This window comes from Capra hircus, chromosome 10 (genome assembly GCF_001704415.2).
Source record: "Capra hircus breed San Clemente chromosome 10, ASM170441v1, whole genome shotgun sequence".
Lineage (NCBI taxonomy): Eukaryota > Metazoa > Chordata > Mammalia > Artiodactyla > Bovidae > Capra > Capra hircus.
The window spans coordinates 82071245-82205207 of record NC_030817.1 but is presented as its reverse complement, the minus strand read 5'-3'; the positions used below and the strand labels follow the sequence as shown (position 1 = coordinate 82205207).

Below are 133963 nucleotides of genomic sequence, written 5' to 3'. Positions count from 1 at the left end.
CACTTATGGAAGAAAGAGAAGAAGAACTAAAGAGCCTCTTGATGAAAGTGAAAGAGGAGAGTGGAAAAGTTAGCTTAAAATTCAACATTCAGAAAACTGAGATCATGGCATCTGGTCCCATCACTTCATAGCAAATAGATGGGGAAATAGTGACAGACTTTATTTTCTTGGGCTCCAGAATCACTGCGGATGGTGGTTGCAGCCATGAAATTAAAAGACACTTGCTCCTTGGAAGAAAAGTTATGACCAATCTTGACAGCATATTAAAAAGCAGAGACATTACTTTGCCAACAAAGGTCCATATAGTCAAAGCTGTGGTTTTTCCAGTAGTCACGTATGGATGTGAGAGTTGGACTATAAAGAAAGCTGAGTACAGAAGAATTGATGCTTTTTTACATTTACGTCTCCTTGAACAGCAAGGAGATCCAACCAGTCCATTCTAAAGGAAATTAGTCCTGAATATTCATTGGATGGACTGATGCTGCAGCTGAAGCTCCAATATTTTGGTCACCTGATGTGAAGAACTGACTCACTAGAAAAAATCCTGATGCTGGAAAAGATTGAAGGCAGGAAGAGAGGGGCATGACAGAGGATGAGGTGTTTGGATGGCATCACCGACTCAATGGACATGAATTTGAATAAACTCTGGGAGTTGGTGATGGACAGGGAGGCCTGGCATGCTGCAGTCCATGGGTTTGCAGAGAGTCGACATGACTGAGCAACTGAACTGAACATATATAGATTAACCAGCAGAATACCTGTAACTAGGATGTACTTCATAAATGGAAGCTGTTAGTTGTGGTTATTATGATTGTTGACCTCAGACATGGCCAGACCTCCCTTCATCTTTAATCAGAATTGGGTGTCTTGGGGCTCCCTACATGCCCCTCTTTTCCGTCAGCACTAATAGGGAAAGGTTTATCTTTTATCTACTTACCTTCCTCATTCCCTTTTTTAGCAGCCATGAAATTAAGACATTTTGGTCCTTGACAAAACTATGACAAAGTGTGACAAACCTTGACAAAGCTACGACAAACCCAGACAGCGTATTAAAAAGCAGAGACATCACTTTGCCAACAAAGGTCTGTATAGTCAAAGCTATGGTTCTTCCTGTAGTCATGGACAGATGTGAGAGTTGGACCATAAAGAGGGCTGAGTACCGAAGAACTGATGCTTTCAAACTGGTGCTGGAGACAGCTCTTGAGAGTCCCTTGGATTGCAAGGAGATCAAATCAGTCAATCCTAAAGGAAATCAACCCTGAGTACTCATTGGAAGGACTGATGCTGAAGCTGAAACTCCAATACTTTGGCCACCTGACGTGAAGAGCCAACTCATTGGAAAAGACCCTGATGCTGGGAAAGATTGAAGGCAAAAGGAGAAGGGGGCGACAGAGAATGAGAGGGTTAGATAACATCATGAATCAATGGACATAAGTTTGAGCAAACTCCAGGAGACAGTGGAGGACAGAAGAGCCTGGTGTGCTGCAGTCCATGGGGTCGCAGAGAGTTGGACAGGACTTATCGATTGAACAACAGCAAGCACACACAAGGAAGGCATTGGCCCTGAGTGATGTGGACACATGACATATCTACCCCCCGCCCCTGAGCTGACTTCAGTCATAATGTTCCCAGTGACTTTTTTATATTTGAATATCCCTGGCATCTCCCTTCTCATTCCCTCTCCCTTTTGATGCCCCTCCTCTTCTCACCTGGCCTCTCAGCTTGTGCTCCAACACTGTCTTCATATTAGTTAGTTACACCTATTGTGTATAATAACTGAAAAAACTGAAGGATGTAAAATAACAGGACTTGGAGCCTTAGTCACAGAATGTAGAAGTTCAGAGTTGCTGGGGAAGGAGTTGTTTCTGCTCCTTCAAACAACTCACCAGCAAAGGCCTTGCAACAGCTTTGGAGAGCCGCGTATTCGTGGGAGTGTTTGAATAGAAGCATTTTGGGTAAGCATGGGAGGTCTGTCCCCATGAGTGAGATGTCAAAATCTAGTATTCCATAACCTTCCAGGATTTCCCCTCTTTAGTTCCTCCCATCTCACACCTCTAGATCTTCTACTCATTGTGAATCACGTGAATCTCAGCTGGCTCATACTTGATTAGTCTTTTTCTGTCTTCACTTCTTTTCCCAACCAGTCTAGATCCTGTGGTCAGTTACTTTCACCACATTTTTGCTAATATGCTTGCCCTTTAAAATCACAAGCAGCCATCTGCCTTCTCTATTCTCCTGTCATGAAACTGGATAAAGGAAATCACCCAGTCCTCCAGCACTGAGCTTGTGAGTGGACATTGTTTTGTGTTAATCCAGCTCATGAGCCCTGTTCTTTGGGAATTAAAATTTCCATACTGACTCTTCAGATCTGCAGTCCCTAGGACCAGACTTGTCTTCTGTGACCTCTGGCATCCCAGCTGCAGTTTATCAAACTGTGAGTGGATTCCTAATCCAAACTGAGCTAAGCCAATGTTCTCTCCTAGGAAATTTGGATTAAGGCTGAGAGACTATGATTCCAACTGAACTGGTTTCTTGAGCAGAAGAGATATGAACTCATGAGTCATCCACCATCTTAACTATTGGGTTGGCCAAAATGTTCGTGTGGGTTTTTCCATATCATCTTACAGAAAAACCTGAAGAAATTTTTTTGCCAATCCAATGTTATGAGGAATGGAGAAAGGCTATCTCAGAGAGATAATGAAGACTGGAGAGGCAGAGACCAGAAATCATGAGACAGCTCTTTGGCTCCTGAAAATGTCCCAAGCCCCTTTTCTTCCTTCCTTCCTTCCTATCTTTTTGGCTGTGCTGGGTCTTTGTTCTGCTCATTGGCTTTCTCTAGTCGTGGTGTGCCAGCTTCTCATTGTGGTAGCTTCTCTCGTTGCAGAGCACAAGCTCAGTAGTTATGGTGTGCGGGCTTAGTTGCCCCGCGGCATGTGGAATCTTCCCAGACCAGGGATTGTCCCCATGTCTCCTGCATTGGCAGGCAGATTCATAATCACTGGACCACCAGGGAAGTCCTCCCAGGCCCTTTCTAAGGCCCTCTGACGTTGGAATCTATGAGTCACCTTTATCTAGAATAAATCATGTAAGGAAACTTATCCTGGACATGATACAGAGCTACAACAAATTCCCTGTCTCCTCAGCTATGCCCTGAGTGTACAGTCCTTCTACACATTAGCTTGTTCCACCACCCCCCATTCTGCTTCACAGAGAAAATAAAGTCAACGTGGAGGAATCTGGCTTAATGTTCAGCCCCCTCCAAACATTTGAATCTCCCCTACTCTTTCTCAGAAGTAATGAAGTCTCTCTTCAAATCCAAGCTAATCCTTTCTCTTAAAAATCCTTATCATTTGTTTTTCACTTCCTTTTGTCTCTTTGGGAACTTTGCTCCTTTATTTATATTCCTCTTTCATGGATAGTCAGCTTTGCCTCTCTCCTACTCTCTGATCTCAGCATAGAAACTTGATCACATAGCCCAACCTAAAAAAAATTCCCATTTCAATTCCACACACTACTGATCATTACACCACTCTTTTTCTTGTCTTCAAGCAAACCTCTAAGTAGTTTACACTCTCCATCTAGTGTCATCTTCCTCTCCCCCAAACTTCTACTGAAAACATTCACCAAAGTTACAGATGACTTCTGAGCTTTGAAACCCATTGGAAAATTTCAGGCTCAACAATAATTTGACCACTGATGTCAGTTGACATCCATGATTAGCAGTCCCTGCATCCTTTCCCTCTATTGGCTCCTATGGGCTGTGTTCTTCCAGTTTCTTCCCACATTTCACGTGGCTCCTTCATGACTGCCTTAATAGATTCCTTTTCTGTCATTTACCACTTCTTGTTCAGTCTCTACGTCATGTCTGACTCTTTGCGACTCCATGGGCTGCTGCATGCCAGGCTTCCCTGTCTTTCACTATCTCCCAGAGTTTGCTCAAACTCATGTCCATTGAGTCAGTGAGGCTATCTAACCATCTCATCCTCATTCACCATTTAAATAATAATATAAAAAATACAGTTCAGTCAACACCCACTTCTCATTTCATCACTCTTTCCAGTGACCTCAATAGCATCCACCTGAAGCAGGCCCTGATCATCCGGGGCTTTGCAGAATCTCATTACCCTTCGTGTGTTACAAGTCTTGGAGGTAAGTAGAGCCCACCTTCTATGACAGACACTGAAAAGATTGGGTCTTTGCTTTCCCAGATCTTTGGCAACTAAGACAGAGGCGTGTGACCTAAACTTGGCCAAATAGGTCCCAGGAAAATAGCTTCTGGAATATAAGATTCCGAGAAATAGAACCATGGAGAATGCATCCTGGTGGCAGTGGCCACCATTCTCTGTCCTGTGCTTGGGGGTTGTAGCGGTGTGGGTTTGGGTAGTGATGACATCCAGTGCCCAGTGGTGATGAAGTGGCAATATGCTCACTGGGTTGGTCTGGAATCTATTTTGGCTTTTGCTCTGGTGGACTGGCCTCCAATTGCTCTCAGTTATTTTTCAAACTTGCATGTCCTGCTTGGCAATCCCATGACCCACCCAGTGCCCTTTCAAGAAGCGGCTTCTCTTTAAATTGTCCTGTGTGACACACTGACTGCAGGTGACTTGGACTCCCAAATATTTATCTCCATTCTTTGCTGCTTGCGTTTCAAGTTGCCTTTTAGACAACTCCACTTGTATGTCTCACAGGCAAACTCATCTTTTCCCTCTCAAGTTGCCTTTCTTTCATATTCTTAGCTTAGTAAATAGCACCTGTGACTTGTTCAGCTGGAACCCAGAGAGGAAAACATCTTAGATTTCTCCCACCTTCCTGTAAACAGAACCGATTTTACCTCTTAATACATCTTAAATCAATCGCTCCTTTAAAAAAATTATTTATTTACTTGGCTGTGCTGGGTCTTAGTTGTAGAATGCAGGATGATCTTCAATCTAAGGGAGTCTTTCTGAAACCCAAATCTGATCATGTCATTCCTCTGTTAAAATTCTTCAATGGCTCTTTATGGCCTCTGAATAAAATCGGTACCGTTTCCATGACTCTGGCTCCTATTTGACCCTCAGCACTCCCTCACCTGGGTCTTATGCTCCAGCTAGGTCAACTGACATGTTTTTGCAGACCATGCAGGATGTGTTTTTACACCCTATGACTCCTTAGTGGGACTGACAGTCACAGGGCCACCTCTGCTCCCTCCCCGCTTCTATCCCACAGAGATGATACATGACCCAACAGGCCATGTGGAGGAATCCATCCCCCAGACCAAAATGATTAGTTCAGGTGAGGCTTTGTGACCTAAGGAGAGCCAATCATAACCTTCCCCTTACACTTTCTTGGTTTTGAAGCCATGGTGCCAGGAGCACATGGGACTGAAGCTGCTGGCACCCAGCTCTCTATCACATGGAGAAAGTGTGTTTATGGCAGGTAAGAGGATGGGACAAAGAATGAAGAGAAGCAGGGCCTTGAGAGATGATGGAATGAAAGAGGACTGATGACATTTGTTTGAGCCCTTGAATTCAGTCCTGCCTGAAGTTATCAATGGCACTACACTTCTCAGCTCCCTTCTTGCTTACGCTGGTTTGTATGGGTGCCTATTGCTTACAATTCAGCCAGTCCTAATATACAAATGGAATGGTGTGTGCAATCAACAGACTCCAGAATGTGGAGCTGGTGGAACTGAAGTGGAGACAGTGTGGGTCTCTGACAATCGTTGAATGGGAGGTTAGAAATCCCTGTTACGTGGTATCAAGTCAGCTGGCTAAATGATCTTCTATTTTATCTGGAGCTCTGGGTCATGTATTCATCCTAGATGGAGATTTCAGGGACACCATGGACAAATATCTGGATGTCGCAGTATACTCGCCTCTCACAAGACTTCTGGTAAGGTCCCGAAATTTATCTGCTTCCCTGCTAGTAGAACCAAAGCATAGGCAGCTTTGTCTAGAGTTCCTTTCTTGCCTGTGACTGGCTAGCTAGACAGCCAAGGATTAGATGATCACGTGTGTGATAGATCATAAAAGCCAGATCCTCTGCCCCAAACTAAAACACATGAGAACAAGGGTGGAGAGGTGGGATGTCCTGCAGGAGATACTGCAGCTTAGGGTCTGGGAAGTTCTAGAGAAAAGGCCCTATCCTCCAAGCCACACCTGAATGTGTCTTTTTTTCCCTCCCAAATTAAATGATGTGTATTTTGCTTAAAATTTAGACAGTCCTGGGGGATCTGGTGTCTGGGAACCTTGACTGTAAAAATCCTGTGGGAGAGAGTGAAATGCATTGGTCACAAACCTGCTGTGCCTTTCCAGACTCCCTCAGCCACCTCCTTCTCTCTCTCTTGTAGCCCACCACCCCACTTCCACATTTGTGGTAGAAATGCCTCGTGGCCGGCAAGGGATCTGACTTCCCAAGCAGCCACCCAGGGGGCAAATGATGCAACTCAAAAATGCAGGGGTGTCAGGCCTTTGCAGGGTGCACCTTGGCCAGTAGAAATCAAGTGGTGAGGGGGAACAGCTGGGAAAATCCCCTCTCAAATCTCCTCTTGGTAAACCCATCCAAGGTGCACTTTCTTCTTGCAAACACTCTGTGCTTCAGCACAGTCTTGTCAAGTCACTGGCTGTCTCCCCAGGGCTCATGTGACACAGCAGGCACCACTGGGATACATTGTCTTGCATTGCTTCACATCTTTCCTCACCGCATCTCCTCCCTTCTCACCATTCTTGGTTTCCATCTCTCCAAAATGTGAGCCTCAGACTCTGCTTTCTAGAACACTTGGGTTAAGATATGGAGCCACAATCAAAGCCCCTATCCCAACACTGTTTGGGGTAGCAAGAATGTCCTGCGGGCACAACTGATTTTTCCAGCTCAGTTCAGTCAGTTCAGTAGCTCAGTCATGTCCAACTCTTTGTGACCCCATGGACTGCAGCACACCAGGCCTCCCTGTCCATCATCGGCTCCTGGAGTTTACTCAAACACATGCCCGTTGAGTTGGTGATGCCATCCAACCATCTCATCCTCTGTCATCCCCTTCTCTTGCCTTCAATCGTTCCCACATCAGGGTCTTTTCAAATGGGTCAGCTCTTCGCATCAGGTGGCCAAAGTATTGGAGTTCCAGCTCACTTGCAGGAAATCCACCCCAGATCTCTGGATTCCCGTCAGGGTCCCAGAGCCAAGAGAGCTGGGTCAGGCCATTTCTGGCCTACTCCCTAGGAGAAGCTGAGGCTAATTTCTCAGGCTCCTTTTGTGGTTCCATACATAGTCTTCCGGGCACCTAAGACCTTGGGAAGAATCAAACCTAGGCTTGCAGTTTGCTGTGCCTTCTGGGTCTCTGTGCTCTTAGGCCTCTAGGGGGCGGGAGGCTAGAGCCTGGAAGTTAAAAGTTCGCAGTGTTCTTGCCTGGAGAATCCCAGGGACGGGGGAGCCTGGTGGGCTGCCATCTGTCGGGTCGCACAGGGTCGGACATGACTGAAGTGACTTAGCAGCAGCAGCAGCAGCTATAGGTGGGCAATCAAAGGCCCATTAGCCCAGGCTGCACTACTGTGAGGGCAGTTCCTGAGGGCAGGGCTGGGGAGAAAAAGAGCTGGAGTCTCTGCCTTTTCTGAGTTTGCACTTGGCACAGACTTGGTCAGCTCTTTGTGGACCCCACATGACTCAAGCTCCAAGGGTGGTTGTAGAGTGTGCATTGGCTTTGAGCTTCCTGAGCCCATGAGGTGTCTTCCTTCGTGGGTTCTCCCAAAGAACACAGGGCTGTGTAACATGCTTGTGCAAATACATTGGCTGAGGGAGGCCCAGCATGGATGCATGTGCGCTTAGTCATGTCCGACTAAGTCTTTAGTCTTTGTGACCCTATGGGCTGTAGCCCACCAGGATCCTCTGTCCTTGGGACTTTCCAGGTGAGAATACCGGAGTGGATTGCCATTTCCCTCTTCAGGGGATCTTCCCGACCCAGGGATCGAACCCACATCTCCTGAGTCTCCTGCATTGTGGGCAGATTATTTACCGCTGAGCCACCAGGAAGCAAGGGAGGCCCCAAACAGCCTCTGAATCCCTGCTGCATTTGGCTGTGTCACAGTACAGGCAGGTATAGTCAGGACAGTGACTGCCCGAAGGCAGAACCCAAGCTAGAAAAGATAAAGAGATTCTGAGATCTCCCTGACCTTTGTACCCTCTTTTGGAGGGTATCACATGCATGTTCTGCTCCACTGAGGCAGAGGTGAGACCCCAGGTCAGAGCACACAGCAAATCCAGAGCTGCTTCTGAGGTCACAGGTTGTCAGTCCTATCTTAGACCAAAGGTTTTTTCTCTATATGTCTATATCCAGACACCCAGATTGCATCCAGAAAGAGAGAGAAATTCCAGGAGCCCTTTTGAAGGGTGAAGACTCTGCCCACAGTGCCCAAGTTATGCAGGTTCTCAGAGGGTCCCCCCAATTCAATGTCCACTGTCAGACTCCCCTCAGGAAGGTTTTGGTGATGTGCCCTTAGTGTAATATGAACCGTGGCCAGAGGGAAAGGAGCTAAGCAAGCTGATGATTGGCCAGAACCAGTGCTTCTGTGGTTACTGTCCTGAACAGTGCCTTGGCAGCACCTGAACAGCAGTACGAGCCAGTACTGCTTAGGGATTTTTGACTATAAAGCTCAACATTCAGAAAACTAAGATCATGACATCCAGTCCCATCACTTCATGGCAAATAGATGGGGAAACAGTGGAAACAGTGGCTGACTTAATTTTGGGGGCTCCAAAATCACTGCAGATGGTGATTGCGGCCATGAAATTAAAAGACGCTTACTCCTTGGAAGGAAAGTTATGACCAACCTAGACAGCATATTAAAAAGCAGAGACATTACTTTGTCAACAAAGGCCTGTCTAGTCAAGGCTATGGTTTTTCCAGTAGTCATGTATGGATGTGAGAGTTGGACTATAAAGAAAGCTGAGCGCCAAAGAATTGATACTTTTGAACTGTGGTGTTGGAGAAGACTCTTGAGAGTCCCTTAGACTGCAAGGAGATCCAACCAGTCCATCCTAAAGGAGATCAGTCCTGGATGTTCATTGGAAGGACTGATATTGAAGCTGAAACTCCAATACTTTGGCCACCTGATGTGACAAGCTGATTCATTTGAAAAGACCCTGATGCTGGGAAAGATTGAGGGCAGGAGGAGAAGGGGGCGACAGAGGGTGAGATGGTTGGATGGCATCACCAACTCAACGGACAGGAGTTTGGGTAAACTCCAGGAGTTGGTGATGGACAGAGAGGCCTGGTGTGCTGTGGTTCATGGGGTCACAAAGAATCGGACACGACTGAGCAACTGAACTGAACTGAGTCAGGGTTACTGGAGCATGAGCCAGCCAAGTGTTATATAGGTAATATATTTAATATTAATATATTATATATATTTATATTTATATATATATATATATATATATATATATATATAATGTTTCTGGAGGCACTGAGGTTAAGATTGACATTATCACAGACCGTCCATTGTGGAAGCCATGAAGCTGAGCGGGAGGGGAATGGGCCAAATGTGACCTGTTGCTAAGAGAAACCACAAGGGTCAGATCCAGACTCAAGGACAAGGACTCGCCAAGATTCTTGATGAAGGTTACTAGCTCACAGAGAGCAACCAGGAATCAAATCAAATCAGTTTGAAAGGATTTGTGCAGAGACTTCTCACTTGAAGGTCAGGGATCTGGGAAGACATAATGTCTAAGACAATGTTTAGACCCAAACCCATGTCCAAAGGGGGCTTTCCTGATGGCTCAAGCAGTAAAAAAAAAAAAAAAAATCTGCCTGCAGTGAAGGAGACACAGGTTTAATCCTGGGACCAAGAAGATTCCCTGGAGGAGGAAATGACAACCCACTCCAGTGTTCTTGCCTGGGAAATCCCATGGACAGAGGAGCCTGGCGGGCTACAGTCCATGGGTCACAAAAGCATAGGACATGACTGAGCAGCGGAACATGCACACACAACGCACCATGTCCAAAAGGAGGAAGGAAGCTTCAGTTCCAGAAGGGGCATCTTCCTGAGGCTGTCTGTAAAGGACAATGGATAAAGAAGATACTTTCCAGTAAGAAAGGACCTAGAGTAATTAGTTTCATCGACCAAGAAACTCACTCCACTGTCCAGAAGGATGGATCTGCTATATGCTATGGATTAGTGACCATTGTTTTCTCTTCTATTCCAAACTGAATTGTTTTTTGTTTTTTAATGGTTATCCTATTTCCCTCTACTATTTCATATTGGTTATGCCAAGGTAGCTACATTTATCTTTAAGCCATAGATTGCAAAATCACAAGGCGTTATATCCAGACCCAATCAATACCTGCACATCACAAAGGGACCCTGCACTGAGGGCTCAATAAAGCAACTGGGCATGATTTGGTTTTGCCTCCCATTGAGAAGTGGGTGAGTAGTTTTTTGTTAGGACTAAGAATGTTATATCGTTAGGCAGGCATATTTTTGACATTGTATGTTTGTCAAGAAGAGTATATAGGTGGATTTTGGAATATTGTGGATGCACCTTGCTAATCTGCCCATCTTCTCTTCTTCTGAAGAGCCTTTTACCCTTCCACACAGTCCTGGTGAAGTCAATTATGGTGGCTTACTCTCCCACCCTAGATGTGGGCACATGTCCATTCTGGCCAAAGTTCTCCCAAGGTCTTTAGAGCTAGAACTGGTGAGGCCACCAAATAGAAGGAAGCAGAGTCAAGAGATGGAGACATCATCGTTTGAACCCCTAAATCCAGATCCAGCCTAGACCCAGCCATACCTAAAGGCAGGTACATCCTTTGATTTATCAATTTTGTAAGCCAACTAGTTTCCTGTTGGCTTGTTTGAGTTGGGTTTCTGACACTTGCAACTGAAAATATTTGGACTTACACATGCACACACAACAGAGAAACAAACACCAGCGTTGTTTAAACTCATTAGACATTATATAAGTCTTCCATGAGCTTAGAGGGATCAGCAAGTTTTTTAACTAAAGCAGAGTTCTCCAGCCTCTGGGATCTAATGCCTGATGATCTGAGGAGAAGTTGACGTAATAACAGAAATAAAGTGCACAATAAATGTAATGCTGGATCATCCCCAAACCATCCCTCCTCCATCCGTGGGAAAATTATCTTCCGTGAAACCAGTCCCTGGTGCCAGAACAGGTTGGGGAGCACTGGCTTAGACGTTACCTGTGCTCCGGCTCCTAGCACCGTGCTTAGCACCTAGCAGTGAGGGGCCTCTATGCCTCCACGTGAATAGCTGTTTGTTTGTGCAGAGGCCACATATTCTCATCTGTGTCCAGGGTGCTTAGCCTGTGTGTTAGCATTGTGCTGGTGTACAGATGCCCCTGACACTAGCTCCTCTCTCAGCTGGAAATTATTTGTTGGTATATATGGCATCTTACCTGGTAACGTTAATTTTCATCCCATTCCCTCCAAAAATGAGTCAAAGACAAAGGAACAGGTGGGAACAAGTTTTCTTAGAAACTCTTATGGAGGAGGAACTCTCCTCCCGCCATGTCCTTCATTGTCTGGTGTGACACCAGATTAGAGGCCTCCAGCCTCAGTAACAGCTGGGGACCAGAGTGCCCACCACACAGCTGGGGCCCCAGACTAGTCTGATCCAGGTGTGTGGGGTGGAGCAAAGATTAGCCTCCTAGGAACAGTATGTGCAAGGCCCTGTGGGCCCAGGAAAGGCTGACCAAGGCAAGGTGAGTCATGGTGTTCTAAGCCGAAACTTTTGCCCATCTCACAGAAGCAGGCAGGAAGCACCACCATTGACCAGCTTTATATGGCACCCACTGGATACACAGACAGACAAAGACAGACAGACAGAGCACACACCACTTCTAAGCTGAACACTGCTCACCATCTAGAAGCACCTCGGATAAGCACATGTGAGACACTCTTGCATAGGAAAGATGTAGTTTTTAAAGGAATGAAGAAGTATTTTGGCAAAACATCTACTTCCCTCCCAGGTCCTGGGTAAAGAGGGACCTCTAAATTCTGAAGCTTCTACAATATTGAAAATTATCCCCTTCTCTCAATGGCAGTATATACAGTAGTGAATCTTCCAAGTCTGTGGTCACAGCCCTCTATATATATCCTGAATCTACTTTACAGGTGGGTAGACTTAGACTTAGAGACAGAAGGTGGTCTGGAGCAAGGGGACACTGGGGCTGACTCAAGGTGAGGGGAAACAGGAGGTGTCTCAGCTCAGCCAAAGGCAGGGCCTCTGTCTGTCTGGACAGGGAAGGGAAAGACTGGGGTGGTCCAAACTCCCTTTCATCCTAACTGGGGAAGCAGAGGTTCCACGGGAAAGGCTGTCAAGAAGGAAAGGCAGGTTCCCACTCCTGCTGCCTTAAGAGGCCTTTCAGGGTGGCAAGGACCAGGGCAGGCCAGAGCTCCTCATCAAGGCTTGTTCAGGGATGCTCTCTTGGGCTCACTGTCTTCCATAACTCTCTTGTTACCTGCTTAGGAACACAGACCTCAAGTCCTTAATTATTTTAAAAGGTGTTGGGGTGGGGTTGGGAGGTTAAGAGGGAATGAGACACAGAATAATCTTTCCACAGCCTTCCTCTGCCTAGGCTGGGGCCTTCAAGGGTCTTCTTCACCCTGTCTCCTAGGGATATTTAAAGGCAGCTTTTATTAGACTCTATACTGTTTCTTTTGTTTCCCTTGTGATTTTTTTTTGTTTTTTTTTTTCTTGTTTAATATATATATATATATATATTCTTAAAAAAGCAATAGTCCTTTGGTCCCTAAACTCTAAGGAATGATATGATTTTGAAAGAAGTAGATCTGGGCTTTCCTTTGGAGAAGCCCTTGGCACCCCCTAGGCCATCTGCTGGTTCCCCTCCCTAGACAGTCACTCCTCAGCCAGCCCCAGCTGTCTTGCCAGCCTGAGCTCTGCATCCCAGGCACAGAACAACCCACTTGGTGAAAACAATCCTTAAAACGGCCTGAACCCAGGCGTTGGCCTAGGGTCCACCTCCATCTGTGGCTGCTCCTTCAGGAAGGGCTGCTCAAGCATTTCTGTGCTTCTCTTTTCCTTTCTTCTTACTCTTCAGTTTCCAGTATTGGGTATTAATTGATAAGGAGAGAGAAAGGAGAAAAAGAACAATGTCACTCTGGAGAGCAAGACAGAGCAACTTGCCCCATCCGTGACATCTCAGGTGAGTGGCTGGACCTCAGGCTTCCCCCTAGAGCCAGACTCTGGGTTCCGGGTAGATCACCGTGGGCCAGCATCCCCTCCCGAGGGCTCCCTGGAGGACAGTTCAATAGAAGGAGGGTCTTGTGAACCTTCTAAGACAGCAAATCTCTAAAAGTCACAGGCAGCTGGCCTTGCCAGAAATCTAAGAGAGCTTGTCATCTTCCCCCCATCACCACCAGGCCCCGTAAATCCATCAGGGTATTTGCTTCTCTCCTCATCTCCATGCTGACTGCCGTCATCCCAGCCCTGACAGCCTGTCCTTTCTTTGCTTAAACACTTCAGTGATTCTCTACCATCTTCAGGATAAATTCCAAACTCATGGCCTTTGAGACCCTTCACAAGCTGACACAAATCTATTTCCTAGTCTCATTCTCCACCCCCTGCCCTCCGTACACAGGTCCCCATGTCATCCCTGGCATGGAACAAGCTGGCTGGATCTCACTGTAATCATCTCTCCCAGGCTGTGGGGACAGGAATGATGTCAAATTTATCTCAGTTCATAGATGGAAGGAAAAAAACAGCCCCAAACTGAGGATTCCTCCTAACTCCTGGCTCTTCTCACCCAGATTTTTTCAGAGGTGGGTGCCCTCAACATCCCAAAAAGGAATAGCAAAGCTGAGAGTGCCTCTATCACTCAGGACGCATCTGCCTGGGGTCCACGACGGACTCACCTTTCGTGGTTGGTCAGTAAGAGCAGATCAGTAAGGCCGGTTAGCATCCTTGGGCCTCTTCAGCTGAACCTTGAGCCTCTTCATGCCAATCTGAAAGCCATTCATGGCCTGAATAGCTGTCTGGGCACTGGTTGGATTGTCAAAGCTAACAAACCCTGGAGGGTATGTGCAGAGAGGTTAGCTGGGAACTCTGCCCAGCCTCTTCTCACCCCCTCAGGCCAATTCCATCAATCATATACCCCTCCACCCTTCAGTGTCTGCATGTGTGCACACACACACGCGGACACAGTCTCATACAGACATGGACAAGTGGCCTGAGTTTCCTGTGATTCTTGGAAGGACAGGAGGTAATTCCGAGCGCGTGTGTTGGGTGGCGGGTGTTTCTCTGTTTTTTTCCTGGCATGGCTCCCTCCACAGCTCCCATTCTGATCCTCTGAATTGCAGTTGCAGTTGGAGGGGCTCTCTGACTCCAGACCCCCCCATCCACTTGCCCTGGCCAGATTCTGAAGCCTAACCTGGTTGAAGATCTACCAGACACCTGACTGTCCCAGGTGAAGCTGATATAGACTTGTTCCTGGTCTGGGATCCTGCTGAGTGCTATACACTCAGTTTCTAGGAATCATTGACTTCTGAAGGCGCAAACTTAGGGTTTGTAGGGAGCCTGGTAATTAGGAGAGGGAGAAGTCCATGGATGGGCCTCAACTCACCAAAACACTTGCTCTGGTTTGTGGCACGATCCACAAAGACTTTGGCAGAGACCACAGCTCCAAAGGGCAGGAATGTCTGGATGAGTTCTGCATCACCAAACTCCTGAGGCAGGTGATAGATGAAGAGGTTACAGCCTTCGGGGCCTGGAGGAACAGCGGCAGGCTGGTTCAGGGGGGGAGTCCTAAGTCCAGCCCCACCAGGCTTTGATCTCCAGACCGCTGTCCCTCACCTTCTCTTTGCTGCTGGGGCAAGGCTGAAGGCTGCTGGGGAAAAGTTGTGCTCACTGGGGCATAGGCCGACGGATAGGCTGCTGGAGACAGAGGTGGGAGCGGGCAGTGACCCCCCCAGGAGCCATCCCTCAAGCAGGACCCCACCTGCCTGGCCACTTTTGACCAATTCAGCCAGTCCACCCCTAGAAAAGTCGTTCTGGGTCCAAGGGTGAGGGAATGGAGGGTCGACTCCTCAGAACAGAGCCTAACCTCCCCTCCCCCCGCCCCCCACAAATCTCCCTGTTACTTTCTGGGGCCCTTCAAACCTCCCAGGCCGCGTAGCGCCAAGTGAAACCTGCGTAGTGGTGCATCCCAGCGTAGGCCTGCTGCAGGGGGTCAGCCACGCCGGGACTCTGGGCTGGGGAGAGAGGGGCGCAAGACCCTAAATGAAGGTGGGCTGACGGGCAGGGCTAGGTGAGAATTCAGGGATTGTGGAGGGAGGCGATGAGAGGCAGCAGGGAAGGAGGAGTTTCTTCTTAGGGAAGCCAGGCCTTGCCATCACCATCCCCCAACCCCCACTCCCCATTCCGTTTGGGAGGAGGAGATTTGGGCGGAGTAGGGGGCCCACCTGGGTAAGGAGAGAGCCCGTTATTGTAGAGACTGTCTGAGCCTGGTTGCCCGTTGGTCTGGGGAGTCAGGGGACCGAATCCATTGACGCCGATGGGCGCCGGGAGACCCGGAAGCGTGCCCGGGCCACCGCCGGGCGGGGAGTTGGCTGCAGGTGGCGGAGAGGTGCGAAAGTCAGCTCACCGCCCCACGCTCGCTCCGCCATGGCCCCAGCCCCGCCCTGGCCCCGCCCGGCCCCGCCCCCTGCGCGCAGTACCTGCCGCGGGCAAGAGCGGCGCTGCCACCAGGCTGAAGGCCGCCACGTGCTGCATCTGTGCAGCCACTGCCGCCACTGGGCCGAGGCCCGGGCCCTGCGCCGCCGCCAGCAGGGCCGCCTGGTGCTGCAGGATCTTTGGGAGGGAAGAAGGGCAAGTGTAGAGGACCAGTGGCGGGCAGCTGCTCGGGCTCCCTAGCCCGCGCCTGGCTCCCTCGCTGCGCCACGTGTACTCCAGGACCAGGCACCTACCGCGGTGGTATAGGCTCCGCAGGCCCCGAGCGGCAGCGGCGCCGGGTGGAAGGCGCCCAGCTGGCCTGCCATTTGCTGCATCCGCCGCAGTGCGCGCTCGCGGTCCGTGTCTGCCAGCTTGACCACGAGGCTGGACGAGGCGCCCTGGGTAAGACAGAGGAGGCTGCAAGGACCGGTCTAACCCCCAGCTCCAGCTCTGGGCCCAGTGCCTTGCTCATCATCAGGCCCTTTCCCCGGGTTTGTGGGGAGAAGTAGCCAGCCCCCACCCCGCTGGCCTCGCCCTGGCCCCGGCGCCCGCCCTCACCGCCATTGTCCGGCTGCCGTGCAGACTCTGGATGGCTGCCTGAGCTTCCCCTTGACTCCCGAACTTCACAAAGGCACAGCCTGGGGCAGGATAGAGGTGGCTCAGGTCACAGAGGCCAAAGGGTCCTGTGGTCCAGAGTGAGGCAGGGGTCACCAGGAAGTCCCGGGGTCAGCTCAAGTCACCTTTGCTAGTGCCGTCAGGGCTCCGCAAGACGGTGCACTCCTCGATGTGGCCGAAGGGCTGGAATAGGCGTCTGACGTCCTCCTCGCCCTGCTGCTTGCCCAGCATGCCCACAAACAGCTTTCGGTCCTCTGGGGACAAATCCAGGAGTCACCTGGGAACCCTAAGTCCTCTTGGACTCTGCAGAGGAACAGAGGAGCCTAGGAAGGGAGCTAACCACGGTCTAGCTCTGGGAAGAAGAGGAGGAAATGAGAAGGCCTTACTCATTGGGCCCACAAGGTTGGGTGTTTTTTGAGGGGCAGGATGACCTTCACATGGATCTGGAGGAAAGGAACTCGGGATTTCCATCAGGAAAACCCGAGTCCTGGAAAAACTCCGACTCATGGCTGCTCTTGTGGGAAGTGAGTCAGTCCATAGTTTTTGGCTGGATAAAGCCCTACATGCACCATTTTATGCTTGCCCTTTATGTTCTTAGAGTTTGGGAAATGCTGTTTGGGACCATTTCAGCCCTATTAAGGGAGGGAGTCCTAGAGGAGTCCTAGTATTCATACTGGGTCTGGAGGAGATAAATACACCCTAAGGAGAAGCCTGCTGGCAATGACTGGAATCAAGGAAAATTCTGGATCAAAAAACAAAACAAAACAAAAAAACAGCACAGAAACAGTTGTCTCATTGTACTGCTGCCTCCCCAGACTCTTGAGCACTGGAATGATGAATCCCACTGCCAGCTCCAAACTCAGCCTGGGTGCCCTTCCCGTTCCTAATCCTCCAGCATTGGCATTTTCCCGGCTACACTTCCTGACCCCGTGACCCCTTTCCTTACCTCCCTTACTTCTCACCGAGCCCCCAAGGCCCTCCCTGAGCCCTGCTGCCTCCTCCCTGACTTCCCCTGTTTTCCTGCCTTGATCTCTCCCCAGGTGTTCTCCCCAGGCAGAACAGTTTCTGCCTGCAGATCCAGTAGCCACCTGAGAATCCTCCTCTGTGTCCCCGCTTCCTATGGGAGTGGGAGATGCCAGGAAAGGGGCTGCGGGCTGGGTCTGTGCCCTTGAAGAAAGCTGCAGAACTGGAGCTGGCAGGACTTAGATGCACATCCAGCAAGAGCACTATCCAGGAGTCCAGCTCAAAGCCCCTCTCATTTCTGCACCAGGGTAAGTCTAAATTTGAGAGGGGGCTTCATCAGGGTGAGACAAGTTGGAAGAGAAGGACTGGGTGGGAATATGGCTTCAGGCTCCACCTTTGAGATCCTGGAGCCCAAGAAAATCCATCCCAAACTCCTTTTCTCTTTGGCCAGCTTGGCTAGGCTGTTGGAAATAAGGCTGATGAAGGTTGTAGGCTGAAGCATGGGTAACAGTGAAAAGGAAGAACAGATTGCTCAAAATTAGCAGTGGAGGGAATCTCCGACAAGGAGATTACATGTGTGTCCATATTCACCTGGGATGGTGTGGGGTTCAGCCTAGGCGGCCCTGAATACCATGGTATCTGTCATCTGCTTGTCAATGCTGTGTCTGTATGAAAGGCAAGGGCTGCGGTTTATATGGGACAGAAGAATTATATGTGGTTTATATGTTTCAGCAGAACACTTCCCTCTGTCCAGAGGGTAACTGCCCAGAAATCCTGATGGGGAAGGGATAAATAATGTACTTGTGGCCAGAATTCGAGTGGAGGTACCAACCTTCTGTGGTAAGAACACAAATCAGTGGGTGTACTTCACTCCTGGGTGTGTTAGCCACAGAAGGGTGCCCTTGGAATGGATCACCGGCTTCCTCACCTTTTTAAAAAGCTGTGAAATCCATCATTCTAACAAAAAGATCAGGATGAAGCTCAACATATAAGAGAAAAGTAGAACTGTTTGGAGTAAAGCCAGAAAAGAGGGAGGAGGGCTGGAGTTTCTCTGGCTTCATCTTCCCTTGGTTCTCCCTAGAAAGGGCTCCAAGGAAAGTCCTTTGTAAACCGCTGACCTAAAAGACAGAACATACAATTCCACATCGTATATGAAGAGGGATCTGGGATCATTCTGTTCAGGAACCTGAGAAGACAGGAATGGTCTTTCACGATTCTGTTGACTAATCTGATGGTGGTTTTGCCTTGACATTGGAAGACAGGCCCTATTTGGTCAAGGAATTAGCAGGCCCTATTTGGTCACCCTCTGAGATTGTTATTGTTCTGAACTATGAAACTAAAGTATGCCCATGCATCTACAAGAGGCCCAGGAGGGGCTGGAGAAGATCCTGGGGTCTTCAGAGTCCCAGCGCTTCATAATGTCCTAACTTGCAGTGCAGTTGTGACATTGGGTAGCATCTGCAAGATGATGTTAGCACCCAGGTAAGCTGTCATGCCACATGAAACAGCATCCAGGTAGCCCTAGGTAGGAAGAAAGATGTCATGGCTGAGAAGGCGCCCCCAGGGCAGAAAAGAGGTTTGTGTGGACAGTGGTCCAATCCTTCATCTGCTGTTCCCCCTGTTGCTCTTTTCTGATGATGGTGGTCAGTTACAGCTCCTGCCAAAGACCATGAAATTCTCTGATCCTTCTTTTCCAATGAGAGTCTCCCAAATTAAAAAAATTTCCATTTCCATGACAGGGCACTGACCCTATGGTTCTGAGCTACTGGGTTGTACAGAACTTGAAACTGAAATGAGTTTGGGCCATGGGCTGGTCTCTATGCTGCACGCTGCACAGGTATCACCCTAAATTCTAGTGTTCTCTTTGCCCCTGTATAGGAACCTTGATGGTGTTGACAGGAGGATGATCTGGTCACAGTGTGTGTTAGCATCAGCTGATCTCCAGAAATGGTGGGATAAGTTTCTTAAGAGATCTGGTCAAAGAGAATTACAGGCTGGCCCCCTGAGAGTAGCCCCCAAATGCACATCCCTGAAGATTTTGAGGGCTGAGGCATGCTCCCGGAGAGTCGGTGATGACAGGACTTAGCCCAGAATATTCAGTACCCTCTAGGTCGAACTATACCAGTTTGGTAAAAAAGAGGATTCTGTAAGAGGTAGGTCAGAAATGTCTGAGTAAAAGCACTCCGTGAGTAGTAGACAGGTCTGTAGAAAGATGGAAATATTGGACAGGGAGGCCTAACTTTCCTAGAGTGGATGGAACTAGAAGATAGCATCAGTGTGGAGTTGAGACATAGTTGGAAAGAGACACAGTTGAACAGTATAACTGCCTTTTCATGATGCAACCAATGTGTGCTCCTTGCTTTTCTATCAATGCTTTTTTGAACCAAACCAAGTTGTTTGGACCCTAGAGGTTCATCTTCATAAAGCTACCTTGTGCAGCTGGTCATACAGGGATTCTAATGTAGCAGATGATGGGGTTGAAAGCCCAGAGTTCGAGTCAGTCCCTCTGTCTTCTTCAGGAAGGGTCTCAAGACACTGCTCTAGAAAAAAGGCTCTGCCTCAAGTTGGCCCAAAGGAATTCTTGAGGTGCACAACTTTCTGGCTTCTAGGCCCCTCACAGCCAGCCACTCACTTCCGTGTTGGAGAGATATCATGATTGTAGAAACAGTGCAGGGATGAAGTTTCAACATTAGGATACCAACCACCAAATGCACCCTAAAATTACCAGTCCAACTTTCCATCCAACTACCAACTCAGGAAATCCCGCTGACAGCAGCCTTTGATGCCCTGATGTTCTTAGTAATGACTGCAGCATAATGACCTAGCCAAGGCAGACTAGGAAATGAGTGAAGGAAATATCCAGGGGAAACAAAGTCTTCTGATCAGATCTAATGAGTATCAGGGAGGACGTTAATTCCAAACGAAAACTATGAGAACTAAGAAACAAATTCGGCAAAGTTCCACTATAAAGAAAATCAACAAAATAATCAAGGCTTCCCTGGTGGCTCAGCAGTGAAGAATACGCCTGCCAGTGCAGGAAGCACAAGTTCAATCCCTGGTCCGGGAAGATCCCACATGCCACAGAGCAACTAAGCCCATGCGCCCCAACTGCTCCACAACTGCTGAGCCTGTCCCGTAGAGCCCAGGAGCCCCAGCTACCAAGCCCACATGCCGAAACTACTGAAGCCCGAACACCCTAGAGCCTGCGCTCTGCAACAAGCAAAGCCACTGCAACGAGAAGACCACACACCACGACTAGAGAGTAGCCCCCGTTCACTGCAACTAGAGAACAGCCTGTGCAGCAACGAAGACAGCCAAAAATAAATAAAATTTAAAAAAAATCAGTTGTGCTTCTATACACTAGCAGTGAACAAGCTGAAAACAAAATTAAGGAAACGATTCCACTTAGCATCAAAACAAATAAAATACTTAGGAATAAATTTAAACAAAGATGCCAAAGAACTTGTACCCTGAAAACTATAAAACACTGCTGAATGAAATTGGGAAGGCACAAACTGAAGGAAATTGGAGGACATCTTTTGTTCGAGAATTGAAAGACTTAATATTGTTAGATGTAAGTATTACCCAAAGCAATCTGAAGATTTAATGCAGTCCCTATCAAAATTCCTATGGCATTTTTTTAAGAAATAGAAACATCAATCCTAAAATTTATATGGAATCTCAAAATACCATGAATAGCCAAATAATCTTGGGGGGGAAAAAGAATGTTGGAGGTCTCAGAATACCTGATTTCAAAACTCATTACAAAACTACAGTAATCAAAGTATGGTACTGGCATAAAGAGAGACATTTAGACCAATGGAGAGGAACAGAGAGGCTGGAAATAAGCCCTAACATACATGGTCAAATGATTTTTGACTAGAGTTCCAGTCTTTTCAACAAATGGTGCGGAGAAAACTGGGCATCTACATATAAAGGAATGAAGTTGGACCCTTATCTTGCACTGTATACAACAATTAAATGAAAATGAATCAAAGACATAAACACAAAGGCCAAAATGATAAAGCTCCTGGAAGAAACAGTGGGAAACCTTCATGACCTTGCATTTGGCATTGATTTCTTGAATATGACATCAAAAGCACAGGCAACAAAAGCAAGCATAGAAATTTTGGACTATGTCAAATTTTAAAACTACTCTGCATCAAAAGACACAGAGTGAAGAGGCAACCTACAGAATGGGAGAAAATATTTGCAACCCATATATCTGATAAAAGTTTAAGATCCAGAATATACAAAGAGTTCCTATGATTCAATGATAACAAAACAATTCAGTTTTAAAAAATGAACAAAGGATCTGAATAGACATTTCTTCAAAGAAGATATATAATGGCTAGCAAGTATATGAAAAGATGCCCAACACCACTAATAGTTAATAAAGTGCAAATCAAAATCACAATGAGATAGCAACTCATACCCATTAGGATAACTGTTATTTAAAAAAAGAAAAAAAAAAAAGGAAGAAGATACATGTTGGCAAGGATGTGGAGAAATTGGGACCCTTGTGGACTATTGTTTACGAATGTGCACTAATGTAAAATGGTACAGCCATAATGGAAAACAATGCAGCACTTCCTCAAAAAATTAAAAACAGAATTACCATACTACCTAGCAATACCAGTTCTGGGTATACATCCAAAAAATTGAAAGCAGAGTCTCAAAGAGGTATTTTATACACTCACGTCCACTGTAGCATTATCCGCAATGGTCAAAAAGGAGAAGCAACCCAAATGTCTATCAACCAGTGAATGGATGAGCAAAATGCGGTGTATACACACAATGGAATATTATTCAGTTTTTTAAAGGAAAGAGATTCTGATACAGTCTGCAACATGGATGAGAACTGAAGACTCTAGCTGACATAAGCCAGTCACAGAAAGACATATACTGTATGATTTCACTTATGTGAGGTATCTAGATTAGTAAAACTCATAGAAACAGAAAGTAGAATGGTGGTTTAGAGGGAGGGAGAGAGGGAGGGAGGGAGGGAGGGAGAAGTGGAACTTGATGTTTAATGGGAACAGAGTCTGAGTTTTATATGATGAAAAAGTTCTGGACCTTGCACAGCAATGTGAATGTTGCTAACAGTACTGAATTATATTCTTAACAGTGGTAAAAAGAATAAAGATTATCTTATGTCTGTTTTGAAAGTGAAAGTGAAGTTGCTCAGTCGTGTCCGACTCTTTGTGACCCCATGGACTGTAGCCTACCAGGCTCCTCAGTCCACGGAATTTTCCAGGCAAGAGTACTGGAGTGGGGTGCCATTTCCTTCTCCAGGGGATCTCCCCAACCCAGGGCCCCACTTAAAAAACAATGCAGTGCAGGAGGAGGCCTGAAAAATAGGGACTTAGACCAAGAAAGAACGGAGACTCCACTTTTTCTTCATCCCGATTCAAGAGAGCCAGGAGGCAAGTAAGAAAGCCTGGGCCTTCAGGTTCCCTTAAGAGAGAAGATCTCAGCCTCTGGAGATGCATTTTTCTCTTCCGGAGTAAATGGATAGTGCAGAACTTGGCCGCAGAATTTATGGGCACTGGCGTACATTAAACTATGTCTATTCGTGTAAACATATGCGTGGGGCTGGCATACGTTTAAAGGCTACTGGGGGACGTCCCTGGCGGCTCAGTGGTAAAGAATCCGCCTGCCAGTGCAAGAGACACAGGCTTCATCCCTGGTCGGGGAAGATTGCCACATGCTGCAGAGCAACTAAGCTCTCAGCTACTGAGCCTGTGCCCTCTAGAGCCCGTGCTCCACAGCAAGAGAAGCTGCCAAAATGAGCACCCTCTGCACTAGAGAGTGGCCCTCACTTGCTGCAACTACAGAAAAGCAATGAAGACGCAACACAACCAAAAATAAATAAGTAAATACTTTTTTAAAAAAAGACTGTGCCTTCCAATGAAGGCAGATGTGGGTTCAATCCCTGGTCAGGGAAGTAAGGTCCCACGTACTGTGGGGTGTAGCCAAAAAAGTTTTTTAAAATGCTGCTGTAATGCAGTCCGTGAAGACTTGGATGCACCCCAAGTGTCACCAATGCTACCAGAGATGGTCATGGAAGAAGAAGACCCCAGAATTAAGTTCATGAGACGGGTCTGTGACCTGTAGAGCATGGTTATACAGAGAGTCTTATGATCATTCAGATTCATAAGGAGCTGTTTAGTCTCAGAACAAATGGGTAGTTCCAAGAACAATGATGTTGTAGGTAATGTTATAGTGGAAAGAAGACAGAACATCTCTGCATCTTTCCAAGCTATTATGAAAAATGTTTTTATAAATTTGCTTTAAACATTTTTTTCAATGAAAACAATTCTACTTCTATTCAGGCTTTCCCCTGCTGTGCTAACAATCTGATTTCTACAACATTGGCTGGAAGTGAAAATAAAACAGACCTTTCAATAGAAGTTATAAAAAAATAAAGTAAAATATAGGTTATTTCAACCACAATCCTCATGTCTATTGATTAAAAATAACAGTAATACTACTCTGTTGCATTGGCATCAAAATTCAAGAGACAGAATGTGTGTGAAGTGACTATTTTTGTCAAAAAGTGCATGCATGTGTATATGGTAGAATACTCCTGTATGGCAGAGGGAAAATGGAAGTCTTTGGGCCAAAGAAGCAAGCTTGATAGGTTAGGGTTAGGCTGTCACAGTGCTGGTGCACTTTTAAAACTGGAATTAGCTGCCAACATTTAATATATTAAAGGGAAATTTTAAAATTAAATCATGACAGTCTCAACCATTTAGGGTTACTTACCTGGCTCCTGTAGCATTTGAGTTAGTGATCCCTGTTTTATGGGGAAAAAAAAGCTAATAATCTCTTCCAGAAAAAAAATGACAAAGTTTTGGAAGATTATATTTGCCTTGATACCCCTCAGATTATGTCTGCATTGATACCAGTATTTTTGTCAGGTATAAAAGTCATTAATCATCTGTATACAAAGGATTTAATTTCAGGAATAATTTAAAAATATGCAAGGTCACAGGCTTACCTATATCAGGGCAGGTATGATCATTGACTCTGAAGGTTTATAGAATTGGGATCACAGAGATAAGATTTAAATGGGACAAGCTGTCCTACATTGGTGTCAAATGTTACGTTTCAAAATTCAAATTCAATACCATTTTAAAAATTGCATTTCTAAAGCATTAATTTGTGTTAAAATTCAGCAGAGAGCTTCTGAAGAGATACACAATAGCATTGAAGAGAAGGAGCACATTTTGATTAGTATCTAACAGATCAGTTAGTAGTAAAATACTTCAGTTTCAGTTCAGTCGCTTAATCGTGTCCCACTCTTTGCAACCCCATGGACTGCTGCACGCCAGGCTTCCTTGTCCATCACTAGCTCCCGAAGCTTGCTCAAACTCATATCCATCCAACCATCTCATCCTCTGTCATCCCCTTCTCCTCCTGCCTTCAATCTTTCCCAGCATCAGGGTCTTTTCCAATGAGTCAGGGTCTTTTCCAGTGTTACTGGAAAAGTAAAATATTTATAAAGACCCAACTGTTGCAAGACTTAGTACATATGCCTCCTCTCTCCCAAATGTGTATCAGGGAACATTTGGTGACTTTGAGTGGGAGCAGGAAGGAATTGAGAGATCTGGTCATCCAAAACTATAAGAAGGATTATCCATAGATGCCTTTGGAATATATGCTCCTTAAAAACCATCACTTGTCAAGAAATATCTATGTTATACAAGACTACTAAAGGGCTTCCCCGGTGGCTCAGATGGTAAAGAATCCTTCTGCAATGCAGGAGACCTGAGTTTGACCCCGGGTGGGGATGACCCCCCAGAGAAGGGAATGAATACCCATGCCAGTATTCTTGCCTGGAGAATCCCCATGGACAGAGGAGCCTGAAGGGCTACAGTCCATGGGGTCACAAAGAGTTGGACATGATTGAGTCGCTAAAACTTTCACTATTTTTCTTTTTAAAATTATGAATCCTACTGCCAGGCAGACCTCTTTTCAGATAGATTTGCTTTTCTTGCTCTCTTGAGCTGCACAGAATCTGAACAGGTGTAGAGGTGAAATGCCATATATACAGAATTTGTCAGTGATATTACACCGGAAACATTTGTACAAAAAGGAGGAGGAAAGTTATAAAACTCACACTAATGCCACTGCTAGGGGCCCAGATGACCAAGACATCTGGACCAGGCTAAGCAGAAGCATTATTGGTGTGGAGGTCTCCTTTGGGCAGTGGCCCTCATCCTGGTAAGATGTGTTAGACTCCAGGCAACAAATGTGTCCCCAGTGTCCTGGATTCAGTTCCTGAACCAGACTCCAAGTTGCATCGTCTTCTTCTGAGCCCTGTACATGTGCTTCCCTCTCCCTGACGTACTTGCTCCCTTGCTCCTCCCTTTTCTTTTTGGCTACTTCTTGTTCATCCTGGAGGTCTCAGCTTAAATAGTGTTACCTCTGGGAGCCCACCTCGACCTCCTAGGCTAAGTTAGGTGCCCCATGTTTGTTTCCCCACAACCCCCAGGACTTGAAAAGCTCTGATCACACTGAATAATAGCTTCCTTTACTGTTTATATCCCCTTATAGCTCCAGAGCTTCATGAGGCCAGGAGGCAGGTTTGCCTTGCATTCCTAATGTGAAGTAAGTTACGCAAAAGATATTGGTTGGATGGTTGAACAAACTACAGTCCAACCTGTCTGCTTCTTAGCTTACTCAAATACTCTCAGGTGGCCTCTCAGCTGTGGGACTGTCTAGTGTTTGTGAGCAGGGCTGAGAAGATGGCCAACACTGGCCGTGATGCCTACAGTTTCCCAAGAAGCAGAAATTCTTGGGACAAGTGAACCAGAGGTTTGGTGTGCAGCCTGGAACTTCTCAAAAACCAGTCTGGAAAGAATGAGATAGAAAAGGAGGATGTGTGTATGAAGGGGGAGGAAGGAAGCTTGGAAATAGCTTCTCAAGACAAAGTGGGATGGTGGTATCTTGACCAGAAGCAGAGAATCAGAGATCAAGAAATCAGAGACCAGAATCAGAGATCAGAGAGAGTCAGCAGATGTCAGGGAGGGCTACAGGCAGATATTTTGGAATGATTTAACACCCAAGGGCAAGAAAGACACCAAGAACTGACACCAGAAGCTAGTTTTGCTTTTCTAGCTTAGAAGCTGGCCATAACATGGCTGGTTGTCAAAAAGCACAGGCTCTCAAATCCTCTGTTCTTAAGGAGCTTTAGTTTTTTTCTGCACTATGAAACAGTGCAGCTAAAAAAAAAAAATCACTTTTGAAGACTTTCCATGGTCCTCAACATAGAGTCAAATTTCTTAATATGGCCTGCAAAATCTGTCTGACCAGCCTCATCTTTTTCCAAAGGCAATGAAGGAATATGAGTGGCTCCAGCCCAGAATGGACTGGATTTTCTGTAATCAGAAGAACCTGGAAAAGGAGAATAACTCTAGCCTGGTTCTTCAAACAAATCTGGAAGTTCCACCTGTTAAAACAGGAATGAACTTTCTCCAGGGGCAAGGTGGCAAGAACTCCCTTCCTCTACGTGCAGCCTCTATCTCCTCCCTCTTCTGGGTCTGGGGATGCTGGGACCCCATCCCTCCTCAGTCTGACCTGGGATAGCTGAGTTGTTTCTGGGGCTGAGCAATCTGGTCCCTCCCTACTTGTTCCCCTTATCCAAGGTAGGCGGAGGGGGACTCTGGCAATAAAACATGGGTAAACCTGACTTCAGGAGTGGGCCCACCATCCCCGACATGGATGATACCCTGAGATTTGTCAGGCAGGCAAGTTACCTCCTCGGCCCTCACTGGCAGCCGGCTTCACTTGGATAGGACGATTCATCTGAAAGACATCGGACCAACACACCCCATCAGCACGACCGCCTAGTCCTGGGGCCCCGGCTTCTCCACCCCTGGACTTCTCAGGATCTAAGCCCTCACCCCACCACTCTCTACCCCACCACTCTCACACAGGAATTATAGATTTTCTCCAAGATTCCTCCCTTAAATGCAGGACTTTAGAAAGTGCTAAAGCCTGAGGATTAGGCCATAGGAAGCTCAGGGCAAGTAGAGGAGGGAATGTGGAGGCTAAAGAGATTCTCCTGCCTTGGGCTCTGTGCACAGACCAGGTGAGGCCTGTCCCTCTGGCTCCTGGACTTCCTCTGGGTGAGAGGAATTGGGTAGCAGGGTAGAAGTGATACTGCAGATTTGTGTTTTGTGTCTAAGACTGAGAATATACGTTCTATGTGTCATTTAAACAATCCGGGAATCAAGATTTAGTGTTGTCTACCCCCAACTCTGCCGTTTAGTGGTTGTATGACTTAGAGTAAGCCATCCTCACTTGGATTCAACTTGTCAAATGAGAAAAACCTCCCCCAAGCTTCTATGTCACTATGGTCTACACTCACCCTCCCAGTCCTCTCCCTGGGCACCCTCTACCCCTGAGGATGCTGGATTTCTCCAGGGTACCATCCTCAGCCCCACTCACCCCACTCTTCCCTTTCATCCTGAAGAGTCTCATCCACACCCACAGCCTCTGCTCCTGTCTCCACAGGGATGACTCAGAGCTCTGCGTCTCCAGCTTGGACCTCCCGCCTGAGCTTGAGCCCCTTCTGGCCAGCTGCTTGCTGGACACCCCGACTAGAAAGTTCACTGGTACTTTCCACTGAACACACCCAAACCAGAGCTCATCTTTTTGCCCAGACCTGATCCTTCCAGTCATCCAAGCTGTAAACCTGGAAAGCAGCTTCCTTGCTTCCTCCCTCCCTTCCCCCACCAACCGATTTCACCTTCTAATTCAGGGGTTCCCTGATCAGGGGTAGATATGAATCACCCGGGAACCATATCAGACTCTCAAGTTGGGGGAATTGTATCATTCATTGGTAAACGCTCCCAGGTGATTTCGATATACACCCCACCCACTCCCATCCCCCAACCACCCTGAGAGAATTCATGATTGAATCCCCATCTCACCTTCCTCTCATGGGTGTTGTGGGGATCACATGAGATAATGGGGACGCAAAAGGTCTTTGTAAACTGCCAGGAGCTGGGTGCGTAGGACGTGAGGAATTATTGTTGGGGGGCAGACAGCTGAGTGCTGAGAGGAATGAACCGCAGCCTTCCTGTTCGTGGAGGAAGGGGTACTGATGCCCATCTGGCCTGAGAAGGTGATGATCTGACCCCCTCCCCTCAGGAAATGCAATGCTTCTGCACCAATCAGGGGCCACTCCATCCTCTACCAGTGTGCTTGTTGCTGAGACAACGGGCAGCTTCCTGTTACCATAGCCACAAGTGCTACCCAGTAACCATGGTAACGCCCTGGCAGTCACAGTTGAGCAATTTCCTTTGGATCAAATTTGGAGGAGGGGGGAGTGGGGAGGGCTTTAAAAAAAAAAAAAAGGAAACAGGCCGAGCCTGAACCAGCACAATCCCCCTCCCGCCCAGGACTCAGGTTCTTATGCACTCTGACACACCCGCCCACTGGTGGTGGAGCACGTGCAGTGGCCCAGGTTGTGGGTGGGGGCCGAGACGCCGACAGGACTCAGGCTGCAGTCTAGAGGGGATGACAGATCAATCCAAGCAGATCAGGGCGAGCTGGACAGGTCTGGACTGGCCTGGACCAGGGACCGGGGGGACAGGACCCCTCCCTGGACATGGCCACCTGTGACTGTGGAGGAGAGACCAAGAGACAGAGCCATGGAGAGCAGGGACACAGGGAGAGATGACGAGACACAGGAAGGCAGAAACGCTTAGAGAGTAAGACGGACCCGCAAGGGGCAAGGAGAGAAATACTGGTGGAGATGAGAGGGAACTGAGAGGATAGGCGTCAGGAAGGGAGCATAGGAAAGGGAGGGTGGAGTGTGGCAGAAGGGGAGAAGCCTGGGGCGGGGGGCAGTGAGGGTGAGCAAGCCCATCATTATTTTATTAGTTCTTAAATAGATGCTAAGAATTTCTCTCTGGAGCCTAGAGTGATGAGCACATGTGACAGCAGTTTCCATGGCAGCTGCCTCCCCCGGCTGGGTTTCTGGGGAGATGGAGCTCACTGGGGCTCTGGAGGATGTCCCTTCCCCCCTCCCCCACTGCACCACTCTTTGATGGAGAGTGGGCATTGGGTGCTACATAAACATTCCACGTGGACCTGGCAGAGTGCAGGTCTCAGAGTTGGAGCACCTAGACTTTCCACCACTCAGCCATGTTGTCAGTATTCTCAGAACTCTGAAGAGCTCTGAGCTGGGCCCTTCAGGGGAGATAGCAATGACCCTGGGACCCTGTCCTTAAAGGGTAAAATAATGCCACCATTTCCCAAGAGCCCACTATGTGCCAGGCCCTTCCTGGGGCACTGTATATACACTGTCTCTAAATTCCTTCCAAACACTCTACAAGAGAATGTCATTGTTCCCATAGTACAGATGAGAAAGTTGAGGCTGGGGGAGGCTAAATCACTTGTCTGAGATCACATGGTGATTGAGCTGGGATTTGCCCCCAGGTCTGTCTGACATTGAAGTCCATGATTTTCCCTTGAGTTGCTCAACTCTGTTCTGAAGATATGAACACAAATGAGGCACAGAGGGGCCAGGACCAGGGGAGGGGTGCAAGGTGAAGTGCTGACTCCAACTGGAGAGGCTGGCTCAGGGACAGCTTTGGGGAGCAGGCAGGGTTTGAGCTGGGTCTTGCAGCACTGGGGTCACTGGGCCATCATGGGAGGGGCAGGGCTGGAGACTGAACATTCCAGATGGCTGGGGTATGGAGAGGGAGAAGCAAGTCTGAAGGAGTAAGGGTTTCCAGGTGGGCACCTGACATTGAGGGGGCTAGTGAGTGAAAGTCGCTCAGTCGTGTCCAACTCTTTGTGACCCCATGGACTGTATAGCCTCCCCCAGCCTCAACTTTCTCATCTGGACTGAATTCTCCAGGCCAGAATACTGGAGTGGGTAGCCTTTCCCTTCTTCAGGGGATCTTCCCAACCCAGGGATTGAACCCAGGTCTCCTGCATTGCAGGCGGATTCTTTACTAGCTGAGCCACTAGGGGGCTAAGGTAGTACAAATTTCTCCCAGTCAGATAGATGTGGATTTAGATCCTGGCTTCATCAGTACAATTTACTTAAAGGTCTCTCAGCCTCAGTAGCCACATTAGTAAAAGGGGATTCATGATCCTACTTTGAAGGGGTGTGGTGTAAGTGACAAAAGCTAGATCTTCGTAGATGCACCAGATGTAATACGTTTTTTGTTTGTTTTGTGTGTGTGTTTTAAATGGAAGGATATGAAATTGAAAAGTCAGAAGAAGCCAGATTGGGGCAGGCTGTAAAAACTAAGATGAGGAAGTTTGTTGTATTTCAAAGGCAGCAGAGATCCAGGGAAGCAGGGGAAGAATCTGTCTTATGAAGGATCTCATGAACTGTCATTATGCAGAGAAAGGATTGAAAAGGGAAAATTTAGAGGCAGGAGGATCAGTGATACAGGTAAGGGTTGAGGGTGACCTGGATCAGGGCAGAAGGGAGATGTTGAGGAAGAATGAACTGAACTAAAGTATTGGATATGGGGAATGAGGGAGAGGAGGAAATTCTGACCTACGGGTTTCTGGCTTAGGTGTTGGGGAAGTTGGTAGTTTGGCAGGTAGGAGGTGCAGGGCAGGAGCCCAAGATGGTGATGACTGAGTTGGGAAAAGGAATGCTCCCCTAGGCTCTGACCTTCAGTCTCCACTGGGAAGTGGTTGGGGAGGGCATCCGGGATTTGGGTATGTTGTCTGTGACTGAAGGAGAAAGAGAGTTGCCCACATGAGTTACCTGGGCAACCCTGCCCTGCTTCATTCCTTCCACAGCCAGGGGAGGGATGTGGGAATGCGGTGAAGTGCCCACGATTCCCCTTTGAAGAAAAGAAGGCATTGCCTCCTTGGTCAAGCACTTGTCATGGGACCTCAGGGGTGCTCTTGCCCTTGGCTGAACACTTGTTCCCCTGAGTTTCCCAAGTCCAGGCCTATGTCTGCTTCAGGACCTAGCCCTGGAAGGGAAGTCAAGGGAGAGTATGTCAGAAAAAGGAGAGAACAACCCACTCCAGGTCATGGAATGGAGAAGGTCAGCAGCAGCACAGACACACACTGGGTCCTGATCCTTCTGCCCCTGTGAGCAGCAAGGAAGGCTGTACCTTACTCCTCCCTGCTTGACTCGCCTACAGTTCCTGCGTTTGGACTCCACATCGCCTTCCTCAGACTGTTCTGTCCTGATACCAACTATTCCCTCCACTTGGCACTCATGATACCATCAGCCCCTTCCCCTCACTGTGGGAAGACTGTTTATTGGAACCTCCCCAGAGAAGGGGCTCCTGGTGGGTCTAAGAGAGGTGTCATGGTTGCAAGAGAGAGCTGAGCAGATAAAAAGGAAACCACCACTGTCAGCACTTTGTTCCGCCTCACCCCCTTCCTCTAATTCAGTCCACTCCCGAGTCCCATTCGTTCTAGGGTCTGTATGGTTTTTCTGAACAGGTCACAAGTCCATCCTCTCCTCATCCCTGCCTCAACCCCAGCTCCAGGCCAGTGTCATATTCACCTGCACTCAAGCAACGGTGTCCAGAGGGTCACCTGCCTCCAGCAGTGCTTCCTCTCCACACCAGCCTCACACCATATCCAGAGTGATCTTTTAATACCAGTCCCTCACTCTTCCCTGTACCAAATGTACTCACAGCTCCCCATTGTAAGCCTCCAATAAAGCCCGAGATCCTAAGACTGGGAGCCCGAACCTGTTGGTCTTGCCTCCCCTGTTGTCCTGTGCATGTGACCCTCTCCATTCAGTTGGAGCCTTCGCCATCTCCACTGGACACCTTCCCTTCCAATTCTCACACTGTCCCCAGGATTCCAGAAGTAGCCTTTGTCTTTTAGGTTTCTAGGCCCTCAAACGTGATGATCATGATTCAGCTCAGATAGGAGCTCCGCCCTCTCCATTCCTGATGCCTCTTTTATGTGCCCAGAGGTAAACCCCACTGAGGTGCAGTGGGTTATTTCTGGGCTGGAAGCTCCTTGAAGGCAAAGGCACCAGCTCACGCAATGAGCAGGCGCTAGCACATACAGTGCATCTGTGTGAGATACAGACAGGCAAATTAGATACTGTGGACAAATTAGGAAGAATGTGCCCCTTCGGGGCTGACACAGTCCTATGATCATGAGCATGGCTGGGTCAACAGAGCATGGCTAGACTGCAGCCCCCGTTTGCCTTTTTCACTCAAGCTCCTTCATGCAGGACAAAACCTGCAAAAGCAAGTGTACTCAGTGTTTGAAGGGATGGATACCTAGGGAAAAGATCATGAGCATGAAGAGAGACAAGTGAGGGAGGGGGCACCTTCTGAAACTTGGAAGGCAGGCCCAAGGTCGGGCCTCACTTTCTCCAGGTGGATTCCAGAGCCTGAAGTGAGGCTGAAAGAAGCCGCTCCAGCTTCCTGGGGAAGAGGCTGCAGAAGCTGGGACAACCACTGAGGTCTGAAGGGAGTCCTGATTTGGGAGCCAAGCTTTAATAGGTGGTAGAGGGGGGCTGGGGGAGGTACCAGTTGGGCAGACACCATGAAATTTCTCCTAGGGGTTCAGGCTTTCTCTTTGAATTTGACCCAGCTTTTCCTAACCCCACAGTGACAGTGTGACTGTCTCCTGCAGGAGCCCAGATTCAAGTCTTATCTCTGCTTCTCCAGCAGGTGGCAGGTGTGCCCAGGACCCTGAGCCTATAGGAAGCTGGGCACCTTCCCCCTCCATGCTGGTGGGCCCCAAGGCCAGGTGACTAAAGCCGCTGCTGCCCCTGGCAGGCCCAGAGGAAAGATGGATGGCTCGGCCAATGCTGGGGCTAGCCAACAAGGCCATCGATTTTCATTTAGGAGAATAATTAAATATTAATTTTCACTTTGTTAAGCTGAGGAGGGTGAATCAAGCCAATCCTGGCAGTATCAGAGGAAGTCAGGCCATGTTGGAAGCCTGAGGATGACAGGGTCAGAGGGGCCAGGTGTAGCCCGTCATCATCTGCTCTAGAACCTTTGACCCCTGTCTGCCACCAGCCTGGCTCAGGTAACAGTGCAGTGGCTAAGTGAATGAGTTCTGGAGCCTGACTACCTAGGCTCAAAGCCCTGATCTTCCCATCAGTAACTACCCGACCTTGGGCAGTCACTTGTTCTCCATGACTCAATTTCCTCATCTATAAAATGTGAATGCCATACCTTCTTCATAGAGGATTAAATGACTTTGAACGTGTCAAGTGCTAGGAACACTGTCGCTATCAATACGTGTTAGTTATTATTTCTCTTTTCCTTCCCAGAAATCACCCTAGTAGCATAGTGCCTCACTGTCCTGATCTCAGGTGTCCTCAGCTCAATAGAGTCCACCAGGTACCCCTTCAATTGTGGAGCCCTGTGGCTGGTTGAGGAGGGGATTTTTTTCTTTATTATCTTTTTATTTGGCTACCCCAGGTTTTAGCTGCAGCATGTGGGATCTTTAGTTGCAGCCTACGGATTCTTAGTTGTATTCAGAATCTAGTTCCCTGCATGCGTGTGCATGCTAAGTTGCGTCAGTTGTGTCCGACTCTTTGTGATCCTTTGGACCGCAGCCCACCAGACTCCTCTGTCCATTCGATTCTCCAGGCGAGAATATTGGAGTGGGTTGCCAGGCCTTCCTCCAGGGGATCTTCCCAACCCAGGGATGGAACCAGAGTGTCCGACAGCTTCTGCACTGGCAGGTGGGTTCTTGACCACTAGTGCCACCTGGGAAGCCCTGTAGTTCCCTGACCAGGGATCAAACCCAGATACCCTGCAGTTTTTTTTGTTTGTTTGTTTGTTTTGCTATACAATAGGTCCTTGTTGATTATCCATTTTGAATATAGTAGTGTGTCCCAGCTATCCCTTTCCCCAGGCAACCGTAAGTTCACTTTCTAAATTTGTTCACTTTCTAAATTTTTCAGTCTCTATTTTGTAGGTTCATTTATATCATTTCTTGTTAGATTCCACGTATAAGGGATGTCATATGATATTTCTCTTTCTCTGTCTGACTTCCTTCACTCAGTGTGACACTCTCTAGGTCCATCCATGTCGCTGCAAACAGCATTATTTCATTCTTTTTAATGGCTGAGTGATATTCCATCGTATATATGTGCCGTGTCTTTCTTATATGCTCCTCTGCTGGATCCCCCGCATTGGGAGCACAGAGTCGTAGCCACTGGGCCACCAGGGAAGTCCCTGGGGGGGATTTGTTCTCCCAGATTTCATCTTAGTTTTTTCAGTGTCTTCTGTTAGCTTTCAGGATAAAGTCCAAACCCTTCACCCTGGGATTCAAAGTTTCCCCTTCCACCATTGCCCTCTGTGGATCTTCTCTCCGGTCTGGCCCGTGCTTATGTGGGGACCCTCCTCTACACTCCCAGCCCCATTTCACACCCATCTGTTCCTCTTGTCTCTGCACCTTTCCCATGATGTTCCCCATATATGGAGTCTTATCACTTGTCTCCCTGACTCTTAATTCTAGCGACAGAAGTCATTTACTCCCAAGGGTGGAGCCATAATGACTTCTACTATCACTCCTAGTAATGCTGCTGTTACTACTACTACCATCAGCTGACCTGTACTGAATACTTACAAGGTTTGCACTTTATATGACTTGGTTTATTTAATTATTATAACAGCCCTACAAGCTCAATTTCACAGAGGAGGGAAGGCTAGCCTTAGAGCGGTAAAGACTTGCCCAAGGTCATAGAGTTAGTGAGTGGTAGGTCCTGGATTGACACCCAGGTCTGTCTAGCTCCAGAGCCTGCCTACAGAGGATTGGTGAGGGTGATAAGTTGGTGTTGTGGTGGTGGTGGTGGACTTTAGTTGCTAAGTGTTGTCTGACTCTTTGCGACCCCATGGACTGTACCCCTCCAGGCTCCTCTGTCCATGGGATTCTCAAGGCAAGAATACTGGAGTGGGTTGCCATTTCCTTCTCCAGGGGATATTCTCTACCCAGGGACTCAACCCGGGTCTCCTGCATTGCAGTCTGGTTCTTTACCACTGAGTCATCCAGGAGGCCCACATTGGTGTTACTTGACACTGAGCCTTCAAGAGCCAGGCTCAAGTTCCTTCAATTACAAGGATTGGTTCTAGGACCTGACACCCCATTAACAGCTTGATCAGCTCTAAGTAAAGCTTGTCTTTTTAAAATAATGTAATTTAATTTTCATATTTTGATTGCACTAGGCGGCTTGGAGGATTTTAGTTCCTCAACTAGGGCTTGAACCAGGGACCTCCAGCAGTGAGTGTGGAGTCCTAACCATTAGATCACCAGAGAATTCTCTAAAGTTTGTTTTGTTGCTGGAGGGCTCTGATGATGAGAAATGAATTCTTTACACTGAGCTGAAATTAATGTGGCTGGTTTTTATACCCCACTGATCCTGGTCCTGCCCTATGGGGACACCCATAGAAAACCAAATCCTTCTTCAGGATCTGAAGGCGGGTACCCACCCCACCAGTAATATGTATTGAGATCTTACTCTGTGCCAGGTACTTGCTAAGCCTCAGTTAATCCCCCCAATAGTCCAGTGAGCTAAGCGTTAGTATTACTCACTCCCTATAGGTGAGGAATTGAAGCTCGAATGTCTAAGTAATGTATCTGAAGACACAGAAATGCTAAATGGCAGAGCTGGGATTCAACTCCAGTCTGTGAGACTCAAAAACTAGTATTTGTAATTATTATGTTATGATGTCTCCCTATTGTAGCCCCCACTAAACCCTGTCCAGCTAAATATCCCTGATTCTTCAAATTATCATTCCATAATATATTTTATGTCCCTATACCATCAAGTCTCTTTCTGGTCGGCTCATGACCCTCTTAATCCTGAGGCCTGGAATTGGATATATTCCCAGGTTTGGCCTGCCCAGGACAATTGCATTCTTGCTCTAGACATGTCACTCCTTGGACAAGAGAAACTGTGTAGTATGACTTGCTCTTGGTGAACCCTAGTTCACCCTTGCTCTTGGTGAACCCTAGTTCACCAAGTGTTAGGAACACTAGTTCCTAACAATCACCACTTTCTTCCTTCAGCAGGAGGTCCTGCTTTGTCTTCTGCCCAGTGATTAGCCATTAGCCAAGGCCTTATCAAGTGCCACTGATGTACAGTGGCCTAGCTCCCTGTAGAATGAGGTCTCCCTTAACCTTGAGCTAAGTGTTTGGGGGTGTGGAAGGAAAGCAATCTTGGTGAGTCAAGACACCCAAAATAGCATTACAGGAAGAGGATCATCAAGGACCCCAGAACTCGAAGAAATGGGGTACCAGCCCAGCAGAGCCTCTCCCCTGTGGATCTTCAAATATGCTCACACCGGTGACAAACGACACCTAACGCCATGATTTTAGCCAACATGGACAGATTCTAGCATAGCTCACAAGAGTAATGCCTTTCCTAAAAGATGGGAATGGTACACTTGGCCCAAGAGTCTCAAGCCCATTTCTTTGGACCAGAAGACTGAATATAACATATAACGTGTAGCTGTTAAGGGTACAGGTAAGTCCTCTGCCAGAAGATGACTCTTCTAGTTCCTGATCCCAGCCCAGCCACCACATGCTGCTTTGGCAAGCACGTAGGGCATGTTCCCAGCCGGAGGTGGTTCCCACCCCCCCAGCCCTGGTGGACTTACCCCTGGCAGGGTCTTCTGCTCGTGCAGTGCACTCTGAGCCTTGAGAGCAGAGTCCCGGGCGCAGTAGGTGAGGAAGGCACAGCCTGGGGAGGAAGAGGCTGGCTCAGGGGGCTTCCTGAAACCCCCAGATACTCTTCCTGGAAAGACCCTATTACACTGACAAACTCAAGGCCATTCTCCTTTCAACAAGGGTACTGCTTCTGAGAAGCTTCTCTGCCTCCCACCTTCTCTGAACGGAGGATCTTCATGCGCCCATGTCACAGACTCTGGCTCCCTCACTCGCTCCTGGCCTTTTGCCTAGGGAACATGTGCACCCACACCCAATCACATATTCATGCAATCCCACATCTCCCCTCCCCACGCCAACCATAAATCCTGTTGGGGTTAAAACTCCCTAAGCGGCTTTGCCTTCAGCTTTAACCCCAACCTCCCCCTTCCTTTTTGGATTCATACTCCTAAAGTCTCTAAGAATCAGCCTCAACTCCTTCCCAATTCAGTTTCAGATGGGAGGAGACAGAAGAGGAGGAAGAAGGTTGGGAACCAAGCCCAGGACCCCACAACTCCTTCCTGATACCTCCTCCTAGTTTGAGTCTAAGGAATGGATTGATTTGAGGCTTGGGAGATGGAACTGGCTTAAGGACATCCTATAGAGAGGAGCTTCTAGGGACTTCCAGTCCTATCCAAAGTACTTGATCTATCAACCCTCCCAGGACTGCAGGATAGGGCCTCTTAAAGTGTTTTTATGCCCCAAATCTGATGGGGCATAAAATCTGACTTCTCTAAAAGAATGAGTAGTTAAAGGGGGAGAGAAGGAGTCTAAGTTGAACCAAAGGTTCAGTCCTACCCACTCTTTGTCCAGCCTCAGAACCTGTAGCCTGCTAGGAAGCATAGGGCCAAGACTTCTTCCGTTCCAAAAGTCATTGAACACTCACTTGCTCAGAAAAGATTTATTGAATACTTACTTCTTCTTGTATATTATGATGGCTTGAAGGTAAAGTGGTAACAAGACAGACACATTTCCTGCCCTCATGGGAATCGTGTCAAGGATCATGAGGGAGACGTATCTAAGTCCACACAATTGAGGAATGAATGTCTCAGAGAACACACTGAGCTCTCAATAACAAAGGGGGGTTAACAAGGTGATGGAAAGGGTAGTGATTATTTCAAGCAGAGAGAACAGTACATATGAGGACTGAGTGAAGAATTCAGTGTGTTGGGGAAACAGATGGAAGGCCAGTATGGTTGAAGGTTGGTAACTGGGGGCAGATTGGCCAGAGAGGCATGCAGGGATCAGCTCATCTTTAACTTCAGGTTGGATTTTGAATTTTGTCCTAAGAACAGTAGAGAGCCACTAAAGGGTTTTAAGCAGGGTTGTGACATTAGGTCTGTGTTTTCAAGAAGAGCCTTCTGAGTAAAGGAAGGAGAAAGACTAAAGGAAGAGAAAGTGGATGTGGGAAACCATTAGGAGCTTGGTGCAGTTTGCCACTTAGACCTCAGCAGACTGCAAAGGCAAATGGGAACATTTTATCCATTGTCTTCTATGTGGCTGTCCTCTTAAGGTGGGCAGATACCTGCCATTCACTGGGTTAAAGAGACCTTAGAGAACTCCTGGAACAACCACTTATCATATCAATAGGAAAATTGATGCCCAGAAAGTATGCCAGTGGTAGCACAGGGTTTGGAATCTCCAATTTCTAGGCTGAGCTTGTTTTCAAAGCACTGTGGCTGCCCCCTTCAGTATTCAGCCATCTAAAAGAAAATGAGTCACTCTGGCTTTTGGACGTCACTGTTGCTGGGGAGAAGGTGGAGAATATGTTGATTGGGAGACCCTCCCCATTGACCTTGCAAAGTAACCTTGCCTTCAAGAGTTGTGGCTTGATTTGGGGAAAAAAATCACCAAAACCTGATTCCGCTTACATCCCTGCTCCATCTTCCACCACCAAACCATATTAGCTGACGTCAGAACTGAGCAGGGCTGGGGCCCTGTCTGAAAGGCTCAAGGGCCTAGTTGCTGCCAAAAGGAGCCCTGTGTGGACAGGGAGTGGAAGAATGGAAGGATAAAAAGATAGAGACGCATGGCTTGAGGGACAGATGAATGGAAAAAAAAAAAACCAGGAAGAATTAGAACTAAGTGGAGAGAGAGAAAGGATTAGGGAACAGTTCAGAGACTCTGATGGTGTTTGAGTGAGAAGAGTGAGAATTAAAGATAATCTATACACTTCCTTTACTACACAGATTGCTCAGCAAGACCAGCTTGTACTTACATACTGAAATAAATGTCTAAAAAATAAGACCATAAGTTGCTATGGATGGACTGGCAGTTGGGCAACTGGACTGCATTAGAAGGGATCTGGGTGGTATGGTCTTGTGGTTTCATGCCTCTTTAAAAATGACCCCACTCCAAAGGGTTTAAGATGCACTGCTACATAGCTGGTCCCGGATCCTCTATGGGCATATACCTGAAACTCCTACATTAGTGTGCCTAGGAACTCCCCAAAGCCTCTGAGTTGAAAAGGTGGCAGCCTGATTCCAGCTCTCAGCCCTTAGGAAAATACATGTAGCTGTTACCCAGGGCCCACCACTTCTCTCCTGGAAAGATCATGGAGGATAGTTGGAGACCCTCCCCTACTCCACAAATCCTGAAACTACAGCATGGTGAAGGTGGGGAGATAAAAAGGTGATTCTTCTCAAATAATTTCCTTCCCGTGCCCATGTATAACATGTGACTCTGGCCATCTTACTCCAGCCCAGCCTGGACAGACTTTTCTGCATGTAAACAAGCCTCCTCCCTCTCCCTACAGGAAGAAAGATGTGTGGCAGGACAGGACCATGGTGCCTGTCTTTTGAACAGGGCCTGGGAGAAGACCACTTTCTGCCTCTTCAACTTGACCCACCCTGAAGCTCTGGTCCACAGGTTCTGGTCTAGGACCAGCTTGTGAGGAAGGGAAAGCCATAAAGAGGATTGGGAGGCCATAAAGAGGATTGGGAAGGGACAAATATGTGGCACGGGAGTGAGGAGATTAGAGGGTAAAAGAAGTGTGGGTTCAGCTGAGAGGACACCTGAGATGTGGGGGATGAGGGAGCACAGATGGCTGGAGTTCCTGCTGAGGTCAGAGTCCTGGACTCAGATCAGAAGAAGATAGTGTTGGGGTTCTGGATGGGAATGGAGAGACTGGGGCTATTCCTAAGCAAGAAGGTGGAATTTGGTGCTAAGAGCCTCCTGGGAAGGGAATTGGATTTTGTGATTTAGATGGGCCTGAATTCTGAAGAAGGTGACAGTTTGGGTCTGTGGGATTTTAGGTTGGCAATCTGAATCAAAAAAAGGCTCCAGATGTTGCCAGGTCTTGGAGGCAAGAATGAAGGGTGCAAGTCCAAAATGTGTGTAAATATGGTTATCCCTGAATGGGCTGGCACCAGGTTGGGGGTGGTGGGTGGTGATTCAGGAATGATTGGGTCCAGGGTTTGGGAGACTGAGGGTGTCAGAGACTTAGAAGGTGGAATAAGTTCCCAAATTCCTAGATTTGGGCTGTCTGATGGGAAAGATGGAGGGAAGTCCAGCTGAAAGGCGGAGACTGTTAGGGTGTGAGAGCCGAGGGGTAGGGAGTTTGAGGTTAGAATAGAGAACACGTCAGGGGGCCGGAGTGATGATCAGAAAGAAGGAGGGTGTCAGAAAATTCTGCGTTGAGGGTTCTGTGATCCGGGAGAAAGATTGGGCTGAAGTGGGCTGGTACTGGACTGGTGTTGGACAGGCTCTAGGTAGGGCTTGGGTTGGGGCTGCAGTTGAGGCTGGGATTTGGGCTGGGCCTCACTCTGATCGGATTGGGGCTGGGCTGGGCAGGGCTGGGCAGGGCTGGGCTGGGCTGACCCCGCGCACCTTTGTGGAGGCCGGTGAGCCGGTCCTTCAGCACCGTCAGCTCGTAGATGCGGCCGAACTCCTCGAACAGCGGCTTGAGGTCCTGCTCGTCCAAGCCCCGCGGGATCTGCCCCACGAAAAGCTTGATGGCGTCGTGGTCCTTCATGGGCACGGCAGGACCCGGGTTTAGCCCGCTCATGCCGATGCCGCTGTCCGCGGTGCTGAAACCCAGGCGCGGGCCGGGGCCGGCGGGCGGCGCAGACCCTCCGGGCGCCGCGGCCATATCCCCGCCCGGTCCGCCCTCCCGCCGGTCCCCGCCTGTCCCGCCGTCCCCTCCCTGGACCGGTGGAGGGGGCCGGGGGGGAGGGGGCGGGACCCAGGCGGAGAGGGCAGGGGGGGAGGCTGCACAGGGGGCGGGGTCCGGGTGGAGGGGCGTAGAAAGGGTGGGGCAGGCTGGAAGGGGGCGGGGCAGGGGGCGGGGCAGGCCCGGCCGAAGCGGCGGGACGCTGGGGTCTGGCTTGAGGTCCCCGCGCGGCGCTCTCTGGGCTCCCGCCCGAGCTCTCCCGGAGCTGAGCCCCGAGCCCCAGCCCCTGTGTTTGATGACGTAAGGGCAGCTGGCCGCCTGGTCTACGCAAATGATTTGCATAATGAGGAAGCAACGGCCAATCAGAGATGGAGTTGACCGGGTTCGGCCGGGGGCGGGAGGGGCGGCTGGGCTCTAGCGCTCCTTCCTTCTCGCCATGGCAACCGGACCCTAGGATGCCCTGTGTCTGTAGAGTATGTGCGGGCGTGGCCGTGGATCGTGCGTGTGCGCCTTGGGCTGCGTGAGGGGAAGTAGCTTTGTCATGCGTGGTAATGTCTGAGGGAGTCAGAGCTAACCCCTCTCCTCACACACCAGCACACACAGGCACACACCTCCAATCACTGGAGCGTTTCCTGCGGGGGTGGATGGGGATTCCTCTTCTCCATTCCCACTACCGAAGCCAGTCCTCGGAGCAGATCCCACCCCGCCTATCACACAGCTCTCTCCTCAACAACTGCCTTACGCACGAGACTCAAAAACATTCGTCTCCCACGGATCCCACAAAAACTAAAAATAAAATTTTAAAGAAAGACAAAACAAAAACTCCAAAACACTCCTGGAACATGAATTCCTCCTCAGGAGAGTGAGGGAACTTATATAGCCATATTTGCTCACGCACCTAGTTCATCCTGATACTGTGAGCTCACGAGTGTTATCCTTTTTTTCCAGAAAAGGAAGCTGAGGGTCTGAGGGTCAAGGAGGTTAGGACCAAGCCGATCCCTAACATCTGCTGGGGCCAGGGCAAAAGAAGAAATGAAAATACACATACTGTGTGTCTAAATATTTAAAAGATATAAATCAAGTTACAAGTTGTTAAATAAAATATGTTTATTTCTTATTTCTGCAAATACTCCATAATAAAAATAAAAAATATGTGTAAAATTGCTTTTATATGATGGAAAGTTGGCAATATCAAAGCTGATGGAATTTTTATTGCGCTTGCTTATGTCTGAGTATTCTCTTGACGGGTCAGTGATATTTGGACACAAGTAGTACAATAAAGATAAATAATTCATAAGATATGTTTATTTCATAATTTTTTCTTGCCTTCTTTCATTAACATTGCTAATCTGTCTTCATTGATGACTGTTCAAGAGCAGAAGTAGCAACTGGAATCAACAAAAATGTTACAATATTAAAATTCAGAAATAAAAATTAAAAAAAATTTTTTTTTACTTTTAGCAAGATATTCCTTGTAATTACCTGATTATTGAATGGTTACCAGAATATTTGTTTCACTGAGCTTGATGTATTTTTGCAAATTTCTTTGAAACTTTCTCTATAAGTCTATTTTTTCAGTTTTCAACTGTTTGGAGAATTTTCCTGTTGTCTCTCTTTTATGGACTTCTAGTTTGAGAACATACTCTGTACAATTTCAGTTATTTTACATTTGTTAAGGTTTTGTGATCCTCAGAATATGATCTATCTTGGTAAATGCTTCGTTGGTGACTGAAAAGAATATTTTCAACAGTATATTCTGCTGTAACTGGATGGAGTGTTCTGTAAATGCTGATTAGATCCTGTTGGTTGATGGTGGTGTTGAGTTCTCTATCTCTGCTGACTTTATGTCTACTTGTTTTCTCAACTGTTGAGAGAGGGGTAAGTCTCTCTCAAAAGTTTAAGTCTACAACTCTAACTGTGAATTTATTTCTCCTTCCAGTTCTATTAGTTTTTGCTTCACATATGTTGCAGTTCTCTTGGTTGGTACATACACATTTAGGATTGCTATGCCTTTCTGGTGGAGTGACTCTTTTATCATTATGTAATGTCAATGATTATATTCTTTGCAGCCAAAGATGGAGAAGCACTATACAGTCAGGAAAAACAAGACTAGGAGCTGACTGTGGCTCAGACCATGAACTCCTTATTGCCAAATTCAGACTTAAATTGAAGAACGTAGGGAAAACTACTAGACCATTCAGGTATGACCTAAATCAAATCCCTTTATGATTATACAGTGGAAGTGACAAATAGATTCAAGGGATTAGATCTGAGAGACAGAGAGTTCATGAGTGCCTATGTCTCTCAGAACTATGGATGGAAGTTCATGACATTGCACAGAAGGCAGTGATCAAGACCATCCCCAAGAAAAAGAAATGCAAAAAGGCAACATGGTTGTCTGAGGAGGCCTTACAAATAGCTGAGAAAAGAAGAGAAGCTAAAGGCAAAGGAGAAAAGGAAAGATATACCCATTTGAATGCAGAGTTCCAAAGAATAGCCAGGAGAGATAAGAAAGTGTTCCTCAGTGATCAATGCAAAGAAATAGAGAAAAACAACAGAGTGGGGAAAACTAGAGATCTCTTCCAGAAAATAAGAGATTCCAAGGGACCATTTCATGCATAATAAAGGACAGAAATGGTATGGACCTAACAGAAGCAGAAGATACTAAGAGGAGGTGGCAACAATACACAGAAGAACTATACAAAAAAGATCTTCATGATCCAGATAACCACAATGATGTGATCACTCACCCAGAGCCAGACATCCTGGAATGCAAAGTCAAGTGGGCCTTAGGAAGCATCACTACAAACAAAGCTAGTGGAAATGATGGAATTCCAGTTGAGCTATTTCAAATCCTAAAAGATAATGCTGTGAAAGTGCTGCGCTCAATATACCAGCAAATTTGGAAAACTCAGCAGTAGCCACAGGACTGGAAAAGGTCAATTTTCATTCCAATCCCAAAGAAAGGCAGTGCCAAAGAATGTTCAAACTATTGTACAATTGCACTCATCTCATACGCTAGCAAAGTAATGCTCAAAATTCTCCAAGCCAGGCTTCAACAGTATGCAAACTGAGAACTTCCAGATGTTCAAGCTGGATTTAGAAAAGGCAGAGGAACCAGAGATCAAATTGCCAACATCCACTGGATCATCGAAAAAGCAAGAGAGTTCCAGAAAAACATCTACTTCTGTTTTATTGACTATGCCAAAGCCTTTGACTATGTGGATCACTATAAACTGTGGAAAATTCTGAAAGAGATGGGAATACTAGACACCTTACCTACCTCCTGAGAAATCTGTATGCAGGTCAATAAACAATAGTTAGAACTGGACATGGAACAACAGACTAATTCCAAATTGGGAAAGCAGTATGTCAAGGCTGTATATTGTCACCTTGCTTGTTTAACTTGTATGCAGAGTACATCATGTGAAATGCCAGGCTGGATGAAGCACAAGCTGGAATCAAGATTTCCAGGAGACATATCAATAACCTCAGATATGCAGATGACACCACCCTTATGTCAGAAAATGAAGAACTAAAGAGCCTCTTGATGGAAGTGAAAGAGGAGAGTGAAGAAATTGGCTTAAAACCCAACATTCAGAAAACTAGGATCATGGCATCCGGTCCCATCACTTCACGGCAAATAGATGGGGACACAATGGAAACAGTGTCAGACTTTATTTTGGGGGGCTCCAAAATCACTGCAGATGGTGACTGCAGGCATGAAATTAAAAGATGCTTGCTCCTTGGAAGAAAAGCTATGACATATTAAAAAGCAGAGACATTACTTTGCCAACAAAGGTCTGTCTCATCAAAGCTATGGTTTTTCCAGTAGTCATGTATGGATGTGAGAGTTGGACTGTAAAGAAAGCTGAGTGCAGAAGAATAAATGCTTTTTACCTGTGGTGTTGGAGAAGACTTGAGAGTCCCTTGGACTGCAAGGAGATCAAAGCAGTCAATTCTAAGGGAAATCAGTCCTGAATATTCACTGGAAGGACTGATGTTGAAGCTGAAACTCCAATACTTTGGCCACCTGATGTGAAGAACTGACTCATTGGAAAAGACCCTGATTCTGGGAAAGATTGAAGGCAAGAGGAGAGGGAGATGACAGAGGATGAGATGGTTGGATGGCATCACTGACTCAATGGACATGAGTTTGAGCAAGCTCCAAGAGTTGATGAGGGACAGGGAATCCTGGCCTCTTGGAATCCATGGGGTTGCAAAAAGCTGGACGCAACTGAACAACTGAGCTGAACTAAATGTCATTCTCTGTTCTTGACAAGTTTCTTACTTTGAGATCTGCTTTATCTGACACTAATATAGCCATGCTTGATTTATTGTTGGTTAATGTTTACATAGTATATCATTCTCTATCCTTTTTTTTCAACCTACTTATCCTGTTATATCTGACGTGACAGGATATGGTTGGGTGTCACGGTCTTTGTAGACTGGGACCTAGGGACTGAAGTTGACGAGAAGGATGCAGGCGACCCAAGTCTCAAGTGAAACAAGGGTGCTTTATTTGCAGAAAAACATGTTTATATATCTTCATACAAGGCAGCTTTAGGCAGTAAAAAAAAATTGAGCAAAAACAAAGCCAAGCAAATAACAATCTTCAAAGGGCCAGAAAGCATTCATACCCTGAGTAAGAGGGGCATAACTGAATAAATTTCACTGGAGTAAGGTCACTGAAGGGAGTCACTGAAGCGAGTTACTGAAAGGAATCCAAGCAGGTGCCCCTTCTCATGATCTCAGTCCTGAGAACTGCGTGCAGCTCATGCTCACTCCTGTTTTCCAGGAACTGATAAGGAATAGTGAGTCCTTGAGAAACAGCACACAAAAGAAGAACATATTGGATCCCTTAAAGTTTAATGTCCCCTGACAGTTGGGTTATTTTTAAAATTTCAGTTCAGTTCAGTCACTCAGTCGTGTCCAACTCTTTGCAACCCCATGAATCGCAGCACGCCAGGCCTCGCTGTCCATCACCAACTCCAGGAGTTCACTCAGACTCACGTCCATCAAGTTAGTGATGCCATCCAGCCATCTCATCCTCTGTCGTCCCCTTCTCCTCCTGCCCCCAATCCCTCCCAGCATCAGAGTCTTTTCCAGTGAGTCAACTCTTCACATGAGGTGGCCAAAGTACTGGAGTTTCAGCTTTAGCTTCATTCCTTCCAAAGAAATCCCAGGGCTGATCTCCTTCAGAATGGACTGGTTGGATCTCCTTGCAGTCCAAGGGACTCTCAAGAGTCTTCTCCAACACCACAGTTCAAAAGCATCAATTCTTCAGCACTCAGCCTTCTTCACAGTTCAACTCTCGCATCTATACTTGACCACTGGAAAAACCATAGCCTTGACTAGACGGACCTTTGTTGGCAAAGTAATGTCTCTGCTTTTAAAATTTACGTAATCAATTTTTGTCTTTTAATTGTTGTATTTAGACCATTTACATTTAATATAGCTATCGATATACTAGGGTTTTAAATCTGCCACTTAATTTTCTGTCTTCTTTTTGTTCCCTCTGTTCTTCATTTCTCTATTTTCTTTTTTCAGTCTTCCTTAGGATTAATTGTTCCTTGTTTAGGTACACTGTAAATACACATCAAAGTTTACTTGTATTGACATTTTACCAGTTCAAGTGAAGTATAGAAAATCTACCTACCTTTAAGTCCCTTTGTGTGTGTTAGTCACTCAGTTGTGTCCAACTCTTTGTGATTCCATGGACTGTAGCCCACCAGGCTCCTCTGTGCATGGGGTTTTCCAGGCAAGAATACTGGAGTGGGCAGCCATTCCCTTCTCCAGGGGATCTTCCCAACCCAGGGATCAAACCTGGGTCTCCCACATTGCAGGCATTTTCTTTATACTATCTGAGCCACCAGGGAAGCCATAATTCCTTTTATCTTCCCTCATGTATAATTGTCATAACTATGTCTTCCATACACTTTGGAAACCACATCAATATTATTCAAAAACAATTTCCTCTTGGAAAACCCAGAGGAACAGTAAAACCTACCATATTTACCTATATTTTCATCGTTTCAAGTTTTTAGTTTATTTTTTACTTATTCCTCTTTTGACCATACCATGCAGCATGTGGGGTCTTAGTTCCCACACCAGGGATTAAACCCATCCCTCCTGCCTTTATTTTTTAATGTCCATGAGAATCAATAGTGATGACCCCTCTTTCATTTCTGATACAAGTAATTGCTATCTCCTTTTTCATTGGTTAGCTTGGCTAGAGGTTTATTGATTTCATTGATCTTTTGAAAAAAGCTTTTGCTGATTTTCTCTATTTCCATTTTTCAATTTTATTGGTTCCTGCTCTAATTTTTATTATTTCCTTTTTCTGCTTATATAGGATTTTATTTGTTTCTAGTTTCTTAAGGAAAACTTAGATTATTGATTTTAGATATTTCTTTTTAAATATACACACTTAATGCCATACATTTCTACAGTGTTTTTACTGCATCTCACAAATTATAATTGGGTTTTCATATTCATTTCATTTAAAAAATTTTTTAATTTTTTCTTGAGATTTTTTTAAGCCAGGTGTTATTCAGAAGTATGTTATTTAATTTTCAAATATTTGGGGACTTTCTGGCTATTTTTCTGTTATTCTAGCTTAATTCCATTGTGGTCTCAGAGCATATATCTTATGACTTCAGTCTTTTAATATCTATTAAGGTGTGTTTCATGTCCCAAAATGTGGTGTATCTTGGTGAAAGTTCCACGTGAACTCGAGAGGAATGTATAGATTCAGCTCACTCATGGTGCTGCTCAGTTCAGTTATGTCAGTATTAATTTTCACCTGCTGAGTAGTGGATTTGTCTCTTTCTCCTTGTAGTTTTATGAGTTTTCCCCTCATATATGTTTCTCTCATGTATACTCTGTCGTTAGGGCATACACTTTAAAGATTCTGTCTTCTTGGAGAATTAGCTTCTTTATCATTATGTAATGGTCCCCTTCTTTCTCATTTTTTATTGAAGTATAGTTGATTTACAATGTTGTGTTATATACGACATATATATATATTTACAATGTTGTGTTGTTTTTGGTATAAGGAAAAGTGATTCAGTTATTCATTTATATATGTATATTCTTTTCATATTTTTCCATTATGGCTTATTACAGTATATTTAATATAGTTCCCTGTGCTATAAAGAAGGGCCTTACCATTTCTCTATTTCACATATAGTAGTTTGTATCTGCTAATCCCAAACTCCTAGTTTATCCTCCCCATCCCCTTTCCTTTTGGTAACCATAAGTTTGTTTTCTATGTCTGTGAATCTGTTTCTATTTGGAAAATAAATTCATTTGTATCATATTTTAGATTCTACATTTAAGTGATATCATATGGTATTTGTCTTTCTCTTTTTGACTTACATCACTTAGAATAATAATCTCTAGGTCCATCCATATTGCTGCAAATGGTGTTATTTCCTTCTTTCTTATGGATGAGTAGTATTCCATTGTATATACATTAACATATCCCACATCTTCTTTATCCATTCATCTGTTGATAGGCATTTAGTTTACTTCCATGTCTTGGCTATTTTAAATAGTGCTGTTATGAACACTGGGCTCCATGTATCTCTTCAAATTAGAGTTTTCTCTGGATATATGCTCAGGAGTAGAATTGCTAGATCATAAGGCAACTCTAGGAGAAGGCAATGGCACCCCACTCCAGTACTCTTGCCTGGAAAATCCCATGGACAGAGGAGCCTGGTAGGCTACAATTCGAGGGCTTGCAAAGAGTCGGACGTGACTGAGCAACTTCACTTTCACTTTTCACTTTCCTGCATTGGAGAAGGAAATGGCAACCCACTCCAGTGTTCTTGCTTGGAGAATCCCAGAGATGGCAGAGCCTAGTTGGCTGCTGTCTATGGGATCACACAAAGTCGGACACGACTGAAGCGACTTAGCAGCAGTAGCAGCAGGGCAACTCTATTTTTAGTTTTTTAACTGAGGAGCCACCCTGAGCCCGAGGCCAGGGGCGGCAGCTGGGAGGAGCTACACACGCCCGAGGCCAGGGCCAGTGGCCGGGAATAGCATCCTGAGGAGTAGTGGCTGCGCAGGTGCAGGAGGGCCTAGAGGAGCTATCCCACATTGAAGGTCAGGAACGGGGGCGGTAAGGAGATACCCCTCGTCCAAGGTAAGGCGCAGCGGCTGTGCTTTGCTGGAGCAGCCGTGAAGAGATACCCCATGCCTAAGGTAAGAGAAACCCAAGTAAGATGATAGGTGTTGCAAGAGGGCATCAGAGGGCAGACACACTGAAACCATACTCAGAAAACTAGTCAATCTAATCACACTAGAACCACAGCCTTGTCTAACTCGATGAAACCAAGCCACGCCCATGGGGCAACCCAAGACGGGCGGGTCATGGTGGAGAGGTCTGACAGAGTGTGGTCCACTGGAGAAGGGAATGGCAAGCCACTTCAGTATTCTTGCCTTGAGAATACCATGAACAGTATGAAAAGGCAAAATGATAGGATACCAAAAGAGGAACTCCCCAAGTCATTAGGTGCCCAATATGCTACTGGAGATCAGTGGAGAAATAACTCCAGAAAGAATGAAGGGATGGAGCCAAAGCAAAAACAATACCCAGTTGTGGATGTGACTGGTGATAGAAGCAAGATCCAATGCTGTAAAGAGCAATATTGCATAGGAACCTGGAATGTCAGGTCCATGAATCAAGGCAAATTGGAAGTGGTCAAACAAGAGATGGCAAGGGTGAACATCGACATTCTAGGAATCAGCGAACTAAAATGGACTGGAATGGGTGAATGTAACTCAGATGACCGTTATATCTACTACTGCGGGCAGGAATCCCTCAGAAGAAATGGAGTAGCCATCATGGTCAACAAAAGAGTCTGAAATGCAATACTTGGATGCAATCTCAAAAATGACAGAATGATCTCTGTTCATCTCCAAGGCAAACCATTCAATATCACAGTAATCCAAGTCTATGCCCCAACCAGTAACGCTGAAGAAGCTGAAGCTGAACGGTTTTATGAAGACCTACAAGACCTTTTAGAACTAACACCCAAAAAAGATGTCCTTTTCATTATAGGGGACTGGAATGCAAAAGTAGGAAGTTAAGAAACACCTGGAGTAACAGGCAAATTTAGCCTTGGAATGTGGAATGAAGCAGGGCAAAGACTAATAGAGTTTTGCCAAGAAAATGCACTGGTCATAGCAAACCCCCTCTTCCAACAACACAAGAGAAGACTCTACACATGGACATTACCAGATGGTCAACACCGAAATCAGATTGATTATATTCTATGCAGCCAAAGATGGAGAAGCTCTATACAGTCAACAAAAACAAGACCAGGAGCTGACTGTGGCTCAGATCATGAACTCCTTATTACCAAATTCATACTTAAATTGAAGAAAGTAGGGAAAACCGCTAGACCATTCAGTTATGACCTAAATCAAATCCCTTATGATTATACAGTGGAAGTGAGAAATAGATTTAAGGGACTAGATCTGATAGATAGAGTGCCTGATGAACTATGGAATGAGGTTCATGACATTGTACAGGAGACAGGGATCAAGACCATCCCCATGGAAAAGAAATGCAAAAAAGCAAAATGGCTGTCTGAGGAGGCCTTACAAATAGCTGTGAAAAGAAGAGAGGTGAAAAGCAGAGGAGAAAAGGAAAGATATAAGTATCTGAATGCAGAGTTCCAAAGAATAGCAAGAAGAGATAAGAAAGCCTTCTTCAGCGATCAATGCAAAGAAATAGAGGAAAACAACAGAATGGGAAAGACTAGAATCTCTTCAAGAAAATTAGAGATACCAAGGAAACATTTCATGCAAAGATGGGCTCAATAAAGGACAGAAATGGTATGGACCTAATAGAAGCAGAAGATATTAAGAAGAGGTGGCAAGAATACACAGAACTGTACAAAAAAGATCTTCATGACCCATATAATCATGATGATGTGATCACTAATCTAGAGCCAGACATCTTGCAAAGTGAAGTCAAGTGGGCCTTAAAAAGCATCACTATGAACAAAGCTAGTGGAGGTGATGGAATTCCAGTTGAGCTGTTTCAAACCCTGAAAGATAATGCTGTGGAAGTGCTGCACTCAATATGCCAACAAATTTGGAAAACTCAGCAGTGGCCACAGGACTGGAAAAGGTCAGTTTTCATTCCAATTCCAAAGAAAGGCAATGCAAAAGAATGCTCAAACTACCGCACAGTTGCACTCATCTCACATGCTAGTAAAGTAATGCTCAAAATTCTCCAAGCCAGACTTCAGCAATACATGAACTGTGAACTCCCTGATGTTCAAGCTAGTTTTAGAAAAGGCAGAGGAACCAGAGATCAAATTGCCAACATCCACTGGATCATGGAAAAAGCAAGAGAGTTCCAGAAAAACATCTATTTCTGCTTTATTGACTATGCCTAAGCCTTTGACTGTGTGGATCACAATAAACTGTGGAAAATTCTGAAAGAGATGGGAATACCAGACCACCTAACCTGCCTCTTGAGAAATCTGTATGCAGGTCAGGAAGCAACAGTTAGAACTGGACATGGAACAACAGAATGGTTCCAAATAGGAAAAGGAGTATGTCAAGGCTGTATATTGTCACTTTGCTTATTTAACTTCTATGCAGAGTACATCATGAGAAACGCTGGGCTGGAAGAAACACAAGCTGGAATCAAGATTGCTGGGAGAAATATCAATAACGTCAGATATGCAGATGACACCACCCTTATGGCAGAAAGTGAAGAGGAGCTAAAAAGCCTCTTGATGAAAGTGAAAGAGGAGAGCGAAAAAGTTGTCTTAAAGCTCAACATTCAGAAAATGAAGATCATGGCATCCAGTTCCATCACTTCATGGGAAATAGATGGGGAAACAGTGGAAACAATGTCAGACTTTATTTTTTTGGGCTCCAAAATCACTGCAGATGGTGATTGCAGCCATGAAATTAAAAGACGCTTACTCCTTGGAAGAAAAGTTATGACCAACCTAGATAGTATATTCAAAACAGAGACATTACTTTGCCGACTAAGGTCCGTCTAGTCAAGGCTATGGTTTTTCCTGTGGTCATGTATGGATGTGAGAGTTGGACTGTGAAGAAGGCTGAGCGCCGAAGAATTGATGCGCTTTTGAACTGTGGTGTTGGAGAAGACTCTTGAGAGTCCCTTGGACTGCAAGGAGATCCAATCAGTCCATTCTGAAGGAGATCAACCCTGGGATTTCTTTAGAAGGAATGATGCTAAAGCTGAAACTCCAGGACTTTGGCCACCTCATGCGAAGAGTTGACTCATTGGAAAAGACTCTGATGCTGGGAGGGATTGGGGGCAGGAGGAGAAGGGGATGACAGAGGATGAGATGGCTGGATGGCATCACTGACTCGATGGACGTGAGTCTGAGTGAACTCCGGGAGATGGTGATGGACAGGGAGGCCTGGCGTACTGCGATTCATGGGGTTGCAAAGAGTCGGACACGAATGAGCGACTGAACTGAACTGAACTGAAGGGACTTTCCTACTGTTCTCTGTAGTGACTATATACCAGTTTACACTCCCACCAGGAGTGTAGGAGGGTTTCCTTTTCTCCACACCCTCTCCAGGATTTGTTATTTGTAGACATTTTAATGATAGTCATTCTGACCGGTGTGAGGTTTTACCTTAGTTTTGATTGGCATCTCTCTAATAATTACTGACATTGAGCATCTTTTCACATGCCTATTGGCCATCTGTATGCCTTCCTTGGAGAAATGTTGATTTAGGCCTTTTGCCCATTTTTTGATTGGCTTGTTTCATTATTGAGTTGTATGAGCTGTTTGTATATTTTGGAAATAAGCCTTTGGTTGTATCAGTTGCAAATGTTTTATTCAGTTTTGTATGTTGTCTTTTGTTTTGTTTCTGGTTTCCTTTGCTGTAAAAAAGCTTGCAAGTTTAACTATGTCCAATTTGTTTAGTTTTGCTTTTATTTCTGTTGCTTTAGGAGACTAACCTAAGGAAATGTTGCTACTGTTTATGTCAGAGAATCTTTTGCCTGTTTTCCCTTCTAGGAGTTTAATGATGTCATGTCTTTTATTTATGTTTTTAATCCATCTTGAGCTTATTTTTTGTATGGTGTGAGAGAGTATTCTAACTTCATTGATTTACATGTGACTGTGAGGCTTTGCCAACATGACTTGTTGAAGAAACTTTTTTCTATTGTATATCCTTGTCTACTTTGTCAAAGATTAATTGACTGTAGGTGTGTGGGTTTATTTCTGGGCTCTTTATTCTGTTCCACTGATCCATGTGTCTGTTTTTGTGCCAATGCCACGCTGTTTTGATTAGGATTATCTTTGTAGTATTGTCTGAAGTCTGGGAGGGTTATGCCTCCAGTTTTGTCCTTCTCTTTAGGATTGCTTTGGTAATTCTGGATCTTTTATGGCCCACATAAATTTTAAGATTATTTGTTCTAGTCATGGATAGTTTAGATCTACATTAACTCTGTAGATTGCTTTGGGTAGTATGTATTCAGTTCAGTTCAGTTCAGTCTCTCAGTCATGTCTGACTCTTTGCGACCCTGTGGACTGCAGTGCGTCAGGCCTCCCTGTCCATCACCAACTCCCGGAGCTTGCTCAAACTCATGTCCATTGAGTCAGTGATGCCATCCAACCATCTCATCCTCTGTTATCCCCTTCTCCTCCTGCCCTCTGTCTTTCCCAGCATCAGGATCTTTTCCAATGAGTCAGTTCCTCACATCAGTGACCAAAGTATTGGATCTTCAGCTTCAGCATCAGTCCTTCCAATGAATATTCAGGACTGATTTTCTTTAGGACTGACTGCTTTGATCTCTTTGCGGTCCAATGGACTCTCAAGAGTCTTTTCCAACACCACAGTTCAAAAGCATCAATTCTTCGGCTCACAGCTTTCTTCCTAGTCCAACTCTCACATCCATACATGACTACATGACACAGTCAAAGGCTTTGGTATAGTCAAGAAAGCAGAAGTAGATGTTTTTCTGGAACTCTCTTGCTTTTTCTATGATCCAACGGATGCTGGCAATTTTATCTCTGGTTCCTTAGCCTCTTCTAAATCCAGCTTGAACATCTGGAAGTTCACGGTTCAGGTACTGTTGAAGGCTGGCCCCATTTTTCTCCTCTGACAATTTTTTTTGCTTTGAAGTTGGCTTTGTTTGAAATACAGTTACTCCAGCTTTCTTTTGATTACTGTAACATGAAATGTCTTTCTCCATCTCTTTACTTGTAATCCATCTGTGTCTTTATATGTAAGGTGGGCTTCTTGTAGATATGTAATTGGGTTTTGCTTTTTATTTATTTTGTTTATTTGGCTGCCCCAGTAGTTGCAGCTTGTGGGATCTAGTTCCCTGATCAGGGATTGAACCCAGGCCCCCTGTTTGGGAGCACAGAGTCTTAGCCACTGGACCTCTAGGGAAGTCCCGGGCCTTGTTTTTTAATCCATTCTGACAATCTGTCTTTCAATTTTTTTTCCTTTTTTTTGGAAAACATTTAAGTATATTTAAACAGTTACTCAGATAATAAGTGCATAGAACTATAACAAGAAAATCATATCTTTAAAGAAACAATTTATGAAGTGAACTGGCACAGTGAACCAGTACATATAAAGTCCTCTGTTATACAGATTTCCTTTGGTGGAACTTTATAAGAACAAAGAGGATGGGATGGGCTTTTTACTTGGGGCCGGGGGGCGGGGGAGGTGGGGTTGGGGGGGTGGGGGATGGGCTTTTAAAGCACACAGATTTTTATCAAGCCAGGCATTGTAACAGAATTCACTGAGATGAGCTAATAGGCACATGCTCCCTTCAGGAAAGGAGTTCAAGACAGAACTACCCTGATTCTGCTGCTGCTGCTAAGTCGCTTCAGTTGTGTCTGACTCTGTGTGACCCCATAGATGGCAGCCCACCAGGCTCCGCTGTCCCTGGGATTCTCCAGGCAAGAACACTGGAGTGGGTTGCCATTCAATTTTGTTTTATTTAGGTCATTCACGTTTAAAGTGATTATTGATAAAATTGGATGATTATCTAACATATTTGTTACCCTTTTCCATTTTGTTGCCCTTGTTCATTGTTTCCATTTTTGTCTTCTACTCTTTTTCTGCCTCTTACGGTTTTAACTGAACATTTTGAATGCTTTGCTTTCTTACCATATCAGTTATACTTCTTTTTTCACTTTAGTAGTTATCCTAAGATTTATAAAATACATTTACAATTTATCCAAGTCTATTGTCAAACACTGTACTGCTTCATGAGTAGTACAAGAGCCTTATAATAGAGTGTTCCCAATCTCCGCCTCCCATCCTTCACAACATTGCTTTCATTTGTTTCACTTATTCATCAGGTATCATAATCATTAACAGTGCGGTTATTATTTTGGACAAACTGTTATTCATTAAAGAATAAAATTTGTATTTTGATTGGAATCACACTGAATCTGCAGATCATTTAAAAATCCTTACAATATTGGGTCTTCTCATTTATGAACATTACATATTTATATCTGGGTGTTCTTTCAAAAGATATCTGAATGTCTTTGAAAATTTTTTTCAAACTTTATAAAGTTCCTATATGTCTTTCATTAAATTTATTCCAGGGATTATATAATTGTTGACTCTTGTTACGTGAGGCATGCAGTTACATGAAGCAGCGTCATTTTTTATTTGTTCATTTATTTCTCCTTAAGCCAGTTTGAGCTATTTCCCTGCAACTAAAGGAGTCTTAACTAATACAGGTAGAATGTCAGGACTTGATGATGGAGCACTCAAGACACATCATCTTGAAGTGGGAGACTTATATACCCTGCTAAGTGAATTGGACAAGGGGGCAGTTTTGAAAAATTAAAAGCATGAAACTGAGGGACTCCCCTGGTTGTCCAGTGGTTAGGACTCCACTCTCCCCATGCAGGAGGCCCGGGTTTGATCCCTGGTTGGGGAACTAGATCCCATGCGCGATAGCTAAGAGTTGCCGTGCCACAGCTAGGAGCGCACACGTGCTGCAATGAAGGCTGAAGGTCCTGCGTGCTGCAACCAAGACCCAGTGCAGCCGAACAGTAACTAAATAGCTTTAAAAGCCAGAAGCAGGAAATCTGATTTGCAGCTTAAAAAGATGACTTGAGGCAAGTATGATGTTGTTGTTCAGTCGCTAAGTCATGTCTGGTTCTTTGCAACCCCATGGACTGCAGCACACCAGGCTTCCTTGTCCTTCACTGTCTCCTAGAGTTTGCTCAGATTTGTCCTTTGAGTTGATGATGCTATCTAACCATCTCATCCTCTGCTGCCCCCCTTCTCCTTTTGCCTTCTATCTTTCCCAGCATCAGGGTCTTTTCCAATGAATTGGCTCTTTGCATCAGGTGGCCAAAGTATTGGAGCTTCACTTGAGGCCGGTGTTATCAGGATCCTATTCTAAGTTCAGGGAACATGTGATGGGCTTATTAAAGATAGTGGCAAGTGCAGATGGAGAGGAGTTAGTGGCTCTAAGAGTTATTGGTACAGAATGGGCGTGACTTAGTGACAGATTAGAAGTCTATTATGATAGATGTGGGTAGTTAAAGATGATTTCCAGATTTTGGCTGAAATGAGTAGCAGATAGTGGTATAGTAGAGCAGGGAGCTATGAAGAAGGATGATGAGTTCTGTTTGGCATGTGAGCTTCAGACGATATGAAGTGGATGAGTTTGGAGCTTTGTACATATAGATATATATATAGCTAAAGATCTGTTTGAGTGTAAATGAAATCACTGAGAAGAAGGTATAGAAGAGGAAAACCTTAAAAATAATTGGCTGTGGAATCAGATTTTGCTGGAATCATCAGTGATGCAGGCTAAGAAACAATCATGGAAGACGTAGGAGAAAACTCAGGGAAGAATGGTGTCACAGAAGTCAGGGAAGAAAGAATTTCAAAGGAGTGATCAAAATCTCAAAATACAAGGAAAGGGCAAGTGATATTTTAATTACTGAGATATGTTGACTTTGCAACTTATAGGTTATTGTTCACCTCAGTGAGAGCAGCCTTCATGAGGGCTGAATGAGAAGTGGAGAAATGGAGATAAATTCTTGTAGTTGTTGCATGCAACTTGACTGAGAAAAAGCAGGATGGAGAGTTTTTAATTTGTTTAAAAATAAGGGAGATTGTACATGTGTGTGTGCTGAAAGAATGGAACCATCTGTAAGGAAGAGTTTGAAAAGTGGGAGGACATGGATTCGAGCCCAGACATAATTGAGTACCCAGCTTTCGGTGTGTGTCTGAGTGTGGAGTTCAAGAGCAGGAAGATGTCTGATGCAGTGTGAGGCTGCGACTGGTGGTCTGACACAGGATAGGCTAGGATGAACTAGGTGAGCCTGGATCCATAGGCCCTGTGCACAGAGCCTGACTCAGCGTTGCTAGGTAACCATGAACGAATGACTTAACCTGTCTATGTCCGTTTCCTTATCTGTCAGGTGAGGATATTGATCTCCCTCACTGGTTGGGATGAGGATTAACATCTGAACAAGTGCTTATACCAGCCCCTGACACAGCAAGCACATAAAAATGACAGAAGCACTTTTGCTCCCCTGGATGGATTTCCACAAATGTTTTCACTCAGATTTCTAACTTATGTTCAGTTCAGTTCAGTCACTCAGTCAAGTCTGACTCTTTGCGACCCCATGAATCGCAGCACGCCAGGCCTCCCTGTCCATCACCAACTCCAGTTCACTCAGACTCACGTCCATCGAGTCAGTGATGCCATCCAGCCATCTCATCCTCGGTCGTCCCCTTCTCCTCCTGCCCCCAATCCCTCCCAGCATCAGAGTCTTTTCCAATGAGTCAACTCTTCGCATGAGGTGGCCAAAGTCCTGGAGTTTCAGCTTTAGCATCAGTCCTTCCAGAGAAATCCCAGGACTGATCTCCTTTAAGTCCAGGTAAACATCTGCATAGTTTTCTCTGAATATTTTCTTCTTAAATAAGTATCTTCTCGTTTATAATAAATAATTATCTGTATTTCCCTAACACGTTCTCTTAAACCCAGCAGCACATCAGCACAGCACAGATGCCCGTTTCCATGTCTGCTTGCCAGCTGGTCTGTCCACACACACATATACACACCCCTTTTCTGCGTGGACACACACACAAACCCCTTTCCTGAGTGGGTTCCAAAACGTCCCTTCCTAATTTGCTATGAAGTGAGCCATAAAGAATTTATTAACAATGAAGAAAAATCATAGCTAAGCATCAGATTTCCAGAGGAAATAAGATTTAAAATAAAATCTAGAAAGTGGTTATTTTGGGAAGCAGGAGAGTGGAACTGGGAAGTGGGGGACATATATAATGTTTCATCTCTTAAAAAGAACATAAATTTAAAGCAGATGCAACTATGGAGATGTGATAAACCTGAGTGGTATGGTTATACTGTGTTTATTATGTTATTCCCTACAACTTTCTGTTTGACACATTTGAAATAACTAAATAAAAGTTCTTACTGTGGTAGGGAAGACCCAACATGGATGTGGTTAGAATACAGTAATTACTGTGAAAATAATCAAGGTTCATAGACGTTTTCAAAAATCTTACTGAAAAACGCATGAAACACACACACGTACACACACAGGGCTGCTTCAGAAAGGATTTTAAAATTGTGAAGATTTATATATAGTTAAGTGTGAACAGTGTTGAAAAAAATCAATACGTAAATGTTTCACTGAAGTTAATATGTATTTATATTCTATATTTATTAATGATACAAAGGACACAGATTTTCAAACTTTCAAAGTTTATTTATAAAGGAAAAACAGAATGATCTTAAGACAAAGACAATTCCTCCTTCTTTTCTTAGTAGGAGAAAAAGTACATGAAATACAATTTTCACAGCCTGTACTGATTGATCTTATGTGATATTGACATAAACTATAAAAATCTAAACTTTAGAGCGCTAGCAATGTTGCCACTCGGTATGTTCATCTACAGTGATATAAATTCAATTCAATCTACATCATATAATCCTTTTTTCACCTTTCCCCAGTATCTCTCAGCTTTCCTCACCCCTTGCTGTGTCCCTCCTCACTAGTGCTATGGAGCAACCAGGCTCCCAAGTCCTCTACTATCCTATCCCTACACTAATCCACTGAAAGTGAAAGTGAAGTTGCTCAGTCATGTCCGACTCGTTGCGACCCCATGGACTGTAACTTATCAGGCTCTTCTGTCCATGGGATTTTCCAGGCAATAGCACTGGAGTGGATTGCCATTTCCTTCTCCAGCAGATCTTCCAGACCCAGGGATCGAACCCAGGTCTACCCGCATTGTAGACAGACGCTTTACCGTCTGAGCCACCAGGGAAGTCCACTGAGGTATACCTCAAAACACCAGCTTTCTAAGAAGGGACACCTGGCACACTGCCTCAACTCCTGCCCAAGAGAGGCCGAGCTGAATGTCCTCTCAGCCTCCATTCACTCCTTCACTTACATTCCTACTGGGGAGGCTTTGCATCCTTAGGAGACTCAGAGGAGAGCACGGGCGACTCTTTGTACCCAAAGATAACTAGAGCCGGGAAATCAGTCCAGGCATTTCCCCGCCCCCTGGTGGTGTAGAGAGAACACAAGCAGGCCAGAGGAGCCTGGCCCTGAGCAGGGTGGGACAGGTAAAGGGCGATGAGGAGCAGCAGCAGTGACTCTGGGCACTGGAACTGAGTGGGCAGTTCCACAGGTACTCCCTCTATCCTATCAGCAGTTCAGGGTCTGATGATGACCTTCAGGTAAATGCTCTCATGATCAGGAGGCCCAGAGATGCACTGGGGGAGGGTGGGGACGATGACCTTCCCGTAGCTCTCATGATCGGGGAGACCAGGGATGCACTGGTGGAGGCTGGGGATGATGACCTTCAGGTAAATGCTCTCATGATCGGTGGCAGTGGCGGGAGGGGGGCAGAGATACATTGGTGGAGGGTGGGGATCAGCACAACACTGATTTTTTTTTTTAATTTGAAAAAAAAAATGACAACATTAAAGAAAATGTTTACAACAGGAATAAGAAATCATAGAATCTTACTGCTTTAGTACAGCTATTTTCATGGCCTCTTCCTTCATTGACTTGAGACCTAAAATTTAGTGTCTGATCTTTTTATTAAATATTATACCAAATAATAGCAATATTCCAATTATGATCAAGAAGGGGCACTTGAAGTATAGCAGCATTTCTACAGGGTCCTTGCCTGGGAACTCCCCAAATGTTTCTCCGGGTAAGAGAGAGTAAGGGCGCTCCTTTTAGTAGGCACAGATAATGGAGCCTTAACTTGTTTCTCTCCAGGCCAGAGCCCTGAGCTCAGCTTCCCCTAGAGGATTCTTCAGGTAGAAGGTGCGCAACCTGTCCCTATAGTAATAGTCCAAGAAGGCCTGATTGGTGCACATTCAGTCAGGTCCCCAAAGGCACATGATCGAGGGAGTGCAGGATGCTATTTAAGGACCAAATTTTACTAAGATGCCTTTTCAGCCCTGCCTTCCCCAACTTTCTGTATCCACTAGATTGGAAACTTTCTGAAAGAAATGTCTGTGCCTCTCCATTGTCCTTCCAGCCCAGGACCAGGTGAAATAACTTAAAAACGGTCATAGAAATCCACACCTGAAAGAGCTGCTGTGCACTGCGGGCCCGGACTCTGGGCTGCACTGTCACTTCTGAACATGACACCATTAGGGGGCAGGCTGGGTCCATGATGAGCCATTTCTTCCTATGGCAGCCTGGTCACCGGTGCAGACTCTTCCAGAGCCACATACCCACCTCTTGGTCCTCCAGGGGCTTTCCTCACATTGTCTCAGCTGTGCCAGCAGTTCTCTGAGAAGATGCTACTGGACTGAAAATGGGTGGGAGGAGGGGTGGAGGTTGCTGGCATTTTGGGGAGTGGACCACGGCCTCTGGGGACTAAGTCTTTCAAATTTAACCACCTACCATAGTGCCAAGATCATAGTCTGTGTTCAATATTTAATAATGGTTGCATGAAATGGAAGTAACAAGAAACCTAAAGCAGAAGAAAAGCTCTAGGGGAGGGAAGTTAGTGAGTGTGCAAGGGGCAAGAGCTGTTCTGTGGCCAGGTTGGGGCTGGGGCCCCTGCCGCTTCCTGGGACTCCTTTGGTCCCCTGTGCTGTCGTGTTCCACGCACAGAAGCCTCAGGGGTCCAGGTGATGAGTCTAAGGATGGGGTGTGTGTCTGGACTCTGGTGAGCTAGGAGAGGCATCAAAACTCAGGCAGGGTAGGACGGCACAGAGGATACAAGTTTTGTTCCCAGCCTTCAACTTGTAAGATCCCTCCAGGGGCAAGATACTGAGCCCAGGCTGGCTGGGCCCCACTGAGCCTATCACCCTTAGGAGCAGAAGGCCAGTGCTGGCAGTTCCCCTTCCCTAGGGCCACTCACATTTGTTTCCACACAGGTAATCCATGTTTGTTACAGAAAAATGCCACATCACTCTTTATTGGACGCCACCGCCAGCACCAGCCCCCTTGTCTCTAGGCACAGGGGCACGTGGCCAAGGGGCTCCATCCCCCGGGCGGGGTGCAGTGGAAGCCTGGCCCCGCTTCCACTCTCCTAGGGCCAGGACCCTCCTTGGTGCCGGGGGCTACTTGCTCAGGTTTGTTCAAACTCCATGTCACAGTAGCCTACGCTGAGGGGCTGGGCCTGGACACCACGCCTGCAAGAGGACGTAAAGAAACAGGTACCATGAGTCCTCGAAGGCAGTTAAGTTTTAGGCTCCAGCAACATCTTCTCCACCACAACCGACAGTCTCCCCTTCCCCCCTTCAGTGGATTTCACGCTGTCACTAGACACCAAAATTTCTTGGGGTCTCACTTCCAGAGATTCTTGCTGGGGTGGGGCTATGTGTTGCCATGTGGATCGGGTACCCCAGTGATCCTGATACAGGGACACCTCGGAACCTTGAAGAATACCTCCCTGCTTCTGTGCCCCAGCCCCAAATCACTCAGTCTCTTGAGAAAAATGGTGGACGCCTACAATGTGCCCAGTGCTCTTGGCCCACTGAGCCCCCGTTAATGGCTCTAAAACACTGTAAATGTCAGGGGCAGGGGGCACGGAGGCACTGTCCAGCCCACCCACAGGGTGTGGGCATGAAATCTCAGCCTCACCAGTTCCAGGACCTGACCAGTCTCTTTAGGGCACCTTGAGACATGCCTCCTTTATTATCCAAATAAATTATCTGCTCAGAAATGGTAAGGAACTCGCTCAAAGTCACCCAGTAAATTAGACAGTAGAGGCTTAGACCCCACATGCCTGGCTCTCAGCCTGGGACTCTGCTCTCTACGAGGCTGTTTCCCCAGGGTCTCAAAACCAAGTCAATGAATGAACCAGGGAACTGACCCTCGTACTCAGGCCCATCCCAACTGGGGCACGGGTGTCGTGAGAACCCATAAACGCATGGCCGTGGATAACAGCAGACAGTGAGGGCAGTTCAATTGCTGGTTGTGAGCAACTTTGGGCAAGTTACTGAGCTGCTCTGTGCCTCAGCTGCCTGCCTCTGCAATGGGCATAGAAACTCTATCCCCTGATAGGGCTGTGGCGAAGACTGAATCAAGCAGTGCCAGCAGAGGGCTGACAGGGCCTGTCACCCTCAACACGCTTCCGCACATGTTAGCTACAATCAGTGTTCTTTTCCTGTCAGGAAGGGATCCTCAGCCCCCGATCTTACCATGGTCTGCTTACCTCAGCAGCTCACAGCGGAAGTGTGCCAGACGTTTAAAGGCAAAGTCCAGGTTGGACACCATCTTATTGCTCCACAGCCTCTCGGCAACAGCCCCTGCTCTAGGCCTGCGGAAAGGAGAGAGGCACCCGGTTTGGGCTCTGGGTTCCCTGCAAGGGTGCTGGACACCCATAGCCTCTTGTTTAGGCACCCCGGACTAGCTTAGGGCCGAGGGATGTGACCGACACTTTAATCAGAGTGACAGCTCACTAGAGGGCTCCCCAGGACTGCCAGGGCCCTGCTTCATCTTCAGTAAAATGGGGATCGTGATTCCTCCTCCTCTCCCAAAGACATAGGGACCAGAGTCCGTCTGAAAGGCATCGTGAACAGTTATTGATGGCGGTGGCGGCAGCTGTTCTCAAAATGTAAACTCTACACAGCCCCCCAAGCTTGCTGAGGGGTAGCAGCACTCTGAGGAGACAGCAGAGAGGAGTCTTAGTACAGAGACTGTGCATCTCAGGGCTGGATCCTGAGCCATCCCCAAAACAAAATTCTTTCAACGTGCTCTCCAGGCCTCCTCATCCCTGTGTGTGAAGTGGGGACAACAATCTCCATGTTGTCGTTTAGTTGTCATGTCCGAGTCATGTCTAACTCTTCTGTGACCCCAGGGACTGTACCTTTTCAGGCCCCTCTGTCCATGGGATTTCCCAAGCAAGAATACTGGAGTGGGTTGCCATTTCCTTCTCCAGGGGATCTTCCTAACCCAGGGATCGAACCAAGGTTTCCTGCGTTGCAGGCAGATTCTTTACCACTGAGCCACCAGGGAAGCCCAACAGTCTCCATGGGACACACCTAATGGGCTGAAGGAGCAAACACAGAAGTCAGGCAGAAGAGGACTGTTCCGTACAAACAGAAGCAGCAGTGCGAGGCCCCTTCTCTCCCAGGCCCGAGAGGATGGCGCTCGGCTGGTGGTAGCTGGACGGGACTGCGCCTGGGAGAGAGAACCCATGCCCGCAAGCCCAGCCCTCCATATCCCCAGAAAGCCCTTACCAGAGCCTGGGGACCAGGTTTGTGCTGTCCACATACTCTCCCCACATACAGGCCTCTCCGCCAATCACCAGGGCCTTCTGCTCAGGGCTACCTGAGGGAAAACAAGCAACGACAGGCCTCAACCACCTTCCCAACGTGGTCCTCTCCTCAGGCCATTTCATCTGCCGATCTGAAACGTCCAACCCAGGCTCTCCTTCTCTCCCTCAGCTGCTCTGGCAGCAAGGAGAGCTCCCTGTTTACCTTCAAATGCCAGGGGCTCCACCAGGTAGATCTCCTTCCAGTCAGGGCCATAAGTTATATGGTTCAGGTACCAGGGGGCAGAGAGCAGGGCCCGAAAGCCAGCGCTGGTGACCAGTGCCATCTCCTTCACATATTTTACTGGTATCTCTTCTCGCCATACCTGGATGATTGTGTCTGGCCGAACCTGTCACAAAAGGTCAAATGGCACAGAGGTTCCCAGGACACAGTCTCATGCAAGCAGCCCAGGCCAGGGGGGTGTGAGCCCCCTCTGCTCCCCAGCAGCAAAGCATTTCTCTGTGACCCCTAGCCACTGAACTTCTAGCCCAGTGCAGAGGCCAAGGCCCCCAAAGGCCCTAGGAGAGCTCCGTGCTGCCCCCTCCCCTAACCCCTCTGCAGTCCTGTCTACACTGAGATAGTAACTCCAGTAGGGAACTAACAGAGGCAAGCAGTGGGGCCTAGAAAACTCATCAGGGGCTGTCATGTCCAAGCATCTCCAGATGTGTCTGAAGATGGGATGAGGTTCCTGCAGAGCCCCTGATGTGGCAGGAAGCTGGGATCTTACTAGTCAATGATGAAGGGGAAGACAGCCCTGCCCCCAGGCCTGGAAGATCCTAGTCTAGGACACAGGAATGAAAACCCAACCCATCATGACAGTTTCAGGAATCCCAAGTAACCCAGCAGCACAAGTAACTCCATCAGTTCACAGTGAGGGAAGACAAATGGAGGCTCTGACACGCACACTCGGGGCTCAGAGCTCTGTATCCATGCAGAAGCAGGGAAAGGATGGGAGAGCAGACGGAGGCCCTGAGGGGAGCACCTCTTCTCTGCTCCAGGCTCACCTTTACTTTATTATCAAACACCTCCTGCCACACCACGTAGCCCTTGCCATAGGCAGAGACAATGTCCAGTAGCCTAGAGAGTAGAGAGAGTGTTTGCTCAGTTCCGAGAGGCTCTGAGCTACTGGTGTCAGTGCCCTGGGGGCAAAGCCTGGCTAGGGGCCCATTCCTGTCTGACCAGTTGGGAACCGACCACTCCAACCAGAAAGGACAGGACAGAGGACCCCTTCAGGGGCCCAGAAAGTGGCCCAGCAGGGCCTGGCCCTGTTATGGAAAGGGAGGACTCTGAAGGCGGGTGACCGCCCACTCCCGCTGTGTCCTCACGTCTGGATGTAGAAGGACTCCAGCTTCTTGAAGTCATCGCCAAAGCCTTTCTTCTTCATAAAGGCCTGGATATCTGGGTTGGACTTCCTGAATCCCAAGAGAAAACGAAGGTTACTTCTTTTGACATCCTCAAAGCCCGAAGCTTGTGGATTTGTCACCTGGCCTCCCACAACTTTTTTTTTTTTTCCATCTGAAAAACCAATCAACTGAGGATCTCAAGAGGCCACAACTTTGGGAAGTATGGCTGAAAAAGCTAAGTGAAGGGGGACCACTGATATAGGACCTGAAGAGCTTCAAGTTCACTTCCTAAGAGAACACATCTCAGTCTCTCTGGGCTGTGACATGAGGCTCTGCGGTCTTGACGCGGGCACACTGGATTCTGGTTTCCGTCTCTTACCTCCCACACCCTGGGCATATCCTGCTCTTTCCTTAATGTTCATTCTTTATTCCAAGTGTATACAGGCATTGCTGTCTGTCACCCATGGCAGCTCCCTTGCCGCACAATGTTTACATTTTATTTTTTCTCTCTCCTCTACCCTTTCCCCAGCTCTAGTTCCCACTTCTCCAAGAAGCCTCTCAGCCTCTTTTGAGCTAAGTAAATCTGAGGGCTGGAACCTTATAATTTAATACTAACCAGACACTGTCATATATTAGCCACAAATTCATGTGTCCTGCCTCTTCAACCAGACTATTTTAAACTGTCAAAAGCAGGGACTATTTTTCTCTACCCTGATTTTTCCAAGACAATTCTGTGCCTGGAGGTGGTTCTTCTGTCAATACCTCGAGACTATGACAAGATCTCGGACTTGCCAAGACCAGGCGGGGCTCTCGGTCGGTGGAGAGAGGAAAGGCCTGAGCCATCTGGGTGGGTAGCTGAGGAGCACCCGAGACAGGGCTTCTTCAGGCTGACCTCTCCTCTGAGTGGGCCGTCTATCAGGCCAGGATGAGGGGGTCACAGGGCTCATACCAGCATGTGAAATCCACCTCATCTCCTCCCAGGTGCAGATAAAAGTCTGGGAAAACAGTACTGATCTCCAAGAAGAATGTGCTCATGAACTCGTAGGTATTGTTGAGAGCCGGATTCACTGGCCCAAAGGTGCCAGAGGGGTGAGACCCAGAGTAGCAAGGAGTTAGTAATCCAGGGACACCTAAGGCAAGAGAGAATCTGACACTAGCGTCACAAATACACAAACCCTACGTATAGTCACATACACGGTGACAATCATGTTCATAGACATTCACTCAGGCAGGAACACTCAGGCAATCACAGACACGAGCGTTTAGTGACAATCAAAGAAATACAAGTATGTCCACAAATCATACCCAGACAACTGTCACACACTTCTGCTGCCTTGACACATTCTTCCACTGGGGTCACCCTTGCTCCCAAAGCGTGCTCTCCTCACGTAGTCTGCCAGCAGAAAAGCAGAGAGCCTGATCTAGACAGACTGGCAAAACCTTTCTTCCACTCTGGGCACAATGACCTACAAGGGCATTATCAGGCAAGGACATCTGAGAAGAATTTGCCCATGTTTTAATAGTAAGAAGTGTCCTCTTTCGCCCAAAGTAAATTCTGCCTATCTAAATTCCCAGTGGAAGAAGTTGATGGAAAATATTCTTCCAGAGACCAAGGCTGGGGCATGCTACATCCAAGAGTCAACATCCTAACTCCCCACTGAAGGGAATCAGCGGACTCCCTCCAACTGCAGACATGATTCTTACCTGGCCCCCAGGACAGAGTGTGGCCAGGAGTGTCAAACTCTGCCAGCACCCGGATACCCCGAAGCCGCGCATATTCAATCACCTCCTTCACATCCTGCGCTGTGTAGATGTGGGTAGCAGGGTTGTAGGACCCCTGAAAGGCACAAAACACATTGAGGATCCCATTTCCTGAAGGCTAGCAGAGGAGAGGATATTCAAAATGCCTTCAGGCCCCCCAGGATATCAGAAAATCTGCCCACAGGGCTTCCCTGGTGCCGGAGTGGATAAGAATCCACCTGCAACACAGGGGACCCGGGTTCGATCCCTTGTCCAAGAAGAACCCATATGCCCCCGAGCAACTAGGCCTGGGTGCCGCAGCTACTGAACCCGTGTTCTGGAGCCTGCGAGCTGCGACTCCTGAGACCTGCACGCCTGGAGCCTGTGCTCTGCAGTAAGAGAAGCCCCTGCAATGAGAAGCCCACGCTCCGCAGCCACGGAGTAACTCTGCTCGCCACAACTAGAGAAAGCCCACGCAGCAGTGAAGACCCAGCCCAGCCAAAAGTAAATGCATAAAATTGTTTTTAAAAAAGGAAGAAAACCAACCCACAGCCTGTTCATATCAGGTGCTGTCTTCAAGGAACTGTATCATAATTTCCCACAAGCTGTCCGTTCATTGTCTTATCTCAGTGCCATGATGCCAGTGAGACAAATAAGGTAGTTATTATACCCAGCTAACAAAATATTAATAAAAAAATAGGACCAGGAAAGATTCTCTCCTGAAGGTCACAGAGGAAATTAATGGTACAGCTTAGACTTGAATTCAGGTCTCTTGACTCCAAAGCCAGTGCCCTTCTCCTATATGTGAGTGTGTCCCTTAAACTGACTGGTTAGGAGGAGGGCTGATGTCCTTTGCTAGCAGGGCCATAGGCAGAGTCAGACTTCAAGCCATCAACTTGGTTTGGGTAAAATCGAAACATACCTTTTTGGTGAGGTCTGGAAAAGTGAAGCTCTCATACGGGAAAGAAGAGTCATCGACCAGATGCCAGTGGAAAACGTTGAATTTATTGTATGCCATGACATCCTGTAGGTCAGAGCACGCACTGTGAAGCCAGCGCAACCTCTCCAGCTTCGGCCCCAAGCGCGGCAGGCCGCGCCACACACTTTCACAGGCTCAGCCTGCCCCAGCTCCCTGCTAAGAGTCCACAGGTTCTCTGTATCAGACCTTCCCATCAGGTTGTGCCTGGCATGGAGGGGAGGGGAAGACCCTGCACATCCGAAGGTGGCTGACAGAAGCAGTGTCTCCTCTGTGGGGGATGAGTTACAGTCACGACGGGAGAAGGGCTGCCGCTCTGGGGTACCTTGGGGTCAGGAAGTCCCACAAGACCGTGGAAACTAATATTTCCTCCTGCCGCGTGGTTTGGGTTGTCTGACTAGGGTTTATCCAAACTGTGAGATCTGTTGTGAATTTATTTAATAGCCTCATAAGCCATAAATCTCAGATGCCAAGACTGGTAGATGTCCACTTCTCTGGTTCCATCAGAACACCAAAGGAATAGTTAGACATGTAAGTCAGATGGGTAACTGTCAGCTCAGACTGCCCATCAAATTCTAGACAGTTAGGATCATCCCCAGCTAAGGCTCCTGAACATCTCTTTCCTAAGACTTTATACTAACTATAGATAGCTGCCCTTGGTCAGAGAAGCCAATTCCCCAACCCACCTCCTCTGTCACTGGAGATGGCCTGGACACTGGTCCTCAGTAGCCAGTGGTACGTTAAAATGACTCGTATTTTTTTGAATCTTGGAGCAGGTCATCTTGTACATTTTTCCCAGGAGCTCAGAAAGTTACATATATTCTCTCTGTAACTCTTTAAGAATATGGCACCGGATCTATCTGTTGTCCCATCACCCCAGAATCCTAAGGGCAAAGAAGGCCTTAAGGCCTGGATACCAGAGTGTCCAGGATGCTAGACAGTGGCAGGTAATGGCGAGATGTATCCAGCAACAAGCCCCGGTGAGGGAAGCGCGGGAAGTCCTCAATATCCGTCTTGTTGACATAGAACTGTGTGGACCAAACATTGAACATGTCAGGAGTCTAAGGCAATTCACCAGTGGGGTAGAGGGGGATGAGAAAAGTCTTCTGAGATCCCTGAAAACCCAACCAGCTGACAGTTCTTCAGGGTGACTATCTCCACAAACACCCCACACCTCCAAATGAATGACCATAAGCATGTACCTCTCCAGAGAGTAACCTTCTGCCAGCCAGTGCAGCTGTCCCACACACCACTCAGCTCACGTGTACCAGATTCTCACTAACTCAATATTCTCTTCAAAGCAGTGTGGTCTCAAGGTTATTACTCAATAATGACTCAGGGGAACTGAGTTATACCCCAACTGGCAAAATCTACCAAACCAATTTCTACCCATTATCTCTGCGAATACTCTTTTTGGGACCATCTCAAGCCACCAGGACTCTGTTCTAGGCAAAAGAAGGTATTTCCAGGACTCTCAATATTGGGAGCAAATGCCAGAGGTTTAAGAGGGGCCCTTTTTGAAGGCCCACACTCACCGTGCCCTCAGGAGATCTCCAAATAAGCTGGCTAAATGTCTCCAGACCTACAGGGAAGTAGAGAGGCGGATGTAAAGACTTAGGGAGGTGGGTAAAGGGTTAGAACCATCTGGAAGGTTCCTGTGTGGCAGAGCACAGTGCTTGGGCACACAGTGAAATGAAATCTAGTGTAGGCTGCATGCTTCTCAACAGCTAGAAAAGGGGGACAACAGGAAGCCAGTATCGATTTTTACTGTCTTTTATTTTGGGAGCGGGCAGTGTAAGGGGGTTTTGTGCCCCTCCTAGCAATACACTCACCCACATGCCTCTTATCTATAAACCCTAAGTCTTGAATTCACAAAGGTATTAAGAAGAGAGGCCAGGCATGCTGAGTGCAGAGCATTAAATGCTCTCAACAGCTGGGGCCTATGAGGACATACGAAAGGACAAGCCATCTCACAGGGGATAAATAGTTCGGTGGATAATACTCATCAGGAGCTAAGGGAGCTGAGAAAGGGGGGCCTCCAACCTGCTGCCTCTTCACTTTGAATTGTGGGAATGTGATCATAAACTTGAGTTTCATAAACTCAACGAGATCATAAACTTGTGGGTCCACAGCTGGACCCAAAAGACAAAGAAACATCCACTTTTCCTCTTCAGACCCTGAGAAGAGAACCGACTATCGGGAGCTGAGATCTGGCAGGTAGCAACTGCCCCAGGAGACTGGACACAGACTCCTAGATTCTGGTGAGGCCCAAGGGCAGGCGGGCTACGTCTAGAGCACTAGATGTTCTCAACAGCTGGGCACTCACTTCTACAAACCCAGCAGACGCCCTGTGAAAGATTCCCAGAATCCTAAATTTTCAGAACTTAAGAATCTGTGAGGCCTTCGTGGTCATTCAACACCTCCTTTGAGGCCAACTTCCAGTGTACCATCGGGGCTTCTCTCCAGTCTGGCCTTGACGCCTGGCACTTGGGGCCCCAGAACTCTCCCACTTTAACCTAATTGTTAACACCCACACAAAATGCACAAGAGGGCGGAAAGGGGTGTCAGCATGCTGTTTCTCCAAAACACAGGGGAGGGGAGGAGGGGCTAGGGAATAAAGACAAACCGAAACAAGGTTTGGAGTTCAGTGAGAACTCCCCTCATTCACCGGTAGAGCTCTTACCAAAAGGGGTGGAAGTATTTGGCTAAGTCTGTGCCTAGGGACCAAGTACCTTCTCAGTGAACCAAGAGGAAGGGCAGGGGCCTATAGCCCGTTGGCTAGCGAAGTCTTCGCTTTATCACTGTTTACCTCTGTTTTGACATTTATCTTTCTTTTGATCTAGATTTCCTTTTTAAAGAGCCCTTCCAATCCTGGGTCTGTAGTGAGAGCTGAACAAACCGTGTGCGTGGCAGAGTGGGCCCCTCTCCCCAGCCGCCTGCCCCCGCTGGTGCCTGCCATCCGCCTGCAGGGGCTCCCTCTGCTTCCCAGAGCGCCTGCCAGGGGAGTGGCTGTCGCTGCACAGGCTGTGACACCTGCCAGGTGCTGGAGACAGCGGCGAGGAGAACACTCCCTGCAGGGAGTTGAGGAAATACTCCAGCTGGTCTCCATAAAGCAAGTTCCTAAGCTGGGGGCATTTGCCTGGCCCCCAGTCCTGCCCCTCACCCCACCAGTGCCCACCTTCCCACATCATCCTTCTCTCTCCCAGCATCAGCCCCATCCTGTTACCTCGCAGGGCGCCCCAGACAGTCTCGGAGAGGAGGAGACACTGCTCATCATTTATGGTCAGTGTGTCTGAAACGACAGAAATGATTCCATTAGGTTAAGGATTTCTACCCTCAGATTTCAGAGAATCACATGTTCTCTGTAAAACCTCGGATTAAAAAACAACAATAAGTAACTTTCCTAGTGGCCCAGTGGTTAAGACTGTGCTTCCACGGCAGGGGGCATGGGTTCAATCCCTGGTTGGGGAACTAAATCCCATATGCCATGGGAAAAACAACAACAACAACAACAACAACAAACAAACACATTTTTTCTTTCAAAGAGGAAGCATTCCCTGAGAGAGCAGGGCTGATACTCAGGCCTGGGGCCAGAGTGGGAGGGTGGTCACCCAGTGACTCTGAGGCCCCGGAAAATGGTGTGTGAGGACAGGCAAGCTGGTGTGGAATCCTCTGCAAAGCACCCCCCACCCTGTGCATCAGTTTCCCCACCAGAAACATGGATTTCTGCCAGGCTTTAGCTCAAAGGAAGAAGGGAAAAGGGATGCTTGGAGGGGTGAGTCCAGGATACAATGTTCCCAGAGCCTTTGAAGTCACCCCCCTCTCCCCTTGTCTCCAGACTTCAGCTACCTCCTCAGCAATGTGAGGAAGAAGCCAAGACCTGAATGTTCACTTTGCACACTGAGATGTCCCCAAATGCCACTGCTCAGAGCAGCCACAGGACGAATGACTTGGCTTCATCTCAGTTCAAATGGCCAAAAACTCCTTCTCTCTCTAGTGTAGGGTCTCGAAGAGAAAAACCAACAAAGTGCATAAGTTCCTAAAATGCCAGAGGGATTATATTCAGTCCAGAAGGCAGGTGTCCTGCGGGACTCAGTGCCTAGCCAGTGTGACGTTCACGGCCAACCTTCAGATGCTGGTTGGAATGCACAGGAACAACTCTCCTTTGATGGTTCTGGGCACTTGGTGACCCCTGTCCCCTACCCTCATGGAGGGCTCCAGGCCTAGCATCTGCAACTGAGGCCAGGCCATCTGGAGTTATAGCTCCAGACAAGTGCTGGCTTCTAGAACAAGGAACGAAGTGGTACTTACAGTTCTCTACAGACCCCAAAGACGGAAACTGGTCACATCCAGGAGTGACGACAAGGACCACCAATGAATTCTTCTCTGATGTATGCCGTTTTTCTGCAAGGACAGGGTAATAAACTCAGTGTGGCTGACTTGCTGCCAGAAACATCAGGCAAAACCAAGGCCCTACAGGAGGGACCCCAACTCTAGTTCTTTCCATTTGTGTCTGTGGTAAGAGGGAAGGGGGGCGGACAGCTGCCCTTGGCACAGGTGCCGCCTAGTCACCTGTTTGACTGCTTCTCTGGGGTCGTGTTCCCCTCCCCCGAGTCATGCACCCTGGCCCTTGCATGATGGACCTGCCAGCAGCTCTTTGCAACCAGGGCTCTCTGTTTCCGGCTTGCAGAGGTTCAAAGACCTCAACGAGTGTTTCTGAACTAAAGGTGGCTCTGGAGTATTGCTAGTCAAAGTGTGGTCTGTAGATTAGCTGATGTGCCAGTGGTCACCAGATAGGAAGCTTATATGACTCCAGAGTGTAAGTCAGTTATGTCAGAGAAAACACAGTTTAGTGCTAACAGTTTCTTGTAACAAGGGTTTCTTGGTGAAGGGAACAGTTTTACATTCCGGTAAATATGCTTCTCATCTCACTGCAGACTGGCACTTGAAGCAGCACTGCTCTGGAGGGCTGCAGATGCAGGCGTCAGCTTTGTAACAGGTTAGGAGCCGATGTGAGCAGGTGAACCAGGTGACAGGAGGGTCTGCCGTGCAGAGGAGGCCTCAGATGGCCTAGCTGGCGCTCCAGCAAAGGTACGTAGCCACCAGACCACCCTGTTTCCTTCCTTCCTCTTCCCAAACAGGTTCTCTGTCCAAGGCAGACTTCTGCCCAACAGTGAAAAGCCACCCAGTTGGAGACAACATACCATCTAATATAATTCAACAGATCCCAGTCTATACAGGAAAAAAAAAAAGGCACCAAACCAAACACAAATGGACAGTCTCTTCCCATCCTCCCACTGGTTCTTGTCCATGACCTTCAGGGTGGGACCGATTGTACCGCCCCCAAGCATGAACCTCAGTGAACTCCCTCTATTCTGTTTCTGGAGCCATATCTGTCCCCATTGCCACCATGACATCCATGACTTCCTATGAAACTACAAAGTCAGAGGTAGGATGGTCTGGCACAGTGCAGGGAGAGAGGATTCAGAACCACACTGGAATCCCAAACATTATCCATCTGTAGGCAGAAGGAACTCAGGAGCCTTGAACCAAAAGGAAGCCTGCTTAATCTCCTGCTCACCATACCACATGGCTACATCTTGGCTTTCAGGCTGGCCAAGAAGCGAGCCAATTGGGGGTCCTTTCCTACTAGCAAGAGCAAACACATTCTTTCCCCTGCCGGTAAATACTCTGTCGCCCCAACACTAACACCTGCTTATACCCTGGAGGCAGAAGAGAATTTGAGGCTATTCTAGAACAGGCCAACTCACAGCTCCATTCTAAACCCTGAAGACTCATGCCCACAACATAAAAAGACAACCAGAGTGTCAGGGCAGGGAGTGCGCTTGACATAAAGTGTGCAGGGCCATCTCTACAAATCCCAAAGACCAAGGAGGGCTTCACCGAGAGGCAGGCATGAAGAGAACTATAATCTCTCTCCTTAAACTACCGCCTCATCCCTTGTCTCCTTGTCTCCACTGGACTCCACACATCACAGAGTCCCAGTATCACTGTGTGGAGAGTTCATTTGCACATCTACCCAGGCAGGCATGCCAAAGAGGGCAAGAGTCCTAAGCTATCATCTTAACCTTCTGGACTTCAGTCTATCAAATAGAGAAATCTCAGCTCCCTAATACAACTGCCACAGTCCCCATCCTGATGACGAGAGAGGCTGCACAAACACCAGGCTTATCTGAACTCTTACTGAGAAGATAAGGGAACATGTAATTGCTGTTATCATATTTTGGTTTTTCTAAAACACACCTGCTTCATTTGCTAAATCCCTGGTCTTTTAAGAAAGGAAAGGTCACAGACTCCTTTGAGGATCTGACAAAAATGAAAGGACTTTTCCCCTAGAACAAGACCCTTCATTTAAGGGCTTATCTCTCCACCCCCGGCCACCCATCTCATTGTGAAGAAGCCCTATCTTAAGTGCTCTCAGTGACTCATATGGGTCTCGGTTGATTAAAAAGACACAAAGTCATGGCTGCTGCTTAAACAAGCTCTGAGGAGGAAGGACCGGAGTAGGTGGTGATGTGAGAGCTGGCAAAACAGGAGGGACACTGGGTCATTTAAACGGATGTAAACAGAGGCCATCATTGTAGTTTCTGCCTCCAAGTCGCTACTCTGAAGAGAACAGGAAATAGGCTGGGGACAGGCAAGCCGCCTCTACACACACCCACACCCGCTGCACTGGGAGGGACTGAGGTGTGGGAAGCAGGGTCTGGCAAACAGCTGGCTCACCAGCAATCACACCGGCACCCTTGCAATGGGCCTGGGCAGGACGGCAGGAAATTCTGAAGCCTCCAGTGCTCAGGAAGCAGCATGGAAAACAGAGCACTGAGCTGGGAGATCAGGAAGGGTTAGTTCTGGCTCAGTTTCGCTGCTGCCAAGCTGAGTGAGTCCTGTGGCTCCCACTTCCTCCCTGGTAAACAATGGCAGGGTGGGACCACTGTTTACTGGCTGCTCCTCCTCGGAGCCAACAGCTCCTGGTTCCAGGCAAACCCACACCGCCTGGGTTCCCCTTCCAGACCACTGCTCCCTCATCCCCCTGCTTTCACAGAAGCCTGCTCTTTCCCGGGTTCAGTGAAAAGTCTGTATTTTTTTTTAAGAAGTTAAAAAAATTCAAGGACTTCCCTGGCAGTCCAGTGGTTAAGAATCCATGCTGCCAATGCAAGGGACGCAGGTTTGATCCCTGGTTGGGGAACTGAGATCCCACATGCCACCTGGTGCAGCCAAAAAAAAAGGCAAATAGCCCAGAAGTGTTTATAGAAAAAAAGTTATCTTCAGCACCCCTCTTCTTCTCTGACAGGATAACCACTGTTAATTTTCTCTCCTTATCCCTCTCTTTTTAGCACAATTTTGCCTTATTTATCACAGGTCAGGTCTGGAGGTGGAACTCCTGAGAACAGGGGAACCTGAGACCGTTTTATCACCCAAATCCCACTGTCTGCGCTGTGCGGGTCCCAGAACTACGACCCTTCCATTTCGTTTCTGTTCTCCCTCCTCTGCCGTCTTCGCTTCCTTCCTGTTGCCCAAGATGTGGGCACCTCCAACACCATCACGCCAATGCTCTCAACAGTCCATCCCTTCCTTCTGTTGCATGCAGTGGGCAAAACCCTCAACCTGGATCAGTCAAACATCTGCCTTTGGTGCACCTAATCCTGGTCTCTCATCTTGGCTGGGCCCTTGACGCCGTCCTGAAAATCACCACCACCACTGCTTTTTCCTAGTCTCTGCAACAGCTATTTCAGACTTGTACCATTTCTTCAAGTCCATAACCAGATTGCCACTTGCTTTAATCTCAGCAGAAAGCCAGAAGGGAACTCTGCCCACCCCCACCTTCCCCTCTCCTCCCGGACAAAAAGGCCTGCCACACACACCTGGTCTTCTCCTCTCCTGCCTCAGTGGAAGGGGCTTCCTTTTACCTGTGGTCTGCAACTCTCCCCAGGCTCCTCTCGTATTAATTAGTTCTCTTTTCCCCCAGGTCTTCAGATTATTTCTGTTTGCGATTCTTTCCCATCAGCATTAAAATATTTGCACATCTTCCTGGTCTCAACTCATCCCAAAGAGTCTCTCTTTCTCTCTCTTTCCGGTCACAAAGAAACTCTATAGGAAATGTAGGCTGAGCAGCTCCATGCTAAATTTCAAAGTCAGACAGATCTGGGTTCAAATCTTGGCTGACACTTTCTAGCTATGGGACCCTGAGCAAGTTATTTTTCCCTCTGAGCTGTAGGTTCCTCATCTGGTGACCATAACAGTATCTAGCCTATTGGGCTGTTGAGAAGAGTAAATGAGTTAATGCATGTAAAGTGCTTAGCTCAGAGCCCGGCACAAGAGGAGATGCACGCATAGCCCTCTCTTTGTAGCCAATTCCTGACATCCTCTCGGCTCCTCAGTCCACTATAATCTAGCTTCCTTCACCATCACTCCTGGGAAAATACCTTCACCAAGGACCTGTGGTTCTGCAACTAAATGCAAGGGATTTTTTCAATTCATTCATTCATTCATCAGTTAATTTATTGAGCACTTACTATGTGCCAGGCTGTCCTAAGTGCTGGGGATACAACAGCAATCAAAACAGACAAAAATCCCTGCTTTAGAGAAGCAGCATTCTACTGACACTCACTTCTGGGCCTCTTGGCAGCATCAGACACCCTGACCTTCTTGAAACTAAACTCCCTTAGCTTAAGGGACACTTTCTGTCTTGGTCTTCCTTCTAAGGCCTTGAACATGCTTCCTTGTTCTCCTTTTCCTTCATCCTCCCCTACATGCTGGGTTCCCCAGGCTTCCAGACTTCTCTTTTTCTCCTCACTTTACACTCTCTCAGGACAATGTCATCCACTCCCAGGGTGACTGATGATCCTTAAGTGTACCTTTCCTTCTGGAGCTGTAGACTCACACATCTCCACTCAAACGTCTCAAAAGCACTTCGAAACTTAGACACAGAATTGAACTAACTCTGTCTGAATCCTCCTGGCTGACCTTCTCTCTCAATTTGATAACAGCACCATCTATTGAATCACCCAAACCAGAAACCTCCTCCTCCTCCCACCTTTCTGAGTAGATCAAAAGATCGTCCACGTATACTCACTGACTGTCTAGTGCGTGGCAAATCTTGTGCTCAGCAGTGAGATCTGCTGTCGTTGTTTAGTTGCTCTGTCATGTCCGACTCTTCTGCGACCCCATGGACTGCAGCCCACCAGGCTCCTCTGTCCATGGGTTTTCCCAGGCAAGAATACTGGAATGGGGTGCCATTTCCTTCCCCAGGGGATCTTCCTGACCCAGGAATCAAACTCCTGCAGTGGCAGGTGGATTCTTTACCCCTAGGGAAGCCCAAGCACTAAGACTATATAAACCAATAAGAGGGACCCTGGTGGTCCAGCGGATAAGACCCCACATTCCCACTGTAAGGGGCCCGGAGTCAGTTCCTGGTTGGGGAACTGAGAGTCCATAAGCCCACGCACCACAACCACTGAGCCCACACGTCCTAGAGCCTGCGCACCACAGCTAGAGAAGCCCAGGTGCTGCAATCACGACCCAGAGCAGCCGCATCATAATAACAGAAAGCTCTAACCAAGTGTGGCAACTGCAAAGTTGGTCGTCAGCACCTTCCCACTCCCACTGGGTTAAGGCCTTAATTCAGCCTCCTGTGAATTTTCACCTAGATTATTAAAAAATCTCCCAAGCTGCTCTCCCTGCTTCCGTTTATATACCATGTCAATCGACGATCCTTTGTGATCTTTTAATATGAAAGTCAGATTATGACAATCTCTGCTCAAAATCCTATGGTGGTTCCCCACAGCTTTCAGGATAAAGTGCAGAATTTGCTGGATGATTATACAAACTTGTCTTTCTCTGCCACTGTTTGGGAACTCTCCCAGGAGCACAGCGAACTCTTATACAGAACCCTGAAAGTGCTACATTTTCTCCCTCTTTTTCTTTGCATGTATTGCTTCCTCCGATCGAAACAAACTTTGCATTGCCTCCATATCTCACCTGATTAAGAAACAGCTCTGGTTTTCCTTCTGTAAAACTTTGTCAGTCCCCTCCCCCTTCCTAGCAGACCTTCCTATGTGATCATGAAGCAACATATACATACATTTTTCATAACAGGTATCTTAATATATGCTGTTTATTTGTCTGTCTCCTCACCAAGGCTGTGAGTTCCTCAACAGCAGGGACCAATCTCAGTGTCTTTGTATTCCCAGTGCCTGACACACGGTAGTCATTCAATAAATGTTTGCTGAAAAGAAAAAATGAATGATGCTAGAATTTTTTAAATGCATGTTTAATTCTATATATGCATAATGATTGTGCTACACAATAATCAGGTATAAATGGCAAACAGTTAATACAGAGATTACTTTTATACACCCAAACCTAGTATTTCTGAAGATCTAAGATTCGGTTGCCATGCTGGGTATGCTCAGTCATGTCTGACTCTTTGCAGCCCCCATGGACTGTAGCCCCCAGGCTCTTCTGTCCATGGGATTCTCCAGGCAAGAATACTGGAGTGGGTTGCCATGCCCTTCTCCAGGAGATCTTCCCGATCCAGGGACTGAACCTGGGTCTCTTGTGTCTCCTGCATTGGCAGGCGGGTTCTTTACCACTAGCGCCATTTAGGAAGTGGGATTCAGGTGGTGGATAGCAATAAGACACCCAGACACCCAGAAAGTGCCTTTTCAGATACTGCTCTGAAGACTCTTAGGTCCACAAATCCAAAGATTTGGGTCTTTCTACTTCTCTGGAAGGCAGTACTGCAAAAGATATCTGGAAACCATGTCCTTACCTCAGTGCATAATAGCCTGTCCCTCAACCCACGCTGCTCCTCCCTGAATCAAAACATTTCCATCACAGCAATGTGTTTAATTCACAGAATCTTAGCAGCATGAAGAAAATACCACCCGCTTTGGTAATAAAGTGGCATGTGTTTTGGCTTCTGGAGTGAAAACTAGGGAAGTCAACCCAGTCCCCGGCACATCCCACTCGTTCAGGTCTACCCTGCCCGGCAGTCCTGCACTCTCCTCGATGGGGCCGGCGCTGGTTCTCCCTCTCCTTCCCAGCTTTATATGCATGGCATCCGGCTTCCTCTCCCCACACTTGACCTAATGAGGGCCCTTGGAATCATTCATTTCTCACTCATTCCAGCAAGGATATACGGAGCACTTACTGTGCATCAGGACCTGTGCTAGGTACTGGGATGTTTAAAGGAAAAACAAGCCCTGGTCCCTGCCCTTGAGGAGCTCACAGTCTAGTGGGAGAGACAAACATAAACAACAGTTACAAAACAGTGTGATTAAGGCTACAGTAGATATTATAGCTGCCTCCTTCCGGAGGCAGAGAGGAAGGCTTAACCTTGGAAGGGGACCTGTGAACCTTGAGTTGAACCTTGAGTTGGAGTTTGCCAGCTACCAAGAGGGAAAAGGTTTTCTAAGCCTGGGCAGCTGCTGATACACAAGAGCAGTGGTACGTCCAGGAGAAGAGGCAAGGCTGCCCTGTCAGACTTCTTCTCCTGGTAAAGTGGGAGTCTGAGAACCTACCTGCCCTGGCCTGGAGCGCCCCCTGAGTGCTGCTGAACTCTGTCTGAACCATGGTGCCTCCTCCCACGAGTTCTATGGTTCTTTTCCCTCCATAGATTACTAATACCTACTCTGAAGTACAATCCATCTAGCCCAGAGGTGAATCCTGAATGTTTTCCCCCTGTCTTTTGTAAAAGTTGTAGTTAGAAGTTTTCTTTTTTGCTTTACTTTTCAAACTTAACCTGTACTTGTTCACTCCCCTCGTCCACTGAAAGAACATCTCCCTATAATTCTAGATCCTAAGAGATAACTTTGGTTATCACTTTCCATACATCCCAGTTTTTTAACTATATAGATTTATTTTAAAAACAAAAATGAGAGCCCAATACATATTAGTTTGTAACTTTTTTCCACTTACCAAAACAATTTACAGATCTTTTAATGTCAGTACATATAAACATCATTGTTTGTAACTGTTTAATGCAATTCCATTTTGGAGATATACTTTTTTTTTTTCATTTGGCCACGCCATGCAGCTTACAGGATCTCAGTTCCCCAACCTGTGACCATGGCAGTGAAATCAGAATCCTAACCATTAGGCCACCAGGGAACTCCCAAACATTCTTTAATTTTAAAAAGCTGAAATTAATAACTTCTTTCCTCTTTGTGGACATTTGGGACTACTTATAGGTCTTCAATATTATAAACAATGCTCTAGTAAATATTCATATTTATATTATTTTTTAAAGCAATTGTGAGAGATTTTAGTAGGAAAATTCCTAGAGGTAGAAATGCTAGGCCAAAAATATGAAAGTGTTTTTTCCTTTTATTACTTATTTATTTTTGGCTGCGCTGGGTCTTTGCTACTACACATGGGCTTTCTCTAACTGCAGCAAAGTGGAGGCTACTCTCTAGTTGTGGTGCGTGGGCTTCTCGTTGCAGGGGTTCCTTTTGCTGCAGAGCACGGGCTCTAGAGTGCAGAGGCTTCAGGGGTTGCAGCATGCTGGCTCAGTGGTTGTAGCACCTGAGCATGTGATCCCCGCAGCATGTGGGATCTTCCCAGACCAGGGATCGAACTTGTGTCCCCTGCATTGGTAGACAGATTCTTAACCACTAGGAAAGTCCAAGTTTTTAGTTTTGATGCTGCCCAATTACTCTTCCAAGTTACTGTACTGGTTTATCTGAACCAACATACATGGGCCCATCTTTCTGTCCTTCCAAAACTAGACCATCTCAATTCCTTTCCATCTGTGCCACTCTGATTGATAAACAGAGATACAGCATTGTTTTAATTTGTATTCCTGTAATAGTCATTGAATTTCAGCACTGCTTTGTATTTACTGGTCATATTCTTTGTACTTTTTTCCCAACAAAAAACTTATTTTTTTTACAAAAAACTTTTTAATTGAAGTATAGTTTCATTGTGCTTTCTACTGTACATCAAAGTGACTCAGTTACACACACACACACACATATAATTCTTTAAAAAATGTTCTTGTCCATTATGGTTTATCCCAAGAGAGTGGATCTAGTTCCCTGAGCTGTACAGCAGACCCTGTCGCTTCTCCAGTCTGTATGTAACAGTTGGCGTCCCCCAACCCCAAACTCCCAGTCCACCCCTCTCCCTCCCCGCTCCCCCTTGGCTACCACAAGTCTCTTCTCTATGTCTGTGAGTCTGTTTCTGTTTTGTAGATAAGTTCATCTGTCTTTGCATTTTTTAGAAGTTAATTTTCTTTTATTGATTTGCAGAGCTCTTTCTAGCTTTTAACCTTGTCTTTTAAGGTTACATATTTGCCTCATTTTGTCCTTTATTTTTTAACTTATGGGTTCTTTTGCTTTAATTTGTATGTAGTCAAATCTGTTAAGTCTTTTCCTTTATGGTTTCCTTTATTGACTTGTTTAGAAAGGCCTCTTCTACCCTAGGACTAAATGAATTGTTCCTTTGAGTCCTAATAGTTTGATGGCATATTTTTAGATCTTTAGCACGCCTGGAATTTACTTTTGTGCTTGGCATGAGGTAAAGATTAAAAAATTTTCCAAATGGATAACCGTCAACCAGTCATCCCAACATATTTATTGACTAACACATCTTTTAGCTTTTGATTGGCAATGTTTCCTTTATCATATATTAATTTCTCTCTCTCTCTCTCTCTCACACACACACACACACACATGAATTTTCGCTTATCTCTGGAGCTTACTTCCTTGGCAATCTTACAGTCGTGGAAATCTCCCGTGCTGTACTGCTATCCTCTTTCGTCACTCTGCCCAACACATAACGCCTCTGCTCTCTCTGGGCCCACACTCCCATTCCCGTAAGGGCTATTTCCTCTCCTCCACCAAGTCACCTGTACTACACATCATCCACACCTGCCAACCCTCTGGAACCTTATTCCATGGTTACTCAACTACCAACATCTACAGCCTTTTCTACTTCCCCCATAACTGAAGCCTGCCTCTCCCTATAACTTGCTCTGAGAGGCAGCTCCTTCTCACATCCTAGGCTAGACATATGGGGGCTGCTTCCAGGCCATCCACCCTCTTCCATTAAGTAAAAAAACCACCACCACCTCTCCTCTGGAAATCATGACAGTCAGCTGTAAAATCTTGACCCTCTCCTTGTCGCAACACTCTGCAACTTCCTGGTCACTTCTTTATTTACCTAAGACTGTGGATTCCAGTCTCCAGGGTTCCTCTCTGTCTGAAAGCTAGTCATAATCCTAGGTGACTAGGTGATTTCACCTAGTCAAATCCTAGGTGACTCAAGAGGAAGAACTAACCCACATTCTGGCTTAGCAGTTATCCACTGACATCCTCCTTTTCCTCCTCAACACCCTCTCACGGTCACCTTTAGGACCCATTCTCTCAAGCTTTAGCACCATTCAGCTAACTGTCTGCTAGCTAATCGGCACCTCACACTCAACAGGTCCAGAACCAAACCCACTTTTAATCATTCCCGTCTGCCTCCAACCTCTTAATCAATCTCTCTGTCTCTCTTTTCACTCCTTCCCTCGCTCTCCTACTATTTCCTCTGTCTTTGTGAATGGCAGCTGAATACATTTAAATTACTAAATCGCAAAACTGGAGTCATCCCCATAACCCCCTTCTCCATCAAAACCTCTACTTTTCAAGCATTCCACTTCCTAAAATTTTTTTCTTTTGAAAAAATTTTTAATTTTATATTGGAGTATAGTTGATTGACAATGCTGCATTAGTTTCAGGTGTATAGTAAAGTGATTTGATTATTCATATACATGTATTTATTCTTTTTCAGATTCTTTTCCCATAAAGTTCATTACAGAGTATTGAGTAGAGTTCCCTGTACTAAACAGTAGTTCCTTGTGGTTAATCTATTTTATATAGTCATATATAATGTTAATTCCAACCTCCTAATTTATTCCTCTCCCCCACCTTTCCCTTTGGTAACCCTAAGTTTCTGAGTCTGTTTCTGTTTTGTAAATAAGTTCATATGTATCACTTTTTTGGAATTTTACATGTAAGTGATATCACATGATATTTGTCTTTTCTGTCTGATTCACTTCACTTAGTATGACCATCTCTGGGTCCACCCATGTTGCAGCAAATGGCACTGTTTCATTCCTTTTTATGGCTGAGTAATATTCCATTGTGTAAATGTACCACATCTTCTTTATGCATTTAATTCTCAAAGGACATCTACTTCCTAAATTTTTCTTCTATCTTTCTAGTTTTCTCTGTCTGTACAGCTGTCAACCCACTTCAGCCACTTTTATCTCTTATCTAGACCACTGTAAGAGTCTTTTAGGTGGGTTCCTGCCTCTAGCCCCATTCCCCACCAATCCCGAATGCAGTCAGAGTTTAGTGACATCACTTATCCTGTTAATGGCCTTTATTGGCCTTCCTTGACCTTAGGATGAAGTTCATGTTCTTTATCAGGGCTCCGCAGGTCATTTCATGACCTTGCATCTACCACCTCTTCAGCTTCAGAACTTGCTGATTCACCCTGTAGCTGTGTGCTTCACACTGACATCACTGAACTTGAGTTTCTTAAATATGTCATGAAAGCTTCTTTCCTAAAGGCCTTTCCTACATGTATTTCTTTCTGTGTAGATTACTAACTCCACCTCCATCAGCTCCTTTCAGATCTTATTAGACAGCTCTTATTGGACGTATTCTCAAAATGTACCCCCTATGCGTGTACATGCACGCATACACACACACACACACACACACACACACACATCAGGTGTTCCCAGAGCGCCTGTGCTTCAGTTATTGGCAAAAATCACACTTTATGTCTGTCCACTTTGAGACTGTAAATTCTTAAGTATTCTAAAAAACTCACTTAAAAATTTTATATAACTTTTAAAGGTTACTTTCCACTTAAGATTATTACAAAATACTGGCTACATCCCCTCCATTGTCCTTACACCTTTGAGCCTATCTTACACCCAACAGTTTGTACCACCCACTCCCCCGCCCCTGTATTGCCCCTCTTCCCCCCACTGGTAACCACTAGTCTGTTCCCTGTATTCTGTGAGTCTGTTTCTGTTTTGTTATATTCACTGGTTCACTGTATTTTTTAGATTCCGCATATAAGTGATCTCATAGAGTTGCTCGTCTCTCTCTGTTTGAGCATTATGCCCTCCAAGTCCATCTCTGTTGCTGCAAATCACAAAAGTTTTGTATGACTTTTGTATGGCTGAATAGTATTCCATTGTGTGTGTGTGTACACACACAACATCTTCTTTAGCCATTCATCTGCTGATGGACACTTAGGGTGCTCTCATATCTCAGCAACTGCAAATGATGCCGTGAACACTGGGGTGCATGTATTAATACCTTTTCTAATTAACGTGTTTGGTTTTTTTCATATGTTTAGCCAGGAGTGGAACAGCTGGGTCATATGGTAATTCTATTTTTAGTTTTTTGAGAAACCTCCAGTCTGTTTTCCACAGTGGCTGCACCAATTTACATTCCTACCAACACTGTGGGAGGGTTCCTTTTTCTCTACAGCCTCACTGATGTTATTTGTGTTCTTTTTGATGATGGCCATCCTGACAGGGGTGAGGTAATACCTCATTATGGTTTTGATTTGCATTTCCCTGATAATTAGCAATACTGAACATCTTTTCAAATTCCTGTTGGCTATCTGCATTTCTGCTTTGGAAAAATGGCTATTAATTTCTTTCAACCACATTTTAATTGGGTATTTTTTTCATGTTAAGTTGTATAAACTATTTATATATATTAGATATTAATCCCTTCTCAGTCATATTATTTGCAAATATTTTCTCCCATTCAGTACTATCTGGTCTTACATTTAGGTCTTTAATTCATTTTGAGTTTATTTTATATATGGCATTAGAGAATATTCTAACTTCATTCTTTTACATGGAGCTGTCCAGTTTTCCCAGCACCACTTGCTGAAAAGATTGTCTTTTCTCCACTGTATATTCTTGCCTCCTTTGTCACAGATTAATTGACCATAAGTGTACGAGTTTATTTCTGGGCTGTTTATCCTGTTCTACTGATCTACGTGTTTGTTTTTGTGCCAGTACCATACTGTTTTGATTACTGTAGCCTGAGTAGTATGAGACTGTAAATTCTTTAAGGACATAGGCAGCTCATTAGTATTCTTTGGACCAGTGCTACTGACAAATTATAGTTGCTTAATAAATACTGCTTGTATTAAGGATGAATGGAAGGTGAGAAGCCAACTAGAAATACTACTGGAATCTGCAAACAATGGGCCAGGGATCAAAATATTCACAACTTGAGTGCTACCCATTAAAGCAATTAGATGTTAGAAATTACTATTTGAAGTAATTAACACTGAAGTGTTATCAGAGTTTAATCCTACAAAAGGACAGTGAGTTTCCCAAATCCCTAACTGGTATAATGCTTAATAAAGGTATTTATGAGCAGACTGGAGAAGGCGATGGCACCCCACTCCAGTACTCCTGCCTGGAAAATCCCAAGGACGGAGGAGCCTGGTAGGCTGTAGTCCATGGGGTCGCTGAGAGTTGGACGCGACTCAGTGACTTCACTTTCACTTTTCACTTTCATGCGTTGGAGAAGGAAATGGCAACCCACTCCAGTGTTCTTGCTTGGAGAATCCCAGGGACGGCGGAGCTTGGTGGGCTGCTGTCTATGGGGTCGCACAGAGTCGGACACGACTGAAGCAACTTAGCAGCATGAGTAGACTGTCCCTACACTGCACAGTGTAAAAAGCAAAGTTTTGGTAGACAAACAGACCTGACTGGAATTCGTACCCTGCCACTTCTAGCTGTGTGATCCTGGACATGGCCCTTAAACTCTTTGAGTCTCAGTTCTGAAAGATAAGCATAACACCAACCTCACAGAGCTGTTATGAAGATTAGAGGGTATAACATACAGCAAGTGCCAGATACTCAATGAATGCTAGTTTCCTTCCATTTTCTACTTGTCTTTTCCTAAAAAGTCACTTTTGCAACTTGGCTGGAAGAGCCTAGGGGCAAGGTGCCTTGTGGGAAAACCACACCATAGAAGCAGCCCTGAGGGCCTTCCATGAGCTTCTTATAGAAACCTAAGGGCTCCACTACTGTGTGATGCCACCCTGTGTGGCAAACAGGCTGACCCACCACCATATTGGGTTGGCCAAAAGGTTCATTTTCTGTAACATCTTAAAAAATTCTGAACCAATTTTTTGGCCCATCCAATATAAAAGGGACATGGGCTTGGAACTCTGAATCGGCCTCAAACTAGGACTGTGGCCCTAGTCAAAAGACCAAAGCCACAAATGTGGGATCCTAGTTATTCCCAGGACAAGACTGAATAGGACTGTAGGTAAACTTTTCATCCAGGAGAGTGTACCTGGCAAGCCATCTCCCTTGCTCCCATCCCAAAGCGTTACAGAAGAAAGGAGGCTGACCGACTGACATTCAAGTGCCCAAGCACTCAAACTTCCTGCATCTGAGCACACACTGCCAGAGAAGAGAGTTTCACACCAGACTCAAGCCACAGCCAACCTCAAGATGTGGACAGAATGACAGCACCCCGCTGCTAGCTAGAGATCAGGGTTGAGTGCATGGCCAGGGAGCTTAAGTAGTAACAGTAGCTTAAAACAGATGCAGGAAATAACAGAGAGAAGTTCCTGACCCAGTAATAGGTCTTATTCACTACAGCCATGAATAGAGGAGAAAAGCAAACCCATTTTTCTGTTACAACAGACTACAAACCCATAAGCTTTGAGGCAGACCTCAGAAAATGCCTCACATATACATGTCTCACCTCTCCAGACCCAACTTCCTCTCTTCAGCTGCCCTTCTGGTCAGTGGCCCCACAAAGGTGAGAGAAAGCTTGTCATCCAGTTGGTTAAACCTCTGGATGATCACATCGACTCTGATCTTGTCACTTATTTCCAGGGTCAGCAGAAGAAATATAGGAAAATACAGAAACATAAGAGTAATCACCTCTTTCATTTCTAAAGAAATATTAGTTGGGCAGCAAAACTCTTTTCTTTTTGTATAACTGTCACCTAAGGAATGTTACTCTACAAGGACTGGGTGAGCGGGCCACTGCAGTCACAGACATTCAACACACCTTGACAGGAGTTTAGGGCAAAGATCGGGAATGAGGCACTCTGTGCTGTGGGAAAACTGGCAGAAGAAACCTTCAGAAAGTTAAGATATTTTCAGGAGAAAATTGTATTAATCCAGTTTCTTGTATCTTTCCATACATAGAAGAGCACCAGATATCTGTTCTTTGTGACCAAGAACAGCCTACCGAGATGTGTGCTTGACCGCATGGACCCCTTTCTCCACAATCACCTATGTGCTTGTTGACCCACTACCTCTTTGGAGCACTTCTTCAGAGCTGTGAGAGAGACTGTCTCCTGGATTATGGTCCTGAGTCCCCAAATAAAACTGAACTCACAGATCTCATGCTATACATTTTAATTTCAGTTGACAAATCATTAGGAAAAGGATTGAGGTTTATGCCTTCAATGGGCTAAGAAATCCACAACATGCCCTAGCAAAACTGAGTAGCTGTAAGAAAAAAAAAATAAAAAAGACCCCACCGGCTGTTAAAAACAAATCAAAAAAGAAGGAATCAACTGGCAAAAAATCTCCAGTGCCATGCTTCACTCTTCTGTGTGGAGGAGAGGAAGTGGAGTGCAAGGAGATGGGAGGAAAGGCAGCTCCAGGGTGTAGATGTTTTATATTTTGTTTCATTTTAAAAATCACCAAGTTCTTAGGCTTCCCTGGTGTCTCAGTGGTAGATGGTAAATAATCCGCCAGCAATGCAGGTGACCTGGGTTCAATCCCTGGGTTGGGAAGATCCTCTGGAGGAGGGCATGGCAACCCACTCCAGTATTCTTGCCTGTAGAATCCCCATGGACAGAGGAGCCTGGCAGGCTATAGCCCATGGGGTCGCAAAGAGTCAGACACAAATGAGCGACTAAGCACTGCACATTAAGAGACACAGGTTATATCCCTGGTCTGGGAAGATCCCACATGCTGAGGAGCAACTAAGCCCAAGTACCACAATTACTGAGCCTGTGCTCTAGGGCTAGAGAACTGTAACTACTAAAGCCCGAGCATCTATAGCCCAGGCTCTGAAACAAGAGAAGCCACAGCAATGAGAAGCCTGCACGCTGCAATGAAGAGTAGTCCCCGCTCATCGCAACTAGAGAAAAAGCCTGCACAGCAATGAAGACCCAGAACAGCCAAAAAAAACCAAAACACCCAGTTCTTCCTTCTACTGTTCAAAGTTTGTAAAGAAACTCATCATTATCTCCCTGTATCCTCAGAAATGCTTGGAATGTAGACACATTAGAAAATAAAACTCAGCAGTAGCTACTTGCAAGTTAAGGCGATCTGTCAAAGGAACACAGTTAAAGAAGTGATCAATAAACATTCTGTGGCTGACTCCTGAATAGATCATGTTTCAGACCCTAAGTCCACTACTGTAATCGATCTTCAGCAGGGGAAAGGGGAAGCAGAGATGGCTCAAGGAAATAAGACTGGAATTTTTCATAAACAAGGCCCAGACTACCCACACACATCTAGACCAAGCTGAGCTTCTTGGGTTCAGCTGCAAGAAGAGGGGCTGGTAGAGGCCAAGCTATCTTAGCCCCAGGGATTCAAAATGGAACACAATTATTTTACCCTCCACTAAAAATGATTTTCCTGATACCTGTTCTTCTCAAATCACTGTATTTCTCCTGCTTATATAGCCCTCCATCCTCCACATACCCCTTCACAAGAAAAAGAATTCTACAAAACTCTCTCGCTGCATTGTTTTCTTCCTCTTCACTTTTAAGACAATATATATAAGTGGCAGTCAAGTCTTCTGCATAATCAGATTTAGCCACTTTACCTGGACTTTTTAACTTATATGCAGAGTACATCGTGCAAAATGCCAGGCTGGATGAAGCACAAGCTGGAATCAAGACTGCCGGGAGAAATATCAATAACCTCAGAGATGCTGACGACAGCACCCTATGGCAGAAAGCTAAGAAGGAATAAAGAGCCTCTTGATGAATGTGAAAGAGGAGAGTAGAAAAGTTGGCTTAAAACTCAACATTCAGAAAACTAAGATCATGGCATCTGGTCCCATCACTTCATGGCAAATAGATGGGGAACCAGTGGAAACAGTGAGAGACTTTATTCTTTTGGGCTCCAAAATCACTGCAGATGGTGACTGCAGCCATGAAATTAAAAGACACTTGCTCCTTGGAAGAAAAGCTATGACCACCCAACAGGATTAAAATAATCCTGTTTTACTATGACAGCATATTAAAAAGCAGAGACATTACTTTGCCAACAAAGTTCCCTCTAGTCAAAGCTATGGTTTTTCTGGTAGTCACGTACGGATGTGAGAGTTGGACTATAAAGAAAGCTGAGTGCAGAAGAATTGATGCTTTTGAATTGCGCTGTTGGAGAAGACTCTTGAGAGTCCCTTGGACAGGAAGGAGATCCAACCAGTCCATCCTAAAGGAAATCAGTCCTGAATATTCACTGGAAGGACTGATGCTGAAGCTGAAACTCCAATACTTTGGCCACCTGATGTGAAGAACTGACTCATTGGAAAAGACCCCGATTCTGGGAAAGATTGAAGGCAGGAGGAGAAGGGCACAACAGATGATATGGTTGGATGGCATCACCGACTCAATGGACATGAATTTGAGCAAGCTCCAGGAGTTGATGATGGACAGGGAAGCCTGGCATGCTGCAGTCCGTAGGGTGTCAAAGAGTCAGACACAACTGAGCAACTGAACTGAACTGGACTCTATCACCTCCATCAAGCACCCCAAGGCTATGCCTTGTCCTTGTCATGGAGAAGGTTAAAGTGTACACAGCCACTAGTTCAATTAGAGCAGAGAGAACCAATCAGCATTACTCTTTCTCCCTAGCCCAGCTGCCCCTTACCGGCTTCCCCTCTATGTTCTCTAGATGCCGTTCCAATGCATCTCCAATTCTGTGATGAGTTAAAAGCAGCTTGAGTTAGGACCACAGCATACTGTGATCCTCCTTTTCATGAAATCACATGCAAAAGTCCAAATTTGAAACTTGAAGGACAATAAATTCTAAATGAAACCTGCAAATCATCTTTTTGATGATCTTAGACATAAAGAACAGTCCCTTGGACTGCAAGATCAAACCAGTCAATTCTAAAGGAAATCAATCCTGAATATTCATTGGAAGGACTGATGCTGAAGCTAAAGCTCCAATACTCTGGCCACCTGATGCAAAGAGCCAACTCATTAGAAAAGACCCTGATGCTGGGAAAGACTGAAGGCAGGAGGAGTAGGGGGCGACAGAGGGTGAGATGGTTGGATGGCATCACCAACTCAATGAACATAAGTTTGAGGAAGCTCCAGGAGATGGTGAAAGACAGAGAAGCATGGCATGCTGCAGTCCATGGGGTCGCAAAGAGTCAGACATGATTGAGCAACTGAACAACAGGACATAAACAAAAATCATGAAACCTTTTTACAAACTTTTATACAAAGTAGCCCTTTAAAGTTAATTTTAATATATTCAACAAATAATTAAATATCTAAGTTCAGGGCATAATTATAGAAGGAATGGCCAAAGGAGGAATTTTCTGAGATTCAGAGTATCAGGAACTATGCCACTTATCAACCTGGTCACTTAACATCTGAGGACGAGCTAATCAAATATTGATAATGGCTGCAGAAAGATCCAGACACTCATACAATAATCTTCCTTCCATTCTAGATTAAAAGATCTGGGAAGGGGTGGGGGATTATTCTGTTCAGGGCCAATGGCATCCTAAAAAACTCACAGGGATGTACATGTAAACATCAGAACAGGATGAGAACTTTATAATAATCATTAACGACTACGGCTTCAATCAACTAGTTTCAAGAAAAGCAAAGAAGAATGCAGTCAAATGACATAATCAGATTTAGTCATTTTACCTGGACTTTATCAACTCCATCAAGCACCCCAAAAAGTATTTGGAGCAACATTAGTTGGATGCTATCCCAAATAATCAGATGTTTGATTTGCAAACAGGATGTGGCTTAATGATCGAAACAGAGAACTAGGTTCATTCAAGTATCTAGAGCCTAAAATAATCCTGTTTAACAAGTTTAACAACATGTAACACATACCCTCCAGTTGGCAGAAACACCTGTCAATTACAAGTACTAAATACTTCCACAAACCATTTAGCAGTTAATGGACTACAGCTAAGCCTTGGAGGCAAGTTCAGAATAGAGTTGAAACTCAACACCAGACTTGTTTTTTTAGAAAACCTGGAAGTATGAACGTCACTGAATTCGAGGAGCGGCTCAAAACCAGAAGTTGTGCTGCATTAAGAACGCACTGGGGACTTCACTAGCAGTCCAGCGGTTAAGACTCTGCACTCCCAATGCATGGTGCCTGAGTTTGATCTCTAGTGGAGGAGCTAGCCTACAAGGACACTGGAAGTTTAACTAGCTAAGTTTTAACTTGCATATGGGGCTTTCCGGGTGGCTCAGTGATAAAGAATCCACCTGCCAAGCACGAGACGTGGGTCTGATCCTTGGGTGGCGAAGATCCCCTGGAGAAGGGACTAGGCAATCCAATCCAATATTCCTGCCTGGGAAATCCCATGGACAGGGAAGCCTGGCGGGCTACAGTCCATGGGGTTGCAAAAGAGTTGGACACAACTTAAGAGACTCAACAACAACTTGCATATGTTGTTTTCTTCAGTCCCATTGGGAAATACACTATGGTTTGGGCTTTGTTGATGTTGTTCTCCATAGATTCTTCCTTGTTTTTGCAGAAATAGGATTATGGCTTATGGCTCAAGTCATCTGAAAGCCTCTCCAGGAAACTGTGCTCCAAAGGGAAGACTCCACAGGAAGAACATCAGAGAAGGAAGTTTCTTTTCTCCTCTTTGGTAATGTTCGTCCAAAACAGTTTTCATTATCTCGCAATGGATAAAACCCCACAAGCACAATTTTCAGTAACCACCTTAAAGAAAAATTGCCAGCCTGTGCTATTTCAGATGAAGCCCATATCCAAAGCACTCCTGACTCTTCATTTCAACTCCACACCCTCCTCAACCTCACTGGTCCCCAGTACCCCACCCTCATTACACACACCAGCCCAGCACTGTGATTTTTACTGTAAGCCTCTGTGCCTCTGCTCAAACCTTCCTTCCTTCCTGGAATACCCTCCTTTCAGTCCTGGCCAATTATATCCACCACCTCACTTTAAGTGGCTGCTTAAAACTCGTTTCCTTATGGAAGTGATCAGTGATTTTCCTCTCACAGTTTAAACATTTCCCTAATAGGGGTCAGATAGTTTCATGTAATTTTGCACAGGTCAGTATATCTCTCATGTCTAGTGTTACCAGTGGTGGGTGTTAGTTCTGGTCTCCTCTCCACAGCCCTGATCACAACCTCACTAGGACCCGGACACTGGAACATGCTCAGAGGGATCACCTTAGATGTCTACTGGCACAGTATTTTTAGGAATTTCCTATTCTGATTGAGCTGTAGTCCTAAAGCAGACATTATTGGTGAAATATGTAGCAGGAGGGCAGGATTACAGAAAAGTTCTGGCCAGCCAATTTAGTGAAGAAGTGAATGGAGGTGGGGGACCAACCCTTGGGGAAGCTGAGAGGACAGCTGGAGAAAAAAGGCAGGTGGAAGTGGAGGCTAGAGGATTGGGACAGACTAGGGGGTTGGGCGAAAGGCAGAGGAAGGGCGTTTCAGGAGGTTTGGGGGAGTTGTCCCAAGGCAGGGCCTTTCGGAGCCCGGGAACGAGACTGGGCAGGTCCGACTCACCTATGGGGTGGGGAAAACGGAAAGCCGCAGAACCGAAGAGCAGGTCACGGTAGCGTTGGAAGGCCTCGTCGAGGACGGAGCAGCCCACCTGCGCGGCCGAACTGAGATGGTACTGGAATTGGAAGCTGTGCGGGAAGATGGTGTACCGCAGCTCAGAGGTCTGAATGTACTGGGGCCATGGCCACAGGGCCGTCGCCCGCCCAGCGAACGCTGCCGCCAGCAGCAGCGAAAACCTGAGCGTGGAGCCTGCCATGGCCCGCCGGTCTGCTTCCCCTCGCCCAGCCGGCCGGGCCACGTGACAGCCTGGTCAGGTGGGCGGCGCCCGCGTGACAATCGGCAGGTCACGTGACCTGCTACAGCTCCTCACCGGTGACCCGGGAGTACTGACTCCCATACCTCCAGTCCCAGAGTGAACCCGAAGCTCCTGCGGCCTGCGGTGGATGGTGCAGGGCATCGGCCATGGTTCAAGTTCAGGCGGTTCCCGGGACTGGTGGAGCAGTAGCTAATGCACCTCCGCAGTTGCCAGGCCTGCGATCACAGAACTATATGCGCAGCAGAGGATAGAAGCCTCACGTGGGGAGGCCGAGTGGGCGAGCGAGAAAGGAAAGTCTCCCGAGCCGTGAACGCAGAGTAAAAGGTCGCCAGGCCTCCTGGGAGGTAAAGGACGTCCCAGGCCCAGGGAATTTCAGAAGCAAAAAATATGGAGACTTAAAACCACAGGCCCTTGTGATGTGAAATGCTGTGGGGCAGAAAGGAGTTGGAATTAGGTAGTCAGAATGGCTCAGCTAGAGAGTGCATCACAAGATTACAAAAATGGGAACTACTTATGACTGGGGAAAAGATGTGTACTTTCAGAGCAAGCTTGAGGCGACCTGTTTCCTGGCTCTGGAGTGGGTTCTTCTTTAGTGGTTAATAATCTCCCAGTAACTGCCCCCAAATCCCCTTCTCACAGACAAAAATGCCACAAACAGGGTAGGTCCTGTACTTACTGCAAGTGATAAGACATTGCTTGTACTTTGGTTGCAAACTGAAGAACACCCAGAGATGACAGGTCTTATACCCAGAGAGGAATTCTGCAGGGGTTTACGTAGAAAGTCCGAGAATCAGGACTTAGTAAAGTAGGAAATTGAAAATCAGCCTGAAGATTTGCATTTTAGAAATCTCATGTTGAGTGGTTGGATGGATAAGAAACCAGTGAGGGAGGCTTTTTTTTTTTTTTTTTGAGTTGGAAGATAATGGGAGTTTTAATTCCTGCAATGGGAAAGGAAGAGAGCTATAGATCCAGGAAATAGTGGGTATCTGGAAGCAGAGAGGGTAAGGGGCTTGAAGGCTAATCAGTGAGAACATAGATATTTATTGAGTCAAGGACCCTGTCTTTGTTCACCACTGTATTATCAGAGCACAGTTGAATCCCTCACTGCAAAAGGAGATAAAAACAGTGCTGTTGTGAGGCATTATTTGGCTAGCAGGTAATTTTTTAATTCTAAAATTGCATTTTAGAATTAGAAAAAATGGTAAGATCAGGAAAATGAACTTTTAAAAATAAAAGTCTCTTAAAAAGCATGATCACTTATATCTAGGCTTTAGGTACCTGTTAAAGTGAAAGGTGCTCTGTCATGTCCGACTCTTTGCAACCCCACGGACTATACAGTCCATGTAATTCTCCAAGCCAGAATCCTGGAATGGGTAGCCTTTCCCTTCTCCAGGTATTTAGCAGTTATGTATACATGGCTCATGGGCTTCCCTGGTAGCTCAGTGGTAAAAAATCTGCCTGCAATGCAGGAGACCCAGGTTCTATCCCTGAGTTGGATAGATATCCTGGAGGAGGGCATGGCAAGCCACTCCAGTACTCTTGCCTGGAGAATCCCATGGACAGAGGAGCCTGGAGGGCTACAGTTCATAGGGTCGCACAGAGTCGAACACGACTGAAGCGTCTAAGCAGCAGCATACACACCTTATGTTGGGAAATCAAATAAATATTGTCTCTCACGTATTTTAACTTTTCAGGATTCATCAAGAAATTCCTCTTAGAAGGTCAGTTATGCTATTTAATAGAACAGAGCTTGTAGCAAAGGAAGTAGAAATTAGATCTCTCAGTTTCAGATCCTAGTATTGCGTATTTACACTACTTTCTATATGGCTTAAACCTAAATTTTCATCCTCTCTAACAAATGCCTGAGTACTTCCCCAGTTAGGAGAGACATTACCCAGTTACTTAGGGAGGAGATCTGAGAACCATTGTCAGAAGAATCAAGTTCATAATCAGGTAGTTGTCCCACAGGATCAATAATTTTTTTTTCAGGATCAATAATTTGGAAAGAATTCAAAACAAGTTAAAGGTGAGAGCAAGAGGTCAAAGTGGGGTTTCAGGACTGGGCAAGTGCCATAACTCCCCTTTCTGTGATACTCAACCTATATCAGGAGAGAGAAGTAATTTACATAAAAGAGCCGCAAAATGAAGAAGCTGGACCCAAATAAGGAGACTATAAAAATTACTAATGAAAATACTTAGAGATTATTGTTGAGAGATATTCTAAACATATTCCAATTATTCCCTCTCTGACCAGTATATCAATCAGAAAAGTAATAGACAATCATTAAAATTTAAAAAAAATCATCAGAGTCCAATTAAATATTCAGAGCCTAGCAGTAATAGTAGCAAAAATTAAAATCAATGGTTAGTTAACATTATAAACTGTTCAGTTTGTATATATGCTACATTGCCATCAATTTTGACAGTGTGTACATGTCCATCCCAAACTCCCTAACTGTCCCTTATATGAATAACAAAAGCATGACACAGATAATATGTATTATATATCTGATTGTTTTCTCTATTTTTCTTTTTATTAAAGACAACTTAAATAAATAAAATATGATTTAACTTCCATATCTCTGAAAGTGAAAATTGCTCAGTCGTGTCAGACTCTTTTCCAGCCCATGGACTATTCAGTCCATGGAATTCTCTAGACTAGAATACTGGAGTGGGTAGCTGTTCCCTTCTCCAAGGGATCTTCCCAATCCAGGGATTGAACCAAGGTCGCTTGTATTGCAGGCAGATTCTTTACCAGCTGAGCCACAATATCTATAGCATCTAATAAAATTAGTTTATCTATCAGAAAAAGAATTCACTGTCAGACAATGTATCCAGATTTTTGGCTCATAAAGTGGAGTCATTAGTGTAGAAGGAGAGAGGCGGGAATGACTAATTTTGCCTGAGGAAGTCTTTCCAAAAGGAAATGATTTGAGCTGGCTTCCAAAACATGAGTTGGCAGGGAAGGAGCATGGGCAAAGCACAGAGGTGTGGAAGAAGATGGTATATTGAGCAAGGGTTTATGGGGATAGCTAAGGAGAAGTGTGCCATGATGATCTCACTTCTACCATATTCCCTTCTCCTTGAATGCCTTTCCCACCTCCCACTCCCAGCACCTACTTGAAGGTCTATACTTACATCTTACCACCCTGTCAATCTCTGACTTCTCAAATTTGGGTAAGACACCATAGCCCTCTAAATTTTTCTCCATCAGAGCACTTACCTCAGTATTGTAATTGCCTGTCCATTTGTCTTGAGTTCTCCATTAGTGTGAAAGTTCCTTAAAGGCAAGTTCTGTATTTACTGCTGTATTCCTAGCCCTGGGCACATCTCCTTGGAACTCAACTTCAAAGACCTGGGAGATCCCAGCCTGCCCTACCTGCTGATTCTTTGTGAGTGGCAGGTAAAAGGGGAGGGACAGTAAGACTGGGAAAATTTAGCAAAATAATAAAGAACCTGCCTGCCAGTGCAGGAGACGTAAGAGATGCAGGTTTGATCCCTGGATTGGGAAGATCCCCTGAAGAAGGAAACGGCTACCTGCTCCAGTATTCTTGCCTGCAGAATCCCATGAACAGAGGAACCTGGCAGGCTACAGTCCGTAGGATTGCAAAGAGTCAGACATGACTGAAGCGACTTAGCACAGCGCACAGGACAGTAGTGCATAAAGAGAAAGACTGACAAAAATCACTTTAGAAAAAGTAGGTTGAAGCTGAGTGATAAAGTAACGAAAGGAGGAGATTCTTGATCAAGATTCTGTGTACTAGATAAATGGTACCTTATTTATCTCTCACACCAGCTGTGTGAAATTATCATCCATATTTTACAGTCAAGGAAACGGGCTCTGAGAATTAAAAATAATTTGACCAAAGTCCCATAGATAGTTGTCAGAATCAGTATTTGAACCCAAGTCTTCTATGCCAAAATCTATTGCTTTTCTATCTATCATACTTACTTGAAAGCTAAGCTAAAGATTGTATTGAGATTTTATTCTTAGGTCTGTGGGAAGCTAGTGAAATGTCTTAGCTGAAGAGTAATGAGACCAGAGTTGAAATTTGCTCAGGTCAGTTTGTTAACCTGTGTAGGAGGAATTGAAAGGGGAAAGTTGTATGCAGGTAGATTAGGTCTGGGGTTGTTGACTCAGAGCTCTCTAAACAACTGACCATTCTCACGTGCTGTGGGGCTCAGAAAATGCAGACCCAGATTCACCTAGGAAGGATGACTTCATTTTTCTTTTCCCATGTTGGCTAGCCAAACCAGTGAGACTTAAGCTTTGTATAGGTTGTCAACATTTACAGAAGTGGAGATGGCCAAAATTGGCTGTGCTCCGTGACTCTCTTTATGCCCATTCCATATGAACTATATGGAAGCATCACTACCTCTAATGCACCCTGTTACCTCCAGCTTCTCCAGTGCTATGTCCAAAATTCAAGTATGCTATCCAGTTCCCCACTACTGAACATTACAGCGTTCCTTGAGGTTACTAAAAATATTGTGTGTCCAGTTTGTCTTCTTTTTGAGCCTTATCCCCTCTACTCTTACTTAGTCATATAACTGTTCCAGTTATTTTTTCAGACTTGTTATTGTTTAGTCACTCAGTCGTGTCCAACTCTTTGCGACCCCATGGACTGTAGCCCGCCAGACTCCTCTGCCCATGGAATTTCCCAGGCAATTATACTGGAGTGTGTTGCCATTTCCTCCTCCAGGGGATCTTCCTGACCCAGGGATCAAACCCGAGTTTCCTACATAGGCAGGCGAATTATTTACCACTGAGGCACCTGGGCAGCAACCCCTTTTCAGGCTTACCCCCTCATTCTTTTTGTTTAACATTTTTCTGTTTTAAAATGTTTATTTTAAAAAATAAATATTTATTCGGCTGCGCCACATCTTGGCTGTGACATGTGGGATCTTCGATCTTCATTGCAGCATGCAGGATCTTTAGGTGTGACATGTAGGACCTAGTTCCTCCACCAGGGATTGAACCCAGGCCCCTTGCATTGGAGCACGGAGTCTTAAGCACAGGACCACCAGGAAATCCCACCCCCAACTAATTATTAACAACTTTTCCTAACTCTAGACATACATTTCTTGCAATAATTGGCCTTGTCCTGTCTCTCTGCAGTCCTAGCCTACACACAGATTTTTTTTTTAATTGCCTGGATATTTACATGGGAGTTTTTTCTTTAGTTTCAGAAAAACTAAAGCCCTGAGGGAACTTTCAACAGATCTGAGCAGAAGGAGTGACAGTGGGGAAGAGGGATATGGGTCAAATGCAGTGATGTTTCAAATACAAAGTGACCAGACTCAGCAGCTAACTGGGGAAAGCAGGGATGGGGACAAGTGAAAGAGGAGAGAAAAAGTGCACCAATCTGGTTTCCCGAGGGAATGATGGGGCCACTGACTGAATACAACATGGAGCGCCAGTTTTGGAAAAAAGATGATGATCTCTGAGACATGCTGCCCTGGGGGAGATTGAAGGACAGCAGAGTTAAAATGTCTAGGAAGGCCAAGGAAATACAGGCTCGGAGCGCGAAAGAGAGCTCTGGGCATCATCTGCTCAAAGATAATAGTTAAGATCATAAAAATAGTCAAGAGAAAATGGGAAAATGGAAGACTAAAAAATAGAGGAAAAGAAGATGCTGGTAATAGAAGTGTGTGAGGGATAAAAGGAACACAGAAGGGATATAGTGATTAGTAGGGTGGACTGAGATCAGAGATGTAGATAAGGGTAAGGGCTTACCTGAGCATTTTTTTTTTAGTTGCTTTAAATTTTTATTTATTTATTTTTGGCTGTGCTGGGTCTTTGCTGCTGCAGGGGCTTTCTGTAGGTGCAGAGAGCAGGGGCTGCTCTATTTGGTGGTGCTTGGGCTACTCATTGCAGTGGCTTTTCTTGCTGCAGAGCATGGGCTCTGGGGCACGGACTTCAGCAGTTGTGCCAAGTAGGTTCTAGAGCACAAGTTCAAGAGTTGTGGTGCACGGGTTTAGCTGCTCTGCGACGTGTGGAATCTCCCCAGATTAAGGATCGAACCCACATCTCCTGCATTGGTTGGTGGATTCTTTACCACTGATCCCACCAGGGAAGCTTACCTCCTAACTTTAAAACGCAAATGTGTCATAAGAAGCCCTCACAGTCAAAATACATTGATTTTTATCTCCATGACATGCCTTTTTGCTTGCAAGACATATAGGGACTCATGTTATTTCAGGGGAAAGGAGGTCTACTGAAGTGATATACATAACAACCCAGACGAGAAGGAAAACCAGACTTCAGAATGAGCCGAAGTCAAGGGCCTGACTCCTCTCTCATCTCCCTCTCTCTTACGACTTATGTTCTCTAAGTATCGACTCCTCTGGTCAGTTTTCTCTTTGCTTGTCAAGTTACTGGAACTTCCTGATAATCTCTAATTCCCCTGTGACTTGACATTTATTGCACAATACCCAAAGTTTTCCATGACTTTACAGCTTGAGAATCCTCTCATTCTTCTATCTGTGCCTCTGGAGATCCCACTATTTTCTAAAGCTCTGTGCAAATCAAGATTTTTTTTTTTCATTTTTCTTTCTTTTCTTGCCTTGCCGTGAAGCTTTTGGAATCTTAGTTCCCTGATGAGGGATGGAACCCGGGGCCTGGGCAGTGAGCGCATCCAGTCCTAATCACCGGATCACCAGGGAAGTCCAAAATCAAAATTCTTCTGATCTCCCTGGAAGAATAGTGTACATGTTTCATAATTTAACCAGTTACCTACGATGCACACCTAGGTTGCTTCCAAGTTTTCTCAGTTACAGACAGTGCTACAGTGACATTTGTACATTGTACGTTGTACCCGCTACGATTTTTAGAGGGTACTGGTTGCCAAGCTAGTGTGTTTTCATCCTTTCTCACCATCAATACCTTGCTTTTCATTTGGAAATTTGATCCGTCAGTTTTGTAGCTTGGATGAGGCTGAGCTAGCCCTGGTTTAAGCCAGGTAATTAGGGTTACCTCCCCCACCCCCTCACTATAAACACTGAGTAGGATAAGAGTGTACATTTCCACCAATAATGTGTGAAAGTGCCTACTTCATTACGGTCTTCCAACATTAGTACTCACCTTTTCATTGCTACTGTTGATGCCTTGAAATTAATTTTTAGCTCTAGCAAGATGCATGACTTCTACATCATTATAGAAAAAGAAGCTGGATCATTCTGGAAAAAAGGAGATAGGAAGAAGTAACATGAATATATAATTAACCAAAAATACAAAGAATAAAAGGATAGAAATAAGCCCAAACTATCTAAACCTGTGTAAACAGGTTAAAGTGAAAGAGGCTTTGTGGTGTCCGACTCTTTGAAACCCTCTTTGAAACTATACAGTCCATGGCATTCTCCAGGCCAGAATACTGGAGTGGGTAACCGTTCCCTTCTCCAGGGGATCTTCCCAACCCAGGGATCAAACCCAGGTCTCCCACACTGCAGGCGGATTGTTTACCAGCTGAGCCACCAGGGAAGCCCAAGAATACAGGAATTGGTGGCCTATCCCTTCACCAGAGGATCTTCCTGACCCAGAAACCAAATCAGGGTCTCCTGCATTGCAGGCAGATTCTTTAAATACTCTCATTAAAGGACAAAGACTCTCAAATTGAGCCCCCCCAGAAAAGCCTAAATGTTATTGTTAACAGATCTTTTATTTTGCTTATTTATTTTTTGGTGCCTAGACAGGGACTTGAACCCTCAACCCTCAGATTAAGTCTGATGCTGTACCAGCTGAGCTACCCAGGCTGTTAAGAAACATTTTAGATGAAGTCTGAAAGAATGTTCAGAGATGTACCAGAAGAATGCAGACAAAAAGGGAGCAAGGACGGCATTTATTAACATGTGAAAAGAACTCAAGACACACACAAAATTGAATGAAACAAAGATAAATATTTTTAATGATAAAAGGTACAACTCACAAAGAAAGAGATCAGAAGCCATTAAACACCTAACAACAAAGAAACAAATATACCTAAAGCAAAAATCAGAAGAAATATAAGGGAAAAGAAAAAATTATAATCATCAGTTCAGTTCAGTTGCTCAGTCGTGTCCGACTCTTTGTGACCCCATGAATCGCAGCACACCAGGCCTCCCTGTCTATCACCAACTCCCAGAGTTCACTCAGACTCACGTCCATCGAGTCAGTGATGCCATCCAGCCATCTCATTCTCTATCGTCCCCTTCTCCTCCTGCCCCCAGTCCCTCCCAGCATCAGAGCCTTTTCCGATGTGTCAACTCTTTGCATGAGGTGGCCAAAGTATTGGAGTTTCAGCTTTAGCATCATTCCTTCCAAAGAAATCCCAGGGCTGATCTCCTTCAGAATGAACTGGTTGGATCTCCTTGCAGTCCAAGGAACTCTCAAGAGTCTTCTCCAACACCACAGTTCAAACGCATCAATTCTTCGGCGCTCAGCCTTCTTCACAGTCCAACTCTCACATCCATACATGACTACTGGAAGAACCATAGCCTTCACTAGACGGACCTTAGTTGGCAAAGTAATATCTCTGCTTTTGAATATGCTTTCTAGGTTGGTCATAACTTTTCTTCCAAGGAGTAAGCATCTTTTAATTTCATGGCTGCAATCACCATCTGCAGTGATTTTGGAGCCCAAAATAGTGAGACATATTAACATTTCTCTGAGAATATTGTATCAAGTGCAGAAAAAAATAAGAATAAGAACATCTTGAATGATGTCATTAATAATTTAAATATAATAGATTTAGAATCTTATATCCTACACAAATATATAAAAATTTTGTATCTCATATGTTATTAGCTGTCCATAAGACATTTAGAAAAACTGGCAAAAATGTAAACATTACAAAAAGTAAAATTCTTTTTTTTTCTTACTCAAAATTTTCCAACTCATTTTATTTTGTGGTGTTTTTTTCTTACTCAGAGGTTTCCAACTTATTTTGCAGTTTTCTTTTCAAGGAGAATTCTTATAGGATAGGTTCTTTGACCAGAATATATAAAAATTGAGGAGGAAAAAATCTAAACATGTAGATATATTTTTAAGATTCTAAATAATTCTCAGGCCAACTGTAAAAACAAATATGTGGTGTCCCAAAGACAAAAGAACAAGATGAACAAGGAGGATCTTGGAATACAAGAAGAGAAAAAAAGCAGAACTTTATCGTCCTTTCCTCCCCCAGGTTGTTAACTATTGCAGAATCTTTAGGCTCTCCTGAGCAGTGTAACCTGTCTCCCCTCCTACCCCAAATAGGGAGAAGGTATTTGCTTTACTCTCCCCCCACCCAGTATACTATCTCACTCCTTGTACCTGGGCTATAAAAATGGACCAAGGACCCATGTTCAAGGTCGGCTCTCCCAGACTATCAGGAAGCCGGCCCACTGTGCCAGCGGCGACTCTCCCCTCCCCCACCCTAATAAACTTTATTCTCCTTTGATTCTGCCTCGTGTCTGGAATTCTTTTCCAACCCTGGCATGGACCACAGCAAAATACTCCTAGAAGCATATCAGAAGAAGAATGTCTCCTGTCCAAACATTTTATTACAGGAATGCGAAACTAGTTAAACAACAGAAAATGCATTAAGGCAATGTTTATATTAAATAGCTTGAAAGAGAAGGACCATATTCTAGAAGTTAAGAAGGAAGTTGATATGGCTATTCTAAATTAGACATCTTGATGAAACAGAAATAGAATGGAACTTCTTTAACAAGAAAATGAATGTACATATGAAACAAAAGGCAATAGAGTTTGTTCTTGAAAGTCAAGAGTAAGATAAAGATGCCACTATCCTTAATAAGACTGTTTAATCGATGAAATAAGACACATTTTGTAAAGGAGGAGACAGAATTATCATTATTTGCAGATGATAACGATGTCCACTTAGAAAATTTCAGAATTATCCAACGAAACTATTAGAATGAAAATAATTTCAGTCAAGACCTGATAAAAAATAAATAGAAAAAGAAAACTTTTATATGTATATGTTAGCAATAACAAATTATGTATGAAATCAAATGGAAAATTTTGGTTCACAAAAGCAAGTAGGTTAATGTATGTGAAACACCTAGCACAGTTCGTAGTAGATAAGGTTATATGAATAATCTGTAACAATAAAATATTGACTAGAGGTGAAATTACCAAGACAAAAGATACATTTTAAGATTCTTGATTTTTAAAAATATGTATCTAACTTTTTATTAAAGTATTTTCTGCATATTAGAACTCTGGTGGTCAGTGTCTAGATCAAGACATAGAACATCTCCAGCACTCCAAAAGTCCCCTGCATGTCCCCTCTTGGTCCCTAGTCATTTTCCTCCCAAAGGTATCTCTTTTTTAAAAATTATTCTTTTAATAGAAGATTGATTTTTCTTTTTTTAATATTTATTAATTTATTCATTTGGCTGCACTGGGTCTTAATGGTGGCATGTGGGATCTTTAATCTTCCTTGCGACATGCGGGATCTTTAGTTGCAGCATGTAGGATTTTTTTTTAATAGTGTTGGCATTTGAACTCTTAGTTGCGGCATGCAAGATCTAGTTCCCTGACCAGGGATCGAATCCGGAGCCCCCTGCATTGGGAGCATGGAGTCTTAGTCACTGGAGCACCAGGGATGTTCTGCCACGATATTTCTGACTTCTGACCACACTGATTACTTTTGCTAGTTTTACACTCTATTTGAGTGGAATCATACCTATCTATCCTTTAAGTCTGGCTTCTTTTGCTCAGCATTACATTTATGAGATTTATTCATATTGCTCATGTGCTTGTAGATTACTCATATTGCTGTATACTGTTTCCCTGCATGAATTTACCATACATTTCCATTCTTCTACCCAACTACTAGTACTTTCCAGTTGGGGGCTATTATGAAAAGTACTAAAAAAAAAAAAAAAAGTACTACTGGGAGCACACACGACATGTATGATGCCTGTCTTTTGGTAGACAGGAGGGCAATTTCCTTTTCCATACCTACCCTACCCATGGCTCCCCAGGTGGTGCAGTGGTAAAGAATCCGCCTGCCGATGCAGGAGACGCAGGAGATGCAGTTTCAGGCCTGGTCCAGAAGATCCTCTGGGGAAGGAAATGGCAATGCAGCCCAGTTTTCTTGCCTGGAAAATTGGGCAAGAGGAGCCTAGCGGGCTACACTACAGTCCATGGGGATGAAAAGAGCTGGACACAACTGAGTGACTGAGCACACTCACACACTAGATTGAAAAGGGAATGTGCTGATTCCAGAAGATACTGCCAAGCAGTTTTTCAATGTGACTATACCAATTTACACACCAAAGACACATATGAGAGTTCCAGTTGCTACCTATACTCGCTGCTACTTTTTCATTTGAGCCATTCTGATGAAAGTGTAGCGTTATTCCATTATGGTTTTAATTTGGATTTTCCTGATGACTAATGAAGTTGAGCTCCGTTTTATACGTTTATTGCCCATTTTGATATCTTGCAAAGCATCAGTTGCCATTTTCCTAGTAGGTTGCTTTCCTTCCTATTGATTTGTAAGAGTTTTTTTTTTTTTTTTTTGTCTGCATCAAGCCTTAGTTGTGGCACACAGGCTCTTTCGTTGTGGTGCATGAACTCTCTAGTTATGGCTTAGATGCACCGCGGCATGTAGGATCTTAGTTCCCTGACCAGGGATTGAACTCTCATCCCCTGCATTGCAAGGTGGATTCTTAAACACTGGACCAGCAGGGAAGTCCCTTGAAAGAGTTGTTAATATATTCTTGCTACAAGCCCTTTGTTAGATATAAGAGTTGCAATGTTTTACCCCACTCTGTGGATTGTCTTTTCACTCTCTCAATAGTATCTTCTGGTGAATAGAAGTGCATAATTTCAGTATAATCTATCAAAATTTTCCTTTGTACTTAACACTTTTTCATGTCTTGTTTTTTTCCAACCAAAATTGTTTTTTCAGTACCATAAATTTATTTTAATATCTTTTTCTCTATGACTAAATTCACAGTGATAATAAAAGTAATGTGTTTTTCTGTTGTCAAGCTGGGTACGTGCTAAGTCCCTTCAGTTGTGTCTGACTCTTTGCAACCCCATGGACTGTAGCCAGTTTCCTCTGTCCATGGGATTCTTCAGGCCAGAGTACTGGAGTGGGTTCCCATTTCCTTCTCCAGGGGATCTTCCCGACCCAGTGATCAAACCCACATCTCTTATATCTCCTGCATTGGCAGGCGGATTCTTTACCACTGGCACCACCTTTGATGCCAAGATGGGTAGAATATGTTAAAATCCACCTATTGAATTTTCTTTAAATACTCCTCCAAAGCATCCTGATAAAAGGCAGGAAGTTTTCACTTTTGCTTTTGTGGAAGGACCCAGAATGCTTTAAGTGCAAATGTGCTTGGCTAGTAATAACATATATTCTGTCTCTCACATTTTTATCATTGGTTCTTCTGTAGAAAGTTCTCTTGTGAAATACCACATGTTGTATTTATCAAACATATGAATAGCCAAGGGAAGGAACATCATCCTTCTGCTACTGTGATAGCACATTGCTCTTTTTTTGTGTGATGCAGGGACTTCTCCTTGCAGTGGCTCCTCTTGTTCCCCAATATGGGGCTCTAGGGCACACAGGCTTCACTAGTTGTGGCACGAGGGCTCAGTAGTAGCGGCTCCTGGGCTCTAGAGCACAATCTCAGTAGTTGTGGCATACAGGCTTCATTGCTCCATGACATGTGGGATCTTCCTGGACCAGGAGTCAAACCTGCATTAGCAGGGGGATTCTTTACCGCTGAGCTTTTGAGAAGGCTGATAGTACTTTGCTCTTAAGCATATGACAATACCTTGTGCTTTTCCAGTGTAATTTGCAGCGTGATCTGCCCCGAGATTCTGTATACCCAGTATTTGCAGTGTCAAATAAAGAAGAGAGCTCTGTGTGTTTTCATCATAATTTTCCAGTTTCTACATATTATTATGTAATTTGTCATCCAATTTTTTTCTTCTTCATCAATGATTTTTAGAAGCCATTTTTGATCAGATTATGTCTTTTGACAGCAGCCTCCCATCCACTTTTCCCTCTCAGTGACCGGGGTGGGGGCCTGGTTTTCCATCCTTCCTGGGGCTCTGTGAAGTCAGTCTGGGGCCCAGAAACAGGGCCTGCTTTGCTGGTGTGCAGACCTTCCACAGCTCAATAGCCACAGACTGATGGGGTGGATTATCACAGTGCATATAGTCCACAGTTTTGTTTTGTTTTTCAAAACTGCATTCGCATCAGTCCAATTGTTTTCTCAAAGACCGAGTCTTTAACCAGCCTGATCTAGTTCTGCGTTGAACTCAGTGCGAGAGCAGAGCTCTGGGATTCTGCAGGGAGCAACAGGGAACATAAATAGCCATCGTGGTATTGTTTCCACAGCAGCTCCAGGTAGCAGCGGCCTATGCTCAATCCACTAGCTCCACTGGCCGCGGCCATGCTCCCCTCGGGTCCCATGAGTCTGGAAGGTGGAGGTGGTAGCACACAGTGGGGATCCCAAATTGTTGCTGCTCTTTTTTTTTTATTTGGCTGCGCCTCATGGCATCTGGTTCCTTGACACCTGCCCCTTGCATTGGAAGCATGGAGTCTTAACCACTGGATCACCAGGCAAGTCCCCCAAACTTTCTTAAAGTAGGTTAATTGCAATGTACACAGTCATTGTTGTTTCAGTCACTAAGTCGTGTCCGACTCTGCGACCCCATGGACTGCAGCATGCCAGACTTCCCTGTCTTTCACTATTTCCCAGAGCTTGCTTAAACTCATGTCTACTGAGTCAGTGATGCCATCCAACCATCTCATCCTCTGTCTCCCCTTTCTCTTCCTGCCCTCAATTTTTCCCAGCATCAGGGTCTTTTCCAATGAGTCGGCTCTTTGCGTCAGGTGGCCAAAGTATTGGAACTTCACCATCAGTCATTAGATGTGAATAAATGCTTGTTTTGTCGTATTCATCCCAGGCTTTAGCAAGATCCCAGCTGGCCTGAACATCTTGCCTTTTGGTAGTACTGAGACTTGAATGGCGCCTGACTTACTCTTTTACTAGCTAGAGAGTTGCATCATTTACCCAATCAGATACTGTTCATAAAATGCCCACCTTACATCAACAGCATCTCTTTGGTAATGTGCTTCTCCATGCCTACTTCTGGAGGGGCAAGAGGTGACACATTCTTTCCATTAACATGTATTTCATGTCTCAGAGTGGCCTGTGCCAAGACTGTGCTTGAGGAATCTTGGAAAGACAGTTCAAAAATAATAATAGATAGTATTTAGCAAGCACTTATTAATTGTTCAATATAGATAGTGTATTTATCATCAATATCAATATCCATCAATAATAATATTTAGTGTGCAGTTATTAAGGCACTATGCTAAGAGCTTTGTGCGTGTTATCCCATTTCATCTTCACAGTAATTCTATGAGGCAGGAAGGCTTTTTATCCTAGTTTTAGAGATGCAGGAACTGAAGTTCAGTGTGGTTAAGGAAATTTCCCCAAGGAACTTGGCCTGTAAGTGTTGGAACTAAGTAAATGCCCAAACAGGATAGAAATGCAGGTCTGCCTATTCACAGCCTATATTAGCTCTCTGGTCATACATGGTATCTGACAGATATGCTGTACAAGCCAGTTTGATGCAGCTGGAAAAGTCTTTCCTATAATCGTGGCAGTAAGGTTAGAATATTCCAGCAATTAAAACTTCACAAATCTACTCTCCCAAGTCATCCCACCCTCCCCTTCTCCTTCTGCACCCACAAATCCATTCTCTCCATCTGTGTCTATTCCTGCCCTTCAAACGGGTTAACCACTACTATGGATAAAATAGATAGTGGGAGGCTGCTATTCAGGAGGGAGCTCAGCTCAGTGCTCTGTGATGACCTACAGGGGTGGGGTGGGAGGTAGGAGGGAGACTCAAGAGGGAGGGGATATATGTTTACATATAGCTGATTCACTTTGTTGTACAGCAAAAACTTACACAACGTTGTAAAGCAATTATACTCTGACAAAAATAAATAAAAAGCACTGAAAAAGCTTCACAATACAATTGCATAGCATGGCATAAAAGACTCTTTGTGATGTACCCCCCACACCCAATAGAACCACTCTGCTTATAGTGCCTTCAGAACATCATGATATTTGTGGCTTTCTGCCTTGAGACATACTATTCTGTTTCACATGCCCTTCCACTCAATTATTTGTCAAATTCCTTTAAAATTCAGCTTCAGTTCAGTTCAGTCGCTGAGTCGTGTCCAACTCTTTGAGACCCCATGAATCGCAGCACGCCAGGCCTCCCTGTCCATCACCAACTCCCGGAGTTCACTCAGACTCACGTCCATTGAGTCAGTGATGCCATCCAGCCATCTCATCCTCTGTCGTCCTCTTCTCCTCCTGCCCCCAATCCCTCCCAGCATCAGAGTCTTTTCCAATGAGTCAACCCTTCGCATGAGGTGGCCAAAGTACTGGAATTTCAACTTCAGCATCATTCCCTCCAAAGAAATCCCAGGGCTGATATCCTTCAGAATGGACTGGTTGGATCTCCTTGCAGTCCAAGGGACTCTCAAGAGTCTTCTCCAACACCACAGTTCAAAAGCATCAATTCTTTGGCACTCATCTTTCTTTATAGTCCAACTCTCACATCCATACATGACCACTGGAAAAACCAGAGCCTTGACTAGACGGACCTTTGTTGGCAAAGTAATGTCTCTGCTTTTGAATATGCTATCTAGATTGGTCATAACTTTTCTTCCAAGGAGTAAGCATCTTTTAATTTCATGGCTGCAATCACCATCTGTTCTGTGATCAACAACCAGTCTGTTGTTCCATGTCCAGTTCTAACTGTTGCTTCCTGACCTGCATACAGATTTCTCAAGAGGCAGGTCAGATGGTCTGGTATTCCGATTTCTCTCAGAATTTTCCACAGTTTATTGTGATCCACACAGTCAAAGGCTTTGGCATAGTCAATAAAGCAGAAACTCAGATGACCATTATATCTACTACTGTAGGCAAGAATCCTTTAGAAGAAGTGGAGTAGCCATCATGGTCAGCAAAAGAGTCTGAAATGCAGTACTCAGATGCAATCTCAAAAACGACAGAATGATCTCTGTTCATTTCCAAGGCAAACCATTCAATATCACAGTAATCCAAGTCTATGCCCCAACCAGTAACGCTGAAGAGGCTGAAGTTCAACAGTTCTATGAAGACCTACAAGACCTTTTAGAACTAACACCCAAAAAAGATGTCCTTTTCATTAAAGGGGACTGGAATGCAAAAGTAGGATGTCAAGAAACACCTGGAATAACAGGCAAATTTGGCCTTGGAATATGGAATGAAGCAGGGCAAAGATTAATAGAGTTTTGCCAAGAAAATGCACTGGTCATAGCAAACACTCTCTTCCAATCCATCTAAACCTCCATCTAAACATCTAAATCTTCCTTAATTTCCCTCTGACGGCATTAACTCTTCTGTTCTCTGTATCAACCTCTCGTGTGCATGCTAGGTTGCTTCAGGCATGTCTCTTTGCAACCCTGTGGACTATAGCCCACCAGGCTCCTCTATCCATGGGATTCTCCAGGCAAGAATACTGAAATGAGTGGTCATGCCCTCCTTCAGGGGGTCTTCCCAACCCACAGATCAAACCCCTGTCTCTTACACCTCCTGCATTGCAGGCAGGGTAGCTCAGCTGGTAAAGAATCCGCCTGTGATGCAAGAGACCCCAGTTTGATTCCTGGGTTGGGAAGATCCCCTGGAGAAGGGATAGGCTGCCCATTTCTTGGGCTTCCCTGGTGGCTCAGCTAGTGAAGAATCCACCTGCAATGAGGGAGACCTAGGTTTGATCCCTGGGTTGGGAAGATCCCCTGGATAAGGGAAAGGCTTACCTACTCCAGTATTCTGGCCTGTAGAATCCCATGGATTGTATAGTCCATGGGGTTGCGAATGTGACTGAACGACGTTCACTTTACTAGAGGGGCTGATGGGCTTCCTAGGTAGGGCACTACTGGTAAAGAAGTGAAGTGAAAGTTGCTCAGTCTTGTTCAACTCTTTGCAACCCCATGGACTATACAGTCCTTGGAATTATCCAGGCCAGAATACTGGAGTGGGTAGCCTTTCCCTTTGCCAGGGGATCTTCCCAAACCAGGGATTGAACCCAGGTCTCCTGCATTGCAGGTGGATTATTTACCAACTGAGCTAGCTGGGAAGCCCCTCTACTTAATATGAAAATGTGTTGCTCACTCATTCAACATGAAATACTATTCTTTTCAGGCAGTAGGCTAAGTTTCAGGAGACAGAGAGTTAAATAACACTTTTGGAGAAGAAGGACTAAATGCTAAAGCATGGACAAAAACTAGCTATTAATAGTAGCTCTCACCAGCTGAAATAAAGAATAGGTTTCCACAAGCTGGGATGGGTGGGGAGAGCATATGGTAGGAGAAAAGTGTGCTGGGACATTCTGATTCACCCCAAACTTTGGAAAACAAGAGCTGGTGATCCAGCTGGGCATTTACTGGAATCAAAGCTCATGCTGTGGAACAGGATGACATTTATTTGGCATCTTGGGTTGGTTTTGAGCCCTTGTGGGGAATGGAGTTAGGACCAATGCTGAGAGTTGTCTGAAAAGGAGACTTTGAGATACTCCAGGCATATGTTGTGCTAGCTGTGGAACCAGAGAAAGGCTATTCTCCTCAATTCCACGTGGAACTCAACACTGCTGAATTATCTTGATGGTAGCTTTCAGCACATTGGCTGGTAGCCCCCTTGGGTAGGGACACTGGCATTTTCACAGAGCCCTGTCTGCAGCGGTCGTGGCAGAGGCTGTGAGTAGAGGACATTGAAGAGAGCAAACTAGAGCAATAAGGAAGAAAAAGGTGGATGCTGAATGAAGGATATGGCTGACAGATTGATTCCTGCATCTGTTGAGATGCACCTGAGGTCTTCCACTTAAAATTGGGGCGAGAATATGAATTCTGAACTGCTGAGATATCTCTATACATAAACATATTTATATTCTGATCAGATAGATAATCTTAAATTATAACCATGAACTACTGAGTCCTGGAGACATCAGAGTATACTTTTTAATTTGTTTTTAGGGAACTACATCTCATTTATCTTTATGTCCCAGGACCTATCACAAAACTTAACATGTAGCAACTGGTGACAAAATATTTGTGGATTTATTTAACAAGGGAGTTGGGAGGGGTCAGAGAAGGAGGGTGAAGAGCATCACACATATGTGCACATGCTGAACACGTGAGGATGTCTTCTCAATCTGACCAGACCCAGAATATGAAGCAGAAATGGAATCTGTGCCAAGGGGTTTCCAGCACCCTTTGAATTCTGCTTGGTGTGTATGAGGATGTACCGAGACAAGTTCCGTGGCAGTTAGGAAGTGAACTGGCTGCCAAGATGGAGAGGGAGGAGCAAACAGTCTTCACCTTCTACTATCCCGAGGTTCCCAAAGTCAAGGGGGACCGGAGATACCGAAGGGTGAGGAGATGGCTAGTTGTAGTTCAATGGGAAGAAGAGGACTTGTTTAGAGGTGGGTCTAGACAGAGTGTCCTAAAGATAGGGAAGAGATGACCCTGAGCTGTTTTTTTCTGGAAGGAGTAGGGAGAGATGTCCTAGGCTCACATGTGGGGGTGCTTGAGGTAGAGAAGAGCAGGGACCCCGGGGAGTAAGGGTTATCTTCCTGGGTAGGCAATGTCTCCCTCATCCCTTGCCCTTGTAGCCTACCCTCCCCACCCAACATCCGAGTGCCTTGATGCCACCCCAGAGGCGACAGCAGCATGTGGATCAGACACACACCTACATCCGAATGTTCTGTGGCAGCCTCTGTGGCTTTAGCCTCCTGGTGCTGATCTGCATGTCCCCACTGAACTGGGTGCAGTTCCTGGTGATCAATGATGGCCTTGAGCTCTACGCAGGACTCTGGATCCCATGCAACCATGAGCTGTGCTGGAGCCACACACCCAAGCCACCCTGTGAGTGTCACTGAATTGAATGCTGCAGGCCCCACAGTTCCAGAATTTTCTGCCTCATTGGCTCTTCATCTCTTTTCCTCCGAGATCTTTTGACCTTCACCTCTCTGAGTCCAGAAGGGATCTCAGCCAGACTGTGAACATGGACGTCCTTTTCTCTGATATCCTCTGTGTACCCGTTCTCCTTCATACCTCAGGTCATTTCCTCTCCCAGATTATGAGCTGATAGCCTTTTCCTCTCTGTGAAGAACTTGTTTGTCATTTATGAGCTGTTCTTGTGATGCAATGAGATTGTTAGTCTAATGTGGTTTGCAGAAATAGGAGCGCTGGATCATAGCTGGAGGAAAGAGCAAAGTGTCTCAGCCTTGGTCAGTTTTAACTTTCAGGGTCAGTTTGTTCTGCTAACTGTAGAAGAGAAGTTGAATGTGTGTCAGATATGTAGTATAACAAATGCCAGATATTTAGAGAATAAATTGTCAAATTTTTGTGAATTTAAGTAAATCTGAAGATGAAACACATAATATTAAAAAAATAAATTTCTAGGGGAACTTCCCTGGTGGTACAGTGGCTAAGAATCCCAATGCAGGGGGCCCAGGTTCAATCCCTGGTCAGGCTACGAGATCCCATATGCCACAACTAAGACCTGGCACAGCCAAAAAATAAATATATTAAAAATAAATTTCTAGGACCATATGCATGAAGCTTTTCAAGCAGAACTAAGACTTGGAGGAAAGCTAAAACTGTACTATACAGTTTCCCCAACATCCACCAAGAGGATGGATACATTTATGCAAAAGGACAGGTACTGTGAAAGAAAGCATACACGAGTAAAGTGTTTATTTCTCCGAAGATGAACAGGAGTCCAAAATTTGTGGGGAGGGGGCATCTATCCAACCCTGAAGTGGAGTATCACCTATCTGGCATGGGCTCATATTTAGGATGGGTTTCTCAGGTAGTTCTGGTGGTAAAGAACCCACCTGCCAATGCAAGAGACATAAGACATAAGGGTTCCATCCCTGGAAGAGGGCACAGCAACCCACTCCGGTATTCTTGACTGGAGAATCCCATGGACAGAGGAATGTTGGTGGGCTACAGTCCATAGGGTCACAAAGACTCAGACAAAACTGAAGCAACTTAGCATCCATGCACACATATTTAGCATCTGGAACTAAGGGATAGGATCCTAAAATGAGATCTTCCAGGAGGAACTAAAATGAAAGGCAGGCAGACAATTCAACTACATCTTCAACTAAAACTAAAAACTAGAGAAAATAATTGTAACAAATATGAAAGATAGAAGGTTAATGGCCTTAATATATATTAGATGATATACAAGTTTTTATTATAATAAAATACCTCCATAAATAAACCTTTTGTAAACAATTTACAAAACAGACACTGCAGATGTCTAACAAACATAGGAAAAATTACTTTAACCTCAATCTGTCATTAAAGAACACCAATCAAATGAACAGTGAGATAGGATGTTTAGCCATGATATTAACAGAGATGTGTAAATGGTAATATGTGTGCACAGTGCTGCACACACTCACACCATGAGAACAACCAAAGCAGTATGATAATTGCATTCAGAGATTTACACTCACTAACTTCATTTCTAGAGAAATGGAGTAAGAGATAGAGGCCTAGCGACTTCCCTGGTGGTCCATTGGTTAAGACTCTGCTTGCACTGCAAGGGGCACTGGTTCAGTCCTTGGTCAGGGGAACTAAAGATCCTACATGTCTCGCAGTGCATAAAATACAAATAAAAATAGATATAGGCATAAACACTAAGCTGCAATTGTATTTATGTTACTGGGTACCCGGGCTAAACCTCAGGCTTTGAGATTATTCTTTAAAATTTTTTTTAATAATTTTGTTTATTTTTGGCTCTTCTGGGTCTTTGTTACCATGTGGACTTCTGTCTAGTTGCGGTGAGTGGGCTTCTCACTGCAGCGGCGTCTCATCGCAGACAGTGGGCCCCAGGTCATGTGGGCTTCAGTAGGTGCTGCACATGGGCTCAGTAGTTGCAGCTCCCCCACTGTAGAGCTCAGGTTCAGTACTAGTGATGCCTGGGCTTGGTTGCTCCAGGCATGGGGGATGTTCCCAGACCAGGGATCAAATCCGTGTCCCCTACATTAGCAGGCAGATTCCTTACCACTGAGCCACCTGGGAACCTCCTATTTAAATCTTTAATGAATCAGAATCTTGAAATGTTGTCACTTAAGCAGTAATTTATTTCTTGGAGCCTTGAATTCACCTATGAGGCCAACTATTGTTTAGAGAATGTCAACTGAGTTAAGTACACAGTTGTAAATATCCACCCTATTTCCAATGTTGTGCTATGCTTAGTCGCTCAGTTGTGTCCCACTCTTTGCGACCCCATGGATTGTAGCCCACCAAGCTCCTTTGTCCATGGGGATTCTCCAGGCAAGAACGCTGGAGTGGGATACCATGCCCTCCTCCAGGGGATCTTCCCAACCCAGGGGTCAAACCCAGTTCTCCCGCATTGCAGGTGCATTCTTTATCAGCTGAGCTACCAGGGAAGCCCGTTTCAGTGTTAACTAGTCCTAATTCTAGGGTCAGTAATTAATCTGCAATACAGATTTCGTTAGGAATGCCCCAAATGTTATCAGTATGTCTAGGATTCATCAGCCTGTAATAATAACATGCTACTGTAAGGCAAGTGCAGAGAAAAAGAGAGCGAGCCAAGCAGTCAGGCAAGAAAAGGGAAATTTATTAGGAGGGAAAAGAGAGGGTGACTGGCCCTTAAAGAGAACCAGCATCCTCCCTTTCTGACGGCAGCCTTCTTATACCCCACCAATGAAAAATTCTCTGAAGGGATGGTCACATAGCTGGAGGTCTGGAATCTGGTGGTCTTGCAGCTTTGAGAAGATAGGCGCCAGTGAGATAACAGGATGCCATTTGGGGAATTTGGTCAATCTCAAGGATCACTGTGATTTATTCTTTGTTTGCGAGGTCGACATTATGAGCCATCTTATCAGTGAGACCCCATGTGGACCCTATCATTCCAGCCTTTTTGGATAAAGGCCGAAGGTCAGTCTTCTGTAACTGCTTCCTGTAGGACAGGGGCATCATGGGGGTGAGATAAGAAAAGGCTGGAATGTAGGTCAAGGGGATTTGTGTAAGGTCAAAGTTTTTGATAATCTGAGTGAGTTAGAAGTAGCTTGTGGATAATTCGGTTGGTGAGGGCTTGTAAGCGATCCTGCCACTGTAAGAGTTACACTGGGCTCCATAGAGGTGAGGGTGTCTGGGGCCCTGGGCACCTTCAGTCTTCAGTCTTCAGTGGTGAGTCCGAGGAGGCTGGGCAGAGCTGGGTTGAAGGACTCCTGCTCAGGACCAGGAGGGGATGTCCGGATTCCTGGAGAGGGATTTGGGCAGTCAACCTTCCAATGTCCCTTTATGCCACAGCTGGGACATGGACCTGGAGGAAGCCTTGGCTATAGGCATGAATGAGCCCAGTGTCTTTCTTTACCGCATTTGAAACAGGGTCCAGGTGGTTTCCGTTCCTTGCTGGTTGGTGGAGGCTTGGAAACCATGTAGGACAGTGGCTAAAAGGTAGTCTTTGGCCTGATCTCACTGGGCCTTCTTTAGCTTTGCCTTTTCTTCCCAGTTATTGAAAATCTTAAAGGCTAAATTTAAAAGGTCTCGTTGAGGGAGTTGAGGGCCTTCTTCTGCCTTTTTTTGGTTTCTTTTGGATATCTGGGGACGACTGGGACATAAAATGGGTCTAATTTTGTGTATTTTTGTAGCACTTCCGTTAACTTGGCTAGAAATTGTGCCGGGTTTTCGTCTAGTCTTTGAGTTACTTCCTGGAGCTTAATCAAAGTTGACGACTTTATGCCCTGCCTTTTGAAGGCCCACAGTGAGGCAAGCAATCATAAGATCTGGCTGCTCCAGATCTCCCTGCCTGATAATCCCAGCTGGGATCATCTCCGGGGCGGGGAAGCCCCTATGGGCTCAGTGTCATCTGTCCTGTGTGTCTCATCAGCATGCGCCTGAGAGGCTTGCCATATTCCTCCCTTCTCTTCTGGGAGAAGAGTGGGTGAAAGGATGATGTAAATATCATGCCAGGCTAAGTCATAAGACTGGGTAAGATACTTGAATACTTTTAGATAATTATCAGGATCTGAGGAGAAGGAGCCAAGACTCTCTTCAATCTGAGCTAGATCAGTGAGGGAGAATGGGACATGAACCCCAACAATGCCTTCTGCTCCAGCTCCTTCCTGTAAAGGGAGGAGTGGAGCAAGGGAAGGAGTGGGGTCCTGCGTTAGGTTTCCAGTTTTAAAGTTGTTCAGGACCGGGTACACGGAGGGCATCTAGGAAGGTCCCGGTAAAGCCATGGGACCCTCAGGGTAGAGGGTGGGGCTGAGGTCTCCGTGTATCTCAGACACAGGCTGGGGAGGGGGTTGGGAGCTGGAGGCCTGCGCTTGAGAAGGAGGAAGGTAGGAGGGTTCGTAAGATAGAGGTTGTGGCACAGGGTCTGGGGCAGCTGCAAGGGAATCGGGAGCGCTAGGCATGGGCTGTGGTCAGGAGGGTGGAAGGAAGAAGAAGTCTGAATAGGGAACAGGAAACACTGTATTGGGAGGATGTGGCCCAGAGTGGGCTAAGAGTACTTGAGAAGTAGAACAGAATTCACAGAGGGGGTCCAGAGGGGGTCCAGAGTGGGTCGAGAGCGAAGAGCAAAGAAAGCCTGAACGTAAGGGATTTCTAACCACTTACCATTATGGCGGCAGAAGTTATCAAAAGTCCTATAGAGGATTATACTCGAGAGTTCCGTTTTCTGGCCACTGGGATGTGTTACCAAGTCTGTATTGCGGCCAGACAGTGTTAGAATAGTAAATAAGTCTTTTTGGTCTGATCTCCCCTTGGAAGCCCACATCTTTTAGGTTTCGGAGAAGACATCCTAGAGGAGTAAATTTTGAGGGCGGGGGTTGAGAATTTCCATTTGCGGCCGAATAGGGAGGTTAGCTGCTACTGTTACTAAGTCGCTTCAGTCGTATCTGACTCTGGGCGACCCCATAGATGGCAGCCCACCAGGCTCCCCCGTCCTTGGGATTCTCCAGGCAAGAACACTGGAGTGGGTTGCCATTTCCTTCTCCAATGTATGAAAGTGAAAGTGAAGTCGCTCAGTCGTGTCTAACTCTTACCGACCCCTTGGAATGCAGCCTACCAGGCTCCTCCATCCATGGGATTTTCCAGGCAAGAATACTGGAGTGGGGTGCCATTGCCTTCTCCGATAGGGAGGTTAGACAAGGGCGAGAGAAAGTGAGGAGAAAGATCCGAGAGAAAAGGCGTCCCTGTTCTCAGGATTTTCTCAGAGAGTAATAATAGTCTGCTTTGAAATGGGCGTCCCCTATTTCAAAGTCAGATGGGGCACAAGGCCAAGGGCCAGAGGGCAGTGGGGATCCTCCCACCTAGTGCTAGGACTTGGAAATGAAGCGAGAGAGAGACAGAGAGAGAGAGGAGAGAGGAGAAAGAGAGAGAGGAGAGAGAGAGAGAGAGGATCCGAGAGGATCCAAGGGAATGGGATTTCACTCACCCTTGTAACCGATGGATGAAATGTGGGCCAGCGTGTGGATGTCAGTCCAGTTGGGATTTCACTCACCCTTGTAACCGATGGATGAAATGTGGGCCAGCGTGTGGATGTCAGTCCAGTTGGGATTTCACTCACCCTTGTAACCGATGGATGAAATGTGGGCCAGCGTGTGGTTGTCAGTCCAGCAAGGCAAGTGGAAAGTCCCGTCCCCGAGCTCGTGCAGTTTCTCGGCCAGGTCCAAGGGAGGGGCCCACCAGAGGTGGGCTTGGAGAGGAGCCCACCCACTTGCGGTGGGTCTTCCCTCCCGGGTTTCGGCACCAGAAAGTAAGGCGAGTGCAGAGAAAAAGAGAGCGAGCCAGGCAGTCAGGCAAGAAAAGGGAAATTTATTAGAGGGAAAAGAGAGGGTGACTGGCCCTTAAAGAGAACCAGCATCCTCCCTTTCTGACGGAGTCCTTCTTATACCCCACCAGTGAAAAATTCTCTGAAAGGATGGTCACGTAGCTGGAGGTCTGGAATCGGTGGTCTCGCAGCTTTGAGAAGATGGGCGCCAGTGAGATAACAGGATGCCATTTGGGGAATTTGGTCAATCTCAAGGATCACTGTGAATTATTCTTTGTTTGCAAGATCGACATAATGAACCATCTTATCAGTGAGACCCCATGTGGACCCTATCAGCTATTATTGCCCAAGTTCAAGAACTACAAACTTTTACCTACTGGACTGCAAAAATTTAGCCACGTCTGCCATGGTGTCCCCAGTCATTTCTGAGACTTTCACTGGGGCTATCTCAGATGGACTCAGATGGGTTCATGTTCCTTCGTCCTAGACTTACTTCAGGCCGCTGTTCCTCTACCTCTTTCTTCCCCTGGTTCTAGATAACTGATAGCCTCTGTGCTGTATTGGTGATGGGATGAAGAAAGAATGGGAGTAAAGGGTGCAATCCTTCATTTCTACTACTAGGTCTCAGCGTGCAACAGACCTTCTGCTAATTTCCTACATAAGTGAGATCAGACCATAATGTAAAGGAAAGTGTGTTGCCAGTGAGAGGGACTTGAACTGTTTTGCAGAAGGTAAAGAAAGCCTGGGTCTTTAGTCCAGAGCCAGGACCCTGGGAACCATCACACAATAAACACCCACAAGCTGTGTAGGGATGTTTGATTCTAGTGTATCCAGTAGGTACGAGTGAATCTAAATACAAAGAAGGTTTCAGAACTTCCTCTCCAGAGTGCTAGGTATCCATCCAAAATCTCTTGTATTCCAAAACCACATCCTTCGGGCACTTCCGCTGAGCCTGGGGGAGTTTTGATCTTACGCTCCTGGAATGGAGGCACAATGGCAGCAGCTTGGAGGTTTAAATTTGGCTAAATAAGTGGACTGATTGCTCTGCTTGTCTCCAGCAGCACCTTCCTCATCCTCAAAGCCAATGTCTACTTTCCATCTCCATCTACTCAATCTGGCTCCTTCAGAGTTAAAAGGTGCTAGATTTCTTCGGAGTACTGCTACCCTGTCCTGGCTTTGATTTTTGCTGAAGGCACTAGAGTGAAGTGAGGGGAGCCCTCTTGGAACATCACATTACCAGATGACTTCTCTACTCTGCTCTTTATTGTTCCTCTTTTGATGTTGTTGGAAAAGGAAGGTTTGCTTTATTGAGGAACCCAGCAACTCAGGGAAAAGGTGGGCTTGTGTCCAGACACCAGCTCTGCACATTCTGCTCCACCATGAAAGCTTCTCAGATGGTAAAGAATCCACCTGCAAGGCAGGAGACATGGGTTCGATCCCTGGATTGGGAAGATCCCCTGGAGAAGGGGATGGCTACCCACTCCAGTATTCTTGCCTGGAGAATCCCATCAACAGAGGAGCCTGATGGGCTATAGTTTATGGGGATGCAAAGAGTCAGACACAACTGTGCATGTAATTTATATATTTTGTATCTATGAATGTTTCTAAAGGGAGAATCATTTGGGAAGGAGGTCAGAGTCTTCATTATCTTCCACTGTGTGCAGACTTTTTTTCTGATTGGTTGGTGGTGAGGTAACAGGGTGGTGTTTTAGGAACCTTGTGCTCAGGCTGAAGTCACCATCCTTTATGTGGGTGGGGGCCTTAGTTCCTAGTTTCAGGACTTAATGAAGCTCAGGTTCTTTTTTTGTTTGTTTGTTTTTTGGCTGCACTGGGAGTTTGTTGCTGTGCATGGACTTTCTACAGTTGCGAAGAGCAGGGGCTACTCTTCACATGGGCTTCTCATCGTGGTGGCTGTCTTTGTTGTGGAGCACAGGGCCTAGGGCACTGAGGGTTTCAGTAGCTGCTGTCTGTAGGCTCCAGAGTGAAGGCTCAGTAGTGGTGGCCTAGGCGCCTAGTTGCCCCTCAGCATGTGGGATCTTCCCAGACCAGGAATCAAACCGGTTTCCCCTGCATTGCAAGGCGGTTCTTAATCACTAGACCACCAGGGAAGCCTGAAGCTCAGGTTCTTGCTATCTCATCACAGAAAGAATTCAGGGAAAGACAAAGTTGATAGGTAAGAAGTGGATTTATTTAGAGAGAAACGCACTCCACAGACAGAGTGTGGGCTCTCTCAGAAGGCAAGACCAGCATGCTCTTTCATCTCATGTTGTCTTCAGTTCCCCACTGCTTCCTTTTGGGGTGTCAACAGCCTTAACAGAGATGAGCATCTCACGTGAACCAAGCCCATTTGTTCACAAGAGTGGGGTGGCTTCCAGCTCTACACCTCTCACTTTCCAGAGACTCTTGGGCAGTTTTCCTAATAATGGAAGGGGATCTTGCCCATCACTTACAAACTGCCAAATGGTTTCTCAATTCACTGAGAAATGCTACTTCTTTCTAGTTGGCCAGTGCCCCCTCCTGTCCTGGCAGCTTTCACATGCTACCTGGTGGTGCTCTGAAGTACAGAATCACTGATTGGGCTGACACTAAGAATAGCAGCAAGGATATTATCAAGTTTTCCAAATGATTTGGACTTCTTCTCTGCCAAATTGAAAGTGATGTCTCTTCCAGGATGTTAGCTTCATTGTCTTCCCTAAATGGGAGGCTTGTTTTGCTATTCCCGCAGCCTAAGTCCACATCAATGCGTGTCCTTAAAGAAAGCTTAGAAATGTTTGGGTACAGGTGACCCACATGGGTGTTCCTTCTATCCAGGGTGCTTCTCTCTGGACCAAGATTTCTTACTGACATGTACAAGTAGGGACTTTTGTAACAGGTTCTAAAATTTTTGAAACATTAATAGGTAAGCTGCCATATAAACTGTTGGTTAGGGCTTCCTTGGTGGCTTATTGGTGAAGAATAACCAGCCAATGCAGGAGACATGGGTTCGATCTCTGGTCCTGGAAGATCCCACATGCCATGGAACAACTAAGCCTCTGTGCCACAACTACTGAGACTGTGCTCTGGAGCCTGCAAGCCGTGACTACTGAAGCCCGCACACCCAAAGGCCAAAGCTCTGCAATAAGAGAAGCCACCACGTTGAGAAGCCCGCACGCCACAGTGAAGAATAGCCCCTGTTTGCCACAACGAAGACCTGGTGCAGCCCAAAATAAATAATTTCATTTTAAAAAATTGTTGTTTAGAATTTAAGATATGATTTATTCTTACAGGATGTAGAGGCTTGAATTCAGCTTTCAGACCTTTTGTTTTGTTACATGAATTTTAGGAAAAAACTATGAAGTTAGCCAAATGTAGCTGTTTGAGACTCTGAAGCTAAGTGCTTAGTTTGGTTAGATAATTTGTTGCGTATCGTTATCACGGTAGACATGGTTCCTCTAAGGGTTTAGACTATACTATGCTGCAAGCCTTTAGTTGTTCTCATGGAATTGTGAGTGATCTTGTTTATGGAGTTTTCAGGCGAAGAGAAACTCAGACTAAAAGGATGGTTAAGAAGAACGTGAAAGTAGTCTTCCCCTCGTGGTAGAAGAAAGACTAGACTGTAACATCTTAGACAGGAGTTGGACTGGATATCTTAGTCCTCTTTTGTGTTTTAAATATCAGAACTCATGTGAACCAGCATAAGCTAAAGAGTGAACTTCTTTATAGAGATTCAGAAGAATCTCATAACTCCCAAAGGCAGGAAGTTTTCTGGACCTCAGGGGATTCCAGAGGAGACTGTGATCTCAGGCAAAGAAAATCAAGCCAACTAGTCATTCAGTCCCTCCTGAACTCCTTTGTCACTTCACTTTGGTTATGCTTTATTTTATCTCTACAGCTCAGTTTTTCCTGTTTATTAGTATATAAGTGCCTGGAAAGGGGGATATCCCAGGCTAGCTTTATGTCTTCTTGGTTCAAGTAAGCAAAAGAGGAAAGTAGCATCAATCAGTCCCAAATCCAGATAGCCAAGCACAGGAATTAAACTGGTACCTTTCCTTGGTCCTACTAATGATAGTCAAAGGAGTTGTAGGCAAGGGTCCAGGGCTTGAGACAAGGGCTGTGAGGGCCCATGGAAGACTACAGGCTCAATACTGCAAAAGATGCTTCTCACACTGGGCTTCATGCAGCTCAGTCTAGCTGATGGCCCTAGCTGGCTAGCTCTGTATATCATTTTATTTGTTTATTTTTTGGCTGTGTGGGTCTTCGCTGTGTGGGCTTTTCTCTAGTTGTGGTGAGTGGAGGCTACACTCTAGTTGAGGTGCACGGACTTCTCTTTGCAGTGGCTTCTTACTGCAGAGCGCGGTCTCTAGGGCTCTTGGGTTTCACTAGTCGTGACACAGGGGCTCAGTAGTTGCAGCTCTAGGGCTCTAGAGCATTGGCTCAATAGTTGTGGAGCAGTGGCTCAGTTGCCTCCAGGAAGGTGGGATCTTGCCGGATCGGGGATTGAACCCACGTCCCTTGCATTGGTAGGCGGATTCTTTACCACTGAGCCACCAGGGAAACCCCTAACTGGCTAATTCTGAATGACCTAGTTTTCAGAAAATGTGCTGCCCTTGGGTTTTCATGTTTTAATGCGGCTAACTTGTTGAGGCCATATAGCACCTGACCTCTGTGAGTAAAAGGGTGAAAAAGAAAGTGAAAGTGAAATTTGCTCAGTCTTGTCTGACTCTTTACGACCCCTTTGGAATTTTCCAGGCCAGAATAATGCAGTGGTAGCCTTTCCCTTCTCCAGGGGATCTTCCCAACCCAGGGATCGAACCCAGGTCTCCCACATTGCAGGTGGATTCTTTACCAGCTGAGTTGCAACGGAAGCTCAGAAATATTGGAGTGGGTAGGAGGGTGGTTTCTCTTAATGGAAATTACTGTTATTAATTTTTGTTAGCCAGTGGTATGTTCTAGACAACAAAATAAAACTTAAGAGGCAGTTTGTGGACAAGAATAAGCTTGGTAGTCTTCTCTCTAAGGTTACTTGGAAGCTGGACTTGGCTTTTTAGGCATAAAAGTGCTTAGAGAAGTTTTCCTGGTAGGGATGAGCTGGTCCTTGTTACATTGAGACAGAAAATAAGCTAGATGAGGAAGCACCCTATGAAGAAATTGAAGATATTGGTAGATCTGTGGTACCTCAGTAAAGATACATCTACTTGTAAGTTACTCCATTTCTTAATTCTTCTGTAAAACTGGGGAAGATAAAATACAGAAGAATTGTTCTATATTGCTGGGGAAGTCAAGCGAAGGATCTATTTCATGTTAGGGATATAGTAGCAAAAAGTAAGCGCTGGCGGGGCTTCCTTGGGGGTCCAGTGGTTAAGAATCAGCCTTGCAATGCAAGGGACACAGGTTCAATCCATCCCTGGTTCAGGACAATCCCATGCTGAGGAGCAACAAAGCCTGCGAGCTGCAACTACTAAGCCCATGTGCTGCAGTTTCTAAAGCCCACTCACCTAGAGTCTGTGCTCTGCAACAAGAGAAGCCACCTCAATGAGAAGCCTGCCCGCCCCAACAAACAGCCCCCACTCGACTCGCCACAAGTAGAGAAAGCCTGAGTGCAACCATGAACACCTACCACAGCCAAAAAATAAAATAAATACGCAAATAAATATTAAAAAAAAAAAAACAAACAGGAAGGGTTGGCATGTTCCCTCTTCTTTCTTACCAACACCCAGTCTGAAGGGGCAGAAACAAGGAGAGCAGAACCCTGGAGCCAAGAGATGAGCAAGAGGCGTGTTATGGCACCAGGGTCAGGGCATTGGAGCAAAAGAACCTTAGCAGACCTGTCCTCAAACACACGTGAGGTGGGGCCTTGAGAGACTCAGAAAAAAGAGGAGGTATCTGTGGGGTGTTAAATTCCTGCAGTCCAGTAAATTGGGGGCTTGAAATCATTACGAGATGGGAGTTAAGGTAAATGTGACTTCATTTTATAGCCACAGGCTGATTGTTCACACCAGATACATCTAAAAGAGAAACATACATAGAAACAAACTCCAACAATGGTAAAATCATTAAGCAAAGTATGTTGATATGATAGACTATCTTGTAGCTATTAAATGTGATCTTTACAGCAGATGATCTGAGAAAACCTTACTGCATCATCTCTTTAAAAAAATCACTAAATTCAGTATCATGTCGACTATGTACAGGGGATAGAAAAATACCAGAAAGAAACCAAATAAGATGCTAACAATGGTTGTCTGTGGGTAGTGGGAATGTGGCTGATATACTTCCTGCTTCTTGGCAATTTGTAGCCCCTCCAATGCTATATTGAGTATGTATTACTTTTAGAATTAGAATTAGGAACAAGAAAAAGTTCAAACGTGTTGTAATATTGGTCACACCTCTTATAAGCTGGTCTACATCTAAGTTACTGCACTAACGTACCCAGAACTATTTGTATATTATCTTTAGTTTTACAGTGAAGGTTTTGCCTTCATAGTAAAAAATTCCGAACGTCAATGAAGAGCTGGGAAAGATTCTTACCTTGTGCCCGGGACGCCACATAGCAAGCTCAGTTTCATCCTCTTTAGTCTTCTCTCCCTTCTCTTAAGACTCTGTCTGGTTTTCTTAAGGAGAGGTTCCCAGCTGGACTAACCAAGCCTCTCCTTCTCTTTGGCAGATTACCTCCAATATTCCAGGGCCTTCTTCCTCATCTCTGTCTTCACCATACTTGTTGTCCTTGGCTGGCTCTTCAGTTCTTGCCTCCCTAGAAGAGGAAGGGTGACTGGTAACTTGGATCTGAAGGTATCCATGCTCAGCTTCATCTCAGGTACAGACCTAGATGGCAGGGTAGTACTGTGGTAAAACTGCTGAGGGAACAAACTTCTGTGTGGGTTTTTGTCCTCTTTTTCTTGTTCCCTTTCTCTTCTTCATTCCATCAAGTTGCCAGCTACCTGCCCTGTCTTACTGTATGAAACACATTCGTTAACTTAACCCAGGGAAGAGGCCTCACCTTGGTCAGTCATCTTGATTAGATTTTTATCTCTTTGATCCTTTCTATGTAATATGGTATGGGCTTCTCCAGTGGCTTAGTGGTAAAGAATCTGCCTGCAACACAGAAGACGTGGGTTCGACCCCTGGGTGGGGAAGATCCCCTGGAGGAGGAAATGGCAGCCCACTCCAGTTATTCTTGCCTGGGAAATCCCATGGACAGAAGAACCTGGCAGGCTACAGTCCATGGGGTTGCAAAAAAGTTGGACACAACTTAGCGACTAAACAATGACAAATAATGTGGTGTCTGGAAGTAGAAGAATTGAGGGTAGCAGTCAAGGCAAATTAAAGACACTGAGGGGTGTGACATGTTTTCTTCTGGTCCTAGCCTCCTGCTTGCTGCTCTGCCTCATCCTGTTTCTGGAACAGGTTGACTTGCATACTTCGGAAAGAGTGGAGTCAGCTCTCCTGTGGCCCTATCAGGTTAATTGGGGGAGTGACTTCATATACTTGTTTGCGGGTGAGTCAGTCCCCTTTATGCCTTAAGCTAGGAGGATAGAAGGGGAAATCAGTTCTTGAAAGGGAGGAGGAATGTAGGAGAAATAGAAGCACTAACCATTCCTATTAAAAACATTCATACTTCAAGAGGCAGTGTGGTATGGTAAAGAAAACATGCATTTTGGAGTCTGAAAAAAATCTAGAATTAGTAACCTGTTCTACTAACTGGCTTCCCTGGTGGCTCAGACGGTAAAGCGTCTGCCTACAAAGCCAGAGACCTGGGTTCAATCTCTGGGTTGGGAAGATCTCCTGGAGAAGGAAATGGCAACCCACACCAGTATTCTTGCCTGGAAAATCCCACGGATGGAGGAGCCTGGGAGGCTACAGTCCATGGGGTCGCAGAGTCAGACACGACTGAGCGGCTTCACTTTCACTTTTCTACTAACTGAGGCACAGATGGGTTGAGAAACTTGCTCAAGACCACAGAGAAAGTAGGAACTATGCTTTGCATCCAGGAGGTTCAGGCTTTGCCCTAACCACGGAAGAGTAACGTAATGAAATGGGAGTGCAGGAGGGTAAAGGAACCCTGCTGGCGGAGGGCGGGGGTGGGCAGGGGATTGACTTCACTGAAAAGAGCCCTTGTGAGCTGAATATTGAAAGAATGAGTTAGAATTTTCAAAGCCCAAAGACCATCTGTCTCTTGAAACTCACCTCGAATTCTTCTCTTCCCCTAGGGATTGTCTCCTTCCTCAATTACATAACTTCCAGATCTCCTCCTCTGGATCAAGACATCACTGCAGTTCCTACAGAAAAGTCAAGGCTGGGATTTGGTCCAGTGACTCTGCCTGGTGAAGATGACTGGTCAGAGCTTCTGACAGAATCTTTGAGTGAGATCAACAAAACCCATCAAATATAGAACTGTGACTGATAAGAACCCAGCTACTGCTTGACTTAAAAACAGGGGAGAAGCTAACTGAGTAGGGAATGATTGTGCAAATTTGAGGAAACTCTCCTAATATCATGTCCACATAACTGAAGGGGACAGCATTAAAGCTGATGAAATGTCCTTTGTGTATGTTGCATCCAAAATGGGTATGATAGTCATAAAGCAAATAATGAAAACTCCCAGAAGAAAAAGTTGCTAAAATATCAGTGTTTAGATACATGGATGAAAGAAACTAGCAATAGATGGCAGGCATTGAACCAGAGCTCTCTTGGGAATCAGGGATTTCACAGACCAGAATGGTGCATGCAGGAAAATGTCACCAGGTTTTGTTTGGACTTTTCTTTGCCATGTGTGGCCTTGGGAATACTCAGGATGGAAGGCATTTGCACACTATTGTTGAATCTGAATTGGGCATCATTACCAGAAACGGAATGAATATCAGTGGAGATAATACCTACCACCCAACGGAGTTGAGAAGTGCTGGATAGATTTAGGGGAATCTATGACACCTCCCTTTTCTATGAGGAATGGTAATTTGAAACCCTTGTACTCTATTCAGTAAACTGACAGCTTCTTTATAGGCTGGGGGTTATGTGAACCAGACATCTGTAAACTCTGAAATTCTTTTTTTTTTTTTTACTCTGAAATTCTATATGCTCTTTTCTGTGAAGGGCCATACTGTCTTTTTAAAATTTATTTTTAATTGGAGGATAATTGCTTTTACAATGTTGTGTTAGTTTCTGCCATACAGCAAGGTGAACTCCATGATAGGGCTTTGACCCTTCTGATTCTTCAGGGATCTATTATGTCTTTCCAAGTCAAATGAGGCTAAAGGATTTTCTTCAGCCTAAGCATATATGTGGACCAAGTTAAAATTTTTCTCCATGTTTTATATACTGTGTAAGACCAGTAAGGGTAGGGGCATTCAGGTAATCACATGAATATTTTGATGGCTAGAGATCCCTTTTAAACTCAGACCAGATTCCATGCAGAAGGTCCCGGACATTCATCCTGTTTTTTATTCCTTTAGTAGCTGCCGCTATGCTTCTGCTGGTTGAGGTCCATCCTTCTTCTCCTCAAGCCTGGCAATAGAACGGAATAGTGGCCAGTTTCACCCCTTGCTACTCTTAAAGATAAGCCTTGGGATCCTTTTGTTTTAAAGATTCATTGATAATCATTGTATAAAACAAACATAACAGCTCTAATAATCCTGGCCCCCCCATCAGTCATTACCAATACTTTCCAGATGGTAACTGGAAGACTATTAGGTTAATATTTCTGCTTTTATTCTTAAAGGTCAGAGTTAAGCAGCACAGGCATGTGTATACCCACGCACAGAGACACACACAAACGCATGTATATAGACACACCCCATTTTGACCCTGCCTTAGAAAACCCTTCTCTCTTAGTTATGGCAGAATCTAGTGTCCCCCTACTTCAAGGGGCCTCATTTCAGAGGCTATTCAGGCTGTTTCTGGGCCTTTGTCTGGTTGTTAGATGTGAAATTCAAGTCCAGCTTCCCCTCCTCTTGTCACCACTCACACTAAGTATACCCCACAAGTTGACTAATTCAGAACTTAGTGGGTTCATAAGTTTTATTTATTTTATGATTTGGTTTGAAGACTGTAATTATATGACTAAGGAGTTGAGTACTGGTGACTCTTCAGGGAATGGACGTTTTAACTGCAGTGAGAAGGAGGAAGCAGGTGTGAATGAGAAGGAAGGATGCTAGTTCTTCAGAAAGTAACCATTAAGGCCCTGGTTATTACCAGAGGATAGTAACTAAGTTTTCTACTTTGCTATTAGAGAACGATCTTTAAGCATAGAGATCCCTTAATTGCTCCTTTAGAAACTGAAAGCTTGGGATTTTTCTGATGATTCAGTGGTTAAGAATATGCCTTCCAATGCAAGCAACACGGATACCATCCCTGGTCAGGGCACCCAAGGTCCCACATGCCATGGGGCAACTTAGCCTGTGTGCTGAAGAAAATGGTGCACCACAATGACAGATCCTGTGGGCCACAGCTGAGACCTGACTCAGCCAAAGAAATAAGAAGAAGCTGAATGCTCTATTTTCTTCTTACTCTCTTTCTTTGCTTGCAGAGAATCCCTTTAAAAAGCTTAAATAGACTTCCAATTAGATAGCTCATGGGGGGCACTTTCCTCATGGTTCAGTGGCTAAGACTCATCTCCCAATGCAGAGGGCCTGGGTTCCATCCCTGGTCAGGGACGTAGATCCCACATGCCACAGCTAAAAAACTCACATGACGCAAAGAAGTTCAAAGACCCCACTTGGCACAACTAAGACATGGTGCAGCCAAATAAATAAATACTGAAAAAAAAAAAAAGTGGGGGGAATGGCTCATTAAATGACCCTTTGCTACATTCCCTCTCTGCTCCAGATACATTACATGACAGATGAAGGGAGAAGGAGAGAGGAGGGGGGAAATACACATGTATAGCTAGGTCAAAACAAGACAAGCATTTTCAAAAAACAGAAAAATAACAAAACCACAATGCTGTGATTGAGTTAAGCCGAAGACTTATTGGGCTCAAAGTCCAAAAGTTTGGCAGAGGTGAACAGGAAGACAGTTCCTGTTGAGTGAAAAGGACTAAAAGTGCTTCTCAAGATATGGACTAGAGCCAAATTCCCAGCTCTAATTCAAACTAGGGACTTAAAAGAAGCTGAGGACTTCCCTAGTGGCACAGTGGATACGAATCTGCCTGCCAAGGCAGAGGTCATGGGTTCTATCCCTGGTCCATGAAGATCCCACATGCCGCAGAGCAACTAAGCCCCTGCACCACAGTTACTGAACCTGTGCTCTACAAGCCCACGCTCTCGAGCCTGCCAGCCTCAACTACCAAGCCTGTGTACCCCAGAGCCTGTGCTCCACAACAGGAGAAAGCACTACAATGAGAAGCCCATGCATCACAACTAGAGAGTAACTAGAGCAACTAGAGAGAGCCCAGCCCATGCGAAACAACAAAGGCCTAATGCAGCCAAAAATGAATAAATTAATGAATTAATTTAAAGATATTTTAAGAAAAGAAAATCGGGGCTGCAGTTTATTTGGAACTACAGATCCAAAGAGGTCAAAGAACACAAGTACAACCCTGCTTTACGAAGCAGTACATTGATTCATTAACTAGGTTATAACAGAACAGAAAATCTGAAATATCTTATGAGACCTGGCCCTGTACTGGGATCTTTGGCCAAAATAAGGAAATCCCAAAACTATCAGATGGAGTGAGCATACAAGAAGAAAAAGAAAGAAAAAGAGCCAGGAAAATTTTTTGGTGCCTGAACATAGGAATTCTAACCATATACAGAAATGTTCATTTCATTTCATTGATTATCTGCTCTAATTTTTACCAATTTTTTTATTCGATTTACTTTGCATTTAATTCGCGGTTATTCCAGTTTCCTAAGGAGCATAGATTACTGGTTTTAGATCATTTTTCTTTACTAAACATGCACTCAATGCTATAAATTTCCCTCTAAACCCTGCTTTCGCTGCACCCCACAAATTTTGGCAAGATCTATCTTTCATTTTCATTTAGCTCAAAATATTTTAAAATTTTAAGTTCTCTTGAAGTTTTTTCTTTGATCCGTGTGTTATTTAGAAGTCAGTTATTTAATCTCCAAGTGCTTAGGGAGTTTCCTAGCTGTCTTTCTAAAGTTGAATTTTAGTTTAATTCCATTGTGATTTGAGAGCACACACAGTATAATTGTAATACTTTTAAATTTGTTGAGGTGTGTTTTATGGCCCAGAATGTGGTCCATCTTAGTGGATATTCCTGGTCTATCACTGTCAGTTATATCCAGTTGGTTGATGGTGTCCTCATTAACGTTCTACCTGCTAGATCTGTCCATTTTTGATAAAGAGTGTTGAAGTTTCATGGCAAATAGATGGGGAAACAGTGGAAATAGTGACAGACTTTATTTTTGGAGCTCCAAAATCACTGCAGATGGTGACTGCAGCCATAAAATTAAAAGGCACTTGCTCCTTGGAAGAAAAGTCATGACCAACCTAGACAGCATATTAAAAAGCAGAGACATTACTTTGCCAACAAAAGTCCATCTAGTCGAGGCCATGGTTTTTCCAGTAGTCATGTATGGATGTAGAGTTGGACTATAAAGAAAGCTGAGTGCTGAAGAATTGATGCTTTTGAACTGTGGTGTTGGAGAAGACTCTTGAGAGTCCCTTGGACTGCAAGGAGATCCAACCAGTCCATCCTAAAGGAGATGGGTCCTGGGTGTTCTTTGGAAGGACTGATGGTGCAGCTGAAACTCCAATACTTTGGCCACCTGATGTGAAGAGCTGACTCATTTGAAAAGACCCTGATGCTGGGAAAGATTGAAGGCAGGAGGAGAAGGGGACAACAGAGGATGAGGTGGTTGGCTGGCATCACCGACTCAATGGACATGAGTTTGAGTAAACTCTGGGAGCTGGTGATGGACAGGGAAGCCTGCCATACTGCAGTCCATGGGGTCACAAAGAGTCGGACATGACTGAGCAACTGAACTGAACTGAACTGAACTGAACTGTTGTTTAAGCTTCCAACTACGATAATGGATTAACCTATTTGTTCTTGTAGTTTTATCAGTACGTGGCTCAGGTCCTGTTGTTAGGCACATACACTTTAAGGATTGCTATGTATTAAGGGATTGACCTTTTTATCATTATGTAACATTCCTCTTTATCCCTTACAACCTTCCTTTTTCTAAAGTCTGCTCTGTATGAACTTAGTAAAATTATTACTAGTTTTATTAAGGAACTATTACTAGTAGTAGTAGGAATTATTACTTCCTACTTTCATTTGATTAGTGCCAGGGGTCGTGAGGAGTCGGACACGACTGAGCGACTTCCGTTTCACTTTTCACTTTCATGCATTGGAGAAGGAAATGGCAACCCACTCCAGTGTTCTTGCCTGGAGAATCCCAGGATGGGGGAGCCTGGTGGGCTGCCTTCTATGGGGTCGCACAGAGTTGGACACGACTGAAGCGACTTAGCAGCAGCAGCAGCAACAGCATGGCATATCTATCTTCATCCCTTTCAGTTCAGTTCATTTCAGTCACTCAGTCATGTCCAACTCCTTGCAACCCCATGAACTGCAGCATGCCAGGCCTCCCTGTCCATCACCAACTCCCAGAGTTTACCCAAACTCATGTCCATTGAGTCGGTGATGCCAGCCAACCATCTCATCCTCTTTTGTCCCCTTCTCCTCCTGCCCTCAACCTTTCCCAGCATTAGGGTCTTTTCAAATGAGTCAGCTCTTAGCATGAGGTGGCCAAAGTATTGGAGTTTCAGCATCAACATCAGTCCTTCCAATGAACACCCAGGACTGATCTCCTTTAGGATGGACTGGTTGGATCTCCTTGCTGTCCAAGGGACTTTCAAGAGTCTTCTCCAACACTACAGTTCAAAAGCATCAATTCTTCGGCGCTCAGCTTTCTTCACAGTCCAACTCTCACATCCGTACATGACCACTGGAAAAACCATAGCCTTGACTAGATGGACCTTTGTTGACAAAGTAATGTCTCTGCTTTTTAATATGCTGTCCAGGTTGGTCATAACTTTCCTTCCAAGGAGTAAGTGTCTTTTAATTTCATGGCTGCAATCACCCTATGCAGTGATTTTGGAACCCAGAAAAATAAAGTCTGACACTGTTTCCACTGTTTCCCCATCTATTTGCCACAAAGTGATGGGGCCGGATGCCATGATCTTAGTTTTGTGAATGTTGAGCTTTAAGCCAACTTTTCCACTCTCCTCTTTCACTTTTATCTATATGTGTCTTTATTTTAATTAGGCTTCTCTTAGACAACAGAGAGCTGGGTCTTCTTCTTTGACTCACTCTAAAAATCTCTGTTTTCTAATTGGTATATATAGACCATTGATGTTTAAATTGATTATTGATATAATTGGATTAATATCTACCATATTTGTCACTATTTTCTATTTGTTGCCCTTGTTCGTTGTTCCTATCTTTGTCTTCCTCTCTATTTTTGTCTTTTTTGGTTCTAACTGAGCATTTTATGGACTTTCCAAGTGGCACTAGTGGTAAAGCACCCACCTGCCAATGCAGGAGACCAAAGAGATGTGGGTTTGATCCCTGGGTCGGGAAGATCCCCTGGAGGAGGGCATGGCAACCCACTCCAGTACTCTTGCCTGGAGAATCGCATGGACAGAGGGGCCTCGTGGGCTACAGTTCATAGGGCTGCAAAGAGCTGGACATGACTGAAGTGACAGCATGTGCACGCAAGAGCATTTTATGTGATTCTGTTTCTGTCTTTTCTTAGCATATTAGTTATACATCTTGTATTTATTCCTTTTTTTTAGTGGTTATCTTTGAGTTTGCAAAATCCATTTACAACTAATTCAACTTCCATTTTCAAATAACATCATGCCACTCACAGGTAGTGCAGGTACCTAATAATAACAAAAGAATCCTAACTCCTCCCTCCTGTTGCTTATATCAGTGCTGCCATTAATTTCACTCATACATGGGCATATATAAGTGATACATTGTTGATGTTCATTTTAAACTATTATCTGTTACGTCAATTAAGAATAAGAAAAATGAATGTTTGCTTTACCTTCACTTTTTCCTTCTCTTATGCTTTTCCTTTCTTTATATAAAGTTTCTGACCTGTATCATTTTCCTCCTCTCTGAAGAACTTCATTTAAAATTTCCTGCAAGACAGGTTTATTGATAACAAATTCTGTCAATGTTAGTCTGTCTGGGTAAGTCCTTATTTCCACTTCACTTTTGGAGGTAACTTCACAGGTTACAGAATTCTAGGTTGGGTTTTTTTCTCTCTCAACACTTTAAATATTTCACTCCACTCTCTTCTTGCTTGTATGGTGTCTGAAGAGAAGTCAGATGTAATTCTTTACTTTGCTCCTTTATTGGTAAGGTGCTTCCCCCTACCCTACCCCCGGCTTCTTTCAAGATTTTTTTTGCTACCTTTGATTTTATGCAGTTGAAATATGATATTCCTAGGTGTAGTTTTTCTTTTCTTTTGGCATTTATCCTGCTTTTGATATTCTCTGAAATTCCTGAATCTGTGGCTTGGTGTCTGACATCAATTCGGGGAAAATTCTCCGTCTTATTGCTTCAAATATTCCTTTATTCCTCTTTCTTCTTTTTCTGGCATCCTGACTTCATGTATGGTACCTCTTTAGTAGGTGTCCCACAGTTATACTCTGTTCGGTTATTTTCAGTCTTTTTTCTCTTTGTATTTCTTTTTGGAGGTGTCTATGATATATTCTCATGTTGAGATTATTTCCTCAGCCATGTCCTGTTTACTACTCAGCCCATAAAGACATTCTCTGTTTCTATTACCGTGTTTTTCATCTCTAGCACTTCTTTTTAAATTTCTTCTTATGATTGCGGTCTCTCTGTTTACATTGCCCCTCTATTCTTGTCTGCTGTCTACTTCGTTCACTAGCACCTTAGCATATTAATCATCATTGCTTTAATATGTGTGATAATTCTAACATCCCTGTCATATCTGAGTCTAAGTTTGGTGCTTGCTTTGTCTCTCCAAACAATGTCTTTTTGCCTTTTAATATAGCTTGTGATATTTTCTTGATAGCTGGTCAGGATGAACTCGGTAAAGGAACTGTGGTAAATAAGCCTTTAGAAATGTGGTGATAAGGTGTGGAGGAAGGGGAAGCACTCTGTAGTCCTGTGATTACATCTGTCTTTTTTGTTTGTTTGTTTTGTTTTGTTTTGGCAGTGCCACACAATTTGTGGGATCTCAGTTCCTTAGCTAGGGATTGAACCCACGCTGTCGGCAGTGAGAGCAGAGTCC

General features: G+C 45.4%; 3 protein-coding genes and 1 pseudogene across 3 annotated transcripts; 1 reads left to right on the top strand and 3 right to left on the bottom strand.

The window, feature by feature from the left end:
* On the bottom strand, positions 10902-40962 carry CELF6 (CUGBP, Elav-like family member 6). Its single transcript, XM_018053547.1, has 13 exons — positions 40701-40962; positions 36827-36909; positions 27002-27050; positions 16400-16528; positions 16218-16297; positions 15914-16057; positions 15665-15797; positions 15410-15556; positions 15137-15199; positions 14802-14882; positions 14572-14715; positions 13865-14019; positions 10902-13044 (listed from the first exon to the last, which is right to left on the bottom strand). Exons 1-12 carry the CDS (start codon positions 40960-40962, stop codon positions 13892-13894), a joined length of 1443 nt encoding a protein of 480 aa, XP_017909036.1. The 3' UTR covers positions 10902-13044; positions 13865-13891.
* HEXA (hexosaminidase subunit alpha) lies at positions 61368-92897 on the bottom strand. Its single transcript, XM_005685181.3, has 14 exons — positions 92600-92897; positions 72119-72211; positions 71034-71099; positions 69343-69389; positions 68725-68835; positions 67754-67855; positions 66796-66928; positions 66041-66221; positions 65074-65160; positions 64753-64825; positions 63914-64097; positions 63674-63764; positions 62647-62751; positions 61368-61621 (listed from the first exon to the last, which is right to left on the bottom strand). The coding sequence occupies exons 1-14, from the start codon at positions 92850-92852 to the stop codon at positions 61558-61560; spliced, it is 1590 nt and encodes a 529-aa protein (XP_005685238.1). The 5' UTR covers positions 92853-92897; the 3' UTR covers positions 61368-61557.
* LOC102173851 lies at positions 104831-106321 on the bottom strand (annotated as a pseudogene).
* LOC102174125 (transmembrane protein 202) lies at positions 111238-126114 on the top strand. The gene is made up of 5 exons (XM_005685319.1): positions 111238-111356; positions 111598-111850; positions 124390-124539; positions 125089-125220; positions 125933-126114. Exons 1-5 carry the CDS (start codon positions 111276-111278, stop codon positions 126112-126114), a joined length of 798 nt encoding a protein of 265 aa, XP_005685376.1. The 5' UTR covers positions 111238-111275.

Bases quoted from the DNA above. Each gene is read 5' to 3' on its own strand.
- CELF6 (XM_018053547.1), bottom strand. From the start codon at position 40,962: ATGGCCGCGGCGCCCGGAGGGTCTGCGCCGCCCGCCGGCCCCGGCCCG. The intron at 16,529-27,001 runs GTAACTTGCCTG...ATTTGTCCCCAG, and splicing joins TGCCAGTGAGGGCCGAGGAG to AGGACCGAAAGCTGTTTGTG. The intron at 16,298-16,399 runs GTGACTTGAGCT...ATCCTGCCCCAG, and splicing joins CCCTGACGGCACTAGCAAAG to GCTGTGCCTTTGTGAAGTTC.
- HEXA (XM_005685181.3), bottom strand. From the start codon at position 92,852: ATGGCAGGCTCCACGCTCAGGTTTTCGCTGCTGCTGGCGGCAGCGTTC. The intron at 66,929-67,753 runs GTATGTTTCGAT...TGTGCCTTTCAG, and splicing joins TTCCAGACCTCACCAAAAAG to GGGTCCTACAACCCTGCTAC. The intron at 65,161-66,040 runs GTATGAGCCCTG...CTTGGGATTCAG, and splicing joins GAGGTGGATTTCACATGCTG to GAAGTCCAACCCAGATATCC.
- LOC102174125 (XM_005685319.1), top strand. From the start codon at position 111,276: ATGGAGAGGGAGGAGCAAACAGTCTTCACCTTCTACTATCCCGAGGTT. The intron at 111,357-111,597 runs GTGAGGAGATGG...TTGCCCTTGTAG, and splicing joins GGGACCGGAGATACCGAAGG to CCTACCCTCCCCACCCAACA. The intron at 111,851-124,389 runs GTGAGTGTCACT...TCTCTTTGGCAG, and splicing joins CCACACACCCAAGCCACCCT to ATTACCTCCAATATTCCAGG.